The 121,896-nt window shown below is 41.4% G+C and overlaps 6 protein-coding genes across 13 annotated transcripts in view; 3 read left to right on the top strand and 3 right to left on the bottom strand.

Moving 5' to 3' along the window:
- Positions 1-316: 316 nt before the first annotated feature.
- Positions 317-57,484, bottom strand: evlb (Enah/Vasp-like b). 3 transcript variants are annotated; one of them, XM_034150623.1, is made up of 13 exons: positions 57,174-57,484; positions 14,980-15,148; positions 13,835-14,012; positions 8,600-8,666; positions 5,464-5,531; positions 4,806-5,053; positions 4,520-4,674; positions 4,299-4,338; positions 3,979-4,030; positions 2,969-3,026; positions 2,813-2,873; positions 2,616-2,673; positions 317-1,537 (listed from the first exon to the last, which is right to left on the bottom strand). In XM_034150623.1, exons 1-13 carry the CDS (start codon positions 57,176-57,178, stop codon positions 1,500-1,502), a joined length of 1,197 nt encoding a protein of 398 aa, XP_034006514.1. In that variant the 5' UTR covers positions 57,179-57,484; the 3' UTR covers positions 317-1,499. The 3 variants fall into 3 exon arrangements, with proteins under 3 accessions (XP_034006514.1, XP_034006512.1, XP_034006513.1); XM_034150621.1 differs by lacking the exon at positions 57,174-57,484 and adding an exon at positions 35,533-35,920; XM_034150622.1 differs by lacking the exon at positions 57,174-57,484 and adding an exon at positions 35,533-35,920 and having other exon boundaries at positions 4,299-4,335.
- A 2,546-nt stretch (positions 57,485-60,030) lies between these two features.
- Positions 60,031-69,819, bottom strand: LOC117498399 (echinoderm microtubule-associated protein-like 1). Its single transcript, XM_034150468.1, has 7 exons — positions 69,608-69,819; positions 65,270-65,458; positions 64,630-64,759; positions 62,328-62,444; positions 61,880-61,914; positions 61,686-61,712; positions 60,031-61,408 (listed from the first exon to the last, which is right to left on the bottom strand). The coding sequence occupies exons 1-7, from the start codon at positions 69,765-69,767 to the stop codon at positions 61,134-61,136; spliced, it is 933 nt and encodes a 310-aa protein (XP_034006359.1). The 5' UTR covers positions 69,768-69,819; the 3' UTR covers positions 60,031-61,133.
- Positions 69,820-72,846: 3,027 nt separating this feature from the next.
- Positions 72,847-98,358, bottom strand: LOC117498398 (bromo adjacent homology domain-containing 1 protein). Of its 3 annotated transcripts, none has more exons than XM_034150465.1 (7): positions 97,728-98,358; positions 81,371-83,161; positions 80,363-80,721; positions 79,906-80,065; positions 79,702-79,781; positions 78,138-78,229; positions 72,847-77,789 (listed from the first exon to the last, which is right to left on the bottom strand). In XM_034150465.1, exons 2-7 carry the CDS (start codon positions 83,139-83,141, stop codon positions 77,600-77,602), a joined length of 2,652 nt encoding a protein of 883 aa, XP_034006356.1. In that variant the 5' UTR covers positions 83,142-83,161; positions 97,728-98,358; the 3' UTR covers positions 72,847-77,599. The 3 variants fall into 3 exon arrangements, with proteins under 3 accessions (XP_034006356.1, XP_034006357.1, XP_034006358.1); XM_034150466.1 differs by lacking the exon at positions 97,728-98,358 and adding an exon at positions 87,501-87,708 and having other exon boundaries at positions 77,600-77,789; XM_034150467.1 differs by lacking the exon at positions 97,728-98,358 and adding an exon at positions 87,299-87,482 and having other exon boundaries at positions 77,600-77,789.
- On the top strand, positions 97,264-104,120 carry LOC117498617. Its single transcript, XM_034150811.1, has 2 exons — positions 97,264-97,338; positions 103,174-104,120. Exons 1-2 carry the CDS (start codon positions 97,264-97,266, stop codon positions 103,993-103,995), a joined length of 897 nt encoding a protein of 298 aa, XP_034006702.1. The 3' UTR covers positions 103,996-104,120.
- A 2,556-nt stretch (positions 104,121-106,676) lies between these two features.
- magl (MAX dimerization protein MGA-like) lies at positions 106,677-120,755 on the top strand. Of its 4 annotated transcripts, none has more exons than XM_034150481.1 (16): positions 106,677-106,844; positions 109,405-110,972; positions 112,238-112,697; positions 112,888-112,984; positions 113,175-113,288; positions 113,405-113,527; positions 115,059-115,172; positions 115,339-115,702; positions 116,260-116,461; positions 116,551-116,788; positions 117,075-117,253; positions 117,418-117,637; positions 117,847-118,076; positions 119,257-119,484; positions 119,597-119,858; positions 120,596-120,755. In XM_034150481.1, exons 2-16 carry the CDS (start codon positions 109,441-109,443, stop codon positions 120,703-120,705), a joined length of 4,473 nt encoding a protein of 1,490 aa, XP_034006372.1. In that variant the 5' UTR covers positions 106,677-106,844; positions 109,405-109,440; the 3' UTR covers positions 120,706-120,755. The 4 variants fall into 4 exon arrangements, with proteins under 4 accessions (XP_034006372.1, XP_034006369.1, XP_034006370.1 ...); XM_034150478.1 differs by having other exon boundaries at positions 113,405-113,530; XM_034150479.1 differs by lacking the exon at positions 106,677-106,844 and adding an exon at positions 107,077-107,285 and having other exon boundaries at positions 113,405-113,530.
- LOC117498407 overlaps positions 120,708-121,896 on the top strand; it is a 5,705-nt gene continuing 4,516 nt past the window's right edge. Inside the window, exons 1-3 of the mRNA XM_034150482.1 lie at positions 120,708-121,232; positions 121,582-121,682; positions 121,763-121,835. Coding sequence (XP_034006373.1) covers positions 121,113-121,232; positions 121,582-121,682; positions 121,763-121,835 — 294 coding nt within the window. The 5' untranslated portion in view covers positions 120,708-121,112. The remainder of the gene's footprint in view (positions 121,233-121,581; positions 121,683-121,762; positions 121,836-121,896) is intronic.

Here is a 121,896-nt window from a genome sequence, read left to right as displayed (position 1 = left end):
GCTATTTAAAAATAGTTTCAGGAAAGGCATGTATTCATACATGTATTCCTCAACGAGTTGTATCCAGGTTATAAAAGCAATACAGTATAGTCTAGTGCTTAAAGAGTATGCGGTTTTATTTAAATGATATGTTTACACCAACACACTTCACTCCTAAGGTTCAATCTATGAATTGGTCTTATAAATAGTTCAATTTTGTAACAAATAGTTTCATGGATTTATTAGTAAATAGACAAATATCCACATCAATACATAAACATACATGACATTAATTAATTATCTGGGTTTATCCTTTAAAACTATTTATAAAATGCTTTTGCAGGACACTATAACAGTATCCTACTTTATGTATTTATATCCTGCAACACTTGAACAACACAATATGGTTGGACAGTAACACCTCCGATTTTTCACACTGCTCTATTCTGCACCGGCTGTAATTTATGGCACCTTTTCATAAGCACGTTTCTGTGTTGGGGGGAAAAAAAAGTGTGAGACTAAATCACCAGACCGGCACAAAAATAGCACCCAAACAAATTCAAAAGGAAAGAGACGACCTCATTTATCCAAGACATTGTTCACAGTTTTTATTTGAATTCATTTTAAACTTAGTGCGTTTCTTTTTTTTTGCGTTGTCAAACCAGGAAGCACTTTGTCATAAAAAGAGAGAATAAAATGAACAATACTTCACCATATCCTTGCAGCCAATAAACATTTTATTAACAACATGATCACAAATACTCTGGTGTATTATTTCTTAATTTTTTTTTTGTTTATAAGATTGCAATATCCAAAGAAGTTTTTTTCAGCCTCCATTTCAGGTTAAAGCCTGTTTTTTTCTGCCGTGGTTCCACACTTAGCTGTGTTGGTGAAAAGGATAGCAAAACGTTTTAAAATTCCGGGTTAGATGAATATAATTATTTTTAGATGTGGTTTGAACAAAAACAAATAAACAAAATGAAAACAAACAATATAAAATACAAAAGGCTGACATAAAATGATGTGCAATTATAATTATCAACATTATCATTACTATCAAATTCTCATGATCATTTCCTCATTATTACCATTGTACTCACTACTCTACTACTATTCATATTAACATTACATTGACAATCATAAAAATGATAGTAATAATAATGAAAATGATAGTAATAATATATATATTTTAAAGTTTAATACAAACTTGTGAAAAAAAACAAAAAAACTAAATCATATCAATTTGATCAATTTTCTTTCCGGCAGAGGACAGAGGGGGCGAACTGGGATAACAAACAGACAGATGTGAGAAAATCAGAGGAATCAGTGCGCGAGTGTGCCCCATTTCGTCCAAATCAACAAACAAAATGTAACACAAACATGTGTGAGGTGTCGAACAGGATGAGAAGATGTCACAGTTTGGGCCTCCTTCTTCTCCTCCTTCTCAGGGCCACAGCAGCAGCTGCAGGGGCGAGGTTCAAAAAGGGGGTTTCATGTCTGGGGGGGGGGGCTCTGAAAGATTATGTCGTGCTAATTCGACTGAGTTCATTTCTAATGGCTGTAGGAAAAGGAGAGAAAAGATAGGATCGTTAGGTAGATAATGACCCTCTAACAAACCCCATTACACAATCGTGTCTTCATTGTTCTTAATGGGACCTGAAGTGACAAGTTAAAGCGCTCCACCAATTTACATACTGTATAGGCTGTATAGGTTTCAGTTCACTCATCGCGGGCAGTACTACACATCCTCTGAAAACTGTTTTTTGGTTTTTAGTTTTTATTCAAAACAATCTGATGCACAACAGGGCTTTCAGATATTTATAAGTTATAGTATCAGGTGCATACAAAAAGACAGAAATAAACAAATCAAAGTAAATGATTGTCAATCAGATTTTTCTATTACACAGAAAATGTCTTCCTAGTTCCCAAAAACCCTGATATGTCATCGTCATTGTTACTTGAAATCTGGGTTGAGTTTGAAAGGCTTTGAAATATGCTGTCAAATTGCATTATGGTACATGTACTGTAGGATCCAGTTTTTTAAGCTTGATCCACAAAAGAGAGAGAAAAATCGTGATATCTCGACATTGCCAATTATTCCCAGACTCCAACTCATGTTATGGAGTGCTAGTATCGTATGCCTATTCTTTTTAGTAAATGTGTTACTGTCTCTATAGTTTAACATTCAAGGATTCAAAACCAAATTATTAAGTTATTTAGGCCTCCATGAACAAATTCTAAGATACACAATTTACCCGCTCATTTAGCAGTGAATCATATTATATTTGGACCATTAATTTGGTCACAATGTGATTAACATACTTGTGATGTGAGAATCAAGTTATCATACTCTAACTCACTTTGTAATAACCCAATGTACTCACATCTTTCTTATCCGCTTGAGTATATCAATTATCCATTTATCAAAAATATTTTGTAGGCTTTGATCTATGAGGTTTCCATTTGATTTCTGGAACCATAGTGCAACCTAGTGGTCGCAACTCCAAATGACTTCCCATTTCCCATCATCCCACTGGTTAGATTTCCAATTACATATTCATTAACATGACTAAGGAGAGAGACAGTGCTCCTAAATGTTGATTGATAACCCTTCTCCAGGAGAAAATTAAACATACCATCGATGATTTCCTCCTTCACTTTGTGCAATTCACGAAACACGTCATCCAAGATTTCCTAATGAAACACAAACACTTTGATAAATAAACGTTCATAGTCCATGACATCTTTCTTGTAAGTAGACATCATTTTTTATGGACAATGTAGCCGGACTAAGAGTAGGTCTCCAGTTATTAAAGTGTGTTTTACAGTTTACCTGTTTCATTCTATCCATGTCTATCGAGTCTGCGTCGCTGCCACCCCCCCCGGGTCGTACCCTGCATGATCAAATAAAATCATTCTCCATCAGATTAGCTGCTGATGACCCGTTTCACATTCATATTCAATGAGCTGTGCTGCTCCCTGTCCTCACCTGGAAACCATCGACCTGTCTGCAGAGTTAGCTCTGTCCCACGGCTTCTTTGCACCATCTGTAAGACAGGAACAGTGTTAGACAGAAAACCAGCAGGGATTAAGGGACATTTCCACACAATAGATATGATGTTTTATTCTCTAGCCAGTGAGGGAAATTATAATCACCTCATACAGAAGATACAAAATAGAATAGAGACAGAAAATCATCTCTTAATTGTACAGTCATCAGATTTATACCCATTGTAAATATCATACACTCTTGTAATGAAGTTGACTGTGGTTTGTTGATCATATTTGTTGCATTCGGGATAAATAGAACAACCCTTGTAGATAATTTATTTGGCAGAAGTATTATAAAGCCCCGCCCTGAGGAGAGCAAATACAACTCAAACGGTGGAGGGCATGTGGTTTGTCTTTTATAATTGACTGGGATTTCCTGTGTAAAATAGAGGTCATGTCATGGCTTTTGTTGGGCGGCTTACAATATTCCCGGCTGGTTTAACAATCCTGGTTAAGCTTGTATTTATTTACTTTAGTCAAGTACCCATACCAGACAGAGATATTAAAAACAAGGATGCTCTCTATCTCTCACAAACGTCCAGACTGACCCCAAACCGAAAGTAGGTTCAAGCTTTCTTACATTTAAAATAAACATTTTCTGTGACACAAATTCTATGTGTGCTCTCAGATACATGAGTTTTAAGGAACCTTTGATTGTGTAAAAATAAATGATAACGACTTATCTCTAATGACAACCCCCTTAGATCATTCATACGTTCTGTACACAGACATACAGTATGGTGATATATAGATATACATGCAGATCAGTCCAATTGACTGTAAAACACATACAGGCCTCTTTCGTCCTTCATCAATACAGATAAATACAGATCAACTTTTCAATAATAAGTTTATCTGTATCTGCCGTATGATTATTTATCAATATTTTCTCCTGATACTATAAGAGATGTTCAAATCATTACATATGCACACTGTTACTGGGCTCACCTGTGGAGTTCTGTCCACCCCTGGTGTTGGGTGACGAAGAATTTCCGTCATCCTACAGGAAGACACAAGCTAGTTTAATGGACATGGCGACCTCCATCATACTCATCACATACACTGTCATCTATTAATAGCAGTAAATGTTAAGGTTTTCTTTTGTCATATTTTCTTTTTTGCAGTAATCGTATTGACTGTGATTTTATTAGCCTCACTGTTTTCATCAAAAAGCATGTAATGAAAATGTCACATGCTTATCTGATCTATGTTTATCACAACAACCGGCTTTATGAATTGCAAAAAATGACTGTTTTCCATTCACTCACATTTTGGCTGTCCTCGGGCCGCTCGGAGGCCGCTTTCCTTCTGGGGGAAAGAAGAAGCCTCGAGTGAGAACTGGGCATTTCTTCCCATATCTAATGTGAGTGTAATTATAACAATCACTAAAACATCCTGAACCACACAATGATTAAATGATGATGACAAATATCACTATTTTGGCTTCGGGATGTCATGCAAAATGGTTTTCTGAACTCATTGCTCTGACCTTCGCGCCAACAGAGCATTCATCTCCTCCATCAGTCCTCCGCTTCCTCCGCTCCCTCCACTTCCTCCACTTCCTCCGCTTCCTCCGCTTCCTCCGCTTCCTCCGCTTGTTCGGTTGGCATCGTTTTTGCCGGCTGGGGAGCTTTCGTCTTGGGGCTAAGGGGGAGAGGAGTCCAAAAGTTATACTCTCTGATGTGTACAAAACGTTTATGTCAGTCAGGTTTGTTGGAGATAATCTAGTTATATCTGCATGACTGGAAGATAAAGACATCAGAGTGTCGTCTCACTCTTTGAACGCGGCGCAGTTTGGCTCCGGCGATCATAGCTGCGAGACCTGTCTGGGCGGGGGGCTCATCCGCGTCGCTCCCACCGCACATGGGTAGTGGAGGTGGGAGAGGAGGTGCTGGGGCCCCTGCTGAAGGTGGTGGAGGTCCTGGTGGAGGTGGAGGGGGAGGAGGGCCACCCATGTTCATGGGGGGAGGCATTACTGGAGGGGCCACGGCGAGAACAGCAGGGTGGCCTTGGAAAGGAGAACCTGAAGGCAAGATTTAAATGTGAGTATTTGAGTTTAAATGCACTTGATAATGAAAATGTATTTAAAATGATAAAAAGATTTTTACTTCGGTCAACATGTGAAACTTTAAAAAGTACATATTATGCCTATTGTCAACTGCTTAGAGATGTCCCGCCCCTTAGCCTAACACTTACAACGTGTTGGAGCGCTAGCCAATAGAAGCGTGTTACATAGTGATGTCATTATGTTAGGGAAGTAAACAAAGGAATCCTATTGAGGCAGGGAGTGTGTTGGAGAGGAACTCACTCTGTAGGACACTTTGGGATTTTAGCCTTTGGAGAACATTTACATGCAAATAAATCCATATAACACACTACAGGAAAGGGAACACCCCCCAAAAGCACAACAGGGCCCCTTTAATGTGTGAGTACCTGAGTTGGACGTCCTTCGCTCCCGTTCCAAATGTGCCTGCAATTGCTGCTGCTGCTCTATCATCTGCCTAAAGGGACACAAAGGAAACAAGGCCGGTCACACGAATGTCAGGTCTCATCTGTCATTTTGTCATTTTATTATCCTATAAGAACAGTGCAGCCAACCATCTCAAAGCCACAGCTATAGAAAAGTGCTTCTGCCTGGAAGCTGCATGGGTAACCTCAAACCTTGGCAGGTCCAAATAAAAGTGACAAGTGAGTGTCATTACGGCAGGGTATATTGTGCAACAGCTGAAACAAGCCAGCACTAAATATAGTAAAGTTTGACAAATGCCATACAGCTGTTTTCTTCTTTTTACTTTTTACAAATAGAGGAAAAATAACTCCAAACACATAAATCAAACACTTTTATTGCAGTGCACAAAGGCTCTACTTTTACTTTCTCAAACGTATTCTGAGTTGAAATGGCAGCCACATGCATTTACAGTTATGCTTGTCTCATATTCACTGTCCTTTTAGCTTGGTTTCCGACTCCAACCTGAGATAAATATCTGGCTCATTGCTCACCAGCTAGTCGCTAACTTTAGCTGTCTGTTGTTTGCTGCTGGGCAGGTAGCTTACAGTGTTTTTTCAAGAGCTTCTTTGGCTGAACCAGCTGCTGAAAATGAGGTGAATTAAAGTAGAGAGACCAAACTGAAACATTAAAGGTTCAGGTGTTAAACCAAAACAAAGACAGATGTTCAAATGCAGACTGCAGAGTCATGAAATAATTCTCTGTGGGTTTGTCACTACAAGCAAGTCCCTTCACGTAAACCTCTACATTTATTCCATATAAAAATAGTGATGAGTGCAGAATTTAGAATCTTAAAATCAGGCTGCAGGAAACATTGGTTTACCTAGCTTGATTGGGATGCTTTTCTTTCTTCTTCAAATTCCACTGTTAACAAAGTTACATTTAATAACAGATATGGATACTCAACAATGCTTATGACCTCAGCACACAGGAATTATTTGACATGAGAAAAAAAGGGTAATTCTTTGGAACGTCAATATCTTGAAGCTGCTGCATTTTAAGAGCGACTTTTTTTTTTCCATGACTCAACTATTTTGTGAAAATATTCCTCTGAAATGTAGCAGATGGGAGGACTTACACTGTCCTCAAGCTGACAGCAGCTTTGAATTGTGTAGCTTAGACTAAACATGACTTCAAGTCACCCACCTGTCTACACAGTTTAAATAACGTCTTGGCATTGCTGCACATTTTCCACTTCAGCATAAAGTACATTTATCACCCTCTCCTTCATCTCCGTCCATCCCTCCACCTTACAACCCCCCCCTCTAAACACACACCAAACCCTCCCCATCGTTACATTACATGTGTCTCTTTGATGTGAGAAGCATATGTATGTCACTTGTCAGGAGAGAGAGGGAAAAGAGAAAGCTCATGGACAGGAAGTGGAATTTTCCAGCTGTGTGTCGAGAGGAGAAGTGCTGAGCCAGCAACCTCTACAACTTGACAGCAGCGCACGCAGGGCCAGGGGGAGCAGCAGGGCAGCTGAGCTATGCTGCCACTGGAGAGAGCTCAGTCAAATTAATTTACACACACACCCATGCATACGCACAAACCCGAAACCCACACGCACAAGCACACAATCTCCCCACACAATCACAGACGTAATCCTTTGTGCCCAGAGGTTCAGTTTAGCAGACGCGGGATCAGAGAGAGCCGTAACTCCCATCATATTTGTTCTCTTAATCCCCGGCATTTGGCATTTGGATGAACCAATAGGCAGAGTTGAACAGGTTTAAAACAGCAACAAAGACCTAGTTGTGACTGAGTCTGTCTCTGAGGAGAATTGTAGTCACAGTAGAATAAATGCAGACTGCTTAGGAAACCATGGAAATACAACTCATCCATTATCTCTGGACAATTCAATTCACAAAAATAAATTATTTTGATTTAGTCTCTTTTCTTTTTCAAGCGCACTGTCTTTATTGGACTGTTACCCATAGGATTTAGTGATGTGAGCCAGCCGGAGGATAATAGAGAGGGAGGAGAGAGAATATGAATAAAGATCATTAAGAACAGCTGTCTGTGTATCTCTGTTCATAGAGTGTATATGCTCATTCTGTGTGAAAGGTATCAGACACATGGGCTGCACTCACTAACATAATCCTATCCACTGTACTCGAGGTCACCTAAAGTTCATTTCTGTTTTGGGGATAATTCCCCAAAATGCTCTGAACAAGCCATCCTAACTGCAGTGGTTCACAAGAAGACCATCTGGTTAATATTTCAGAAGCAGCGAGTGAATGTCTCATCACTGATGGGAAGCTCTAAATATAGCAAAGAATATTTTATCTTTCTCAAAGATCCAGTCTTTTTGAGTGTCACTGTGATCTTGTGCTCTCATTAGTGTCATATTAAAACACACTTTTCTACCAGTTAGATACTTTTGGGTTATGGGAAATGTTGGTATTTGTGTATTAGTCTGGGTTCTTTCCAATGCTCTGAAATGGGGAAAAAAGGTGGGGTTTTGTAGTTCCGTCCAATCTGAATTGAGTAGAATTTGAAGCAAAAGCGTATTGAATAATCACTACCAACTCCTTCCTGCAAATGTTGACATTGAAGATCATCGTTGCTTATTTAGTTAATATTTAAATACGCTATAATTGTACTTTTACTTTAACGATGTATCCAAAGACTATGTGAATGTCAAAGCCATCGCAAGAAGTCAAATATCCACAAATAAATGTAACCAGGCTGCAGTTCCTGTTAGCTATACGTCTTCGCTTCTTTCAGCATTTGTTTCAGATTTACAGCTTACAACTTTTCAGTTTAGGTCAATCTTACGGGTTTCATACCATCATTTTCATCTAAAATACGGGTTATTCCAGTTCCAGAAAAGCTTATAAAACCCAAGGTACCTTACCTGTCCATCACCAAACAGCGCACCAGTAAAGTTATCAACTAGCTAATTAATATGACAGATATTTCCTTCAGGAGTTGGTGGAAACCAAAACAGAGCTCAAAGGAGAGTGAATATTGGACCTACATTCATCAGGTGAAGCCATTTTCAGGGGCTCTTAATATTGTTGAACAATTTCCCTGTTAGGCTCAGTTAGGAAATGTTACCTTGCTCTCTGAGCTTCCATCTCATCTGAAGTGGGTCCATTCTGGACTTGGCGCTGGACAGCTGGACCTAAAGAGACACATGAAAGCAGGGAGAGAGAAGGACAAAACACACAGATTAAGTGAAATTGACCTTAATAATCCATTACAAGTATTGTTATGCTAATTGGAATTAGGGTCAGTCAAGACAATTAACTACCAAATGACAGGCAATTAAACAGCAGTTAATCATTGTGTCCTTTTTCTTAGGTAATGCTTAATGTGCTGTGAAAAGCAGATTAATCCCTCACTCTAGGTAAATGAACATTAATTATTTCATCCACTTGCATAGTAATATAAAGTATGTGTGCTCATTAGTGAGAGCTGCTCATGTGATTACTCCTGTTACCCACAATGCTCTATTATGGATATTTGACCAACACATAATGGAAACATGATGCTTCCCTTTATTCGTGTGTGTGCACAAACACACGCAAGGAGTTAGCCAGAGACCCATGAATACTATTCTGTGATGAAATGCAACTTTCTGATGGGTTAAGTGTTATGAAAAGTAAAAACAGAGTAAGGTCTGGAGTTTATTTGAGCAGCTTTCTCCAAGCAGGCGGCCCTAAACTGAAAACAGGCGAAATTCTGTCGTCTGCGGTTGCCGAGATATTTCACAACATGCTGCAGCTTCTGAAACATCTGCTTTTGTGGTCAAAGTTCACATACTAGAGGGATCAAATTCAAAACATTTTTCTACCCTTTAGATTTATTTTTATAATACTGTAAAAAGCTCTTTGTGTTACAAGACTTTAAGTCAGTTTACTGATGTAAGGAATGACAATAGAGTTGCAATATCAAAGAATGGTGACTCCCTCTAGTACCCCCCCCCCCCTGCTTATGATCTGATTTGAGCTACAAGGCACTGGGATGTAATCTGTTTAACACCGTAAGTGTGATCTGCAGATGGAGCGCCAGATAGGGAATGTAATTAATTGAAGACATGATAAAATGAGGACAAAAGGACGTCAACTCAGGGATTACAATCACATCAGAGTCATCCGTTTTCAATGAAACTTTTCTCATCGCTGAACTCATCCGGGACAATAATACATCTTTATTGTTCCTCCTGAGAACCACTTCAGAAGAGAGGTTCAGGATTTAAGCTCACATTTTTCTTTTTTAATCTATTGGAACAGAAGAGCAACTTTGCAGTGTAAAGACCTTTTTATTGTTGAATTATGATTCCTTTGCTATAAAACACTAATGGAAACCTGACGTGGCACAAAACAAACACTAGTGTCCTCCATTTAGGTGGCTTCCAAACACCCTGACCTCTTCTCTCTAATGAGTGGTCCTTTTCATGACAGTTTTACAGCTGTACACAGTCAGGCTCTATAAAGTCAATACTAACTGACGACACTCTCTCATCTCTACCGACATTGATCAGGTATCAGAAACCCCAAAATAACACGGATAACAAAAGACCTGACTCACGCCTACTATCAGATACCTCATCACACACACATGCACGCCAAAAAAATACAACTCTCTCAAACACATGTAGGGCTGCAAATATGACTAAATATGATCTGTTCATTCTATAGAATAATTAGTGACTTGTTTTTTTCATATCTAGCATTACATTTCCTGAATGTTAAAAGAGATGTTATCATTTATGGAAGTTCACTTTTTTGTGTGATCTATACACATAGGACAATAGGACAATGATATGTCGTGTTGGGGTATGCTCTGCAGCTAACAGTGACAAGGCAGCATGTCACTGCAATAGACCGCCACATAACTCCAAAATCCACATATTGCATTTTTTTTGCAGTTTGGCTATTTGTGAGGTGCTGTTAGAGCCAGGTTAGCTGCTTCTGGACTTTGTGCTAAGCTAAGCCATGCTAACTGTCTCCTTGCTGCAGCTTCATATTCATGACAGACTTGAGGGTTGTACTAAACTCTTTTATCTGTTGCAATTGAAATGACCGTTATGCTTGACACATCTCTTAAATATTAACTGATTTTCAAAATTCCTGTGTATCAATTAACTGACTTATTGCCTATCAGGACTAATATAAATACAAATAGTACACAGCCAACACAAACTATCAATTCCACACAGGCATTGCTCTAGTCTAATCAACGTTTTTTTACAGGTTAAATGTTGTTGTCACTTAATAGATATCAGAAACTCAAGAGTGACCCAGTGGAAGATGATCATTTAAGAGAGAACTTAATTATGTAGGAACCAGTTTTTTTTATTTTTGAGTAATATCTGAACTCTCAGCCGTTTAAAAGGAAACCATTAGAGAAGTAATGTTCCTTCACTCTGTTCCTTAACTTTAGAAATAAATACAAAAGGTATCCTAAACGTTTTTTAATAAGGTACTGTGACTTTGGCCTTCACTATGAAATTATAATACTGGGCACACAGCTGTAGCAATAGACACCACGACACACACACACAAACTTGAAATGATAATTGCCATGCAGAAGTCCAACACACACAGAGCGTTAGTACCTACATGACATGCTGAAGAAGAGGAAGCGGCTGTAGCAGACACAGAGGCACTGACAGACCCACTCCCCGCTCACCATCGCTCAACTTCAGCTGCCCTTCCTCCCCCTCCATCACCTCCCTCTCTACCTCTCTCTCCTCACCTGCCTGCCTCTCCCCATCTCCTCCCCTCCCCCACCCAGCCTCAGTATCATCTGTCATCTTCTGGTAACCCACACCTCCGGGCGGCAGCAGTGCAGCGAGCATCTCTGGCTAATGTTTCCAAAGGTTGGGTTTGTCTGTAGGCCGCTACAGCCTAATGCCACTCACACAGAAATAATGTCACAGCGAGCTGATCCACATGCATCCCCGCTGAGAGAATGAGCCTCTTACATGTAGATTGTCCAACTAGCTATCCGATTAAAATGTGACACTAAAATAGATTATGAGTTGTACATGATGCGGAGGAGCTACATGGAAATCGTTTTTTTTCACTTAGTCAATGGATCATTTACTCTATCAAGAAATACAAGTATATTCTCATCGAAATGGCTAAAACACATATTTATTTGGCTATTCAACCTCATCAACAGCAAGACATCTCTTAATTGTTAACCCTTGAAGCTGTTACTAACACCTTTGTGTGTATTTACTCGACTGATGACTTAAACAGTCATCAAACTGGATCTTTTTTCCCCTTTATCTCTTGATATTCAAACGTTAATCAAGTCTTTTTTGTCAGCACTGGAGCAGCATTTGTCATGGGTCCCTGATGAATATCAAGTGACAGGAAGTCTCTACTGACCAACCCAGTATGAAAGTTGGTAAGGAAATGATATCAAACAAGGACATTTTGTCTGTTTACCGCAGATTATTTCTGCCACAATCATCCGTGTTTATTCTAGGGGTCAGGTTTTGACCTTTTTACCACTAGAGGGGGCAGACACGCTTCTTAAAATGGAGGGGAAACCAACATTATCCCTAATCTATGCGCTACAAGAGCTCAGTGAAAACGTCTTATGCAATGGAAACAGATCTTCTGCCATGTGTTTTCTGCAGTGTGTGTGTGTGTGATAGTGCTGCTCCGCCTGTACACACAGTATCTATTTATGCAGCTGGAGTCACTGCTGCATAGTAGGGCTATCATTCTCTCTTTCTGTCGAGTGTGTGTATCCTCCTCTCGTGTATTTGTGTACTCGTGTTTGGCCGCCGTCACTCGAGCCTCTTTGTTCCTCGTCCCGTGTTATTAGGCAGATGAAAAGATGTGCTCTCTAGCACGGGACCCAGGGGAGGTCTTCTCAATGACTCATTCTAATTAAGAGGCTGGAGGGGACTGCAGGGGGAGACACACTGCTGCTCACTCCAGTAATGACTGGCATGCTGTGACACTCACTCTGTCTCTCAGTCTCTCATTCTATCATTGCCCATTTTAAATCTGTCTTGCTTTTTCCCTTCAAACACTCTTGCACACACACACAGCTACAAATAATAAAATAGGCTCTATAACATGTGTTTCCACCGCTCTCTTTAAATACACTCCATTTTTGACTTGTAGCAGGAAAAACAGGTGGAATTAATAACATTAACAACCCTCGTTACTGGTGTGTTTCAGGAAGTGATATCAGGGAGCCAGCACAATCACAATGCCATTGATAATCTTATTTTTTCTCTTTTATTTTTTACAATTAGATGTCAAAATGTTTTCTGTGAAATAGGTAGATAGTACAGTAAATACTAGATATAGATGATATTCCTGTATTAACAATTATTTGGTGAGGCTCCTGTGACTTCTTTTAAAAAGTGCCCAGTAGAGGGGACTAGCTCTCACAACGACTACTACTGCCACTACTACTACATTATGGCCACTGCTCTGATGCTAAGTTACTCCTTAGGGCAAATATTTCACAGTCTGAGTCACACAGAAAACATCTATGATTTTTGAGGAAAGGGAAATGTAGTTCACATTTGTAGTTTTTGTTGGATTTTTTTTTAAATGTATTATCCTGCATTAATATTGTTTGGGCATTTTTTATCTTAGCATTGTGTTGTGATATCAGAAAGACAGGTTAACAACAACCTTAGAAAATCAATAGGTAATATTGTCCAAGCTGGGCTAATGTGTGCATTACATAGCCCCTCTAAACATTAGCATGCCACACACACTAACAGTAGTGTATCTGTATTTGATTGATGAAGTAGTACAAGCTTAGTTACTTTATGTTATTACTCTAATATGATTAGAAAAATATACATATTTAGAAATATATTTGGCAACGTGAAAAATGATGCTATGCATGGAAGGGAACTGTTAGCTACAATGTAAAGCAAATTGTATGATAGTAGCAGGAGTCCACCAATGGCTTCCTGCTGCAATTAATAAAAGACAGCATCAACAATATAATTGTATGCCATTATTGGGGGGTTGTCCTTTTAGAGTTGCAATATACAACAAAAAAAAGGTATACTCCAGAGTTAAGTTCACCTGCCTCGAAAATGAACTTCCACGAAATGATGACAAGCTGACTGACATCTGCTGACATAAACTGTTCCACAGCTGTTTTCAGTTCAGTTCGATCTGCTGTTTACATTGGCCATATGTGAGTACTAAAAATACAATCTGATGCTCGAGACGGGAAGCTGAGGGTCATTTGGGTAATAAGTCTGGGAGCTCTTCCTAAAATAATCCATACTAGGCTTCTTGAGCATTATTCCATGTGTGCACACAAGATGTGCTTCACTGAGGGGAGACTCACCTCCATCCTGAGCGCTGAGGACGTTGAGGGCAAAGAGCATGGCGTTGGAGAAGGTGGTGGCCTCCTCCTTGCTGGCGAAGTTGAGGCCATAGACCTGCCGGGCGTCCCGCCACTGGTGGAAGGTGGGGGTGGCCTGGTTGTACTTGAGGCCCTTCACTATGGAGTAGTTTATAACCACCTGTGAGGGAGGAGGAAGAGAAGAGGTTTGAATTTATCTTAAACATGCATCCTTCTTCTTATCTGAGTGGTGATAAACATATACAGATGGCAGGCTGGTGAGATAAAATAAAACACGACACACTACAAACTATTTTTATAACTCGGATGTGTTACTGGCAGAGAGAAACCTTTAAATGGCAGAGAATTGATTTCTCGGTATCTCAAAGGATTAAATGATTTGTGTGTTTTTCCATTGTAAAGACAGAACAAACACATCCAGAACAGCTTGTAATAGTTTTTGGATTTGTAAACTGTCTCACATTTCAGGTGGCTTACATCATAAACTATAGTTCAACCCAGTTGAGAAAAATATGGTGGATTTTTTTTTTTTTGACACAGTTACATCATTTAAAAGGTTGGCATTTATTTCTCATGCATGCTGGTTGTGTGGACACTGTTTTGAAACAAAATATACAATTAACTAAGTATAATATAAGTAAATAAGTATTTATTTTAATATTATTCACTTCAGTTTTATTGAAAAATATTCTCAGTATTTGTCATTTTATAATACTCTGATGAGGAATGGTCTGGTTGTTTTAGTGATATTTTGCAATTCTATCAACATTAAATCCTTCCAACAAATCTTTTTTATTTAAAATATGTATCATATTAAGTGATATTTTGCGTAAATACACTACATGTAAAAATGTTTTACATATAGGGTAGTGACTGGAAATAAATTAAATGGCTTTTGCATAAAAATGCTGACTATGAATAGTATTTAAAAACTGATTCACTAACATAAGGTACTAATAACAGGTAACCTTTTGAGATGGTGCCATTGACATGAGACCATCTTAGCAGTAAGGTATAAGGCTCAGCTTTCATAGACAAACTACTTTTTATGAATCTCCAAAATAGCCCAAAATTGTGTATGTTGCAATCCTCCCACAGCCCGATGAAATCTCTCTCTCTGGCGTTACCTGTTGGTCCTGCAGTTTGACGCCCACCACTCTGAAGGTGTTGTTGGCAGTGTTGTGGTAGATGTTGATGCGGCTGAATCCCTGCTGTCCAGGCTTGATGGGCACCCACTTCTTACTGGTGTCATCATAGACCATGACGGAGGCCCGCGCCTGGCAGATACTCTGCTCACTGCAAAGAAAGATAAGGAGAGAAATTAGGGTGAAAGTTAATTACAAAAATAATTCATCAGTTCAACTGTTAACCAAAGTCCATTAAGCACCTGCGGCTAGTTACTGACTTTTATTTAATTAACCTGCCCCCACAAAAAGTGTGTATTTAGTACCTTTGTATTGTACATGTAGGTGGAGAATGTATCAGTGACATCACTTGTGGCTGTAACACTGTCATTTTAAATCAGTGTTTGGTAAAATGTTCACTCCTTCTAACACATGTATGACGAGGGAGTCCCAAACAAAGATCAAGTGCTGGGGGTTTTAAAGCAAGTGCTGGGGTCACCAATCACAAAGATAGGGAACCACTGCTTCAGACCAAGTCTTTATCAAATGCTGCCTTTTTAGTCCAATTATAGCTATAATCCAGCATGTAGTAACTCCCTAGTTTCTGTTTTGTACATGATGTAAAAAGTACACATGTCAACAAAACAGCCCAAGGAATACTCGAGTGGTTGTTTTTTTTAACAATGTCCTTAGGGTGAAATCAACCATTAACAGTAGTGACTGTCTGCTGTGTATTTGTTGATGAGGATGTAAGTGAGATCATGACAGTGAACAAGGCAACAACTCAGTCTGCTAATCCCGTGTTACACTAATAGTCTAATCCAAATGTAATCAAGTGCTTGCCCAGCATCTGTTGATGTTCTTAATGAGAGGCAATAGAGGTGTGTGTGTGTGTGTGTGTGTGTGTGTGTGTGTGTGTGTGTGTGTGTGTGTGTGTGTGTGTGTGTGTGTGTGTGTGTGTGTGTGTGTGTGTGTGTGTGTGTGTGTGTGTGTGTGTGTGTGCGTGGCCTCGAGTGTTGGGTCTGGTTGCTCTCCATCTGACCGTGTTTATCACAGCCCACTGAGGCTCACACTATCTTCCTCCCTCCACTTCCTTGTAACACACACATGCACACATGAACACGCAAGCACACACTAGTATACTGTAGTAAGGGAGCAGGTTTCATGACCTTCTCCATGTGTTTTTTTACAATGCATGCCAGATAAAAGGCATATGCTGAATGTCTACAGAGTGGAGAGGAAAGGGGAGATCAAGGCAGAAGCATGAGAAGGAGAAACACAGCAGAGGAACAGAGAAAAAAAATCTGACTTGCAAATGAAATTAACAAGAAGAGTCCCATCTGTGTCTTTGCCTCTTTGCCAAGCTAAAATTAGTGGATCAACCCCTGAGGCAGAGTGAAAGAGCTGCGTCAGAGAAGAGGAGAGAACATGGAGAAAGAGGAAAAAGTATTGTAGAGAAGTGTATGAATGCAGCATAAAGTGCAGTGTAAGACAGCTAGTGCATCATACGTGGTTATGAGGATGATGTTTGAAGGTAGAAGGAATACTTTGACATTTGGGGGAAATATGTTCATTTACCTTTTTGCAGACAGATTGATACCCTAATGAATCTACGTTAAGTACAGAACTGGGGTCTGGCCAAAGTTAGCTTAACATAACTACTGCCTCTGTCCTAAGTCAAACAATATGCATTGCATACCAGTAATTATATAATCAAAATATGGTTCCAGCACATAAAACCAAAACAATAGTGCTAATTAGGAAGTGTTAGCATGCTCACACGCTAAATGAAGTTGTTAAACATGATTAACATTCTAACTGTTAAACATCAATATGTTAGCGTTTTCATTTTGAGCATGTTCATTTGCTGATGACACCTTAAACGTCACTTAGCTGCTAGCATAACATGAATATTGTTACATTTTTCTCAGACAGATTAGACAAACATGTACAACATTTTAATTAGTGAGCACTATAGGCAACACTGGGCTGTTATGTACTGACTCCAAGCTAGCTCTTGACCTAGCTTACAATCTATCCGTTGAATACAAATTCTGAAAGCAGAAAAAAAAGCCAGTATAGTTCTGTCGAAACATTAAAAAGGTTTGCCCAAAACTTTGTCCTGGCCAGCCAGAAGCAGGAACTTGCCCAGAATTATACATCAATCAATTATGCAAATCCTGTCTTTCTCTAGCTGATTCAACAGACAAACATTTGAGAGTGGTTCTGCTCTCCTCATCTTAAGCCAATCAGAGTAAGCCAATGTTAAACTATTTTCGTAAGAAGGAGTTAGATTTTTATAATCTGATGTTTTTAATTTGTGTCATCCCAATGTGGAATTAATGACAAAATTATTACTTTAGACTTCCTCGGTAGCATCCCTCAATTAAAGCTTTAGAATAAGTTACGCTCTTTGCAAGCGTTGTGCCTAAATTAACATAGAATCGAATAAAAACACTTTTATCCTTTGTTAAGATATGTATTCATGAAAAGAAAGTACTAGACCAACATTAGGATAAAGAAAATAATACTCGCTGTCCTTCTCTTTCACTTCAAGGCATACTAAAACGATAGCAGTAGAAAGCAGATGAAACGTATAGTAACAGAGTCTATTCAAAACACATAACAAAAGGAGAAAGAGCTCCATAATACCCTGCTTCATGCATTTTAAGATAGAGTTATAAATAACTCTCTACCGGGTTATAGTGCACTTGAAATCCACCCGAGCACAAGCAGGGCAACGATGTGTTTAGTTTATTTTCTTTAACTTGTCATCTCCTTTAATTTTTAAAAAGGAGTTCTTGGCAACTTGCTGAAAAAGGCATCGGAGGCCCAGGAGCATGAATAAATGAGGTTCTTGTGCTAAAAGAGATCTGAGCAGTAAAAATGGAGGAGACACAGAGAAGGAGATGGAGTGGTGAGGAGGGAAGAGAAAAAGACTGAGAGAGAGAGGATGAAGGAGCTGAGGCGACAAGAAAACAAGTCTTTTGACTGACAGTTATGGGACGCATTCACATACACATAGAAACCCACACAGAAACATAGTGTTGATCGCTCCACGTCACAACCGTTGAAAAATTAACAATTGCTGCGCAGGGCATAAATAAATCAGATGGTTCTGAATGTACCTTGACAGCGACACACACACACATCTACGAACACACACAGACACACACTCTAAATGCCACCCTCCATGGCCTGTTCATGTTGGCGCTACAGCAAATTCGAGCTGACAGGGACAGACAGAGAAATCTCAGAGAGCTGCTCAGGAATCGTCTCCAAAAGAAATGGTCAAATCACAGAGCGGGAAGTAAAAATAAAAGGTTCTCGTAGAGTGCTTATAAAAAAATCTATTTTGAATGAAGAAAAATGTCATCTTTTTTCTTTACAAGGAAAGTGTTACAATGAAATACAGCTTCAATATCTAATTTTCTTTCTGAATCACTTCTGAATTAACGTCGCAACATAACCTTGAAAATGCAAACAGAGATGACTGCAACACAAACACTGAGAGAAATGCATGATAAAATGATGGCTGCAGCACATGCATAACGTCCAACCCTTTAAACAAGCATCCCAGAGTTCTCTGAGCACTCTGATTTGTAGCTTGAATTACACTAACACTAAATATTAATATTAAAACATCATGTTATGTTTTGCATTGCCTTCTCAGGATCAAACCCTTTAAGTTAATAGGTCAATGTGTCCGTCTAGGGTCACATTAATGAGGGTCTGTAATGATAAACACATGAATTATGCATTCATACTGCTGCATGTTTGCGGGGTGAAATGAATAATTATGGCTCAAATGCACCCCATTTTTCTTTTTCATCTGCCTCTTTAAAAACATACACACAAACACACACACACAGTAAACACACAGCAGCCCCATTAAGCTGTTCTCCTTTGAGTCTCAGGTCATTGCAGGGTTAATGGGATGCCTGTTTTGCCCAAACTCCCACCATCCACCATCCCTGTTTTTTCACCTTTTTTCCACATCTCCCTAAAGTCTGCGGTACACAGGTCAAATGAAAGCATTTCACAAGTGATTAGCAATTCCTTCATCACTGATGAGGAGTCTGCTCACAGACGCACCTGGAGCTGTCACCGCTTCATAACGTCAAAGCGTTTCGTTCCCCTCTCTATTTCTGGTGCCACACTTCCTGTCTGCCTAAAATAAATGTACTCTGCTACAGCGTCGCTCCTCTGATACAAGATGAACAGCACAACCATGGGCTGTCAGAGGAGAGGGATACGCTTTTGACTCAGAGGAAACACGCTGATCTAGAATTACCGCCTCACAGATGTATGCCCCAAACAAGAGAAGTTGCAGATAACATTCATGTCTGTAGAAAATGTCATCTCTTTTTGTCTGTGTACACTTGTCATAAATAGAATAAGACTTATTGACTTATGGCACTAAAATCCAATTAGCTCATTCTTCAGTCCAATTAGATGTTAGTGGACATTTTTTTTAAAGAAACTTCCTTAAGGCGTCACAAGGAAGTTACCGATGGATTTATCGAAAACGGGAAACAGGCATTATTAAAGCAGATGCTATTTGCACCCAGCTGACTATAGTGAACCATACTATTTGCACCCGGGTTACTATAGTGAACCATGCCATTTGCACTTGTGTTACTATAGTAAACCATGATATTTGAACCCGGGGCAGGGCAAAGGGTTGTGAAATATGGTTGGAAATATACACAAGAAATACCCTCAAGTATGAAACTTAATTAGCACTTTTAAAGTCTCTTCTGCTGATGAATTGCCAAAGAAGTAGGCACAATTTCAAATTGAGTTTCTGGACAGTTTTCATTCACAAATTGAATGAAAACTAGCCAGAGGGCAAGTCAGTTAGCAAGAAACCAAGCTCTGAGTCAGTTCAAAGCCTTTGGTTGTAAAATAATGCAGAAAACTGTATTACTGTCACTCCGTTCTCTTATTTGTGCTACTGTCTGTGTGAACTCCTGTCAGAGTGTGTGTGTAGCTGTGAGTGTTTGCACGCATCATTCCTGTTCTTGTCTGTAACACTAATCTGTGCTGTCAGAGGGCCGCTTGTATGCGACTCTCCGTCCACACAGCAGCTCTTACACCACCCTGCAGACATCACAACATCAAAGCTATTGTGCTGCTCCACTTTCTGGGGCCTCTGCGTTCAAGGCAGCGGTGCGCTAACAACAAAGAAGGATGTGCTGGAAATAGAAGTGCATACACACACGTCGCTGCTTCATGCTAATTTGTGTACACACTCACGGTGCAGATTCATATTGTTCATCTACACTGCAATTTGGAGAAGTGACTGTTGGTAACCAAAGTATAGGAAGTAATGAAAACTCTATAATAGGCTAGAATATTTTGTTTGTAAAAAATTGACCAATGGATGTCAGCGCTATATATTTGGGAACTGATGCATTTGCAGCCTGTTTCTGAATTGTCTTTTCTTGTTTCTTCAAATTTGATTTGTTTCTACAGCATTTAAATTGAGTGCGAAGGTTGTGGTGTCTAAGATTTCAGTTTAACCTTAACCTGAAGAGTTTCTTCCCCTCCGCTACCGGCCTCTTAAACAAGGCCCGATCCCCCCACTGACACAACGTAGACTCTATATGCATTACATTAATGCACACAATGTTCAAATACTGCTTACTGCACATATTCTTATTTCATATTCATATTTTATATTCTATAACTCATTGCATTCTATTTCGCTGTAAATTACTGCTTTATTTTATTGCTATTTAACTATATTTTATTACAGTGTCCTTAAAGATTTTTTGTTTTATATTAGATTTCTTGTTTTATATGGAGATTCTTTGTTTTATATTTTATGTATGCACCATGACATCAAGTTCAATTCCTTGTATGTGTGAACCTACCTGGCATTAAACCCGTTTCTGATTCTGATTCTGATGCATGCAGTCTCAGGGAACACATCATGGCCTCATTATTCATAGCAGCACTGTTTTATGAAGTTAAACAATGATTTAAGGACCAAACATGAAGACATAAGAAGAGAATGAATAATAACCCCCTACGGCGCCCACACATAAACTATAGGATAGAATTCTATTAAACCTATTATGGAAAAATCTCTGTCAGACTGTTCCAAATAGAGAAATATGCAAACAAACTGCATGACAATACTGTCCCCGATTGGAAACCTGCCAGTGGGCCACAGTGGTCGTCATCGGGAGATCAAAATGTCCCAAACTGATTTGATGGATTAGCTCATCCAGTGTTGCTGCTGAAGCCAAAACAAGCAAACCTCCTGATGACGTCGTCAAAGCAACACAGAGCTGTAGCCCACTTGCCATGAAATTACAGGGTATCAAGAAAATAATTACATCTTAATAAAAGCCGGGATGCATTGTAAAATGGCAAATACGTATACTGTGATTGACTCTGCTCAGTCATCAGTAAAAAGGACTGTTAAGTTTAGTTTAATTTAGCAGTTCAAACAGAGAGAGACATCCCTGCCCTTCTTCTGGAATAAAACAGATTTCTGTGAGATCTGTGGTGATAATCCAACGTGTCAGACATGACATTTATAAACAAATATTGCATTGTCCTCTGGGTTTTGTCACTTTTCATATGCAAAACAACCCTAATATAATTATTACACCCTGTAGCAGATACCTCGAGATTAATATTGTAGGATTTAGGTCCAACGTTCCTGGCTAATATCGTCTAGAGTTTGAGTTTAGTTTATTAACATCACTCCAGTTACATTTTGGGAAATGTTCAGTCCCTTCAGGCAAACATCAAGACAGGAATTTAATTCAGAGTGTTATATTTATAAGCCAAATCGTTTAGAAATCTTTATTTCTGTTCATTACTGTTGTGGATTCACTATCTTTTCTCACAGTAAACGTTGAAGATGTAAAGATATTTTGGATTTGCAGTTCAGTAGCAATAAAAGAGGAGGGGAACAGATCATAAAAAGTGTCTTTGTGTGCCGCAGCCAGCTGCAGAGAGAACAGCCAAGTCCCGAGAGTTTGCTGGCAGAACAATCGTCACCACAAATTGTTTTGCTTTTTGTCGAACTCCTAACAAAATGCCCTCTGTTTTCCTAGACAGGAGGAAAATGATGGAAGATCTTCTGCCTGAAAATCTGCCAAAAAGAGTGCACAATGAAACTTCTTGTAGAGGCATACAAGTGTGTGCGTGTGTGTGTATGTGTGAGCCTCATCTGCATGAAACATCAAAGCTGCATAAAGCAGAGAGAAGAACAGCTGACAGCTTAAACATTTATAAGCATGCCAGGGCAAAGCTACATAAGCAATGAGACTGAGCATGAGCTAAACCTCAGCTTTCATAGAAAATGGGATAAATCGTGCTAAACCGACACTGCAATCCACCCACAGGGGCCGGTTGGCATAATGAGGAGCCACTTTGGTTAAATGACATTAATTTTCGCTTTGGGTCTGAGTCTCCCAAACAACACTCATCTGCTGTCACCCGTTAGGTTACTTCAGTGAAGATGCACGAACACTGACAGAAAGAGTTTGTCCCCGTTGCTGCTGCTGTTGCACTTTCTGTGAAACGGGAGCCTGCTGTGTTGGATGTCAGCCATGTTTGCTCTGCAAAAAAATTTCAGGCAGCTTGTTCTCCTGAAACTTTGTGAATTAATCAAAAAGTTTTGATATGCAAATGTATTCTCTGCGCATTCAAAATCTGCAACAAGGACTCTGTAGGGGACTCCACTAAAAGCAAGCAGCAGCACTGAAAGAACCGGTATTAAAGGAATAAAGTTTAAATACAGCAGACAAGCTTTTTCACAAAACATGAATCTATTTTGTATCCACTCGATTAATACATAGATTCAATCTATGTATTAATCTAGTGGATAAACTGTTCTGTTTTAATCCTAACCACAGCTACACATTCACCAAGTTATATGTGTTCACAAAGTAGTTTTTTATAATTTGCTCAAATGTCGCTAACGTTAGCTAATAGGCTAACCAGCTTGCTAGCTCACGGTTAGCTTGAAGCCTTTCCCCCCTTTCTCCTTCTCCACTACTCTAAAACTCTTTATTACATACAAAATAGTGTACAAATACCAAAATAAAGTTAAAATGTGCGTATGTGATACAGAACAAGAAAGTCCACCATTATTAAACAACCCAGTCTCACAGCATTTCGTGTTATAGTCACAACATTTAATCTATTGATTCGTGGTCACCAACACGATTTTCCCCTTTTTTTCGTGTCACACAGAATGATTTTAAAAGCAATGTATTTCTATTTGTAGTGTGTTTCGTGCCTGCACCACGTCTTTTTGTCCGGTCGGGTCTTGGAAGACCGGAAGCTGTGTGGTTCATAAAAACATGTTCTTACTCAATATCAAGCCACGATTATTGTTTTTATTTTAAGTCGTGTAATGTCTGACTTTTTTTGCCGTCCATGAGGAAAATATATGGGGCTCAGAGCCTCAGAATACTAAAATCTGTATTTTTTTAATCTTTTTTCCTTCTAATTTGTTATTCTTTTCTAAATAACACACTTTTATTTACTCAACAATAACAGACAATTATCCTTGTTTTTATTTATTTGTTTAATTCTATAATATCGGGCTTTTTTGCCGTCCGTCAGGAACTGAATTTCAAAATAAAGTCACCGGAAACAGACGTAGGCGATACACACCCACTGAACTGATTACCCAAGATCCTCAGCTATGGTTGAAGCTCGGTGATTGGATGTTTTAGCCGCAATCAGGGCCGGCCCGTAGCACTGGCGTTATAGATGTTCGCCTAGGGCGCCAGATCTGGGGAGGCGCTGCGCTGGCAGCTCTGGGAGGAAAAAAAAAATGTTTGACCGTTGGTGCTCATCTTAATTTTCGGCCTTGATGTAACAACATTCATAATTAAGTAAATGTAACACCCTTTTCACCCCGATTACACTTTTAATTTGCCCTGTACGATGGGCGCTGTAAGTGATGAAAATGGGGGATGTTGGCTTATCAGGCGCCCGCTGCTCACAGCCAAAATGCGAGTGAGCGTGGGAGCGAGCGAGGGAGAGAGAGAGGGCGCACCGGTACCGGCGCTGTTGTTATTAGAATCTGGTGCTAGCTGCTCTAACGGATATAAGAAGAAGATGTTTCTACAATAATGTGGAGGGAGAGTCCTCTCCAGTCAGACTGAGAGGCTGATAACTACAGCTCAGTGAGGTAAAGGACTCTGAGTGTTTAGATAGTTAACTTTAGTCTAAGTTATCTCAGTGGGTCTCAAACGTTTTGATCACAATTTATGTAAACACATATTTCCAAGGCACTCCTTTATAATTATTGGGATAAACAGGTTTGAAATCATTCCAATGTATACTATAGGACAGTAAACCAGACATATCGTTTAAAACTGGAGAGATACAAAAATATGCATAAATAAATAAATGTTAACTAGGTAAAATAAGATATGAATGAACAACAAAAATAAAATAAGTTACATTTATTTGTTTATTGGCTATGGTAGGTTATTGGTTATGTTCACATACTTATTTGATTATTAAAATGTAAACCGATCTTTTTCATATGGGTGTTTTAGAGTTGTACCCCCTAGATCTAGTAGTAATTCTGCTCAAAGTGCACCAGATTGAAGCATTTTACTTTCAAATGTTCAAACATTTCTTCCAGGGGGGGCATACCCCCGGACCCCCCAAGAGGATGTGACGTCCACCCCCCATTCTATTTCGTATTCCTTGGATACTCTATGGATCTTTATCTTTTCTATTGTACGATTCTCTGGCTTGGGGGTGGGGGGCGCCAGCTAAAATCTCGCCTAGGGCAGCAAATTGTCTAGAGCCGGCCCTGGCCGCAATGCACGTTGGGATATGGTGTTAATGCGATATGAAATAACTATCAACAGAATTGCGTTGCCAGGCAACAGCTTGGGGTGAAAACAGTGGGTGTTTCTCAATGTCGAGGAGGCTTGCTTGGTAGCACATGTACCTCCGAGTGAGTTCCTTCAGAAGCGAGGCAAGAATACCTCCTAGCCTCGGAAAACGAAGAATGGAACAGGCTAGCAAGTGTGCAGGTGTGCGTCATATGAGAGGCCCCGCCTTACATTTTCCGCCAAAGATTTGGGAAAATGGTCCGTGCGCAAAGCATTGTGGGGATTTTAAGACCGCGGAGTCTACACATGTGCAGCCTCGAAATTTCCCGCAACGAAGTACGCCGGCCTCAGTAGAATTCCAAGTATGCTGGACATTGGAACAGTCCTTTGGCGGCACTCGATGACGTAGTATCCTTGAAATAGTGGCTCTGGAGCAGCTTTCCTCGACATCGAGAAACACCCAGTATTTCCGGTCTCGAAGTTTGCATAGTAATCTGCAGTACTCATCAACTAAAAACATCAGTTTATCCTTGTTAATTACACAACATTGATTGGTTTAAATTGTGTACAATGCTTTTGTGTTTTCCCCTTTCGATTCGGAGAAACAAATAGTTTTTTCTGAGTTTATGGCCGAAGACAATATACTACCCATAATCCTCAGCTATCGTTTGGGACTACAGTCCCTTTGCTTGACAAACCCTGTGATTAATCTTCAAGCTCTGTGATTGGATGTTGGAGTGGCAGTGTGCCAAGGTTATGCCGAGCGTCAAACAGCTCTATGAAATGGAATGAAACCACGGCAGACTATCCAAAACTGGACTCGAACGGGTTCAGCCGCTTTTAAAATCGTTGACAAAAATCGTGTTGGTGAACACGAATCAATAGATTAAATGTCGTGACTATAACACAAAATGCCGTGAGACTGGGTTGTATTAAAATGATGCTTACATCCTCGGGGGCAACTAAACGTGATTTGTTGTAGGCTAGACTTAACATAGATTTTCTATCATTATGGTTGAGGAAGAGCAGAAAATCAGTTCTTTATAAAAAAACTGAGATGTCTGTAAGAGTATAACGTATTTCTGATTGAAAGGTTGTTTATGTGATGAAATATTAAAACCGTAGCAATACATATTCAGTGTAAAAAAACAAAGAGGCCCTACGCCGTCCAGCCTGCCTACAGTATATTTGATACTTATACATAAAAAGTACAAAAAGAACCCATCTGTTTCCAACTAATTTTTTAAGCAAATTCACATGACTCTTTATATTTACTAAAAAAAATAATTGCATTTTTTCCTGTAGGAGGGAATTAAAGCAATAAGGACAGCGTTACATTTAGTGTGTGTGTGAGCGTGTGTGTGCATGCCTCTGTCCCGTGGTATAAATAAATAACTGAATGTTTATAGGTGGAAGAATGTTTATGCATAAATCTGTGAAAAATGGTCTAGAAGAAAGTAAACTGTCAGGCTGGTTTGCAGGCCGGTTACATAAGCAGCTTGCTTGTTTGCGTATTTGAGGTTTTGGTGGTGGAGGGTGGGAGCTGGAAAAAAGTGAAACAGGGAGAGTAAAAAAAGACAGAAGACTTAGAAGAAAGACACATTTTCCTGAGCTGACAGCAACATTTAAACAGCCTGCCGGCTCTCATACAAACAGTTATAAAACAAAGCAAATTGCTCATGTTGCAAAGTCTAAATATTACTGGCCTTGGCTGAATTATGGGACTACTTTTATAGAAATCATGCTCACTCCCTGTGTGCTTGTGTACATATTATAGTAAAGGTAGACAGACTTGTGTCCTGACTGAGAAGATGGTCATCAGTCTTCCACGGTCGCTATAAAGCAAGGGCTCATGGGAAAACTGCAGTGTGACTCACTAATAACTAATATCATGCAGCACATTAGTATCAAAATAGATCAGTGGTTTTAAGCTCCATCTTTGGAGTTTTGAATCATCTCTTTTTGGCCCAATTTTTGCAGGCTATTGTGAAAGCTTATCTAGCAAGCTGTGCCCAGTTAGCGACCAATGACAGTTAGAGTTACATTTTTTAACATATTATGGCCTCAAAGCAGCTACTATTACATTTCCATCAGCCTCAGTTGTAGTTAGTGTTAGGTTCAAAATGTGTGTGGTTTTAGTCCATGTCAATCCTGTGAAAAATGTTACTTACAGGGACTTGAAACTACAGCGCATTATACCTCCTGACCGGTTTACTTAAACGCCTGACAGTAAAGCTCTGACGCACTTAATGCTGTTTTTTAAAACGTTTTTACAAAATCACTAAACCTGGTGAATTAAGTGCTATTAAACAACTGTTACTGAAATCTCTGAGCATCAAAAAGCTATTTCTGTCCTTGTATAAACCCAAAACAGACTGGGTACCCACTGGGTCTTCTAGACCTAAGACAGACTTCTGTAGTTGCTTTGTACATGATACAGTATTCATTTATCGGTTATTTTTTTATGCTGCACACCACTATGTGATGTACTTGTGTCCTCAGTATTTGAATGCAGAGCCTGGAGACCCTGCAGAGCAGACGCCCAACGCTCACTCACAGGACGCCACGTGCACACGCAGACACACACACACACACACACACACACACACACACACACACACACACACACACACACACACACACACACACACACACACACACACACACACACACACACACACACACACACACACACACACACACGCACACGCACACACACATACACTCACACTCCTGCAGACTGCTGAGACCACGCAAGAGCACGCTAATCTGTTGGCATGACAACTGGAGTGGAATATTCGCTTGGCCTAGAAAATATGGCTGTGAAGAAAAGATGAATGAGCAGTGAGATATGAATAAAAAACAGCAACATGAGCCTTCAGACGGCCTGCTCTTTAATTACAGGGAACACTTCCTTTGCAACAACTCTACACAATGTCCTGTCTAATCCTTTCATCATCAAATATATGTCTTTGCAGCTGTGTATTAGCACAGGTGTATGCATCCATATGAGTGTATGTAATACTATGGAATATTGGATGAGCACCATCACCTCGAAGGCAGACACAACAGACTGCAGACCTAAAGCATATTTATAACTAGTTGCTGTGTCTACTGTACATTTTGCCTCGCTTTGGGGGTTTTGTTGTCCTCTTTTCAAACGGCTAATAAAGTCTTGAAGGGCTCTGAAAGTTCACAGAGGTCAGCTGGGATGGCCAAAAGGAATAAAGTTACGTCCTGGTGCCACGAAACAGGTCTGAATTTATGTTTGAATTCCAGTTGAAAGTTTCGTAGAGAGTGCAAGGACGAGGTTTCTTTTACTGCTGCTCCGCATGATCGCATAAAGCATTTAAGAGTTTCCTCAACCCCGAGCGCTAGTGCAGAAAAAGCTGCACAGCAGGGGGAAATCTTGTTGGGGGAGGGCAACATCGAAATGTTTAATGTGAGGTCAGGTACTTTACACTTTTGAGTTTGACCAATAAACAAGTAATACTGAGTGCGTTGGATAAAATGATCTTGCTTTAAGGTTAGCATTGAGTTAAGTGGTTTATTCGTGGACTGAAGGAGGATGTTTTGATGTCTGACTGTGGCTTTAAAACCACATGTACAAGCTCTAAAACTCATAAAAGGTGTTGTCACATCAGCAAAAAGGCTGGTATAAAATCTCTAATAGAGTTGGCAAGCTCACCTTGGATGGTCTTAACTCTCAACTGTTGCCATCACATTATTTCGTTCCATCCTAACTTATTACTGAGAGACGCAAAATGCCTGCGGCAGAACAACTGAAATTAAAGAAAGAACTGTCTGACCCCACTGGGTTTTAATCAGAGACAGAAGAGAGTGGAAAATAACTGAGAGACGACGGAGGATTTAGACTTTGGATGGTCCTTTATGTCTCTGCAAAGAAGGGCCAAATCCTCTGACATAACAAACGCATCAGCAGAGACAACACATGGTCAATAGATCCCTGATGAGTTGACTGCAGTCCTAAACAAACAGTTTAATCTGCAGCGAAATCTACACACAGCAGGGTTTCACAAGGTGCATGCAATAGACCACCTTAAAGGAATAATTTCACATTTGACTTGTTGTCAAGCCCAGTGGCGTCGCCTGGCCTGGGCATTCGGGGCTTTAGTACATTAACCGAGCTTTACCTGAACCTCATCATGAGAGGACGGCAGAATTGTAATTTCCCGTGTTCAGTGAATGCAACAGAGGCAAGACACCAGACCAACCTGAGAGTTGAATGGAAATAAACATCTGTCTTATTGGCTGACAGGTACCTATCCTGTGAGCTGTGACAATGTTTAAACTGTCAGTCGGCCTCAGAGTTTTTGAAGATGGACATAAGAAAACAATTTCTTAAAAAAGACGACAATTCTCAAGTGGTGGCTCACACAACAACCCCAGAGCCACCACTTGAGCCAGGTAAACAAGGTATTGACAACAAGTCAGTAAACTTCCAAGTTATGTGAACATGTAAGCAAAGCATAAATTACAGCTACGTTGACGTTACGAATCGCGGGGGTAAGCTAAACCGTTAGCAAGTAGCTATAGCTAGCCAGATATATTAAATAAACACAATCTAAATGTAATGTTTTTTAGCATTACCTGGTGATTTCAAAGAAAGCTCTCTGGAAAATGTTGACTTATGTTCGACATGAAGCTAGAAGCTACCTTACAGTAGCCTACACAGCTGATCCTGAGTCCTGTCAGTTAAAGTGTTTCATAGTTAGCTTAGCTAAGCATCAACCTAGCACTGAAATATATGGATGTTATGTGACAGTATTTCTGAGAAAAAGTCAGCTGAAATGGTGGCATAGTTGCCACTGCTTTACGTGTCGACAGCATGTTTGAACGTATTTGCAGCAGTAAATGTGGCTGTTTGGCCACTGACGTTGCCATAACAACACCTGAATTTAAATGTGCAACCTCTTTTTGTGACAGATTTTTGCATGAAATTATAATTCTTCTGAATGATATTCCTATTGACAGCTAGTTTCTATGTGAACATTATGAGATGGACAGCCAGAGAGAATAAATGAAAAAGAGTTATGAAATAACAAAGAAACAAGAATACAGTTGAAAAGGGGAGTGATTTGTAAAATATAAGAAAAATAAAATCTGTTTACAGTTCTGTTTCATATGGATGTTGAGAGTTGTATCGATAGATCTCTTAATTTTGCTCTCAAAGTGCACCAGATTGATGCTTTTAACTTCAATATTTAAAAAAAAATCTTCCCAGGGACCCCCCTAGAGAAGGTGAGGACCCCCCTATAGGAGGTGAAGTCCGCCCCCCACTTATTAAAGATAGCACTTTACCCCTGCTTACACCTATATGCCCTAAGCTGATTATTGAGCCTTCATTGTAAGAGTCGCGGGTGTACTGTGTATGTGCGTGTGGGGAGTGTTGCAGTAGAAAATTCCACTGTAGCGCCGCGGCCGCCGCCACTGGGCTAAGCCCCGAATGTTTCCAGGTCCAGGCGACGCCCCTGGTCAAGCCATTGGATGGTCATACCAATGGTTGGAAACCTCATAGCTATGGTTAAAATGAGCCTGCTAAACCTTTGAATAGGTTTAGACAGATGTTATAATTTACTCAATGATACGGATACAAAAACGGTCCGTGTTTAGATGGCAAACTAAATTCAATCAAACACATAAGAGACCGGTTCTTGTGAAAAAAACATGGTGTTATACTAAATCTAACCAAGTAGTTTTCCCTGCTTAACAAGCATTGGAATGCTAGTGATAACGTGATAATTTCAAAGGGCAGACAATACTAGGGTGGTGGTCAATGGTCAATACTACCACTTGTTGTGTTATAGCCAGAAGTTGTTAGTTTAGCTTAGCACAGAGATTAGGAAGGGGAAAAAACCTAGCCTGGCTCAGTCTAAAGGTAAAACAGATCCCCTACCCGCACCTAAAAAGTTTACAATATTACATGTTAGTTGGGTTAAGGCAGCTAACTGTCTCATGGCGCTAGTTTCATATTTTACAGCAACATTCAGGAGTGGTATCGATCTTGTCGTCTTTATTTTCAAAACGTTTCATTTGTGTTTTATGTGTGGCATTAAGGCTTCAGGTCCAGCAAGGAGCCAGACATTCCTGTGTAGTCTTTTGTTCTTGGGAATCTTGATCTCAGCTTAATGAGCATTTGCAAAAATGTTTAATACAGTCTAGCGCCTCAGGCGTCCTCGTCTACTTCCAGCTGCAGCAATGTGCTACTGTACATACACTAGAGGAACCTTTGTTGACTGAATGTGTGTAGGAAGGTCAATCATTCTCCCACTCAACCCAGGCTTGAGCGGACAAATAAATGGTCGGGCAAAGGCGCTTAGACCCCATGCTGAGAGCGAAAACGAGAAAGAGGAAAAAAACACGGGTTGGAGAGACAAGTTGAAGAGCGAAGAATATGAAGGGAGAAAGACGAATTAAGACAGAGGTGGGAAGATAAGTCGAGGAGGCAGAAATATTCAGAAGATACGGAGCATAGCAGAGAGGAGGGGGTGGCTTTTTAAAAATGCATGCGTCTCCATTTGGCAGAGGGGGAAAAGATCCCAGCAGAGAGAAAGCAGTAGTTGAGAGCATAGCATTAACACTCAAACTGTCTAAAAGAAACACGTTCTTATCCGTGGAAGAAAATACAGATGAAGGTGAGAGTGAAGAGAAGGAGTTGAGATGCCCTGAGGCTTTACTCTCTCTGCCCCATGATGCCATTTAACTGCTGTGACTTACTGTGAAGCCTCACACACAAACACATAAGGATGGCACAAACACATCCTCACAAAGCGCAGGCATGTTTTCATGTATACAATTTTACAGTTGAGCGTTAGCGGAAGGCCATTGGGTTAAGTGCTCTCAATTGCAGACTATACAGTAGGACTTGGTCTGCATACCACACACTCACAGGCAGCTCGTCTTCTTATGAAACACACACAGTGTCATGGCGGACATGTGGTTCCTATTTGTGCCACAAATCATCAGTCAGTGGATTCAGTGACCCACAATATTTCACAAATTTCCAACAGGGCTTTCTTATGTTTGACATGTGCGGTGGACTCCGTCTCTAATCTGCCAGGCAAGAGGAATAATACGCACTGAGGGAATATAATACAGACATTTCGTCTCCTTTGGGAATCCTCAAAAAACAGAAAGCCCTTCATCATCCCAAGACTTAATCCTTTCAACAATAATGTACATTGCAGCAGCTCTTGGATAAAAGTACAAAGGATTTTAAGGTGAAGAAAAGAGAGTGAGCTTTTTAGCTAGTACCGAAAATCCAATTTTACAGGCAGGGTAGAGAGAATTGAAATACATGTTGATTTTAAGAAGACATTAAGCACGGGCCATGTTGATGTAAGTTATCGTAGAGTGACCAGTACAATTATTGCTGTTGTTGGATGCCCTTTGAGAAATCATGCCTCTGGCTGACAGAAGACTTCTAAACTCAAAAACTGTAGGTCGTAATGTGTTATTCATAAATACTTTCCAAAGCCACTATAAATAGCTGTTACACAAATTATTCATCATGATTGTTCTGATATGCAACCGTTATAGTTAGGGTAAAAAGAAAATGAATGGATAAGAAAAAGGGCAACTTGGTCAAGGTCAAGGGAATAGCATAGTTAACTGAGAGCGACTGGCAAGCTATCACGCTACTTCTACCTTTTGCTTCTAGGACATAAACGTCATAATTCACATGGCCACACATAGCCCATGTCAGAAGAGTAAAATGACATGGTTCAGTTTAAATATTTCATCATACGACCAATGCGGTTTTCTGTCTCCTGAGGACAGTGAACAGAAAGAATCTTTGGCTTTTGCCTCCTGGTGTGCTGATAGCTTTTTAATCATGTTTTTGCAGTTAAAAGTATCCAAAATCATGCTAGTTCAATGATGTATTATTATTGTAACTGAAGTTCCACCATGAGAAGGGAATTGTATATAATTGTGTGGTGAATATCATACCTCAATGGAGGAATGGCTAAAGGTAACAGCTAGCTTAAGAGAAGTAGCATTGCTAGCAGCATTTTTTTTTTATCGGCAGGGCTTGAAATAAAAAATAAACATTCGGAGAGGTGCTGCTTTTTTCATTTATTTTGATAGGATAGAACATTTTAACATTTGATCAGTTTTTGTATTTGTCTTCACAAATGAGACATTATGCTAACAGAAAAGATCACTTTGCTCACTGGCAAGTAGCTAACATAAGGGGGTTCCATCAAAACTGAGATTTTGAAATACCCTATTAACCTTTTTAAATACACATCACTGCAAAGGATCTTCAGAATAATTTTAACAAAGATAATAAAACACACCACATGAGCGAGAACCTTACTGTAGGTTTCTGCTTCTGCTTCAATGTTTGAAGAGGCATTGAAGCAGAAGGTCTCCCTATCTGCCTCTCCGCATTTCTGTGCATACATGTAGCATACTTGTCGGTATGCGCCCATGGATTGGCCATCACTGGTTGTCATGGTTATCTTGCTATACTTTGCCTACAACGGTCACCATGGCACCCAGGCTGAAGACATTATCCCAGCATACCTTACAAAGGTTTTTCCAAGGCGTGTGCAACAACAAAACCCCACCAGAAACCATCATCAAATGTTTATTTTTCTCCACACGCTTCCTTTCTCTTTCACCTCCATCCGTCTCACTGTTTCCCTCTCACATTTACAATCCAACCTCTCTTCCTTTTGCTTAGCATTGCTATTCTCACCATCCCCCCTTCTCTCTCCTGGTTTCTCATTTCCCTCTTCTCTCTCTCTCTGTCTCTCTCGATTTCTCATTTTTCTATTTCCAATCTCTCTCCTTCTTCTTCCATTTTACTCAGATCTAATGAGCTCACCTTGGTCATAATATGTAGATGATGTCATGCAGTAGTGTCTATTTACAGTTTACAGTGTGCTGAACACACTCCAACCGCCAGGGAAAATATTACTAGTTATTAATCTGCTCTGAAATAGATACAGCAGTCTGTTTATTTAAATGTATTTCGAGTAATATCTCTCCATGCCTCTCTATGTGCGTATTCATTGCATAAAATCTGATTTGTGAAACATTAATATTGCTTAAGAGATTGGTTTTGTAATAACACATCACACTTTAAACCTCTTTAATCCCTGCAAATGCACACAGGGTGTGTGTGTGTGTGTGTGTGTGTGTGTGTGTGTGTGTGTGTGTGTGTGTGTGTGTGTGTGTGTGTGTGTGTGTGTGTGTGTGTGTGTATGTGTGTGTGTATGTGTATGTGTATGTGTATGTGTATGTGTGTGTGTGTGTGTGTGTGTGTGTGTGTGTGTGTGTGTGTGTGTGTGCCTCCCTTACTCTTACAGTGAAGAAGAAGAGAGGTGTGTGGCACAGCCGGAAATGTGCCAGACTTTCGTTTATTTTTTGAAGATTGCGGTTCACACAGCCACATCAAACACTGATATTTGCTGACATTTCCTGAAGTTTGCTGACGTGGACATTACACAAAAGGTCACTGAAGTGTGATTACAGTAAATGGCACGTGTTAAATAGTTTATTAGGCTATTGAGTAACCCTTCTGGCAAGAAAAATGTAATAACCTGCTAACTCACACCAGGTAAGGTAGCCAAATATAGCCCCAGGATAACTCTAATAAAGCAGTTTAAGACAAAAAAGAAAACCGGATACAGCCCCACTGTCTTTCCCTCTCTTTCTCCCGGTGATGTCACCCAGAAGTTAACGCCCTCAGACTCCTGTGGAGCCACCGGGGAGCATCCAGGCCTCAACACTGACACGCTGGAGCTCTATAAAGCTGCTCCAGCCCGGAGCACCTGCCAAAATAAAAGCTGCTTAGTGGGGCAAAACTCTGGCTGAGTCCCTTAAAGCTGCACTAATCAGAGCTGTTAGGGGAAGCATCGCAACCGTATCGCGCACACCATTACAAGAACATGCCAAACCATGAACACAAGAGATGAATGGATGGACGGTGATGTTTACTAGGACAGATGGCTACAATTAAGCTGAAGCAATTGTGCATGTGTGCTTCATTGGAGTGAATACAAATATTTTCTTATGTGGATGTCACACAGCATCAGGTGGGACTTCTTGCATGCCTGAATGCAACAGCGCCATCCGGCACAATAACATCTGAACAAGACATTGAAGACAAAGAGCCGGGAAGCTGTTGCATGTCTGAGCATGCGTCTTTGAGCGCTCTGACACCATGACGGCAGCGGGGGTCTGTGGATGCAACAAGCCACCCTGAGCACTTTCCGCGCTGATTGGAGAGGAAGAGTAGCAGGAAAAGGAAGAGACAGTGTAAACACGAGGAGAACAAAAGAGCCACAGAGGCAGGCAACAAGAGACTACAGCAACCAAATGGGCCAGGCAAATATAACACTGTCCCCCTGTCCGTCCAAACTTGGCAAGCTCCTCCATAGGCCATCAATGCCCTCTGCATCTCCCAGGAGTCTGCCACTTTTCTGCACAGCTAGCTAACACATTAGCATGCAGCCCCATCCCCCTGCAAGGGCAACCAGCGGCTCACAGCAGCACTCATCGTACACAGAAACGCTTCATATGCTGCAGCAGCTGGGGATCTGTTAGGCAAAGACAGTCATGGTGGTACATTTTGGGTGTATCTGACACATCTGACAAAAGCAAATGGAAACACCAGGTCATTCCATCATTTAGGATAAGTACTATCTACTGATGGGTCCATTGTAAACACCTTTCCCTCCCCTTGGAAACCTACCTGACTTTGAACTCAGTGAGCTGAGGCATCTGAGGCGGCTGAGGCATCTGAGGCGGCTGAGCCCCCGGTTCCACACAGTAGATCTGGGGGAAGTAAAACCGCTGCGACTGAAGGTTGATGTCCATGGTGTCAACACAAAGCAGACACTTAGGTCAGTTGGTCCGCGACAACAAACGTAGGGGAATACACGTCCGTATTTGTTGCTTTTTTCTTTGTTTGTCCTGAATTTCTTCGCTGACACTTTCACTAAAGGTCGGAGTTCAGCCACAGCATCCCCAAAACCCTTCTCCCTGAATGGATCACAGAGCGCTACCTCCAGGAAGGCATCCCTCTCATATTAGTTCCTCCGCGTACAGCACATTCAATCACCTGGCATTAAACAGACACACTAACCTACTACCCACAAGCAGCCACTCAGCAGCTGGGAGCACGAGAACAAAGATGACTTCCAGAAAAGAAAAGATGCTGCCTCATGAAAAGACACCAATAAAAATCCCAGTTTGTGGTCATGAATTCATCCTTTGGCAGGTAGAGAAGCACAATTAGGAAGAAATGAAGGAGACTGTTGATCTGTAGAGGCAAGAGAGGCTTACAAAAATGTGAAAGTAAGCCCTCAGCCACACAGAGAGGAGACTGAATGGGAGATGAGAGTCCTTTGGTTTTTACGCTTCAGAGACAGAGGTAAGGGGGGGGAAAAAGGAGAGATGGAGATAGAGAGAGATTCCCGGTGCTGTGAGGCGTTGCCCTCACACTGCCTCTCCTCTCTGTGTCTCATTGGATTACCTCCTCCCTCTCTAGCCCCCCCCCCTCCTCCTCCTCCTCCTCCCTCCATCCCTCCCCTCCCCTCCCAGCTGTGACAAGAACGATGGGTCGCCAGCCCCGCAGGCTGCTGGTCCTGCCCCTCCCTCTCCCCCTTCTCCTCCAACGACCCCCCTTCCTCTCAGCTCTCCTCTCTCAGCTCTCCTCTCTCAGCTGGCTGATTGGCCGAGGCGAGGATGCGTAAGCCCGCGTGGAGGGGGGTCGGGGGAGAGGAAAAGGAGGAGGAGGAGGAGGAGCAACAGATTTTAATTCATCTGATGGCTCCCGTATTTTCTCGCATATGATTTGAGGCGGCATTCCGGGCTTGGGTGGAGCTCTAGATGCAAACCCACACACACACACACACACACACACACACACACACACACACACACACACACACACACACACACACACACACACACGTGCACACACACACACACACACACACACACACTGGCATACATGCATACACACACACACACACACACACACACACACACACACACACACACACACACACACACACACACACACACACACACACACACACACACACACTGGCATACACACGCTGATCTGACAGCTTTTACTGGATATTCATTAACAGAAGGGGTGACGTGTGTAGAAAAAGCTAGTTCCTTTGTTGGAACTTGTGGGTCAATTGGCTGCATACAATTCATGTAAACTTCACACAATTAGAATAATATAAGGGTCATTAGCAGATACATAAATGGAAACGCAACCAAATGTGAGTGTGCAGTGCCAACATTTCCCCTGTGATACTCCCTTGCTCTGTATATCCAGATGCATTTAGATTATACATTATATAAAGTAAGTGGTGTGTGGCCACAACACTAATCTTTTGGGATAGGGACCACATCACAGCTGCCGACCAATAACCAATACATCCCTCCCATATTTACTGTACTTCCTCCCTGACATCCCAGAAAAATGTCCCACCCGTTGGCTCTTTATAGTGCAGCTCTGCCACATCACCCACATCTGTCCTGCTGTGTTTTGCCAGCAGGCAATTCCATTGATTGGACCGGCTACAGAACTGTTGGATGACATGGTTTGCTCTGTATTCGTTGTGGGAAGCAGTGTCAAACATTGCAATTTGACAGAAATTCAGTGGTCTCTCCTCGCCTACTGAAAATGTTGTTTGGCCACAATTATTTGTGACAATAAAATGTCATCCTTGCCGTTTTTATTTCCGTATGATATTTTATTAGTTCACATTTTTGTGAAACCCTGGAAAAAACACATTTGCTTCTAGCTAAATATGACTTGCAATGAGTTGCATCATGTAGCTACTCACACAGATAAGGCATCATTACAGCTACATAGCAGTTTAAGCACAGATTTAAAGGGGTGGTCCAACAAATTCGAACTGCACTTCCACAAAGTTAAACAACTATCAAGAGACAGTAGGAAGAAAAAGTAGGACGGGCCGCTCTTAAACACTGGATTCTAAATTTCTCATAATTTCCACTTCAATTGCAACTTTTCACCCAAAATGAACCTTATTTCACCAATGCATTCACACCGCAGTACTTTTCCCACAAAGGTTCATCAGAACTTAGTTCATGAGAACTCTTTAGTTCTCATGAACTAAGTACAGATCGCATTCACGCCGGAATAAGTTCCTGGGGAAGGATTAGGCAAATGAAGCCGCTGACGTCACTTCTTCTTCTTCTGCTTTGGGTTTACTGGCAGGCCGCAAACAACTTCACGGCGTATACTGCCACCCGAAGTCCCCGGCCGGAAGTCCCAGCAGCTTCTACTGAAGCCTTCCGAGTAAATCGCCAGAACGCCGACACCTCCTCATCTCCACCGCTCCCATGTTTTCTTTTGTGTTGCCATAAGTTAGTCTCTCTGCGTTTGTGCGCTGGGCTAATGATAATGCTAATAATGCTAATGCGAGGATAATAAAATGGCGGCTTCACAAAACTTTTTGGGAGTTTTACGGGGCGTGGTTTGCATTCCGCCCAGCCAATCAGACATAGGAACCTTTTTCTCCCACGAAAGTACCTGCTCTCTAGCAGGGACAGAATAGGGGGTAAAAAAGGTTCTGATTAACTCATTTTAGTTCCGGCTCTTTTTGGTGTGAACACGACATTTCGGAACTATATCGGAACTAAAGTGGGAAAAGTACTGCGGTGTGAACGCGGCTAATGTGTAATATAGACTTCCTGCGCAAATCAAGCAGAAAACTTAAAGGGGACCTATCATGCAAAATGCACTTTTGTACGTCTTTTATACATGAATATGTGTCCCCGGTGTTCCAGGGATCTCACCAAGTGTCAGAAAACACAACCCTCTCTATTTTCCTCCATACCCAAATCTCTAAAAAAGGGGCTGCAACGGATCTGATACAGACTGATCCAGATTTGAACACTGTCCTGACGTCAGGACAGTGGCGCTACGGCTATTGGGCCAACTCCACCAATCAGGAGGAGACAGCCACGGCCATTGCCGTTCGAAAGCGCTGGAGACGCTGTAGTACATATGCCAGGCCTGTAGGTGGTGCTGTTCTCACAGAATCAGCCCTTGCAAAAACAGGGGTAAAAAAGTGCAAATTGAGCGAAATGAGGCATGGCTAAAATGCATGATCTGTTTGGTATTTTGAAAAAAAAAAAGTATAAATATGCCTTATATAGGTATGGTCCGACACTATATTATTATAACATAGCATGATAGGTCCACTTTAAGTTCTGAAGGATGTAATGCTGCGTTCACACCGGACGCGATGCGACTATTCGCTTCGCTCTAATCGCTCCTATCGCATCGCTCTAAACGCTGGAGGTTCACCGCGGCTGCCAGCTGTGTTTACTCGCATCATTCAAACAAGACGCGGTGGCTCGGGAGCTACAACTACAACAAATGAACATATTTTACCGTGATTAAATTGTAATACACGTTTCTAAATGATGCCGAAGTAACAACATACTGATACCGGTTAGTAACAACCATGAATTAATGCTTTGACAAGTCTGCAGACAAGACGGCAGGCAAAACACCTTTTAAAATGCTTGTTTTCTGAATGAAGATCGGGTCAACCAGGCTAAGCTAACGTTGTATATGCTCATTCCACACTCATAACAACGGCCTACAGACATAAATAAGCAGCGACTGTATTCACCATGACACAGACAGTCTGTGGTTTGTACTTGTTTAACTTTTGTCCAGTTTCTGAACGGATATGAGGAGCTGTGAGCTCTGTGTGCTAACTGCTAACAGCTAACGGCTGATGTTGTGTGGTTGAACGTCAGTGACGGCGGCTGAGATCCTCACCGCTGATTGGCTTCCGCGAGAACGCGTCATGTGAATTTGACGCTCGAGTTGAAAAAATTGAACTCTCGCGTTTAATGCGGCACCGTTCAATCGCCTCAATCGTGTGATTCGCGCCGCGTCCACCGCTTCATGCACGCCGTCGGAGCGAATTCGCGTCTGTCCACGTCTCTGCATTGACTTTACATGTAATCGCGCCGCCCCCAAACGTCGCATCGCGTCCGGTGTGAACACAGCATAAGAGAGTTCCTAGCTAGTTGCCATGTTGCGACTCAAGCCTCAAGTGGTTTTCCGGATGTCAATCTCCATAGACTCCAATATAAAATTGCCCAACTTTACAGCAGAAAGAAACTTTAAATCATGAAACATAGAAATGCTGCATCACTTCACGATCCACCTTACGATGAGTAACTGCTTCCGAGGGCACATTATTGGGCTGTTTTTGTGTAGTCTTACTATAAGCCGTTTGGGCTCGAGCCCTAAAGTTTTACTTTTTAAAACCAGCATAAACAACTGATTTATTTCCTGAAAAGAGTGCATGTAACAGTCATTGCCTGTCTCGTACAGCCTACCAACTACCATTACTGGGATATTTTTAAAGGCCGCTACACACCCACCTGAGACCAAAGAACGCGTACCGAAGGCGTCCCGACTTTTACGTGAGCTACGTCGCCTGCGTCGGCTACGCCGCCCACCTACGCCGCCCGCCTACGCCGCCCGCCTACGAACACACCGCAAATACTTCAGTCGACGAGTGGCAATAACTGTCCTTACCAGCAGGCAGCGGTAGTGTGAACAGCCAATCAGAGTGATTGCTTGGGCCGACTTTCTCTAACCTCCCGCGGGAGGTGTGAAAAGGTGCCGTAAAGAGACGACGGTGCGGGACACACCAACCTGAGTAGCGCGCCGCGAATGCCCGACTGCCTCTGACGGCCTCTGACTCCCAAAATCGGGTTGGTGTGTAGCCAGCTTTAACCAAGACAGATTGCATTGTATTTTAAATATATTTTATTCCACCCAATGGATATGGAGTATATTGTGGAATTTCAGCTTGTTTTATATGCCACAAAAACGTACACATAGAGTGCCGCAGTGACGCGTCCTAAAACCCGGAAGTAAACTTCTTCCGGTTCCTTCGACAAAAATGCAATGCAATTTCTCCATAGGATTTTGGAAAATAGCTTGAAATAAGGTCTGTGGTTGACACACACGGATCACGTTTTGTTCAGCCGGGTAATCTCCACATGTCTACCCTACTTTTATAATTTTCTAATCATAAATCTAATCGATAGATTTATGATCGATAGATTTATGATTCGAAAATTATAAAAGATGATCTCTATTGCCCAGCATTTATCTACAAAGATTGTACAAACAAGAGTTAGATCAATGAATGAAATCATGTACAAATTGAAATGTCATGTGCATCCTGCCCTTATTATCTCTCACTGGCCGATGACGCTGACTTTGAAACACAACCACAAATCATGAATGTCTCTCTATAAATACACAGCAAAAAACTACCACTAGAATACTACTTGGGTCATTCATCCTTCTTTATCTTTTTTCATCGTAGTCCATTTGTCACAATAGGCTAGATCCTTCACCACAGTGTGTTGTGTGAATGTGTGGGTCCTTGGTCTTTATCTGAGCAGTGAAAAAACGGTCACTGTGAGTAGAAAGCACAAGGACAAGTGCAAGACGCCAAAAAAACACTGAACGGTCACAGATGGGGAAGAGAGGAGGGATGATTTAACAACAACGCATGAGGGAGGAGGGTTTTAATATGAAGAAATAGGTGGAGCGGGGAGGGGGGTGGACAGATGGACAGACAGGTAGAGGGAGTCAAATGCCTGGGTGGGATGGAGATACACTGTGTGGAGGGAGAGAGAGAGAGAGAGAGAGAGAGAGAGAGAGAGAGAGAGAGAGGGGGGAGAGAGAGAGAGAGAGAGAGAGAGAGAGTGGGAGGCAAACAAGGGGAGAGCTGATGAGAGAAAATAAGGGAGGCAGAACAGGAAAGGGGGAAGGACGTCCAGCCTTACAGTACACCCATCCCCCATCTCTCTCCCCCCTGTGTGTGTGTGTGTGTGTGTGTGTGTGTGTGTGTGTGTGTGTGTGTGTGTGTGTGTGTGTGTGTGTGTGTGTGTGTGTGTGTGTGCGTGCATGCGTGCGTGCGTGCGTGCGTGCGTGCGTGTCTGTGTGCGTGTGTGTTGACAGAGAGGTTAAAGATAGAGTCCAAGTGCTACTGTAGCATCACGACTATGCTATTAGCATTCAGCAGGAGGGATGGCCTTGCCTCTGTCACACAGCATGATTGTGTGTGTGTGTGTGTGTGTGTGTGTGTGTGTGTGTGTGTGTGTGTGTGTGTGTGTGTGTGGCCTAGTATTACTATACTTATGGGGACCTAAATCTGTTTACACAGTCACGTGTGGGGACTCGCCTCCCTTATGGGGACAAAATGGAGGTCCATGAATCATTAATTTTAGGGTGAAGACTTGGTTAGGTTTAGGTTTAGGGTAAGGGTAAGGTTAAGGCTGCCTTTACACGGGAACGTTTGCGTTTTCAAAAAAGTCTTCCGTTCACATGCATTCGTTTCATTTAACGTGTCTGTTCAAACGAGACCGCTGGAAACGCTGTAGTACATATGCCGGGACTGTAAGTGGCGCTGTACTTCCACACGAGACCGCTCGAAAGTGCTGGACACGCTGTAGTACATATGCCGGGACTGTAAGTGGCGCTGTAACTTCCGCCACAAAATACACCAAAAGCAGCGAAGAAGACCCTGGAGCAGCCCCGGAGCAATGTTACCATGGCTACCCTTCTGTTTATGCCCCGCGGTGGATTTAGCAACATGTAGTAGTTCATGTAATTCTCCATGTCCACTTGTTGCTGATGGTTGTGGTAGAGGAGCTGTAGATTTTGCACTAACATCTGTAGCATGGTCGAGCTGTAGATTTTGTACTAACATCTGTAGCATGGTCAGTAGCAGTAGCACTAGCAGTAGCTACTGACAGTAGCTACTGGCCATGCTACAGCAGTGAGCAGCAGAGGTGGGGAGAGGTGGGGCTATCGTTATTTTTTCAGGAAATATTCGTATAGAGGCGATTACACGGACTCGTTTGACCCCCCAGAGCGTTTTGTTTGCAAATCTATCCACCTTGGGACCCGTTATCGTTTGTGGGGTTCGTTTGTTACGGCCTCGTGTAAATAATAGTGCTATACGCAAGAGAAACTATGCAGATACAAGTCGTTTCATTCTCGTGTAAAGGCAGCCTAAGGGTAAGGGTTACGGAGCGTCCACACAGCAGCGTTAAAAATAATCTTGGAGGTGGGCGTATCTGAAGCTTGGGGATTTTTTGCGATCAACGCGACCAACAACCAATCACATGAATCTCCCGCCCCCGACATACAAAGCAAAAAAGCCCGAAGTAAACTGGATATAAACTCCCCAAACAGGCGAAAACCTACCACTGTCTCTGCCACCTCCCTCCATGCCTGGCTCCTCCGGTTTGTATCCCGGTAGGTAAATAGGGACTGGTCATAAAGCACCGGGTGATTCCCTACCGCTATAATTAATTTCTCCTCCATTTATTGGAATATGAGGAAATGACCTACGGTATGTCTCTCCCAGCATACACGCGGTTTGATTGGCTAGCGCTTGAACTGTCAGATTTGCATAAACAGGATTTGATTGGCTGATGCTTCCACCTCAGCTTCAAAAGTTGAACATTGCTCAACTTTGAATCCTGAAAATCCTGAAAATCTCCGCTCTGCTTCCCACAAGGCGAAAAGTGAGGCAAAGTGACGTCACCCCATTCAAAGTGAATAGGCAGAAGCGTTAGAAGATTATTTTAACGCTGCTGTGTGGACGCTCCGTAAGGGTTAGGCATGTGTTGGTTATGGTTAAGGTTAGGATAAGTCTCCAGGAAATGCATGTAAGTCAATGTAATGTCCCCTGAAGTGATGTATACATGGTGTGTGTGTGTGTGTGTGTGTGTGTGTGTGTGTGTGTGTGTGTGTGTGTGTGTGTGTGTGTGTGTGTGTGTGTGTGTGTGTGTGTGTGTGTGTGTGTGTGTGTGTGGCTACAATCGGACAGATACATTGGTATTTGTTTCAGTTCCCTTTACACCCATTGAATGTGAGCCTGAATTTTCTCTGTCCCATTACTCTTGTATGGTTGACCTTTATCACATTTTTGAGAGAACTCTACTGGACATTTACTTACGTACAAAAAAAGAAAAACTGTAACCTTTATCTTTTAGTCATGAAAGGACTTTTTATCTTTTGGTGCACTATAAACCATATGTATATATGAATAAGCAGTATGATCAGCTAATGTTATGCAGCTTTTTAAAGGCCCCTACACACCAGGCCGATATCGGCCGTCTTGCGTTGTTGGGCGAAAACGGGTTCCTTGTCGCCCAAAGTCAATTTGGTGTGTCCCGAACCCTCGGCCGTGACACGCCTTATTTGGCCTTTCACGATCGACACCCGGCCGATTCAACATGTTGAATCGGCCGGGTGTCGATCACAAGCTATCGGGCCAAGAAACCACTCTGATCAGCTGTTCAGCTAGCAAATGAGAAGCGAAACGGAAGTGAGGGACGTAAACAAACGATTTAAATGTCCTCTCTTACCTCCCACACATAGCAGGGACATCTCTGATATCGGCGGGAGCTGAGAGCTCCGTGATTTGTTTGGTCAAGTCCGGTTTTTCATCTCATCGTAAATTTAGCAAGAAGTGGCCATTATTACATTGCTGACTCAATAAACTACACACCCGCCAGAACACTGCGATCATCAGATGCAGGTCTATTAACTGTGATTTTATAGTATGTCTGCACTTTATGTGCTCATTTCATCATGCATGTATTTTTATATTCTAAAACATGTTTTCGATGGAGGAGAGTGAAAATGGAACGGCACCCGCTATTTGTTTGTATATCAGTCTGTTCTTCTTCTCTGTCTTCCGGTTGTTGCCTATTTTGAATGACGAATACACACTACCGCCGCCTGCTGGTAAGGAGAGTTATTGCCACTCACGCATGCGCAGTTCGTACGTGCTCGGCTGTAGTAAAGCGGTGTATTTCAGTGCGACACACGGCCAATACGCAGGAGAACTCGTCGATGGATCTGTCGGTGTTGGATGTCGGCGAGTTCTCTGGTGACTGCCTGGTGTGTCAGGGCCTTAAGTCATTCTTCAAAGAGGCCCTATTATGCTTTTTGGGGTTTACCTTTCCTGTGTTGTATAGGTTTCTGTGCATGTAAATGGTATACAAAGGCTAAAATCCCTCCAAATCTCATCCTTAAAACATGTGTTGACTACTTCACTGATTGATTTATTCCTTTATTTTACCCTTACAAAGCTGGATATTGAGAGACACACACTAACACTGCCAAATACAAAATAACTCTTGATTTAATTACTAATATTGTTAACTAAATCACAATGAACTGTAACAACCCTGCCCAAGAAACACTCGAGTATCAAATTGTCATCTTGGCTTCCTAAAATTGGGGGATAAAAGGGGCCACAAATCCTTCACACTACACCCAACATACATGTGCACCCCCCTGAGTTAAAGCTGAGTGCAGGCCCTCTGACCTATTTTCTATAGTTTCATTTCAAAACAAAGGAATGTGTCAATGTGCAAATACATGTAATACAGCTACAGTATCCAGTCACGAGCTCTGTATAATCCAATCTGACTCTGCATTCCCTTCATCCCCACAAACACCCACAATCCATCTGTGTGCGGTCACGCTATATGCAAGTGAGGCTGTGAAAGAAAAGGGATTAAATGAGTGTGAGAGGTGTGTGACGAAGAGGAGGTTAAAGATCTCTGACGCTTCCTGCCTCCTCAGTTAACTCACACTTGCTCATCCTCTCAGGCCTCTGGATTGAATTTCAGCTGGAAACAAATACACACACACACACACACACACACAAACTGTCTGCCTCACATGAGCCGATCATTTTAGGCCTACGACACACCGATGGGAGCTGGCAGAGGAGATACAAAGGGGGAGGGAGGGAGACAGAGCGGGGACAGGGGAGGACAGAGTGATTTCCCTCTCATTCACAGAGATTTGATTACCTCTCTGTCTCTTAAACACACACACACACACACACACACACACACACACACACACACACACACACACACACACACACAGACACACACACACACACACACACACACACATCTGCGTAGATAAGCTTCAGCGCTCTGCCTTGTGACGCCTCAGCGTGCATATTTATGAGTCACAAACCACGATGCTGTCACCCAGAATGCACTGTGTTATTATACCGATTCCCAACGGAGACGAGACACGCGACCTCACACCTGACAGTGGATGTATCATAGTGTGCAACATCCTTCTCCATTTTGGGTTGTGTTTGTCTAGCTGCATTATGACAAACGTGTGTGTTATTACTCACAGGTGACGAGGCTGCAGCTGCAAACTGTAAGCTACAACTACAGTTATGTATGAATTATACATTTCCCCCATGCAAGCAGAGAAGCTAAAATACAAGCTGCTGAACTCTCAAGGCGATATCACTGTCACAGATGTGTTTTTGTTTCTGCCCCATCAACAGAAAATGTTTCATAGAAATTGGATTACAAAGCTGGCAGGAGCGGAATGAATGAAAACTCGATGACAGCATTCCCGTTTCTTTGCAACTCTTATTAGAAAGACTCAGCCCATGTGTATTTATTACAAAATTGACACCTAATTTTTCGATACTGTTTTCAGTGTGTCACTTTTTTTCCTGAAGTTTTGCCGATATGCCAATTATGAACGAAGGGCATCACTGGCAAAAACAGTGAAGCCAAAGGGAAAGTGCTTTCAATCTGCTTTCTTTCAAAAGGCTAGCAGATGTGAAGTCTATGAGAAATTGACCCTCCTTCTCACTTGATTTATTACCTAAGTAATAATATTCCTGATGGGTTTATGGCCTCAATTGCTAGTTTGAAGTCTTCATCAATACATCATGATGTTCATTTTGTGAAATATTATTGTTTTTAGCTATCACAGCATTGTTTAGCTTTGGTTGTACTAAAAGACACTATAGAGTGCACTGGTGCAAATATGTTCATATAAAACATTTATTTGCTATGTGCGAAAAAGTAATCTGGGTCACATTAGATGTTTTATTGACATATTGACTGTTATTTGCAAATAATTAGTAAAATGTCTACTTTTTAGGAGATGGAATAGAATAAAACATTGCCATCTGCCATCTTAATGATGCTAACCTTTACTTTTGAATAATTAGTACTTCTCTTCTGGTTCTGTTAACAGATCAAAGTGATGTACCAATTCTATTTTAGCTTGAAGTGTCACATGGGAAAGCTTTTGGAGACAATAATCAATAGTGGTAGTCAATATGTCTCAAAATAGCATGAACTTGTTAATTTACTAGAATGAACTTGTAGATAATGTGAGCCAAGTTTCAAACTGATATGTTGAAATCTTCATCAACAGATTTTTTGGAAACAAGATGTAAACACACCCCTGAATTGTGATGTTATCATAATTCACTGTTCGTTTAGTTTTTTTTATCTTTCCATGAACTCACAAAGGGAACTTTCTGGCTCTTTTACTGCTAAACAAAACAATAACAACAACACAGGTGCTAAAAGGTGATAATTATGTGTGGCCTCGCCATAAATGACCACTTCCACATGGTCATTATTCAATCATTCATGAAAAAAAAACAGATGGTGTTTTACAAGATATGAAACCTTATAACATTGAACCAAATTGTTAGTCCTATGAGTCAGTATTTCCAACATTGTGAAAAAAGTTTAAGAAAAACTAGAAAATGCATTTCCTGCAGAAAATGCGTGCAAATGCTGTAAACTGTGAACATTTGTGGCTGAATTTAGCTGAAAATGCAGAAAAAGCTGAATATTGTATTAGTTGAATGGTAGCTGCTCTTAGCTACAAAAACCAAGTAAGTGTGTTGCTGAACTTAGCGGACAAATGCAGAAAAGTGAAATGATTTGAATCAAAATTGTTACAGCTCATATGCATTGCAATGACTTTGTTGAAAACTTGAAAGTGAAATGTTAAACTGGAAGAGTAGGACAAATAGTGAAGAAGCTTAGAAAAAAGGTTTAAAAAAGGTATAAACAACAGCATGTATAGCCTTGATGTCCTGAAATAGCTGAATAATGTAATAGTTGAATGGTTTCTGCAGCTGAAAATAGGCCGAAGGAGTTACATATCAGATGTAAGTAGTAGTGAATGAATGTGTATTAAGAAGAGAAAAGAAAGTAAAAAGGCTTGGGAAAGCAGCAGAATATTTTGACTGCAAACCTTTCGACTAAAACCATACGTCACCAATAATGTATAAAACATGTGGAACATGTTGAAGTCAGTATGAAGTCTCCATCAGACAGAAAATAATAGGCTGAGACAGTCTGTTAAAGTCCAGTGTGTTTGTCAGTGTTTGTTTCTGTGCTGAGCACCTAATCATAACAAATAATCATAACACCTGTGTGAGCCCAGAGATCAGAGCTTTCAATCTGCCCAGCAACACCATGGTTACCAACTGCAGCACTGAGTGCCATTAAGAATGCATTGAGGATTATATCTGACAATTTTGCCACCTGTTCAAAAACTATGGCTCCTATAAAGAAATGACCAGAAAGAGAGCATCAGGGGGGTTTTGTGTGTAAAATGTGAAGATGGGAGCAGTTTGTCTAAAGTTTACTTCTCTCTGTTCTGAAGAAAGATCCGGACAAATTTAACATGGGAGTCTATTGGGAGCTAGGTGGACTGTTTGTCACTCAGATCACTATTGGGCCAAAACGGTGGGTCCGTTTGATATGATGAAGGCAATTGAGCAGGCCAGACTAATTATGCTCCTGAAATCTTTTGAAATTATTTGAATAGAGTGTATATTTTGGCTCTGAGAGCAGTTATAAAAAAAAAAATCTGAAGATTTTTAAGACCCGCATGCGGCCCCCACCTCCTCTTTTTGCGGCCTTCAGATTAATTTATAAACAACGTAATTAATAAAAAAGAAACTTGTAGTACTGATACCGTCCACTAGACTCCTAGTTACGTCGCGAGCTGCGTACATGATTTCGTTCGGCAGCCAAATACCGCGAAATAATCTGTGACGCGTTTGTGTGTATTGTGTTTGTTTCCCGGAGAAACACTCACAAGAAACACCGGCTGTTGTTATGCCTGCTGTGACGTTAAGTTACCGCTTGTAATTATGCCTTTACAAGCTTCAAAGTTGTATTTATCATCTGAATTTGGCGAAACAAGTTTAATATTCTAAACACCAAGACTTTGTTTATTTGAAATCAGATGAAAACAAACTGTCACAGACCCTGCCGTGTTATCTATGATTACTATATGCTTTTCATTCATAATTTCAGCGGGAGGGAGGGGGAGCGGCGCTGAGGAACAGCAGAGTGCGGGTTGACAGGTGTCTGTGTTGACATTCCCCTTATTGTGCGTCAGCAGAGACAGGCTAAAAGTGTCTTAGCTAGGTTCAAGTTAGACAACTAATGTCTGGGTAGTGTTCATGACTTCATGTTTCTGTCATCTTAATGGTTAATCTTAATGCACACACATTTTCCGTGCTTTCCAATAGTTTAAAATAGTTTTATTCCACTGTTAAAGGTAGGGTAGGTAAGTTTGAGAAACCGGCTCGAGATCGCTAGAATTTGAAAATACACAACCGGAGAAAATCTGCCACTTCCTTATAGAGCCCCTCCTCCCAACACACACGAACGCGCACATGACCAATGAGGGCACGAGATAAATTTGTGCACAGATGGAAGGCTGACAGGCAGGTAGGCCATCCAGTTATTTTAGCCGGGCCGGCTAAAATGATTGGTCGTACTTTTTACAGTATTACGGCTTCCACAGATGACATTTTTTTATGGATTTTTTGTCAAAGCACTTAAGATATTCATTGCTATCGGGATGTTAAGAGCATTCCATGGAATATAACAAAAAGTGTATCTCGAGCCGGTTTCTCAAACTTACCTACCCCACCTTTAAATAACCTGTTCAATACAAACATGCCACTTGTAAAAATTAAATAACATTTCTGTGAAGTGATATTTGTTGAGTGAGCTTATTCGAGGATGTTCCCTGAAAGATTGTAAAATGTCAATGAAGATGTCAGACTTAATTTGTTAATAATTACATACAATACATGGAATTTGTGTGTGTGTGTGTTCCAAGTGAATCTGTGGCCCCCTGGTGGCCAGTACATACATTATGTGGCCCCCAGCACCATCCAAGTTGCCCATCCCTGCTCTAATGGTGCATTTCCACCGCAGGCCTCGCTCGACTTAGTACGGTTTTGTTAGGCCTTGTTAGGCCCAGCTCACTTTAATGCTGCGCTTCCATTACAGTTTAGTAGCTGGGGCAGTAACTATAGTAACGCAGTGTAGGCGGAGCCGTGACGTCATCTTCAATGAGCACCCCAGAAAAACAACATCAGCCGTTAGCACTCAAGCTCACAGCTCCTCATATCTGTTCAGAAACTAGACAAAAGTACAAACCACAGACTGTCTGTGTCATGGCGAGTACAGTCGCTGGTTTATTTATGTCTGTATAGGCCGTTGTTGTGAGTGTGGACGGTCGGAGCATATATTGCATTAGCTTAGCCGATCTCCATTTAGACAACGCGCATTTTAAAACGTTTTTCGCCTGCCGTCTTGTCAGCAGGCTTGTCAAAGCATTAATTCATGGTTTTTACTAACCGGTATCAGTATGTTGTTACTTCGGCATCATTTTGAAACGTGTATTACAATTAAATCACGGTCAAATATGTTCATCTTGTTGTAGTTGTAGCTCCCTTGCCAGCGATTCTCTCTCTAGTTTAGCAAACTCAGCCCGACTCAGCCCTGTTTGTTGGCCCCGATAGAACCACGATTTTGTCGGGCCAGAAAAAGGTGAAAAAGTAGCCCCGGGCCGGAACTAGGCATAGTGGAAACGCAACCAAAAACGGGCCCGGCACGACACGGCACGCTTAAACCGCGCTCCGCACCATGGTGGAAATGCGCCATTAGTGATGATGTCACGCACTCTAGCCCTGAAGAGTCCCTCCCATAGACACCCATTATAAAATCGAAAACGGCCTGAAAATGTTCCAAAACTTAAACGTTGATAAGTCAAAAAGTGTAAAAGATATCAAATATCTGAAGAACAAGTTTTATAGCTGAAGGTCACTTTAAAGTTGGAATGAAGTCTCTAGCTGAAAGTATGTGGAAGGAGTAGCATTTGGCGCAAGGTGTAGGTAAAAGAGGATTTGAAAGTTCCTCCCATTGAGTTCCATGTTAAAAGAGTTTAAAAAGCTGAATATTTCAAAAAGTGTGAAATATTATGAAAAGGTTGAAGGTTTCCCATCATGTGCTGAAAAGGCTGAATAGTTTGATATTTGAATGGTTTCTGTAGCTGAACGTATGCTGAAGTTATTCGACGGTATTGTAAGTATTGGTTGAATTAAGAAGAATAAAGATTTGAAGAACTATAGTGGAATGCTGTAAACAGCATTCGCACTAACTAGGGTCGTAACACCTGTGCGACTTCAAATTACACAGCTGTGCACTGAGAGATAAATGTGACCTTCGCTGCTAGTCACTGGTACAGCAGGTATAAACCAAGACATTTTGATTTGTTTCAGAACAGATGCGCGCAATATTAGTTTACAGTCTAGGTGCATTATAGAAAAGCCTGCGTTACCCCCCTCTTTGAAGCTATTGTTCCTTTCACACTCCTGTGCAACATTCGTCTGCCTTTTGCTTGGAATGAGCCGATTTGGCCCTTGTCCTGCCTTAATCCAGCACACAGTTACCATTAATGTTGGTATTCATATGGGTCACAAGCAAACCACCAACTGCTCCTGTCAATACCAATCAGGCAACCACGATGACGCTGGATCGATAAAAGCCCACTTTTCATTTTCACAGCATAATGAAACACTACAATACACGCAAATGGAGATAACAGTGGTGGTGACGGTGGGATGCCAACACGCGCAGCCCCATCCCCATCATGTGCAAATGTAAAAAGTTGTCATATAGTTTCAAAATTTGCCAGATAACAGGTAAACAACACTTTCTCTTTGTATCTTAGTTGAGGTGGCCCCTCAGAATGGGCTATCTATGTTAATATGCATTGATTATGGATGGTTTCTAAATAGGAATCTCTCTAATATACAATGGGTTCGTATTTGGCCCGTAAACCAAGTGTTGTGAACATTGGGCGAGGATTTTTTTCCATAATCCAGTTGACAATCCAGCCATTCAACATATCCTCCTTGGCAGAAGTAGTTATATTAGTCCAAGCCTTATGTCGAAAACTGAAATATGTCATATTTGTCCTTAAAACAAACATTCAGATATCTCTGTAAATAAACAAATGTTTCATGTTCACTTTTGTCTAATTACAGCACAAAAGTATGAGCAGTGAAGATTTGAAACGCGTCAAAACCCCAAAATCTTACATTTGATACAAAGCTGAGAAAATCAGCTTGATAAATGACTTAAATGATGAAGCAATAAAACAATTCTAAGAGTCTACTTCCAGGATAGTGGCTCCCTGGTGCTGTGCTACTTTACAGCCGTGTTTTGAGCTAAATGCTAGCTGTGTGTTGTTGGTGATGTGTCAGAACAGCAAAGTACTGTTTATTAATCAGTACATGGGAGAGAAGGAGAGATGGTAAAAAGGTACAGTGGACAGATACGAGGAATCAGACATGCCGGCTCCATATACCCCATTCACACCAACGGTGTTTCGGGGCCGGTTCGGTGCTGGTGCTTGAAAAGCACCGGGTTTTCCTGTTCACACCGCAGCGGAGCAGCCTCTAATACCCCATTCACACCAACGGTGTTTCGGGGCCGGTTCGGTGCTGGTGCTTGAAAAGCACCGGGTTTTCCTGTTCACACCGCAGCGGAGCAGCCTCTAAGCTCCGGAATCCGGTTCGTTTCGAGCACCAAAAAGTTGTCCGTCTAGAAGCAAGAACCGCATACGTCACGCTTACGTCGGAGGGGGACGAGATTAACCTGAGCTAACAGTTAAGGCGAGTACGGCAAATAAAAGTTGTAACAAGCAGTAGTGCTGAGCAAAGTGACTAGAACGCAACCACACACTTGTAAAAAAAAAAACACGCTTTATAAAGTCAGGCAACACTAACCAGGCTTCGTGTGATTCTGTTTATTTGTACCTTACTTTGACCATCCGTTCGCTGTTATTGGTCATTGTGGAGAGCAGGCAGACGTTTTGTTTGTTATTATAGCAGCTATCGGATGGAATCAATACATGGGCTGCACAGGTTGTCATGTCCGACTATCACAAGTAGAATCATAATGAAAAATACGTCGGTAAAAAGTGCCTGTAGAAAACGGCTTAGCAAGTAGTCAGTTTAGCTTCGGTTGCTATGCTAACATCACCCATGTTATACCAGAGAAACTTTCATAACAGCGTTGTGATGCCAAACAGCGTCAATTCAGACTGACACCAAACAGCGTCAATTCAGACTGACACACATTCACTTAAGGGGAACTGGGGATATGTATCAGCTGCTTGTGTGACAGTCAGACAGTGAATACTTTAGAGCCGTGTGAGCTAACCCGGAGCTAACGGGAGAATACACTCGTGGAAGAGCAGCCGGCCAGCACTGCAGCGGTCGGTAAATGCCGCTGAAACACATTAATAAACAATGAACCACGGCACTCTGGAAAAAAGTATAAGGTTGGAGAAGTCGTTATTTAATTTAATCTGGCTTCGTATGATTAAAAGCAACGCAGTCCCCGGCCCGTTGTTGTTGTGAGGTGAGCTCCGTTGGGGAGAAAATTAGCGACGTAAACTGTGACGTCATGACGCAGCAGCGGCAGCACCAGCCGGTCTCTGAGCGGTGTGAAAAGAGCCGGAGCTAAACCGAAGTACCGGTTCCGAACCTGAAAAGCTCTAGCACGGAGCTTGAACCGGAGTTGCGTTGGTGTGAAAGGGGTATAAGCTCCGGAATCCGGTTCGTTTCGAGCACCAAAAAGTTGTCCGTCTAGAAGCAAGAACCGCATACGTCACGCTTATGTCGGAGGGGGGCGAGATTAACCTGAGCTAACAGTTAAGGCGAGTACGGCAAATAAAAGTTGTAACAAGCAGTAGTGCTGAGCAAAGTGACTAGAACGCAACCACACACTTGTAAAAAAAAAACACACTTTATAAAGTCAGGCAACACTAACCAGGCTTCGTGTGATTCTGTTTATTTGTACCTTACTTTGACCATCCGTTCGCTGTTATTGATCATTGTGGAGAGCAGGCAGACGTTTTGTTTGTTATTATAGCAGCTATCGGATGGAATCAATACATGGGCTGCACAGGTTGTCATGTCCGACTATCACAAGTAGAATCATAATGAAAAATACGTCGGTAAAAAGTGCCTGGAGAAAACGGCGTAGCAAGTAGTCAGTTTAGCTTCGGTTGCTATGCTAACATCACCCATGTTATACCAGAGAAACTTTCATAACAGCGTTGTGATGCCAAACAGCGTCAATTCAGACTGACACACATTCACTTAAAGGGAACTGGGGATATGTATCAGCTGCTTGTGTGACAGTCAGACAGTGAATACTTTAGAGCCGTGTGAGCTAACCCGGAGCTAACGGGAGAATACACTCGTGGAAGAGCAGCAGCACTGCAGCGGTCGGTAAATGCCGCTGAAACACATTAATAAACAATGAACCACGGCACTCTGGAGAAAAGTATAAGGTTGGAGAAGTCGTTATTTAATTTAATCTGGCTTCGTATGATTAAAAGCAACGCAGTCCCCGGCCCGTTGTTGTTGTGAGGTGAGCTCCGTTGGGGAGAAAATCAGCGACGTAAACTGTGACGTCATGACGCAGCAGCGGCAGCACCAGTCGGGCTCTGAGCGGTGTGAAAAGAGCCGGAGCTAAACCGAAGTACCGGTTCTGAACCTGAAAAGCTCTAGCACGGAGCTTGAACCGGAGTTGCGTTGGTGTGAAAGGGGTAATAGAGACAGGGATCAGTCCTCCAACCCAAATCCCAGACTCCAACGCCAGCTTTACTGTCCCAGGATTTCCCCCCGGAGACCTCCAGCACCTCCAACCCCTGCACAGCTGGAGATCTTTGAAACTAATCTTGACAAATGAGAAACAGATACTGTAGCTTTGTTGGTTTCAAGCGTTTGACTAATTGAAAAAAAGGAAAAGCACACAGCAACAGATTAGAAATCTAGATCTATCACGTATGAACCTTGCAGGATTTAGTGACCAAATTCAATCCTTTATGTATGTGAAATATAGCTATTACTTTTCTGTTTAAAAAAAGACTACTCTGATTTCCTAGAAGATACCCAGAGAGGACTTTATATGATGATAAGATTGATATTATATGGTGATAGCATTTACTTGTGCTGATATTCAATCTAAAACCTGCCGAAGACTTGTGATCCTTATACAGTAAGTATTTCAAACCAACTAATTGTGTGCAGTTCGCCGTGATTCTGCACTATCTCTGACCTTGACTGATGTATGTTTGAACTTCAGCTCACAGCACTAAATCAATGCTCATTGAATCAGAGCACAAAACCACTCTTAGTGCCCTACCATTGTGCATATTATAGTAGGGCATTAAACACACACACACACAACAAGCTAAACGGTTAGCAAACAAACACTGTCATTCTCACAATCAACAGAAACAGTGCTAGCTTGCACAATATAAGTCATACAAATATGTACCCATGAGGAGGAAACAAACCACACACACACTGATGAGGAGAGGCACACATGCGCCCGGACTGTGTGAAGTACTGGCTCGTTGTGGCGAGTCACAGTCTGTGTTGCCACCTACAGAGCACCTCTGTAAATGAATGCCTACATCACAGCTGAGACTTAACAAGAATATGAGCAGACAGCTTGTTAGCATGATTCACATTAAACTCAAGCTCTAATTCTGGAAGCAAATGTGTAAAAATGGTAAGAGTCAGTAGGCTTGATGTTGATGTACTCTGTCCTCCCATATTGCAATGCAAAAATTGAAAAAATAATCAAAGTTGTTAATAGTGGTAAGGAAAGCTGAGAATGCAATTCAACCTGACAAGTCTCAAGAACAATATAGCTGTCTGTTTACTTAGCTCAAATTTGATAGTGATATTTCAAAATAGGAGTTTGATTAAATTCATTCAGCATTTTCTGTTATTTATTTTGCGTCTCAAGTCCCATGTCAAGACTGGCAGTCTTAAATGAAGTCCCAAGTCCTTTGAGTTTTAAATGCCAAGTCATATTGTGCTCCAATTTTGACCTACTAATTTTGCCTACTACAATTTATTTTGCTGACTGCTGAACACATTTTTACAGGAAAAAAAATTGTCTTGGGCATATGTTTTTTTTTTAACATATTGTTGTGGTATTCTCCTTCAACTTGATTAAATGCTGTTGGTCCAAACAAGGTGATCTGTGGAATAATTGTGGACTAAATTGGAAATGAATGGCATTAAAATGGGCTCATACAGAAAATAAAAGGAAATGTAATAACTCTGGTCGACACCTTGGGTTTCTTACTACAAGTTAAATAAAATATGAATGTATTCAGTTGTGGACCTTACATGTCAAATTGTAGAGTATGTTTGGTGCAATCAGTGTAACACAGAGCTGAGATTAAAACAGTAAGAGGTTGAAGGGGAGATTGTTAAAAGAGAAACCAACCTAGGGCAGTCTGCTGAAAAATCCCTCTGACCTTGTTTCACACACTCATTCACAGATGTTAAAGCCAACAGCAATTAGGATGAGCTCAGGGTTCCTCCTGTTCGTGGTGAACCTGTGCCAACTGCTGCTGCCCCGCCCACATCCGGGTAGCAGCAGGTTCGCAGCTGATTGGCTGCCAGGCTAAGTCTCACCAGTAACATTTAACCTGATAGGCTCTTACACTCAGCCAGTGAAACCAGTGCAGCTGTGTGTGGACGCTGTGATGAATACTCTCAACTGATTGGCTCTTAGCTTGGAAGGTGTGTGCGCGCGTGTGCGTTTCATCTGTGGGCGTGCATGTACATAGGTGTGCTTTACAGAGGCATGTGGGTGCCTTATAAATCCTGTCATGAAATATGTGTCGCAATTAATCATTAGGCTTATTATACCAATTCTGCACGTGTAGTCTGGTTTCCATGACAACACCCCCTTTTTTTCTGCAGACAACTTCCACGTGACACATCACACTGCGAGCTGGAGTCAGAGATGTCAGATGTTATCATCAAAGCCCTCTCGCTGTGATTTAAATGTGCTGATCTGAGAGCAGATCTTAAAGGTGCACATTGTGTCGGCCAACAGGTGACCTGCCAGTCAATAAAGAAGCGTGCTCCTGTGATTCACCTGTGTGATGCGGTGACATGCAACATCACAGGCCTCTGAATGAAACTGCGCCAATGAAACGCACAATATGCCGGTTAATAGGCTGTGTATTGTGTCGCTATAGGCTATATCCCATAATAATGCGCAGTGAATCACAGCAGCCTGCGCCTTATCGTGCAGCAAAGAGCAACGCATGCTTACCTCATCCTCCCCTCCTGTCCGCTTCAATGAGATGGATAATGTGTGATCAGTGTCCTTGAGTCGTAGTAAAAAGGGTCCAGCAGCAGCACCTCTGGGTGTTTGGATACAAACAGCGGCGGTGCCGGAGGAGCCTGCAGCTGGCGGGGTGTGCAGATGTTGAGGTCTGGAAAAGGCGACAGGGTGTGGAGAATGCTACACGGATGCCCACAGTTTTTAGGTATGTCTTTTAAAAAACGTCAGTTATAAAAAAATGTTCTCCTGTGTCTCGTTCGTCAGGCGGCTGGTGGTTCGGTGGAGGCCATCTCAGAGGGGAGCACGCCGTCCGCAGGTCGAGAAGCCGGGCGGAGTGGCTGACAGCGGCTTCTGAGGTGCCATCTTTTCCTCCCTGCAACCACTGGGAGGCTGGATGGAGAGAGGAGGGGAGAGGAGAGGAGAGGGGAGGCGAGGGGGGAGGGAGAGGGAGCAGGCTGCTGTAATATTAAGTGGAGATGGTTTTGCTGCACGGTAGCGCCCTCGGTCTGGTCATGCAGCTACTGTGCAGGCAGCATTATATGAAAAACAAACGCACACCGGCTTCTTCAAGAAAATAAAAAATGTAAATAACTTTTTTGTGTCAAAAAAATTAGAATACTCATGCTGTTCTGAAACAATTGTTTTCCTAATGCTAAACCCCATCAATTATTGATATGTTCTATAATGCAAGTTAAAATGACAGTATACATTATTGTGTGTCAACTAAAACTGTTTATGATTCTTTTGCATTAATTAATTAATTTTAATGTATTTTTTCTTTCTTTCTTTATACTGTACAGCTAACAGCAGAATTGTCCAGCATCATTATTATCAACAATGTTGTTTGTAGCATATTACTGCTTTAATAATTAATATTCCATATTTTTATTTTCCATTTTCATTTTATAATTAAATATTTTTGTAGTATACTGTAAATATTTTATTTATATTGTGATTACATTTTTCTTAATTTCTTTATAATTTAACAACTTTATATTATGGGTTTACTGTAACATATCCCAATTTCTCCTAGAGAATCAATAAATGATTTCTTATTTTTTAAAACAATTACCAACTTCACAGGAGCATTTGTGACAGGTTTGGATTTAAAATTCTTTAAGCTTTCAAGACCCGTAACAGTTTTACATTATTGTGTGATATTTCATCACTCCCTGTTCCTGTGTGATATTCCCATTCTAACCCTCTTAGTGATGACTAAGTATATGCTGTAGCTGTACAGAATCATACAGTAATTCAGTCTGTTTAGTAAAAAGCTGACGCAAGATAAAGCATGTGCAAACAGGAGATTTTATATAATAAAATACAATAGAATATTTATTTTTTTCTTTAGTTTTAAATCTTAAATACAGCTGCTATGTATCCCATCGCCCTGTTGTATGACACATATTACAACAATCAAACCTGTGGCAGTTTTCCTTCTTACCAGGAGAGGTCCTCCTAACTTCCATGAACACAAGAACTACCTTTGTGGTTCATACAGTGGTGTGGATCAACTTTTAGGTCATACTGGCCTAACATCAGCTTATTGATCGTGAAAAAGTTCAGCCCGTGTTGTAAAGAAAGTGTTATAAAATCAGGGTCTCCATTTTATTTGTGACACTTTAATACCCACATGATTTTCTATTTCTCTTTTTGGGTCTGTGGCCTTTATCTCCACAGGAGGGTCACACGGATAGATATAACTCTTATTATACTTCCAAACAAGGCTGACACATTTTCTCTACTGTCAGAATTTAAATATCTAATCAGTCCAACTGGAAAATGTGCATTAGACAACCTGATTTCATCACAAAAGAGATGCTGAGAAAACGTAAGATACAAGAGTCATTGTGATGCGTTTTTAAAGGGATGGATAACCCCAAATCAACACACATTTTCTGTTAGTGCTATTTCTGAATTCAAATTGCTTTGGTGTGAGTTGCAGGGTATTTGGAGGTACTGGCCATAGAGATGTCTACCTTCTATTTAATATAATGAAACTTTGACAAAAAAAAATACATTTCCAGAAACCTTGACCTGGCTATATTATTGCAAAGACTACACAGAAAAGAAAGTAGTCTCTACATGAAACTGCTCATAGGAAATTATTGTTGAGCTTTTCGCTGCTTTTAGCACCACAAGCGCCATCTAGTTATATGTTAGAGAGGAGTACACTCAACAACTCACACTTAAACCATCTAGATTCATATGTATTGCCCTACAGATGCAAATAAAAATATGTATCTTTTATTTTTGGATGAATTGTCGCTTTAACATATTCCTGACTCAAGTTTTGTGGTATAGTGAATCCAAAGTCGAATGGAGTTTTTTCACAGTGGTAGTGGACATGTTGCACCAGGCTCTAGCATTTTCCACAAGCCGTCATTTAGCTGTTTATCCAACTGAAATAGGTCATGGCACATGATTTTCAGCCATTTCCTCCCCATCAAATGTTCAGTGGCCATTCATTCCCTGCAGTCACTTGGTCAAAAACCCTTTTCCCGTCATCAGTAAATTCCCCAATACTCGATTAAGGCGACTGCACGTCTTGTTCTCCAAGGCACTGATTAGACTTTGGACAAAGATAGGAACCATTACATGAAAGTGCAGCACATAGTGTATCTCTGCTGGAACATAAAGTACTCAGGTCAATTAGGCACCAGCCACTCACAACACTAACCCTGCCTACACACACACACACACACACACACACACACACACACACACACACACACACACACACACACACACACACACACACACACACACACACACACACACACACACACACACACACACACACACACACACGCTTAGTGGCATAAGAAAAGGAAAAGGCCTCCCATTAGTGATAATTTTTTTAATTGTTTGTCCTGAACTACAATGAGACATTTTGACTGATTCTGGTACACTCTATTTATTGCTTAAAGTGGAACATTGACTACAAAACAACAACAAACATTACAGCACACAGGAATGAGAAAAACTCAGTGACACACACTCATTGACATCAAACACAACGCGCTCAAAGACGACTACAGACACACATCGTCGCAGTAACATTAACAGTACAAGCGTTCGGTAAAACATGCGCAGGTATGTGTGAAAAGGATGAATGACTACTATGGTCTCGGAGGAGGCTAAAAAAAGCACTAGAGCTGTCATGCTTTACTATCTTTGAAATATATAATCCTGCAATCAAACACTGCATTAACAAACGTGTTAGTGGAAATGTTCTGGAAAGCTGTAAGAACTGATGTTGCAGTACGTTAAAGCAGCACAGTCAGATTCACTACAGAGGAAAATCCAGTCAGAAGTGAACTCATTTCAAAATTGTATTTCTTGTTCTTTCAACATTGGAAGAAAGTCTTTATCGCCGTTTATGTTCAAGTGGTTAAATGAGGCTTTTAATAACACCCGTTTCGAACGTTATCAGGCCATTAAATGGTTGTTAGCAGTCGTTTTTACAATCACTAATGCTTCAGAGGGAGCAATGTTATGAAATGGTTATGAAATGAAACTCACAAATTGTGTTAGGTCAATTACGAATGTCACCTCACATTTCTAGCATAGACTAGCCTACGTCTTTTAAAATAACTCATCATGACTTATGGTTTCACAGGGATCACAGACACCGGCCTCATGGGGCAAAAGACCACTCTTAGCACACTTCATCATTCCTTATGTCACCAGACTTCTGCCTTTGCTAGCGGCATAATTATAACGGCCACTAAAGGTCACACATTTCTTGTATTAGCATGGGTTAGCATGTACATAGACATTGTTCTGAACCTACCAGTATGTGTAGCAGGCACCTTCAAACCTAACACTGTTAACAGCCATTTAATGCCCCAATATATTTAGAAACGGGTGTTTAATCATTTGTTTTGGTTCAGTAAACATGAAAGCAGGGATACATTCTGGCAACTCTTTCTCTGCCCTCCCGCCTCAGTAACAAATCTGGAAATACTGGCTGGGCGATTTGACGGGGCTCTTGTAGCTGGAAAAGTCGTGCTGTGCTGTGCTCTGGCTGGTTGTGGTTTTCTGCAGGTTTAAGATGAAGGACGGGCTCGTCTTCTTCGCCACGGGCTTGCCGCCGCCCTTCGCCTGAGGGTTGTTGGGTGCAGCCGAGCCGCAGTTGGCAGGCACCGTGGAGGTAGATTTGGCGAACTCAGAAGATCCAGTCCTTCTTGTTAGGGGGCTCAGATAGATCTGCATAGTCACTAAGTGAAGTGGTGAAATGAGGTGAGGAAGGTGTGAGTGTGAAGACAAGGGGGGAGGTCGGTCAGTGGGGAAGGGTTCAAACAAAGGTCAGAGGTCAGGTAGTGCGGATATTTAAAGAAGAGATAAGGTTAAAACGAAAAAGACAGAAATAAGGGTGCAAGGGGTTAGGGGAAGGCACATAAGTCATGGTGAGATGTGACAAAAAATGAAGAATAAAATAACAGTTCCACTTTTCCAGATAGTGTGAATAAATATATTTTTAGGGGTGAATCATACCTTTGCAGTGTGTCACACGGCTTGTCCCTGCACAGAAACAGCACACACACAGATTCACTTACATGCAGCATTGCCATGTCAGCATTTTGCTTAATCACTTATGTTATCTCCTTTATTTAATAGAGGCTTAGAGAGCAGCGGATTCACTTTCTTGTAATGAGGCTGCCATACAAATAACAACAGTGCTCACTCACCTCCACTCACTGCTGCCGGCTCCTTGGACTTGCTGCTGTAATAATGAGAGAAAGAGGGAAAAGAGTCAAAAATACAGCAACACCTAAAGAGGGTTTGTAAATCTGACAAATGTGAGTGATCAGTGTCAGGATGACTAGCAGTTAAATGTCTTCTCTACTGACTTTGAGAATGTCTGTGGTTTGGGTTGTTTTCACATAATACAGGATGTCATGGGTGTGAATAACCTCAATTTGATTCTGACTTAATCTGTCACAAATAATTAGGTGACCCCAAAATCACTGAAAGTGTAAATAATTCATGCCGTGGTTTGCAAGAGTTGTAGGTGAATTCGTTTCAGTCAGTAACATGGATACATTTACAAAAACATTGTGAAACTGAACTTTTATTTGGCTATATAATCACTTACAAGACAAAAGAAAAGGCTATTGTGAATAACCAATTTCTTACCCTTCCTGAGGCTTCTTACTTGTGGAGGCTGTGGAGGCTGTGGAGGCTGTAGAGGTGGGGCGTTTGGTGGTCTTACCTGGACTGTCCTTCACACTACTCGCTGGGCTCCACACACCACTGGAAGGAAAATAAAAAAAGGAGGCTTTCATTTAAAAATGAGGTTTGAGAGTGCACTGCACTGTTGTGGTTTTTGGTGGCGCTTTTGTGTGCAGTTGCCATTTTTTGCAACAATACTCTTTAAGTACATTATTTCTTCAAACCTCAAAGAGATGGTTAAAGCAAAAACATATTTGACTTCTATAAAGTCACTGGCATTTTTTCATAAAGTTTTAACATTGAAATAAAGTAGTTTTAGTTGCAGGCTTAGAAATCACTTGATAACCCCTTGTGTAAAATGATTATCAAGACTTTAGTAAAGATAGTTTTACACACAGTACATTGTTTTTGTTCACACATTCGAGTGAAACATCACTGTAAAGTCCATTTTATATTTCTACAGGTGCAACATGTCAGATGAAATGACAAAATGTTTCACGCATCAATTCAAAATAAAATATTTCTTAAAACCCTTTATTTGAATTTAAAATAAAATGCTGTGGTTTTGAATAATGCTTAGCTGCAGACATGAGTCAGTGTGTTGCTGGATATATTTGACTTTAAAGAGGAAATATTATGCTACTTTTCAGGTTCATATTTGTATTTAGTCCCTCTATTGTGACATGTGTACATGCTTTAATGTTCAAAAGTACAGCAGTCAAAAATACTCTTTATTTTCTCATACTGCCTGTGCTGCAGCACCTCTTTTCACCCTCTGTCTGAAACCAGAGCCCAGTCTGCTCTGATTGGTTAACTGGCCGGCTCTGTTGAGATTGCACAATCTCTTAGAGATGTCCCACACCTTAGCCTATCACATACAATTTGCTGGAGCGCTAGCCAATAAAGGGGCTGGTGTTACGTAGTGATGTCATCATGTTGCGGAACTAAACAAACAGATTCCAATGGATGTGTTTCTCCATGCATAAAAAGCTATATAACACACCAAAGGAAAGTGAAAAACATAAAAGGGCCCTTCTGCCATACGAAACAAGATTTATAAAGAGAGAAAGAAGCAGCCATCAATATGAGAGAGAGAAATACATCAGAAGGGGAGATGAAATGAACTAGGGGCGAGAAAAGGCAATGATGCTGCATCTCGCTTCATTCTAATACCAAACCTGCAGCCTTAAGTGCATGGAGATGTACTTCTCTCCGTGCACTTATATCAGCACACTCCAGATTTAGCAGCAGCACATTAGGGTTCCACGGAGAGAACCTATCACGCTCTCTGACTAACGCTATCTAATGGCAGTATCATTTGAAAGGTAATAGAGAGGAACAGCAGAGGCCGGTCTGCCGCTTTATCGCCTTGAAATAAAGGTGAGTGTTTGGAATAATTATCGAGCTTCCATGTGCTGCGTTTTCTTGGATAATGGAGGGTGTGCAGATTGCTTTTGAACATTAGATAATGAGGAGTGAAGCTTGAGTTATGAGACGAAAGCTTCATTGTTAGCCGCTTCATTAAAACTGTATTATGTTAATATAATGTGTGTATAGGCCTAGAGTACTCTGTCTCCTGGTGAGTGCTGTCAGTGATGAGAAGATTCTTTACCAGAAAGTCATTCAACAGTTTTACCTTGTTTGTTGTACTGCACAATTGCTGATAAACAGTATGTTTCATTTGATTTATCTCAGGTAATAAATACAATACTGAAATATTAACCTGTTACAGTATATTACATGTGTGAGTGGTGGAATGTATTGGACTTAAGCACAATTCTGAGGTACTTATACTTTAATTAAGTACTTTTTATTCAATGCTACTTAATATGTCTACTCTACTACATGTTGGAAGCTTTTATTGTACTTGTTACTCCACTACATTTATTTGAAAGCTTTAGTTACTTTACAGATAAAGATTATCAGTCAATACAAAGAAAAGAAAAGAAAAGAAACATAAATATCCAGCAGTAACACAGATAAAATGTATTACCTTTACTATCTGTGATATAGACACATTAATGCATCAATAATTACAATCTAAGCATTTAATGACATTATTTTTGAATTGGGAAATGATGCTTAACAAGTACTTTTACTTTTGGCTATTTAGTATATTTTAATGCTAATGTTTTTGTACTCAAGCAAGATTTGAAATGCAAGACTTCTACTTGTAACAGAAAAAAACAAAAGTGTAAAATCTGAGCACATCCTCTGCATGTTCTTGTTGTGGTTGTGTCCTGTCTGCAGACGGAGCAGCCGTTACCTGCGGGGGGGTGTGGGGCTGTAGTTCCTGGCTGTGGAGCTGGAGGGCAGCGTGGTGCTCTTCTTCAGGGAGGCAGTGCTGGAGGGCACCAGAGAGGGCCTGGACGGCAGAGCCAGAGACACTGGCCGGGCTGCACACACACACACACACACACACACACGCACACGCGCACACACACACACACACACACACACGCACGCACGCACACACACACACTTGTAATGTTATCAACAAGCCCGTAGCAGACAAATGCACCTTTCAAGGTTTGTTTTTTTACCAAGATTAGTCTTTTCCATCTTTTCCTACTGGAATTGACTATTATTCACTACAGCACTTAGTTACTGTTGCTATGCCTTCTAAGCCTTGTATTCTTGCAAAACTCAGGTTGTTTGTAATTTTGAAAGATTTGTCAACATGTGCGGTTCTAGAGGGGGGCCAACAGGAGCCAATGCCCCTGTAACGCTGAGTTTTAACACCCCTCTGGCCCCCCTCAGAAAGAAGAATCTATGGTGATACCATTTGTGATTGTGTGGCAGCAAAAACTTTGCTTAATAACACAAAAAAACAACCTTTTTTCAGCATTATAAAAGTATTTTTCTCAATGCAAATGGCTTTAATCCCCACCCAGATCTCGTCTCACCTTTAGCACCTGATGTTCTCCTGCCACCAGCAGCAGCTGCTTGGTGCTCCTCAGAGATGTTGAGCCTCTTGAGAACATCTGCCAGGGCCATCTTCAACAGCTGGATTTCATCTTCCTGCATCTGCATCCTCTGCTCCAGATAGGTGAGCCGATCCACCACATCCAGGCCACTGGCTGAGCTGCGGTCATCTGAAGGATAAATACATAGCCAGGATTATCTTGTTGGTTTGTTATGCTTTTCCACGGCGTTACGTAACTGAGGACATGATTAACATCCATTAAAAAAAACAGCAGAAGAATCCGAAGCATCCATTTAACATTTGCAGCCTCTTAACCATGTCTAGAAATGTTTAAAGGCACATTTTTCATAGAGCAAAGGAAAGAGCAAACCGGCAAAAAAAAAAAAAAAGAAGAAACAGTCAGTGAAACGTTGTCAACTAACACACAGAGAGTTCGATGCCAAGGAAGAAATGAATATGCAATTGATTCATACTGAAACCATGCCACTATTTGGTGACAGAAAATCTTGAGTATGAAAGAAAATAACGTGTATAGTTGCAACAGTCTAATAAGAGAAGGACTGGTAAAGAAAAGTACTTCCCCATTCAAAAACCTTAGCCAAAGCATGACTTATTGATTAAATTCTACTATAAAGGCTTTTTCAAGGATCAACTCCTTTGGCAACAAGATGTAAACATAATCAGAGAAAGGAATAAGCTCTTTAACGTCCCCTGTTCGTGCTTATGTAGCAAAAACCAAGCTAATGAGGTCACAGCACAGCTGGACAGCAGATCATAACACTGTCATCTCACAGCAGCATGTCAACAAAGGTAGCGCACATTTAAAAACACTGTCACCAACACACTATCATTTCCCTTTCAATCAGTTTTGGTATTTATACTTTTACTGTAGTTAATCATCAGTCCAACACAGTAACAATAGATCAGAGGTGAATACCGTGGGAGACACTGGACAGCGATGAGGAGGCAGGGGGCCTCTGGGGGGCAGCTGGGCCCTCTGCCATTACACCGGACGTCTTCCTCCTCTTCCTCTCCTCCCGTGAGCACAATCTCTCGCTCCTCTTTCCTTCTCTGGCTTTAGTCTGATAGCTTGGTTCTCCCTCCATCTGATTCTGATCCACTGGCTGGTGTCCACTAAGATCTCATCTCCTTTGCTCCACTTATGTCACACACACTGTAACACTCACACACACACTGTAGCACAGCAGCCTCCTCTTACAGCATCCAGGCAGTATTACATTGGTGGTCGCTTGATACCCTCTGGGACACACTGATGTGTATGACAGCGCTTTAAAGCCCTTTTGCTCAGGGTGTGTATTTATATAAAAGGTGGGGGTGGGGTTGATAATGCTTAAACTCAGCAGTCGTCCAATTCAACCTAAATTGTCTGTGCAAATGCGTGTGTGTGTGTGTGTGTGTGTGTGTGTGTGTGTGTGTGTGTGTGTGTGTGTGTGTGTGTGTGTGTGTGTGTGTGTGTGTGTGTGTGTGTGTGTGTGTGTGTGTGGGTGTGCAGACTACAATGATAATCCTTCAGACTGAGCCTCTTTGACCCCGCCCCCACAGATAAACCCCATGTCGCTATGAGGGATGGAGACACAGAGAGGAAACAACAGAGATAAACCTGAAATGGGGCCTGGGCTGGCGTTGCGCTTCAGTGAACATTTTCGTTCATCCTCGGAGTTACAGAGGTCACAGGGCAGGTCACTCTGAGTAATAAGGAGGATGAAGAGGAGGCGAAATGTAAAAAACAATGCTTTAGTGTGTTCAAGGATGAACACCAGGGCTCAAAACAAACACAGGAATAAGGATCAGTTACACAATCTGTGGCTATGTGTGTATTTCTTTTAAAAACAAAAATAAACCAATGATTTCCAACCAGTGTAGAAGAGCAGATGCTTCTGCAGTGACACGTACATACAGTACAAATACTGTTGAATATATTTCAGATTTTTATAGAGCAGTGATTATGTTTTGATTAAAAAAGGATACATTGTCAGCATACTGTATAACACCCGAACACCATGTGTTATGAGAATGCTTAAAAACTAGCTGACAAGCAATTCAAACAGTTAGCAACAGTTTGCTACAGTTAGCTACAGTTAGCTACAGTTTGCTACAGTTAGCAAGTTAAAGAACTGTATGTATTATAGAAATAAATGGATACATAGTAGAAGTATAGTTTGCTAAAAGTAACAACTAGAGGGGTAAAATAGTTCATTAAAAGTCATTTACAATTGTTTTGGAACAGATAGCCAAAAGCAGTAGAAAAGGAGTTTCAAAAAGAGTTAGATACCCGAATGGGTAAGGGGAAGAAATTGTTAAGTAATACATCAATGACAGACATAGTTTGCTTAAAATAATAGGTAATTGCTAGAAATACTTGGCTCAATGAACTGGATAAATACCAGGAAAAGTTAGATTTATCTACTCGCTGAGTGGAAGAAATATTTGCAAAAAAATAGCTATAGCTAAAATTAATGGATAATCTAAAATAGCTTTTAGCTATTAGGCAGTAGCCTTATAGTTTGCTAAAAGCAATAGATAATTGGTAAAGAAAATAGAAATGGTTGGATGGCTGATTTTAACATACAGTTTGGTTAAAATAAATATAAGTACAGGGATGTGGAAGTATATCTGATCAAAAAGGTGGATAACCTTTGAAATGTTTTCATGAGAAAGTTTAGTTTAGTGTTGATGAAGCCTCAAAACCTGATGTATAGTTTTTGTAAGATACGAGCATATCATACCATTTTTTTATCTATGTTCTTGGTGAGATAGCCTGCATGAGTTTTCGCTCTTGAAACAGATAATCTGCTGTGGGTGCAGACTTTCATTAACTGTGTATTTATTGGAGCATGAAGCCCGCAGTAATCTGTTTCTCATGCAGCATTGTGACTTTGTGTGTAGGCCTGCACGGTGGTTTCGTGTTTCTCTTCTTCTCCTGGCTGTGATCATATCCTCGTGCCACCTCCACGCACCCCATATGGGATTGGGATTAGAATAGCACATAATCCCAGCGCTGTAAAAGGGAATTAGCAGCCCAAAGCTCAATCTCTGCACCAACTCAGCTATACAAAAAAAGAAACAGAAAGGCTCCCTGAAAGACGCTTTTCATGCAATGTAAACACACAAACAAACAGGAAGTATGTCTCTGTGCCTCTGACTCACTCACACGCACATGCACACACAGCGCTAACAGTTTCAAAATGTACACGCCTATTATGAATCTTAGCAAAATGAAAATACATGAAGGCATAACTCCGGCGTAGTGAAGCAGCAGAGTGTTTTAATCTGAGCTCGCAGATGGTGTTTCTTGAATGAAGAACCAGCATCTGTCTGCTCATATCAGCACCTTGCATGCTGACACATACAGGCCACAAGCAATCCTTCATAATAGTCCACAGACACTAATATCCCTCAGGGGAAGAGGCATTTCCCTATTTGTTTCCATCGCTGTACGCACATTCCAACACCTACAGTCTGACTGTTTGGCATGTGATGCATTGGACAGGTATGCAGGACAAGTGTGTATCTTTACAGTTAACTGAAAATCTATAGTAACAATGTCAAAGAAGATAGATTTTGAGGATCTATACAGAGTATGGAGTCTAATCTATTTTACTGCCCTGATAAAACAAATCTGTACCAATATAAATGATCTTCTACTTCTGCCTTAAAGTGCCTCAAACATGTTTTCTTCTGTCACCGGTTTTTCAGGGTTTTCATACTGCCATATAAAAAAAGAATGTTAGACCTTGCCAGAAGGCAACATGTTGATCATAAAATCTCGAAATATCTTATACAAGATACTATTTTTATTCTGTCAAGGGTTTAAAAGTCCTGCGAAGTTGTATTGTATTGTATTGTGTTTTTCTAGTTTGTCCTGTCAGCCTTTTTAAAGTCATTAATGAGTGTGTGTCAGTCCATGACAAATGCACAATGTCTGCATTCTTTCCAGGAATGTTGTGTTACTTACTTCTCACTTTCATATTACTTCACACATTATTTTCATGTTATCAAGTATCAAATTGGAAAAGCTAATTTATTCAAAGTCAAACATGTATGCATACCCATGTTGTGGTAAACACAGGGAGTGTAAACATGTCTTCTTGTTGATTATATGCATTCATACGTAATATTAAAAAGGTCAATAATGTTTAGTCATTGCTCTTTGTATTATCCATCAGTAAGTTTTGGTTTTATAAGATAAACATCTCTATGAATTGTCCATTTAAAAAAAAAAAATGCAGTTGTTTGACCACCAAAAAGATGCATTTACCTCTATTGCATTGGCGTTTAAACAAGCTCCACTCTGTACCTGTCATGAAGTCGGTGTCCGGTGCCAGCAGGGAGTCGCTGTGGTAGCTCTCCTTCAGCGAGGGTCTCCTCTGCGGGCTGTGGACCGTCTCCTCCATCCCCAGGCCGTGGTCCACCAGCTCCTCCATGTGTGAGTCCCCCTCCTCTACGCCCTCTGCCATGTTGATGAGTGCTCCTGCAGCGCTCCTACTAAAGCCTATACGCTTCACTGACGGGCTAATTCACCTACCCCTAAATCCACCAGTGGCCACAACCTCTTGCTTTCCCTCCCTCCCTCTCCCCCCACTGTCCTGTAAGGAGGGTGTGCAGGGTGATGTCACTCAGAGGACAGATTAGGGACCTGGTAAGCCATCTGAAGCTCTGGGGAGAACAACACTATGAGCCCGGTGAATGTGTGTGTGGTAGAGACGCCTCACTATGGGAAACATCTTCTAAATATAAGTGAAAAGGGTATAAAAAAAAAATTCAGTTCAGTTCAATACAACTTTTTTTTGTGTTACATTTTTCCTGAAATGCTTTTTTTTTTAATATTCAAATGAGTCAATTGCAGGTCTCCCTTGAAAAAGAGATCTATGATCTCAATGGGACCAATCTGGTTAAATAAAGGTTTGAAATGAAAATGAAATTAGTCACATCTTGCTAAATATGATCTAATTTGCATATTTTCTGGAAATCTTAAGGAAAATATATGTATTGTACAATCCCATACACTTTTTGTTTTACAATACAGGTGAATAGGGTGACAAATGTAACTAATGATACCACCATAAAATCCCCAGAAGATTACTAACGTATATTTTTTTGTATAAGATGATTTTTAACATTTGATGTTTACATCATACACTTTTGGTTATTTAGGACAAATCTACAGGAGCAAATTAAAACAAATATATATTACATTTAAGGGATGTTTTCCTTGTTTTCTGAAAGAAGACATGTTTGGGAAAATAAAATTCACCATGAATTAACAATGTTTTGTGTGTCGTGTGTCTCGCCTTAAAGGCCCAAAAATAGCTTCCTGAAAGATAAGCACCATAACTTCTCTCAGCTGACATACTGCTACTGCTTCGAGGAGGAAACAATGTGTAACTATAACTGAACTGTGTGATGAAAATACACATGTAAAAAAAAAGACACAGCAGGGTGAGATCACACAATTTGCTGTTGCATGCAAAGTTGCAGACAAGCACACAACTGCTCTCCCAGAAAGAGCTTACATCAGGCTGCCATCCGGTGTGGCCGGCCCTGGTGCACTGTTAGGATGATGAGATTCTGAGATTAGGGAGCAGAACTTGATTAATTACAGTCATCAAGAGGACAGTAAGCCGGATGTGGTAATTAGACCAACAGAGAAAGACAACAGGAGCAGAAGAAAAGCCCGTTTGACGATTGTCGGGGTTACCCCCGGTGTAAGCTGACATGTTGTCTATTTTGCATTCGCTGGATTCTTTCTCCAGCAGCTGCTTCTCTTTGCTGATGTGTCAAAAGATTCTGGCCACATAGCGGAAGCTTCCATATCCCTGAATAATAAAAAATGCTTTGCTCTACATTTCTCTTTCTGATCACAAGATCCTACATTCTAATGAAAGCATTGTAGAACATTGAGCAAATGGGACTTGCTGTTTGTTATAAAGCAACTCCAGAAACTTCCTTGGTGTTGATTCTGGCGGCCCCTGTGGACAAAACTCATGTTTTCATAGAAGAAAGGCTGCATTTCTCATGAGCGCCACCGCCTATAGTGTCTAGAGATCTTGACACAGTAATGTGTTCATTTGTGTAAAAAGTGAAAGAGGAACACAATTTCTTTTTAAAAGAAATGAATAAACCTTTGACTAAAGAACTAATACATTATTAGTTTTATGTCTCGCAAAGTATTTCATGATTCAAAGAATTTAGTATAGAAAGAAGACGACCAATTCAGGATCTGGTGAATTTTTTGGTTCTTAAGTCAATTTTCTCTCTTTTTAGTCTTGGTTAATCCTGGCCTATATTAATTATAACCACACAATTTAACATCAAAATCAAACATCTCTACGCCGCTGTTGTTTATTTTTTAAGAGAATAACAAACACATGGTGTTTGATCCTACCACAATTGATGATCATCATTTTGCAGTCCAATTCATGAAGAAAACAAGACACAATAATAAACATTGGTTATATAAACAACAAGAGAGAACAATAATAAATTAGGATGTGGCATAACCCACATTTAAAGGATACCGCAATAATTTAAATAAGGTTCAGTGATACAATTCAAACCAGATCTGTGCTTTTTGCTCATTATTGTGATTAATATACTTACATTCATTTGTAATACCTGTACATGCCGGTGTGTCTACATTATATCTAGTTCTCATTCTTATTACTTTGCAATTCAGAATGTAATCCCACCAGCCTTATAAAATGTTTTAACCAGAGGCAAATTGTTTATATTCAAAGAATAGGTCCTAGTTCGAATGAAGATAAAGTTCTTACCTGCATATATTTGTTATACTTACCTTGAGTGAGACTCTATAACAATTTCCCATTAGGATTTAAACAGAACTCTATCATTTATCGAACCAGTCTCCTTTCCTGCTATCTACCCTACTTAATATCCCAATTAAAATTAAAATAAATAAGGAATTGGAAGATGAAAAGATAAGTATGTAGTCTTCATGAAAAAAGGACAATATGGGAAGAAAAACGGACTCACTGACAACACAATACATTTACCGTGCTGCCTCATATACACCACCAAGTGTACAGGCTTTGGAGGTCAAAGTGTGTAGCTGGTTATATTATAATGAGATACAAATCTTCTGCTGTGGCTTCTGTTGAACAGACACTAAGGTGTGTGTGTGTCGTGTGGCCTGAACGGGTTTAAAGGCCAAAGACAGATAATGACTGTGCTGACAGAGGACATTTGGAGAGATGGTAACACAGGAGAGGGACAGGAAGAGGTTGAAACCTGTCTCCTGCTGTATTCAAATTAACAGATGACCATGTTCTGTATGCCATGTGGTGCCTAAATGAAAAGGTCAAAGAGGGTTTGACCCTGAGCCGTGCATGCTGTCTCACTACTGACCTCCTGTGGGGATTACTCAGCATCACAGCTGCTTTTTGGAAGAACTTTACAGACTTCCTATTGATCACATGCAGTCAGAGCAGCTTCCATTTATGACACATAACGAAGAAATACACAAGTCAGTGAGTCATATTGCATTTAAATGTAGTAAATAAAGATCCACACGCAGAATTTTCACAAAGGACTTAAAATTTATAAATATTCTTTCAACATTAAATCAGTAGGGATGTTATATAATTCTTCCAAAAAATCCAAGAGATCTTCAGAGAGCATGACAAAGTGACAATAATCTGATACACACATTGCTTCTCTACTCAAAAAATATCTAGACTTTTTACTGCGTATATCCCCCGTTTCTTCCAAATATATCAAAATATATGTTGACAATAAGCATCAATACAGACCACACAGAAAGCAGAATCTCATCGGTCGGTCGGGTGCTTTTGTTTTTTCGAGTGAACACACTTCCTGTGTGGCATCACTAAAGGTCACTCAGTGTTTGACCCCTGCCACTATGTACACCCTACGTGCACAGAAACCCCTCCCAAGTGCTGGCCCTGCCTTGTTGCCATGGCTGTGTCCATGCAAAGCTGCTAGAAAAGTCACATAAATAATAACATACAATCTAGTCCATGCTTTCTGCAAGGCTGGCCAACACTCGGGAGGATGACTCATGGAGACTTCCTTTTAATGAGCGTTCTTCATCTCCTTTTCTCCTGCATCACTCTTAGTAGCAAAAAGACAAGGATGCATTGACAGAAAACGAGGGAGGAAGCTGCTTTGGGAGGTGGCCATGAGACAGTTCTGCGCACACAGGGTTCCTGCCCTCTAGGGGACAAACACAGTCAATGCACATCTGGGAGAAAGGCAACGGTGGCCAGCTGATTTGGATGCTGGGAGAAGCTGTTCATCAAATCATCAAATTCACCTACTCATTTATTATATTCAGAGTCCTTCACTTCTTGTAAGATCACTGGAAAACCTTGTAGTTGTAATGACTTGAGTAAGGGACTGTGTGAAAATCATAAAGGTGCGGAGGAGAGAACAAACCTGCATGTTATTTTATAAAAAAAGCAACGTCCTCCAAATAAGTATTATTGTATTTTTTACCGCCACTTTAAAAGTGAAAATGTTTAAAGTCACCCATTAGAATCTTACAAATTATACATTTTTTGCAGAGATAAAAACGGGAAAACACAACCAGTCTATTGGTGCTAATACACTTTTTCAATCTAAAGTTACATCAAAAATAGAATTCTTGGGTGAGATCACCATCCCCTGCTCTCCTAACAGATATTGAGTCTTAAGAACTTAAGAACACTTATAAATACATAACGCGGCACAAGTAATTTTCATACAGTCCCTAATTCCCGACACTTCATGAAAACTCTCTACAATATTGTGCTAAATTTAGAGAAGGGAAACTGGTCTAGGTGTCAATCAGCACCCGAGGGATCTTCTACCTGGAGCCCAGAGGACGTACCGTCCTGTCTCAGGTGCACTGGCCCCGTCTCTCCCCTAATAGGACCAATCAATAAAGGCTCAGGTGACCATGTTGCCACGGCATTCTCCCAAACGTCACTTAAGGTCAGTCAGGTTAGGCAGGAGAGCTAGAAGTCGCCTCTTATCCAGAGATATAGGGTCAGATTTGACTTTTTAAGGATGAAAGGGGAATCAAATCTGTGACTCCACTTCAGCCAGGGTGTGCTTTGGTCTGGTCTCCACCCACTGACGACTAAATGACATAAACACAACATTTACATCTCTTTCAACAACCGTCACTCAACCACCTAATTTCTAAACTCATAAGTTACAAATAAACAGAACTAATTTCTATCCTGGAGCGCAAAGAAACAGGATATAGTTAATCAATTAGACACAGTATTTCCAAATAAGTTAAATTGAAATCTTAATATATTGTATTGTTAACTCCATTTAAATATCTCTTACTTTAAATATATTTATTACAGATCTTGCAAAAAAATACTACACTGTGCATTGGCTGTCTGCTCGTTTAAAGAGTGCCCGGTGCTTCCTGGATTCAGATATGTACACTTCATTAGAAATCGCCTGGAAGGGAGTTCCTCACTGCGTTCTATCGACAACCTCGGGTCATGTGACTTCATTCTCCTCTTCCATTTGGTCAAATCTCAATTAACGCTGTGATGACTTCAATTTGAACTGAATCAAAAATAATGCATATTCTTATCTTGTTTTTTTAAGCTCATTTTCTAAAAATAGTACATCTAAAAATATATTGCATATGCCATCTTAGGAAAATCGACATAATAAAATATTTTTAACAAGGAGAAATTGTAAAGTAGGAGAATATATATCACCTTTTTGAAGAATCTGGGCGTTAATAGAAATAAAAAAAGACCCAATCATGGGGATCTTTGTTGGGGTAAGAGGACTCGGTCTACTCGAATAGAGAAAAGATGGCTTTAGAGCGTTAGAAACGTTTTTACGGCTTATCCAATGTTGCAGAGCGGGGTGTAGGCAAGCAATCGGGTACTCTCTATGTCTATAAGGTACACACACTCTGACGCCACTCGCTTTCTGAGTGACAGTAAAACACTTGCAGGTTAAAAGGCAATGAATGAGTGGGGTGTGAAATCCTCCACGACTCAATTAAGTATCGAACACCCTCCCACGCATTCCCACCCCGCTTCAATCCAAATACACGTCTACTGCTGCTACGTTTGTCCACACAACGCGTCAGGCCTCCATCCAGATGCCTTTTTCAAATCTAAACCACATTAACAGTGTGAATACATACATATATATACTCTATATTTATATAAGTATGTCAGAGCTGATTGAAAAATCAAATGGAATGACTCTAGTAATATATATATATATATATATATATACTCATATATATACCGTATATCTTCCATGGGATTCAACAGGTTGTGCAACATGCTGACACGTTGGCCGATTCCTCTACGGGGGAAATTATAGAAATATACAGTTTGCACTGACAAAAAGCAGCCATGACATCTTTACTGTTTCCTTCTCTACCAAACACGCACACACGCACACACACGCACACACGCACACACGCACACATAAATAATACACTGTAGGTCCCCCCGCGGATATATTAGTAGCTGGAACAAAAAAGAAGAAGTTTGTTGTAATTAAGGAATGGATTAGTGCAATATAATAAAGGGAAGTGCTGACGAGAAGCGCGAGGGAGGGAGACGGGGACTCTGGCTTGTGTGACATCCTTTGGTTTATCTTCGGGGGGAGGAGGAAGAAAAATAATTGGTGTGGATGTAGAATTAGAGCATGTAGAAAAGACGTTTCCCAGATGTTTCAGGGCGCAACACGGGCAACCAGCAGAGGCAGGAGAAGTGTTTCTAACCGGTTAAGAGATGCACAAATTAGTCAGTTAATTGTCTAGCCGATTGACTGGAAATTAATCTGCAACTATTCTGATAATGTGAGTCATTTCATAAGCAGAAATGCCAAATATGGCCTGATTCTATTCAGTTCGTTTTTATGTGTTTGAACATCTTTGGGTGTAGAAGTCAACTCTGGCTGTTGGAAATTATTTCCTTTCACTATTTTGAGACATTTAATTGACAAAAGGGTTCATTAATAATAATTAAAAAAAATCATTGGCTGCAGCCCTAAGCCGGTGCATTTTGTCTACTGATCAGTTCATAGCTGTCATTCAGACAATCTTTTTCTTGGAATAGAAGTATATTTGTTCTTCCTTCTGTAGTTGCATGTGGAGACTAGCAGCATAACGCTATATCTGCAAGTCATAAGGCAAGTCACAGAGAAAAGCCAAGATGGAAAAATACAAGAAAAAACGATGAAGACGTCTCTATAAGCCTTTGCAGGACTCAGGAGCGTCCCGGTTCCTCAGTTAAGGTACAGTAACTCTTTCTATTGGGCAGTTAGTAGAACCTCTCTAGAACAAGGCTTCTTTAAAGGAGGACCATGGCTGAGATTCAAACATTTGTTTTAACTAATAAAATCAGTTTAGTGCCGTTTTGGGTGTCCTGACCAAAGCCTTGTTCTAGAGTTGAGTTTAGTAAGGAATAATCTCACAACCCCCTTCAGGTACAGTATTCTAGTTTATGCAGGGCCTCACTGGAGATGAAAATGTATCTGTGGCACACTGAAAGAGAGGGGCAGAGAGAGAGAGAGAGCTCCGCTTCCTCTAAAGCTGCTTGTTTGGTTTGATTGCCTGAAAGCCTCCTAAAAAAAAACATCACACACCCACATTTATCCATTTATCCACACTGACAAACACTCGGTCTCCCACTCTCTCTTTCACACACTAAGAAACACACAACTCAAATCGGGGAGAAATAAGACGACACTCTCCATTAGCTGCTCCTTCACCCCGGCTGGTTGAACACCGTTAACATTGAGCTGACAACGCAGGCTTGTGTTCTCCCGGAAGCACCTTAGCGCCGGACCATTCCTGAGCCGTTGGCTTACAAATGGAACAAACATGATTGTGGTGCTAAGATGCTTTGGGGGGAAACGCGGCGCTGACAGGAGCCCAGTTCAGCCTGGTGTTCTGCATTCCTGGCAGGCGAGGAGAGGGACGCACGCGAGCTTCCGTGTATCCCAGAGTGCTGTGGTAGCTGATGAATGAACATTCCTCGCTCTTTAGAAACCAGGAAGTGACGGTGCTCTGACAGAGACGGATTCTATCGCATTGTAACCCCTCTGTAGTCAACTAAAGGGATCTGTGCTTCATAATGTGTCAAACACGTTTTGCTTCTTCCCTCAAAAAACCCACCCTATCATCGCCCTTCCCTGTGGTCGTGAGCATCCCTAGCAGAAAAGACAGGGGTTTTCAGTCTTTCATCTACTCTTCCCCCCCCCCCCCGACCACTGCCTCTGTGCAGGAGGGGGGAGCTATGCTATGATTAATTGAAGCACCCCGTCTAACCCTCTACTGCAGGTTCTTCAGGATGCGTCCAAATCGGTAGTCGTACACGTGCCGGCAGAGATACACCAGCTCGGGGTCGACGTCTGTGGGCACACAGCGGTGGGAGGGGGGGGCGAAGTCGGCGCGGCAGGGCACCACGCTGGCACTGCCAGGTGGGGCGCCTTCGGCACGCCGCTTCACCAAGGCACAAAATCTGAAAATAAATCACCAAAGGTCATATTAAATCAAACACAAATCAAATGTATCATAGCGCTGCCATAGCTTTATTTAAGAATAACGATTTACTAAACCCAAAACAGATACGGCCTAGTGTTCCCTTCATTTATTAACAGTTGCAGTGTCAACCATGTGTGATAAGAAAAGTCAGAAAACAGGCTTACACATATCAAAGAAGGAGAAGTGTTAATTAAAAGGACCTTTTGAAAAGACTTTCTGCTATCTGCTGGGTTGTTTTCCTTTATGTGTGTGTGTGTGTGTGTGTGTGTGTGTGTGTGTGTGTGTGTGTGTGTGTGTGTGTGTGTGTGTGTGTGTGTACACTTACCTACAGTACTGGGCTAATGGGAGAACGTAGCATCTGTCTTCTATGCAGGCCACACTATTTTCATCCTGATGCCGAGAGGCGAAAATCTCATTCTGAAACCAACAGTGGGTGTACAATGTCACATCAACACAAGTGTCTCCTGTAGCGCAGGCTGAGGGCTGAAGAAATGACAACGCTCTTTAACTGTGAGCACAGAGGAGAGAGTAATTGTTCATGTACGATAAAACCGCTCCTGTGTTTCCACTCTACATGCCACCACCACATGAAAAAACCTGCTGTACTCCACACATGCTGGAGACATCCGTGTTGAATAGAAACACAAGCGGAGTTTCACTTTCTCATGGTGGAATTGCTCTCCTCTCTTTCTCTTTGTTTGTGCAGCACCGAGGTGGCAGAGATATCATCATTTGGCATTGTGGTTACACTGAGGTGCTACCCAACTTTCAACAGTTTCATGGCTGCTGAGGGGGAGATAATAATGTTTCCAGCAGCAGTTGCTCACCTCCTCCCGCACATTTGTTTTGCTAACTTATATTAAACAAACTTATCACAAATCATCTATTATAACGAAACCAATACATATGTTATGCAAGTATTTTCTCCCACAATCACATCATACAAAATGTAAGCCTATGTTGTGAAATGTGAACACAGCTGTTTCACTTTGAATTAATTAAATAATTGAATGTTATTTTTTTTCTAATTAAACAAATTTAGGAATTTTAACTGGTACAACTTTAAAAACTATTTTCACCCTCTGTCTGAAACCAGAGCCCAGTCTGCTCTGATTGGTTAACTAGCTGGCTCTGTAGTGATTTGGCAACAGCTAAGAGATGTCCCGCCCCTTAGCCTATCACGTACAATGTGTTGGAGCGCTAGCCAATAGAAGCGCAAGTGTTACATATTGATGTTATTAGAAGTAAACAGAGGTGTCCAATGGAGGCGTTTCAGGCAGGGGGCGGGAGGGATTTGAGCTTTCTCAGAACAGGGTAAGGGAAGGGAAAACCCCAAAATGCATAATAGGGCCTCTATAAATATTTTCTAAACAAATATATGATCACCAACAGCGTGTAATTATTAACCTGGTGTGTTCAGTATGGTGGGAGTAAATGGATACACTGTACAGCTAATGTCACTATGGTGGCTTTTCTGGAAAAACTATGGTGCTTAAAGTGATTAATAATAAAAACATCAATTTCAAGTATTCAAGAATTTGTGTTAATCTGAAACAATAAAATCAATTCTTACAATACCTTTCTCTCACACTGTCTCGCTCCTTTTTTGACTTGCTTTGTTTATTATTGAACATTCTGGGGCTCTATGATAGGACAGTACCAATTGTAAATAACTGTATGTTGACTAAACTAATGATATTAACATATGTTTTTTTACTTTTAGATTGGTGTGAATGTCAAATACTCATTACCCATTAAGTGGACACATCTTGAAATGTGTTTACCTCAGTTTATCTGTTTTTAAAAAGAGGACAAAGTATTTCCAATGTGCTGTTTCCGTTTTGCAAAACTGTCATTTGCCCGCTGGCCAACATTAAACGAAGCCTCACCTCACAGTGTGTGCTGGGATCTCGGCCTCCCTGTGTGTGCTCAGGTCGGTAGTACCAGAAAAGACTCATCATCAGCTCTCCTGAGGAGGCAAATAGCACACACACACACACACACACACACACGTAAACAAACATGGCCACATGTCCCTTGGTCAGTCCATCCACTATATCTATCTATGATCTCCCCCTCCGCGTCTCCCTTACCTGTTTTGGGGTCCTCCCACAGCGATGATATCTTGGCAACATATGGGAGTGATTTCTTCCTGGGGCCTGATCGTAGCAGCACAGTGTCTCTGACATGTATCACTTCACCGTCCCTCTCCACTCCTTCATAACACTGCCGCAGGGCTATCTCATCCTCTCCCTGAGACAGACACATTCACATGCACGCATACACACCCACAAGGACAGATATCATTCTCATTATAAAGACAAAAAGGAATCTGTCACACGAAGCTGTGTGGTCAAAACACAATTATCTTTACCACCTAGAGCTGATTTTTTTTTTTTGCCAGGCAGCTGCGAGGATGCTTTTCCTAGCAGGGTATTATCAGGAAGTGGAATAGGAGAGAAAAAGTCTCACTAGAGAGACAAACAGAATAACGCTCTCTTATATCTTGCTCATCTTCTCCACTAGAAGACACACTCAAAAATAACGTACCGCTATAAAGACTTCTCTCTCCGTGGGCATTCCCACAGGCCGCCAACCGTTGGTGGCACGTCTTCGGCTGACTCTCTTTTGTTTGGTGCTGCTGAAGCTTGGCAAGGTCGCCGGTTGTTTCTGGGGCAGCCGTGTGAGGCCGATGGACCGGGAGCCGTTGGAGGGCTTGTTGCTCTGTGGGCATTCAGGGGCCAGCTTTAACCTGGCCTGCGGCTTGTCTCGCCCTGACAGGGGGGTCAGCAGGTGGGGTTTGGTCTGAGTGGAAGTGGGCATGCTGGATAGAGGGCAGCTGGAGATGGGCATGGAAGGGGGAACCAGAAGGGAGGGGCTGTGGTCACCCTGAGGGGAGGAGTAACCCTCTGGAAAAGTAAAGAGTGAACGTTACAATTATACAGCAAGAAAGCAAAAGATCACATTTTCACTTAAAGCTAGACCATGTCACATTTACAAGACTAAACTAATCAGTTCAGTTCACTCGGGTGTTTTGTTACATACTTACTCGGTGATTTATCACCAGTATCTTAAATTAGCTAAAGTTAGCAAACTTTAAGTTGCAGTTGCATAAGTGCAAAGCATAATTTAAGTGGCAAATTGCATGGTTCCACCGTGAAACACATGTAAAACAACCTGCTTCCTTTATCTTATTTACAATTGTTACGGAAGGAATTACATATAAGCCAACAGCTCCTTATCAAGGAATATCTAAGTCAGGGCCTCAAGCAAAAGGACACTTTCAAAGCTAATAACAACAACAAAATCAAGAAGGTTCACACTTGTTGGGCCACACAACAAGCCTGAGGCAAGTTTTACAACAAAGGACTCTTTAGTTCTTTAATTTATACCATGATAGCATTGGGATATGGGGAAAGGTGCTTCAGATGTGATTGAAAAATGTAGTTGTTTAGACATTCTCAGTTCTAGTTGTTTAACATGATATTGACAATTTGCTTCATTCATCTGAAAGTGGAATCAGCTCAAATACGTAATCTATCTATTTTTTCCACTCACCTGTTTTGATGCTGTGTGTGCATTCAGTGCATCCTGTACTGAAAGAACATCCCCTGCTGGTGACGGGAGGCATGGCTCTGTAGGTGTAGCCACTGATCCCGCAGGCTTCACCATAGCAGGGCGAAGCCACCGAGTTGCAGTAGGCAGAGTGGGTCAGCCCCGAGCCGTGGGACACCTGCGGACCCAGCAGCTTGGAGCTATTCGTCCGATTAGGGCATAAACTGGAAGGGGGAAAGTTCAGAGGTCGCGGGGCCAGACCTGCTGACGATGTTCCAGTGTGTGTCGGGTGGGCGATGTGAACGTAGTAGCTAGAGAAGCAGTGGTCGGCGGTGCAGAGGCAGGAGTGTGGGCTGAGGGTCAGAGCTGTGTGTGGGTGGGAATGCGTCAGGGACGGTGAGGTTACGAGGCACTCGCGATTCACAGGGGTTATGGCTGAGTTAAGTGGCTGATCGTCTGATTCTCCGTAGGGCTGCTGGCCCAGGAAGAAGGCCAAGCGGTGGCAGTATTCCATTGAGCCCTCTGGCGGACAGCAGTAGTATGGGCTCATTTCGGTCTCCAGAGGCTCTTCCTTCACTTGCTTTAGCGGGTATGCTAGCATGCTGCGTGACTGGTACCCTGGTTTGGTCAGTCGATGGGTGCAGTTGCCGGTATCCCACTCCACTTTGGGCTCAAAGTCCGCCTTATTCTTGCAGGCTGCGCACCCACTGTGCAGGGCAGGGACCTTTTTCCCCTTCTGTTTTTGTGAGCATCCCTTGTGTTTGAGTTTGACCCTTGAGAGCTGTTTTGGGGTTTTGACCAAAGCAGAAGCCTTGCAGTCAGTTGTGATAGTAGCTGTGGGTGCAGCCTTTACTCTCTGTTTACTGGTAGCAGAGGAGCTGGTTAACTTTAGCAGGGCTGCAGCGTTAAGTCCAGCCAATCGTCTGGGGGCGGGGGCATCCAGACTCTCCAGGCTCATCCCCCCGCTCTCTGCTTGGTTGGCTTTGGCCTTCTGGACATGCTTAGAGCTTTGGCACAGTTCAAGTTTGGGCGTCGTTGAGGATTTAGTGATGGTTCCACGCATAGCCTTTATACCTCCAGGGACACCACTCCTGGTTGGATTTGCATCCAAGGCAGACCTTCCCTTTGTGGACTCTTCCTGTCTCCTGGCCAGTTTAGCTGCCACCTGAGCGTCAGTACCTCTTTCAAGCAGTAAACTGTTGACCGCCTCGGCGTTCAGGGAGGCCAGTCTGCGCTTGCGAGGTTCTGGGAAAAGAATCAACTCTCCATGACTAGGGCTTTTTGAATTTGATTTGGTTTTTGGTAATGACGTTGCCTCTTTTCTTTCACTGCTTTTCCCTTTTCTGGGTTTGGGATTGAGAGATGAATGTCGGCGTGAATCCTTTCGCGCGCTTTCTTTACAACTCTCCTGTTTGCGGATGCTTTCCTCCAATCGGGTAAGGAGGACATGACAGCTGAGCCCCTCCCCGTCTGAAGTCTCAGCCCTGCCTCGCAAAGGATACGACTTCCTGTCCCGTTTCTTGTCGCGCCTCCGGTCAAGTTTTCTGTTCTGATCAGATTTTTCTTTCTTCCCTGCCTTGTCATTCACACTCTTGACCTTAACTTTCTTCTGTTTGATGATCTCGCTTATCTTCTTTGTCCTCCCGAATCTAAGTGAGCGCTCAGTCCAGGTGTCGCCCATAGTGCCAACATGTGGCAAAGGAGGGCTGTTATCCCACCGCTCAGCACTACAGTCGCTCTGCCTGAGGGAACCCTTCTGCCTTGCGTGAGTCATCACATGCTTCTCCACGGGGCCTAGAGATAAAGAGACCGACAAGTGGTCAAAAATGTGTTTGTCCTAGTTTCACCGTGTGCTTACAACGTTTAAAATCAACCGAGCAAAAACCAGTGATCTATACAGTGGTTCAAGTTACTTAGAAACAAAGCTTTAATTAGATCCAGAGAGCTGGTTCAGCCCTTCACTTGTAGAACTTGTATAGCTTTTGTTTCTTCAAAATCACAGACAGTTAAGATCAGCAGGCAGCATTTTTCTGGCAGAGCAGGATTAATGGCCAGGGCAGACACTTAGGGAGTGGTAACAGGAAGGTATTATGGACCAAGAAGGGACCATTAATACAACTTCAAACCTTTTTTATTGTCTTGACTCGAAACGAGACAAAGCTTGATGGGACTGAAGTACAAAGAAAATGATAAAAGGCATGAAAACGAGCAGAACAAAGATATCGACTATTTGGCACAAGCACTCAGTTTGGATATAAACACCACAACATCCGATGCGATAATAAAAGTTTAACAATGAGACCAATGGTTTTGTGATCAGGCTGAATTGATTTGATCATATGGTGAGCTCTCAGCTTCTGAATGCCCGATTGTGATCCTCAAATTATAACGGGGTTTGTTTGTTTCATGTAGCAAAGAAGAAACTGATGCACTCTGTCATTCATTCACTGCTCTTGTTGCCTTATCACCTAGTGTGCACACAGAATACAAATAACAGCTTCTTGCAGCCAATTGTTTAGTCTGAAATGTTAAGAGTGATAGGAAAATGTCAAAAGGGCAAAACTACAATATGATGTTCAAATAGGAAAATAAGACAAAGCAAGCTAAGTCTACATTTGAACCAGGCAAAATTACAGTAGAAAATGTGTGTCTCAATGCATATATATTCATAGTTCGTATACATGATGAGAAAGGTAATATCATGCATACATCTCTGACACAACGTACTGTGAATACTCCCTGAGCACATTGTAAAATCCTTTAGCAATTAAACTCCATTAGCAACAAACAATAAGCTTGGGAGTATTCATGAAAAAAGACTCCCTGAGCTTGTTGTGAAATTGCAACAATAAACAACCGATGAATGACTCATGTATATGTTTAGGCAGGTGTTCCTTAGATAATGCACATATACAGACCATGACTTTACTTCGGTGCTCAGGGAAATGTTAATGCAGTGTATTTTTATACTGGAGCTCGAGTCATAAAGATGTATTGTCTGGTTAATAAGATGGGTAAACTTGAAAATATTTGCATTTGATAACAGTACACATGGTAGAATCTCCACCACAAATCTCCCTATAGAGAATACAATTAAGAATGTTCTGCCATCCAAGTTTCTGAACTGAATGGAGATTTTTTTCTAACTTAAAAGAGATTGTTTTTCGTACCCAATCCAATTATATAGTTACAACTGATCAATTAGGGTTGGGGTTATTTGATGTCAGGTGATATTTTCAAGAGATGTTTGCGGTTTTTTAGCTTAAAACTAGCTTGTATGCGTCTGCTGGTATGCGTTTGGAGGTTTGGTTCGGCCGAATTCTTCATAGTTATGATAAAAAACTCTGAGGTCTCCCTCCGAATAAACAATTTATCATTTTAATGGCAGTTTATCACCTGGAAAAGCAGTCATCCCAGGCCAGGGCTTCTGTTCGGACTAGCATGGCTGTGTGAGGCTCTGATGCTTGATGCAGATTCCTCTGTAATGTGAACTCATTCAGGACTTTGGCCAAACTGTTGGAGCCGACAAGATTTCTCAAACATGTTTGATTTCGTCTGACTGTGCTTGCGCAGTCTGCAGGAGGTTCAACATTTAAATGTCAGAAAGATCCAAGCCAATAGCCAATAAGAGTAACGCTCCAGGGTTAATGGACTACAACTCCCAAATCAGCATTTCCAAAAGGTATTTAAAACAAATTATTGCATTATATTCATCACTCCACAACTGAGAAAACACAAAAAGTTGTAATACCTTGAAACACATTATTTGGGTTTATGTTTATGAATGATAACATCAGTTAGTATGTGATCCGTCATCTCAGTGCATGTCTTTGCGTCTTTTTCCTATCACAGGAAGGCTAGTTTTGGGCTTTGCTTCTCTGAGAAGATGTAATCCGTTTTGCAGTGTGACCTTGCCTGCTGAGACTGAAATTGAATACCAGAATGACATACACATCCAACCTTAACTTCAGAAGTTCTCCATACTTATTCCAGAAAACCAATCCAGAATCTGACAAATGAAGGATTTAATTTACCTAAATAACAAAGTGTGTTTAAAGCAACTCTCCTTTCTGAACAACAACCTTGATAATTAGCTTTTATCAACATTTTTTAAACCCACAAAGATTATTTTCCAGCGGCAGTTGCGGGTCACTGCTGAGAAGTGTATGGGGGAACACTGGCGGGGATAACCTGTGAGATATTATCTCATGTGGCAGCGTTCTGGCTGAACAGCAATTTGGCTCTTTAAACAGTTAGGCCTGGTGATCCTCAGGAAGTAATCTCACAGTTACTGGAAGATCAATGACCCTGCGCTCTGTCTCTAATTGGTAAGAACATAGATCATCAGTTCCTTTCAGAGCATCAAACACCGGGCACACCAGGATACTTTTTTATGATAAGACCAGAATTCAGAAGAAAATGTGTGTAAAACAGCAACCCAGGGTAAGATCTATAGACTCCATTCATATTTTTGTACACTGAGAAACTCAAGGTACAAAGCAACCATCAAAACAAACTTCAAATATTTCAGTCCAACACAAGTTTCCTGCACTAGCTTCTAGATTCAACTATAAACATGCTTTAAATATTACAATATTTCCTTGAAAATAAATACAATCCAACACAGTAGACAGAGCACTATAATGTGAAAAATCTCACATTAAGGCCACCACTGAGGACCGAAATGTGTCCTAAATGTACAACAATACAGATGTGATAATGAGATCAAACTGCCATGCAATATAAAGCAATCTCTTCAAACACTAAACAGAATACCAAACACTCATTGAGTCAAATGGGAAATATTACATGGAAATAATAATTCCATGTTTAGGATCAATAAAGTACATCAAGATAAAAACATTAAGCAAAGTGGACCTGAAACTATATATTTTTGTGGTAAATATTAACAAACCGATTTCAGATTGACATTTTTTTTTTAATTAATGACTATTATAGGGTGTTGTATTCTCTCTATGTTATGGTGTGTCATAGCACAGCTACTCAAATGTAAAGCAGGTTAAAAACTATTTATAAATGTATACAAAATTAATAAATACATGTTCATTTGTGATTATTTACCCCAACCTCCCCTTTTTCTGCCCCCCAAGCCCAGTTTTTTTTTTTTACAACCCTTAAATTGTAGATTGCTCTTGTACTACACTTGTATAACATTTCTCAAATCAGGGATATGTGACTTCGTGGAAAAATTGAAAACTCAAGTTCGATTTATTTCTATACGTTATGTTAAGATGCCAAAAAATAAAAGCTATGGCTTCATTGTAAGGTGTCCACTACATTATTCAACCATTAAGCCACATGCATTACACCATGCATAAACAACTCCAACTGCTCTCTGAACAGAAACGACTACTGTCTGTACATGCTGCGATCTTTACCAACTCACCATCAGCCAATATTACACCTGCAATTAACACCCCAACTTTGAAGACCGAGCCAGAACACACATCACAGATAAATAACCAGCCATTGGGGAACGGATTGAGAAAGCTCTTATTGTATATGTCCCATGTCCCCAACAGCTAGCAGCTACGAGGTTCTGGCATGTTGAATTTATCAAGAAGAGACAAGAATTTCAAACATTAGGTCACTGTCTGGTGTTTTCCAAAAGACTTGCATCGCAGCCTTGGGCTTGATCCATGCATCGGCTGAGATGTCGAGGGAGATTTCAAACATACATACCTGCATACATTTAACATGCGTAAACATATACATACAGACACCGTGGAATACAGTAGGATGATACAGTACAGCTTGACGTAGCTTGCCCATCTGAAGTAGCCAGCCAGGCTCTAAATATGGGCTGGAGAGGGGAGGAGGGGGGGGCTACCCGAATACACACACATACACACACCAAGCAAAAATAAAGGGCACTCTTGATCACATTTTTCTAACCGGATTCCTCATTACCGACACCGTGGCTATTCTGGTCCCGGTCCTGGTGGAGACCTGGGGAGGATATGGCACGTAGCAACAGCCCCGTGTATCGCTTCTGGTGCACGAAGCGAAAAATGGGTTCTGCGCTCCTTCTCTGGACGGCTGGGCAGTCGGAACAACTTCAAACATTCAGGGCGAAATAGCAACATCAAAAATAACCGAGCTGCTAACTTACGGCTCGCCGACACGCTTCCTCCTGGCAGCCGGGAAACCGTCGAACAAATCTGCGGGTACCGAGGAGGGGGAGGAAGCCGCCGGACTGGTGCGATGGCAGAGCTCCGTAACTGGGAGAGCTGGGGAGGAGTGGAGAGAGGACGGTCGGTGGCGCTGCCTGCGAGATGTGTGTGTGTGTGTGTTGTGTGTCGTGTGTGTGTGTGTGTGTGTGTGTGTGTGTGTGTGTGTGTGTGTGTGTGTGTGTGTGTGTGTGTGTGTATGTATGTGTGTGTGTGTGTGTGTGCTCGTGTGTGTGTGTGCTCGTGTGTGTGTGTGTGTGTGCTCTTCCTGGTTGGGCTTCCACCGATTTGCACAGAAAAACTTCCTCTGAACCAATTGCCGGCCTGGTTTGACACCCCCGTCCTCCAATGACGGACACACAGCTGTTTATTGGACAAACTACACCTTTAATGTCCGACGGAACTTGTCTTCCACTACGTTAAAAACGCGGCGCGGTCTCATAACGGCCGATGGATGTTACTGCCCCCCCACCACGACGACACACAGCCTCACCCTGTCATTTGTCGTGACCAGACCACACCACGACCAGTGAACCACCAGACTGTTTAAACACGTCTGGAGAAATGCATATGAAGCAGGAAGGCATTTCACATGACATCCACAGTGTCCCATGTGGTGCGTGGGAAATATGGTTTTTAAACGCTTCCCATTTAACAAAGTTCTGATGAGTTATGGGATGTAAAGGCGCTTTAAATCAGCTCTGTACTGGTATCTTTACTGTATTCATGTTAACTTTGAGACATCAATCATTAAATACAGGTTGTATTCAACTCTCCATTACTAGCTGGGATTGTAACCAAGATGAACCAACTCATCAAATCAGGGGCGGACTGGGACTAAAAATTAGCCCGGGAAACTCGACCGGCCGACCGGCCCAACTCGGTACCGCTAATCAATTGTCAACGGGGGGGGGGTGGGTGCTAGTGACTTGTCCGACCGGCCCACTTCGGTACCGGCCCACTTCGGTACCGGCCCACCGGGAAAGCTCCCGGTATTCCCAATGGCCAGTCCGCCCCTGCATCAAATCCAAGCACCAACATGTCCAATTGGTGGCAAGTAGCATATGTCACTTCAAAATGGCCTAGTCCCACAAAACCCAATCAACTCCATTGTGTATTGTTATCCCACTAAATTCCGGTAAATAAAGCATTAAGACTCTTAAAAGTTGAATACCGACCACACTATAAAAAAATACAAACTTCTTGCATTCATTTTTTAGGACGTAAATTGTCAGCAAAAAAAAAGAATTCATGACGCATTTCATTTAGCAGCAGTTCAGAGTTGTAGTGGGTTGAAATACATAGTTTAAGCTAAATAAACAAATGTTATAAATTCTAATAAAACTATTTGGAAGTATTTGGAAATACAGAGAGCATGTGCCCCCCCAATCTCTATCACCAGCGTTAAAGATGTTAAATGTACTTTTCTTTCCTAATTGTAAAGTTAAAAATGTTTCAAAGCCAATCAGGATCAATAGATTGATTCTGTGAGCAATGATCAATATCATTGAAGAAATTGGAAACATTCATACATTAAAAATACACCTTTAATTTCTATTTTTTTATGTCACTAAAATGTATTTGCTCTTAAATATTTAAATATGGCCCTTTATTGTGAATAACAGGTGTGTGTCTATCTCACAGAAAAGGCGGTGGCAGTGTAGTTGTTCAGATTTCCGGCACCTTGCTAATAGGTGTGTCTCATAGGGTGGACAGGTTCTGGGTGTTGCTTGTGACTAGCCGTTGCCATATTTCCATAATGTCTCCACACTGCCACCGCCTCCTCTCTGTCAAAGACATGCTTCATGTGGCCACATTAGTTGCTGCGACTTATTTAAAAGATTAAAGTAGGACTGTGTGCTTTAAACTTCCCTTCAGATCCTGCATGTGGACACAGTTAATAATTGAAAAATGTGTGAATTCAAAGAAATAAATGACCTGGTACCAACATTTGAAACCAAGCAGTTACCCCTTTTATTTATCTTGTCTGTCATTACAGCTAAACACAAATGGCCCCACATAAATGGCATCTGGAAATAGCAGGGTGTAGTTTACCAAGCCTTAACATTTGCTTCTCACCACCACTTGTAAATGTTTTAGTTGCCACAAAATATTAGGTTTAACGCTTTTAATTGAATCTGAGATGTAAGGAGCATTTTCTCTCTTTCCAGAAACCTTTAAAAAAAGATTTTTTTGTCGTTTTGTTGTAATCACAACCTGCCATCAATGAAAGCGGCCACTTTCCTACCTACAGTAGGGCCTACTCAAAACCCTTAATGGGAAGAAATGGTGATGAAAGTCAGAGAGGCACAAAGGGCTGAATTATGCGGTTGAGTACACTGTTATTACATCAATTCAATCTCGTCAAAAAAGGTGCCCGTTTCAGGCTGAGCCTTTTAGTGCCGTGTGAAAGAATATCAACTGATTATCACATTGTGTAATGAAAAAAGAAAATGTACTCTTTTTAACAGAAGCTGATACAACCAGTTTGATTGCTAGGAACCTATCACTTGTTGTTTGTTTTATAAAATGAATTACTCTTTTTAACTTCCACCTGTGGAGTTGATGTAGATTTGATATGAAATCAGCGATCAGATTGTAACCACCCAAGTCTGAAGAGCTGATTAGGTTTGGGATTCTGACACCGAAGCAGTGGTGGAAGAAATACTCAGATATTTGACTTAAGTAAAAGTAACAATACGCCAATGTAGAAATACTCTCTTACAAGTGAAAGTCTGGCATTCATCATTTTACTCAAGTAAAAGTACAAAAGTATTAGCATCAAAATATAGTACCAAAATTAAAAGTACTCATTACGATGAATGTCCATTTTCAGGGTGATATATCGCTGGATTCTAATTGTTGACCCAATATTGTGTAAATAATTTTAATTTTGCAGCTGGTAATAACTGTTAATTACGTTTTATACTGCCAGGTATCTTAATCCATAATGGTACGTCATAATTCATTAGTGGATTTAATTTATGAATTAACAATATTAACGTGCAAAGTAACTAAGGTGTCAAAAAATGTAGTGTGTAAATAGTACAATATTTCGTATAAAGTTGCATGAACTGGAAATACACAAGTAAAGTAAAAGTACCTAAAATATGTAATTGAGTACAGTACTTGGGTACATTTACTAAGTTATTTTCCACAACTGCACCAGAGACATCTTCGACATGGTAAAACTAGTGTCAAACTGCGGCGAAATGGCCATAAAGACTCCAATGCTGGGGTAGTTAAGAGAATAATCGATTAATTAATTTACATAAATGGCTGTTAGTTCCTTTGGTGAAAGATAGTGACCTAACACAATGCGGACTGATGGAAGTCCTTGTATTCTGAGTATTATATACTATATATTATAATAAATCAAAAATGTTGAAGAATTGTCAGCAAAATGTAAAGAAATAGCTCATTATGCATTTTTCTGAGCAGCAGTGGACATCAACAATCATATTTTAAGAGGATTTAAGAAATACACAAATGATGCGTCCCCATATGGTCCCCATACAATTGTGGACATGAATGGATTTGTCTTATCTAGTTTATTGTTCATTATATTAATAGTAAAGTCTAAATGATGCCAATCAGGATCAATGTAAATTCACTGATCATCAATCAATATCATCGATGCAAATGTCATCGATACATTTAGCTGTCTTGAAGATATACCTTTATTTGGAAATGTCCATGTCACGTCTGTGTCACCCTTACTGTTCAGGCGCTGCTCAACTACTGTTCAAAGTCAGAGTTTGCTCATTCAATGATTCACTTTGACATATTTCTTAACAGTCAGAGACACGAACAGAGAAAGACTCAGCTTCATACCTGCAGCTGTTACAACTCAGCATCACTTTCCTTCAAGCAGACAAATACTTGTATTGACAAAAGCATTTATCCACATTGGTATGTTATGTTTACAGCCTATGGGCGAACACATGTTACTGTGATGCAAGGTCCGTCATGATAAGGAAAATTAATCATGGTTAAGAGTCAAAAACACAAGATTACTAGCCTTCACACATTATAGTGGCACTGATTATTATTTCCTCATCAACTCATATTGATGGATGCATAAACATCCTAACACTGAGAATAAACAGTGAGGAGGGTGTTTTTCTAGTTTCTGTCACAGAAAAGCAGACATGGACCACTGAATGTCACACACAGAAGCGATCCACCCCCTGTCCATCTGAGTGCTGTCTGCCCCAAAGGACCACACACACACACACACACACACACACACACACACACACACACACACCACACACACACACACACACACACACCACACACACACACACACACACACACACACACACACACACACACACACACACACACACACACACACACACACACACACACATCACACACACACACACACACACACACACACACACACCACACACACACACACACACACACACACATCACACACACACACACACACACACACACACACACAACACACACACACACACACACACACACACACACACACACACACACACACACACCACACACACACACACACACACACACACACACACACACACACACACACACACACACACACACACACACACACACACACACACACTTCAGTAACTAACGACATTCATTCAGTTGTTCTACATTTCATCGCCTGAGAGCAGACATGAAAGTGTCACAGCACTGGACAAGGAGCATGGCAGGCCAAATTAATTGAATAATCAAGGCAGAGCTTCTACACCTGAAGGGCCACCGTGGGTTAATTATGAATGTATCATATATAACCATGAAAGGACAGTGCCATGCATGTTAAAATGTATTCACAAGGTCAGATGTGGCTAGATTTTCCTATAGTAATGTGATGAGGTAGAAAACAGTCCAGCAGATGTGATTAATTTCAAATAACTGACTGGAAACCTGGTGTGTAGGTACCAGGTTTCTTCAGGACAATGACAGTGAATAAACATAAACAAGCCTCGTCCGATGAAACCAAGCAACCGTGACGCTAATCCTGCTTCTCTTCGGGAGCTACTCAAACCGCAGCAGATGTATGTACACATGGATGCCCATTATATTTGATTAAGTGTGACAGTTAAATTAAATGTAAATGTACAGTCAGTTAAACAGATCATAAGACTTTAAATGGAGTTGTGGATGACATTACCCTCCAAAATAAGCTAGAGTAGAACTATTAGAAGCATGAAATAGAAGTATAGTACAAGTACCGTAGAATTGTACATATGTGGAGTACTTGAGGAATTAGTTAATGTCTCCAACTGCCTTACAGCGACTGAGAGGACTTGGGTAAGATTTGTGGAGCTTGTAGAAATTCTAGTGTGGTATTTATGTTGCAGGAATTAAGGCCAATGTATTGTAAATGAATGGCACAAAAGGTTGATGTGGAATATCCAGGATATGCCACATATCCAAAAACCCTTTCAATGGACCGTGTTTCATTGATGATTTCAGTATTTGATTTGTATATTGGCAGAGCTCATTCTCAGTGGATAGCCTTTACAGTTATGGCTTGGTTATTATACCTGCATGGCTATTTAATGATGGGTCTAGGTGTGAGTCATTTAAACGCTTCTATATTAAAGTTTTATGACATTTACGATGGCTTAGTGAGGTTGGAGCGGTGAGAGGTGCTGTGTGTAGTGAAGTCTGCTGAAGAAACTCCAAAAGATTGATGTTCAACTACAATAAACTAGTGTGTCAGAGAGTGGCATGGCAGATCTGTTTCTTTGTTTTCTTCTCATTTACACTGCCAGTCTCATGGCATTTAAGAAGGTGTGAACAGAGAGAGTATTACTAAATGTGACGGTTGTTAAAAGTGATTCTTTCAACTCTGATTTTAATAAAACATTGAAAGACCAAGGCCTATAAGAGTAATAGACATCTCACTAAGGAGCAAATATCTTCCTATTAGATTGACAATTGATTACCTACGCCAAGGAGGTCATGATTTTTGTTCAGTTTGTTCGTCAGCAGGATTACGGAAAAAACGAATGGGCTGACTTCAATTTAACTTGAGGCAAGGATATGGGACATGGATTACATTTTGGAGCGGATCCGAATCACAGGGCAAACTCGCATTATTTTTCACTCTCATTAACATTGCGAGGTAGGCCATGGTGTTGGTGGAGGTCAGCCCCTATGAGTGCCCTTTAAGTTTAGTCTTGAAGCATCACTAAGTATGTTAACTAAAATAATGTTATTCAGTACAGTTTTGAGGTACTTAATTTCAAATTGTATGTTCCCCTTCCTGCCTTAAAATGTGACTTGACTGAATACGCTGAAACTAAAGTGAGTTTGATTAATAAATTCAAAGTTGTCTCATACGTTTTGAAAGTGATTTAAGTTCGCTGAACATCAGAAAACAAGTTTAATAAGAAGTTGATTCAGCAATGTTTCACGGAAAGATTAATATCTAAAGTGTTTCTGATTTTGCTTTCCTCAGTCATCTCAAGATCCCTCAGACTATATTGGGGAGGAGGCCTGACTGTCAGAATGGTAACAACTACTATCCCTAATTATATATGTGAAATAGTAAAGCACTGCATTATACAGTCAGTATAACAGTATATTAGTTTACTAATCACTCACATTGTCCATTTTCTCCAGATATAGATGTTTTGATTAATTTCCTTATTTGTGTGTGTCCAAGCCTCATGGGTTTACAAGCAGCAAACATTTTCTATCACTTGATCTTAAATATTCTGCTCCTAAGTTTGGAGGAAAAAAGGTTACCTGCCTTAAGGCCCGGACACACCAAGCTGACACCAAAGAACTGACACAGACGGACCCCCTACTGTTGTGTCGCCTCGTGTCTCTGCGTCTTGGCCATGTGTCGCACTGGAACACACCACAAAGACTTCAGCCGACGGCCAAGAAGCACGTACGAACTGCGCATGTGTAAGTGGCAATAACTCTCCTTACCAGCAGGCGGCGGTAGTGTGTATTCGTCATTCAAAAGAGGCAACAACCGGAAGACAGACTGCGTGATAACCGAGAGAAGAAGAACAGACTGTGTGATATAAACAAACAACAAATAGCGTGTGCGTTCCATTTTCACTCTACAGCGAGAAGCTCATGGGGCTTTCCCGAACCTGTGTCGAGAGCTGGAGTTAAATAAATCTCAGATTTGCCTTCTTAATAGTTTGTTTGGGTCCCTCACTTCCGTTTCGCTTCTCATGCACTGATTCGCTAGCTGAACAGCCAATCAGAGTGATTTATTTTGCTGACAGCCTTTGGCCGACTTTTCGGCCGAAAAGGTGTCGACACGGCTGAAAAGACACGACGGTGCGGGACACACCACTCTGAGTAGGGCGTGTCAACGCTCATCGTTGGCCTGACGCCCATCGACGGCCAAAATCGGCTTGGTGTGTCCGGGCCTTTAAAGGTCCCATGTCATGCTTTTCCGGTTATTACCCGTCCCCTTGTGTGTTATGTAGGTTTTTCTGCATGTAAACGGTCTGCAAAGTCACAAGCCCTCAAAGTACACCCTGTAGCGAGTAAAACTCTAACACAGAAAATACCTGTCTATGCTGCCCCAGAACGCCTCGTTGGAGATTTCTCTTTTTCTTCCTGGGCACAGTGACGTGACCATACCCAAATGGACCCGTTGGTCCAAATGGACCAATCCGTGGAGCTCCTCACACACACACACTCTCAGCAGCGAAACTGTGACGCACTGGGGGGGGGGGCGCGCTTACACTGTAGGTGCGCTGCGTTTGGGGGTGCTGGGAGGGGGGGGGGGTGCGGGTGCTAGTGGAGCCTCGCAGATGGGGGTGCTGCAGCCTCCTCAGCACCCCCCCCCCTTCCCTCTTCCATTCGCGATGTCTCGTTGTCTTGCAGACCCCACGCAGCAAGCAGGAAATGAACCCAGCTCACACTGTCCGCTCCTCGCAGCAGCGAGCCGCGCAACGTCCCGCCAACACGGCACCCAGACCCCACGCAGCATTCTCATCTGTTTGTCATTACTGGTCTCATTTTCTGGTTGCTAACGCCATTGTAACACATAATCACTGATGTTCCGCTGTTACGGTGGTGGACTCATCAGAACAGAGTGGGCGAGCTGACCAATCAGAGCACAGTGGGCTCATAGGGAGGGGGGGGCAGGAGCTCCAACAAGCCGTTTAGGACAGAGAGTGAATACACATACTATACAGAGATGCTGTTTGAGAAACCAATGTGAGTTTGGAAAATTGCACAGTATAAATCTATTCTAGTAGACCTCAACAATGGAATTATGATCAGTAGAAATGGCCATGACATGGGACCTTTAAGGACAACAAACTTTTATCAGTCATCAAGCCCTAAGAAATCAACATAACTGGAGGTAATTTTACAAAAAGTACATCCCTTTGTCCTAGATAGGACAAAGGGATGTACTTTTTGTCTCATTTTCACTGAGCTCACACTGTCCTTATCTAGAAGCTGCAGCTCACCTGAGCTGATGTTTCGTGTCATTAAGAGTAACTTTGCACATCAAGATCTGTCTTTTATTCAAGACTGCACATCAAGTTTTACACTATAGTTATTATTTATGAGACAATAAGTCTCTCACTGTTGTTTACACCATATATCAACCGACAAAGAAATATATTGCTCCCAATGTCCTAAATATATCAAAGTACTGTAACATGCTCTGCAAAGGAAAAGCTGAGCGTTCAAATAGAATAAGTGTTCGCCCAGGGATCACCACGCAAAATGTACAAATTAAACATATTATAACATTATTACTGAGTCTCTGATCAGACATCCTCACAAGTCTATCCCAAGTAAAAGCATGTGACATGCATGTCTGATGTTTTAGAGTTCCCATCCCATATCTCCACTTAGAGCCATAACTGAAGTACATTTATTGACTCAGTAAAATGTAATAGCTGAAGGAATATATTCACTATTGATACTTTCAGTAAATGTTGCTTCCAATGCTTACGTTGACTTCAATAGTTGGATTGCAGGACTTTTACTTTGCATAGTTGTATTCCAACTTTTACTTAACTTACAGATCGCAATACCAGTCTACCAGTACTGATCAAATATTTAAATATGGTTGATTCACTATCTCAATATTAAAAGTGCATGATTTGCAAGTATTAACATGCGATGCATAGCTATTATATAACCAACAAAGCGAGTACAAATGAAGGGTAACATTCAAAGCGTAGGATAGGGAATTAAAAAATCATGAGGTTAACAGATTCCAGTTAAAATTTGCACAAAAAAGTAAAATGACACCACACAGAAACTCCAGTATATCCTGATTGGATGTCTAATCTAGTGGAACATGATACAAATATTTACACAAAACTGATCATATAAGTACAGACCATGTACAATTGCAATATTCTCCAGGAACAACTTCACTCAAGGAAGCCCTTCCTTATCCACTTTCCCTTCACACACATCTGTCAACAGTGCATGTCCTGAAGATCATCCACTGTTAACCCACGCCTCGGGGGGTTTATCCATGATGTCATAACAGCATCATCCGTTGTGAGCTCATTGCCTTTATGACCTAATTGGCAAACGGTGATGTGGGGTAATTGCTTTGGCATTTGGCTTTGCCTCCTCATTTACCTGAGCAGAGCGGTACAACACTGACTGTTAACCCTCAGTTCGAAGTGGCATATTTGTTTACTCCCACTAAAGTAGCCGGTTTAAGGCCCAATATGAGTGAAATACAACCCCCAAGAAATGCCTCATGGGATCATGTGCCATAAAGTTTGTAACCCCTCGCGCGCACACCAACACAGGGGGGTGGACGTCCAGGTGAGCATTAATCCAACCAATTATAATATTAGTGAGCTCGTGTGCTACTGTGTCCCTATAATTGACCTTGTTCCCGTCCAGTGAGCACACAAAGCACTATTATCGCTTTGACATTACACTTTGGTTGCTGCTGCTGGTGGTGTTGTTGGATGTGACTGGGGGAGGGAGGGGATATGATAACACACATTGAACGGCCAGTCCGACTGAGAGTACCACTCCCTGGGAATCTCCTTCATCACCATGGCCATTATCTGCCTCTGCAATGTCCTCCAGACATGACTTTAAAAACATACACAAAAGGAGGAAAGCTGGCCATGCGACCCCTGCTCTGCCTGAATCCAAAAAAGAGAATTAACGAGGAAAGATAACGTAGAGCAGCCGCTACTTACCGTAACGTAGCTCTGCGTGGCGGGCACTATCTCGTCTAATTTTCCAATGGTGCGAGGAGCCAGTCAGGGCACCTTGTTTTCCGAATGGTTGGGTAAGGCAAGTCCGCCTCGTCCGACTGGTTCACCGATGCAGCTCAACTAGAGGAAATACACCCGCCACGAATGTTCGCCACTTCAAAAATATCGACGAGAGGAGAGAAGAGACGGAGCCAACAACTCTGTTCTCGTAAGAAGAGGTAACACTCCTTTCCGAGGCGAGCGGGGTCTGCTCAGGATGTTTGTTTTCATATATCCCATCCACTCCAACTGCCAATACGGCTGCGGAAGCTTGAGTGTTGCTGCTGGAGATAGTAGAGAGTCCGTCTCGCGCACACACGTCGCTTATATCCCGTCAGTTGGCATTACCAGTGCACGCAGCGCTCAGTTTGTACACCAGTCTGTGTATGTTGCTACTGAACAACAACTAGCAGCACAACATGACTGACTGCAGCGCTGACACGCGGTGTGGGCTGGGCCCCCTCCTGCCATACAAAGTATAGCAAAAATCACCAAAAGTCCAGTCCAGTCCCGTATATGACTACAAGAAACAAATGTGTTTTATATAACAACAACAAGAACATCCTCATCCTACTTCTGTGCTGAAGCATGTGATGGCAACATGGTGAGTCTTTTAAAGGGGTATCCACGCGTATCTGCCTCTCTTGGTCCCACCCGTGGTAACTTTCTTGGAGGGATGTTGCTGTGGTATTAACAGGACAGGGGGATGACTGTCAGACAGCCTGGAAACACCTGTTAACAAACCAGTGTATCCCAAAGTGGGATTCAGGCCAGGAAAACCTCAGCTGTGGCACTTGCAAGGGCTCCATGCCAAAAGTTGCAAATATGGGTCAAATTCTAATTATATTCCCAATAAAACTGTGCCCAATTGAGTATTTCTTCATATCATTTCCATGACACTCAAACCATAAACCAGAGATGTATTCAGACTAACTTCAGAGCCCCAAAACCCCCAGGTTTACTATGTCAATTGGTTGTGTGTAGGTGATATGACTTTTAAGAATATGCATTATAAAATGTTATTTAAAAAAAATAGATTGACAAAATGATGGTCCTGCATTATTTAATATTATCCGCCTGGCTTTTACAGAAGCTCTGTAATAAAGATACTTCGGTTGAATTCCCAAGTTACATTGAATTATAGAGGAAACCTTTGTTTTCTCAGGCATGAGGAGGATGAATCCAAAAACAAAGTAAAGGCTTGATGGATTTAAGTGAATTGGGGCTGCGTCTGACTAAAGCAAAACATCTGTTAAAAAACTGTCACACCAGTTGTGCAATATAATAGTTTTATTTATCATATGCTCACTACTTCTCAAACACATGAATTTGACTAAAACGTTACTTTTATAAAACGCTTAGTCCAGATTTGTAGAGGTCTGAAACCTAAAAAAAGGAAGCTTTCCCTCTACACTCCTACTTGAATGTCTGAAACCAACCATGCATTTAGTTAAAGTATTTTATAAACTCTATTTAACACCTTCGCACTTAATTAATCCCACGGACAAGTGATTGTTCAACAGCTAACAGTTCAGCGCAAGTGTCAAACACATTTTAATTTGGTGAACTGTTAATTAAATGTAATTCTTTCACCAAGCGATATAACTCAGCAGCTTAAAACAGTGATTGGCAAATGATTCATTTTGATTGCCGCAGCATATTAACATTTAGATGAAAATGTATGCTGGCGACGTGCCATGGCTCAAGTCCAAGTTTAGTAGTCCCAGTTTCTCAGGTTTGATTTCAAATCATGAAGATCATGTGCAATGTATGTTTTGAGTCCCTAAAGGCCAAGTCCATGTTAGCACTTTGAATCATTAAAACAAGAAGTTGATAAGTCGATTTCTTGCATAGAAGCCTCTTTAACAGGCATTTTAACTTGTCTTAGTAAAACAAAAAAACATTGAGTAGATGGCTATGTTCTATTTCAGATGCAACAGTAAACAGATAATTGTCTAATTTAAGTCAAAATGTCTTCACTTAGAATATTTAACAACATGTGTGTCTTGGTAGCAAGAAGTCAAACACACGCTTTTTACAGCGCTACGGCTTCCACAGATGAATTTTTTTAATGTATTTATTGTCAAAGCATTTAATATATTCATTGCTATCGGGATGTTAAGAGCATTCCATGGAATATAACAAAAAGTGTTTCTGAAATAAATTACATACCCCACCTTTAAGATCATAAACTTAAAAGAAAAATCAAGGGTTCAAGGTTCAAGGTTCTTTATTGTCAATCTGACATAGCTACAGAGTAATTATGCAGTTGAAAATCTTATGTCACAGGCTTCTCCAACAATGCAACATAATAACATAACATAATAACAATAAGAGCAAGAGCAATACAAAAATAATAATAGTTATAAAAATGAAATAAAGTTATGATGTGGAATAGTGCAGTATGAGTCTATATACAAGTTATTGGAATGATATATATATATTAGGTATTAGATACATACTACTGAGTAGCAGTTGAATGTTTGAAGTTGTTTCAACAGTTCAATTTTTTAACAGTCTCACTGCCCGCGGGAAGAAACTGTCTCTGAATCTTCTTGTCCTTGCCCGGATGCTGCGGTAACGTCTGCCAGACGGCAACAGAAAGAACAGTTTGTGGCTGGGGTGATGGGGGTCTTTGATAATCCGTAGTGATTTCTTCCTGAGCCGCTGGGAGTAAAGGTCCTCCATGGATGGCAGCTCCGTCCTGGTGATGTGCTGTGCAGTTTTCACCACCCTCTGTAAAGCCTTACGATCGAGGTCGGTGCAGCTGCCGTACCAGGCCGTCATGCTGCCAGTGAGGATACTCTCTATCGTGCACCTGTAGAAGTTGCAGAGTATCCTGGAATCCATTTTGAACCTCCTCAGCCTGCGGAGGAAGAAGAGCCGCTGTCGAGCTTTCTTGGTGATGGTGGTGGTGTGAAGAGACCATGTCAGGTCCTCAGTGATGTGGACCCCAAGGAACCTGAAGCTTTTGACTCTCTCCACCGTAGTCCCATTGATGGCGATGGGGGCGTGTCCCTCTCCCTGCTGCTTCCTGTAGTCCACAATCAGCTCCTTTGTTTTGCTGATGTTGAGATGGAGGTTGTTATCCTGGCACCAAGATGTCAGGTTTTCGACCTCCTCTCTGTATGCCGTCTCGTCATCGTCTGTGATCTGGCCGATGACGGTCGTGTCATCAGCAAACTTCACGATGGTGTTGGAGCTGTGTGTGGCCACGCAGTCGTGGGTGAACAGGGAGTAGAGGAGAGGGCTGAGCACGCAGCCTTGAGGGGCACCGGTGTTAAGAATCAGGGTGGAGGATGTGATGTTTCCCACCCGCACTGCCTGGGGTCTGTCAAGTGAGAAATAGGGTAATTTTCTCATAGACTTCTTTAAAACTTGACATTTTGTGTGCGCCCCCAGCTGGCCTTTCAAAAGTGTGCAGGAACTTCAGCATTGGCTACACTTCTCAGACCTACAGGTGGCCACTTGGCTAAACATTAGCATGTTACCAGCAAGTTAGCATGCTGGTTAGCATTTGGCTCGAAACACTGCTGTGGCTATGAGTCAAGTGTTAAGTGGGGCTATCAACTTGTTTTTGTGCTAACCACTAAATAAATGTTTTGTGGTAACCTCCCAAAGCAAAACTCTATGTTATTTCCTTCTAACACGAGTGTATTATGTTTGGGATTTTGTGTGTACAAAATAAGAAAGACAAAAAATATGATTATTGGAAAAACCCAAATTCAACATCACTAACAACAGTGATTTGTGCATTAAGTTGGAGTTATAGTAAAATAAAGAGAAGAAACAAAAAGAAAAAAAGTGCTTTAAAGCAATCAATTAACTTTGTTTCACCTTAATAGAATGAAACAATTTAACCACTAGTAAATCACATTTGATCAGGTCTCTGATTGAAAATTATTGAATGGTGAAAACTAATCTGTTCAGGCTCATTACATCACACTTAGTTTCCCCATTTACTGCCAATGTAGGGCTTATCTTTAATTACACACACACACACACACACACACACACACACACACACACACACACACACACACACACACACACACACACACACACACACACACACACACACACACCACACACACACACACACACACACACACACACACACACACACACACACACACACACACACACACACACACACACACACACAGGGATCCACAATTAAGCTGAATCAGGATGCAGGGCTTGATTGAAGAGAGCGTCTGCTAACTAGACAGCGCAGTAAACGAGGAAAAGAAACAAGCTGGAACATGAACTGATCCTGTGTGAACAACAGGAGCCAAAAGCCTTCGTCCTATTATGCCTTTCACTCTGTTTGCCCACCACACAATCACGTGAACGGACGGATATTTCAATTGTTTACAGCAGAAGTCCTATACCCTAATTAAGTGATAGAGATATTCCTCCAAAATGTACTATATTGGTTTTCCAAAGACAACATATTTGCAAGCATGTCAGTTTTCAGTCCTGAACAGTTCTTCTCTCGTACTCTTTTGTAATGAATCAACAGGAAATTCCCAAAAATACTTTGTATTTAGACACACAACTGACACATTGTACGACCTAAATGTTCTGTCTATTACCTCTCTAAATAATAAAATAAATCCTAAATTGCACACACACAGCCACCCACACACGACTCCTGAGTTTCTAATGATCAAACCATAATTCACTGATCTTTGTCCAATCAGCCAATTGTTTTTCTATCTCAATAGATATATATTTTGATATCCTGAAGAGGTCTTTGACTTTGACCCCCTCATTCTTTTCTCACACCTCTAATAATGAATAGATAAAACGTACTCAAGTTAACTGCCTAATTGGTAATATTGGACATGTTAAGCAAGATGTCATCAAGAAGATTTTTGTAGTATGTCACAGTAGTGTGCTGTCAGATAAAATATAGCATGCTAATTAAATCACGAAATGACAAAAACAAGTGTCGGTGGATGTAAATGAGCTCTTGCAGGAATTGAGGGTGATGTCAGCCAGTGGAAAAACCTGTCACTGCTTTAAATCAGACAATGTGCTGGTCTCAAGATGAAGCTTTGAAATGCTCTGAGGTAAAGCTATAATGACTCCCAGCATTCAATGTTTCCAGGGTCCTCCTTTCTCTATAATGAGCGCAGCCAATCACCAATCTAGGTTCTTGTCACCTTTGAGAACTTGATAACAAGGGTTACATGCTACACATTTGCTTTAAAACTCCCACCTCTGCTTGCTTCTCGGGAAAGAACAACTAGTGAAAGATTTTTGAAAGATTTAGCTTCTTTCAACAATGATTTATTTCTCTGTCAACCTCCTGGGTTTAAGAGTGTTCATTTCTTGCATAGGACTTGTGGGTAATGTATTTCTCATCCTTGCCATCATTCAGACTAAGCTTGCCCGGGTCAAATCCTTCGAGTTCTTCCTCTTGGGACTGTCCGCTGCCAACTTGGAGGAAATTGTCACCATGAACATCTACGATATTATCATCCTCAAGACCTCCACCATCGACAATTGGTTGTGCGACATGCTCCAGTTCCTGAAAATGTTCGGAGAAATCACCAGCATCTTCTTCACCGTCCTCATCTGCATCTTTCGTGGACAGAAGCTGAGAGACGTCGACAAGAGGGTCAACCCGATCTACCTGGACAACGCCAGGTCGGCCTGGATGGTGAGCGGGCTTTTTGTGATGCTCGCCACGCTGCTTTGTCTCCCAGTTTTTGCAATCAAGCCTCAAGGCCTTCAGGGAAACACAACAAGGAATAGCAGCAGCTGCCCTTCCAACTTCTTTCAGTGTAGTGGAAACGATTGCCCCATACTCAACCGTGTTTACAAGTACACGTTCATCGTGGTGTGCTACCTGCTGCCTCTGATCATCATCACAGTCACCAGCTACCTCATCATTGCGGTGCTGCTGAGCCAGAGGAAGACGGTCACACCTGGGGCGAGCGAGACTGGGTCGAGCCAGTTCAGTACGAAGAACAAGGACCAGAAGCTCAAGAGGAGCACCATAGCTGTGCTGGCAGCGATGGGGTTGTTCCAGGTAGACTGGAGTCTCTACCTGATCTTCCAGCTGACCGTCAGCCACTCTGACTATGCGTTTTGGGCTGAGACTGAGTTCTTTCTCACAACTTCCTACACATCTATCAGTCCCTATGTGTACGGGATCGGGAATAACCTGTTTTTATGCAAGAACTTTATGAAGAAGTAACTTGAAGATTTTCTTCTGTATTTAAAATTGGGACACACATCTTTTGACATTTTTAGAAACCTCACCTTGCTCAGACCTTTTTCTGTAACTTTCATTGGTAAACGGATTAAAGCATTGTGTTCCAATTAAATATATTTGTTTAGATCTTGACATTTTTTATTAGATGTTATGCAACTTATCTTTTTGCATTGTTTTGCTATTAAAAGGGTTTTAATCAGCAAAACCTTTAATTGTTGGCAAAAGCATTAAAGGATTGCCATTTTCTAAGCTGAAAAATAAAATGTTTTTTGTTCCTAAAGAAGCTCTCTTTCTGCCTGGCAGTTGGAGGAGGGCAAGCACATCTTATGTGATGCAGTGTAACCCAAAATAAATACTAAAGACATTGCAAGTTCCTGTTTCGCTATGATACCTGCAGACTCACTCTTTATTTTCACTGCAATTCTTCACATAACAGTTGTATATAAACTCTATATAAATAAACACAGAGTTGACTTGTGTTCATAGTAAAATAATATTTTGTCAAGCTTTTCTCTTTTGCAGAAGAGTGAAGTCAAGTGCAGGATAAATCTTGAGTTTAAGCTTTGTAACATCATTGAAGAGATGCACTGGCTCTGTTGAAATTGATTATTTATGGGTCACATATAAGTGAGTCTTATTGTGACCAATTTAGACAGATTTTGTTGGATTAAGGTGATGTAGGTTTATGCCAAATGTCTGCTTAAATAGTGTCTATTATTTATAAAAACGTGTGGGTGTGTAAAATGATTTAGCCTTAATCATCACAATCTAAACATTAACTCGTAAAATACTTTAGTGTCAATAACATGAGATATGAGTGCCTTTAATTCACAAAGCTAAGCCTGACTGCTTTTGGAAAAGTTTCTCATTATTTCTTACCTTCTGCCATGACATCTACATCTGTTCTTTAAATGTAATCCCTTCACATAAAAAAAAAATATATATGCATTATGTCTACACTCTTAACTCAAAATCCCGTATTTACACGGTGATGATACAATAAATATTGTGCCTGTTCACGGTAATTTTAAATTAGGTTTGACAGTTGCGACAGAGGCTCACAAAGGCTATACAAAGTCTGTGCACTTTCCTTTGTCTGTGCTGCCACTGCTGATTTTACCTTAGTGACATCACAATCTGGTAGCTGTCACTCCACACTGTATTGTTGTTAAGGAAGTAAAATGAAAAACACACCCTTATTAAGGTGTTCTTACAGTGGCTTCTTTTTATTTTCTGCAGATATTTAAAAAAGTCTCACTATGTATGCAGTGTTACATGATGTGAGCAATAACCTTGTGTCATCATTAAACAGTAATGATATTACTGTTGTATTATTATAAATTATCTGATCCAATATACAATTGTACAGTGAATACATAACATAAAATAAGTGGTCTGTTGTGTGAAAAAACATTTCAACTTCCTGTAGCTTAACTGGATGTATTATGAATATTATTTTAATAGTTTTATGGGAGATTTTGCCCTGAGGAAAATCATTTTGTATTGTCTTAATATGAAACTTGGGGGTGTATTTAAAAGGGCTTTTTGGGAGTACAACTCTCAGTACCAAAGATAAGCTTTAAATGTTTTGCAATAATGGATCGGGATAATATAGGATAAAGGTCTACAGCAGGAACATGGCTGCAGCATATCGCCACGAGATCCCCACGTGGAATACAGGAGAGACGGGTAGGTTCATGTTGGCTTCGCTCCGACTTCCTAGTCCTGCTTAGACCCCGCCCTGCTCGCCCGATACCACATTACTCTTGATGTTGTCATAATTCTCTCTTCATACATGATAAACTTACATTGGAACCTTTGACGGGAAGTCCTTTATTATGTAGGGAAACACAAACGACTCAGATGATTTTACACTTAATTTGGCGTTAACTCATGTCTACACTCATGCACGTGACAGCTGTGATGCATGCTTGCTTGCCATTTTTCCCCTGGTTTATTTATTGAATTGGCTCTCGCCCACCCTTCTCTGGACACCAATTGAGAAGCGAGCCATTCGTTCTATCCGCTGCGTTTGTGCTTTCAAATGAATACAAATGACAATAATGTATTTCTCAGTCATTTGAAGACACTAATGCATTTCAGCCGACTTTAGTGAGCTGCAGTGCTGACTTGTTTTGTTTAGCAATTGTGTCGTCAGCAGGTTTGGTGGCTCAGTAAAATAACTCACGTTAGGACATTATTTTCTGTGGATTATTTTGGGAAATAAATGATCGGCCTATTTTAAAACCTCGTAACCTTCTTATCAGGGTACTTTAGTCTAGTTGTTCTTCATAAATACCACAATAATAAATTAGAGGCTAAAGGACTTTTTTATTGGTTAATCATTTATGGGGAAAGCATTCAGTTAAATGGATTTTTCGGAACCTAACAGACGCCATCTTTTTGGAGAACAAGCCAGTTGACGTTGTTTTGCGGTCTGGTTTCAGCAGTTTAAAAAAAGTAAACCATGAGTAATTTAAGTCTGTGTAGGTCAATGTTGATACTTTGCTGCAGGGGCGTGTTGACAAGGAACCTGCACTGTTTGTCACCTGCTCTAAAATAACTTTTCTCAAAGGGGGTTTGTTAAACTGAAATTCAGGCATGAAAGAAGTGTCCGATAAAGTCCTGCGGAGGGAGCCTGCGCAGTGGCTATTGAATCTACACCGCCATGGTGAACGTGTTACGTCACAGCACGAGAGCACGGATGTGTGTGTGTGTGTATGTGTGAGCGAGAGGGGCAGAGGAGAGTGTGTGTGTGCTCTTCAGACAGGGTGAGAATGGAAATGTGATCGAAAAGGTAGAAGAAGTGAAGGAAATACAAAGGAATGAAGGTAAAGTCTCGGGTCTTTGCTCTCAGCTTGGGAATCACACGCACGAAACATTCTCGCGCAAACTTGCTGAGAGTTGTCCTTACCGGCGCGCGGACTGAGCTCGAGGTGGGAACAAGCGAGGAAAAAAAATCTCCGGGATGGTGGACTCCCGCTTCCCTCGCGGCCCGGGAATCACGCGCCATTGAAGGGGGGGTGATATCGTGCATGCGCTTTGGCTCCTCTGCGTGCACGCTCGGGTCGGTCGATGCGAGCACAGTGGCGTGGCTTTCGGCCTCCATTTGTGTTTATGTTCGAGGGACACACCGAGGCCCTTTCGACAGGCGACGTCGAGGTGCAACAGTTGAAGTTTTACCGGGAACGTTATCGTTATGTTGCCTCGGTAAACATTTAGGCGTCGTTCAAAGGTGAGGCGTCAGAGAAACCTGCAACTTTTCCAACTTGGTGAGTGCTGGAGCAGGCGGCCTTCCTCTCTGTTGTGTGTGAGGAAGACATGGCTGTTGCTAAACAACTTAAATTCTCCATGTGACTAATAATTTTAAGAGGAAAAGTTTATACAGGGAGAAGGATTCGGAGTTCGTGTGGTAAACATGCCGGTAAAAACGCATTTTGCGCACTCGTTTGGTCGGTTAACACCTTTACACTACAGCATCTGTGTTGTTGGTGTGAGTAATACATTGACCTAGAGAGAGAGGGCAAGGCAGAAATGAAGCAAACATTGATAGCGTGTCCTCTGTCGTCGACGTTGTGAATTTTATTACGGTTGCTCCCGAATAAATACTTAAAGAAACGTTAGTTTGTTTGTGTTTTGGATACTTAAAACGAGGCCTATCCGAGCCCTTCAGCCATGTCCTCCGCTGTGTGATACCAGGCTCGCAGGCTATTGGTCAGTCACACCGAGGTGGTCTCGCAGCACACTTGAGGAAATACAAAGTCCAAATTTTCAGACTGTCAATAAATTATATATTAAACTTAAAAAAAAATACTGACACATTTCTACCTTCGTGCCATTTGATTAAGTTAATATAATAAGTCACATGTTTGTTATTTTTTAACGATTGCAGGTCAAATATATGGGGCGTATTTTTGTTTTGGTGTTTTAATGCTGTGTTTACCAAATTCCTACTGCTTTTATTACCTGGTGTCTCAGTTTTGGGGTTTTGACCTCTCTGAAGTTCATTTCATTTATGAATGTTATTCTGTTGCCTGATGTTGCAAGACAGGGTCTGAAACATCATCACAACAAATCATGCTTTCATAATGTGTAGCCACACATGCATAAACATATTGACAAAGCAGGCTTTTTTTGAAAGCCTCGCATGTAAGATAAGGTTTATAAATATGTCCTTACACAGTAGAACAACTCATCACTAGCTCATAGAAGGATATGGCCAATGGTTGTAAATAAATTATATTTTCTCCATTAGTAGCTAATTTATTTTTCAGGAGCATACGACATATCCTAAAATTGCTCTGGTTGGATTCTATTGGGATACAATGTGCTGTTGTATGAATCTTACAAACCATGGACATCTTGATATTAGGTTGGGTGTTTTATGCATTACTGAATATGAATATTCACACCTTATACAAAAAAATATTAATAATAATTACGTGTCATATGAAACCAATACTTTGATGTAGCCTGCAGTCATTTAATTTCGTGATTTTAAAGTAAATGTTTATGCACTATAAATTAAAGGTGGGGTAGGTAATTTTGGAGAAACCAGCTCAAGTGCGCTAGAATTTGAAAATACACAGCCGGAGCAAATCTGCCCCTCCTCCAACACACACGAACGCGCACATGACCAATGAGGGCACGAGATAAGTTTGTGCACAGATGGAAAGCTGACAGGCAAGTAGGCCATCCAGTTATTTTAGCTGGGCCGGCTAAAATGATTGGTCGTGCTTTTTACAGTATTACGGCTTCCACAGATGACATTTTTTTATGGATTTTTTGTCAAAGCACTTAAGATATTCATTGCTATCGGGATGTTAAGAGCATTCCATGGAATATAACAAAAAGTGTATCTCGAGCCGGTTTCTCAAACTTACCTACCCCACCTTTAAGACATGTTTATGAGCAGCCAAAATATCCCACATATTTCCACAACTGTCATTTCTACAGCTAGCACACTGTTGTAACACCACTAATGCTACAACTAGCTTGAAACATGTCAGCACTCAATAGCTCTCTGAAGTGTTTTTGCAATCTGAAAAGGGTTGGAGATATAGTTAAAGGATGTTGTAATGTGAGTTTGTTGCTTATTTTTTCAATTTGATAATAGTAGATCTATCAACACACTTTTAGGTGTATTGAATGCGAACATTGTTATTTCTTGCTTTTACATTTACCACTTTTGGTTATTTTCTGTCAGTGTTTGCTCTACTTGGATGACCAGTAAAATGTTTTTTAAATGTGGTTTTTATTTAGTTGTCACATTTATCTTCTCTCTTTTTTTATTATGTTTTGTGTGATTTTAGCAATTATGTTTAATAAGGTAGGAAATGTAAATCACCATGCTATACATATAACTGTTATTATTTTGTCATTTTCTGTTAGGTATCAAATGAATTGTGACCGCCACATGCATTGGTGATGCCTGCCACAGACTCTGAACTCGCATCAATGGAGGACCCCCACCCTATGGAGCATGAGGAGGGGAGCTCCAGTGACATTCCCTCCTCAGTTCTTCCTCCTCCTGTTGTCCCTTCTTCAACTCCTCTTGATCCAACCACTATGAGAGCTAACGTACCTAGTGAGACAACGATTGAGGAAAAAGCTGTCTCCATGGCAAGTAATGATTTTAGCTCTGCTCTCTCTTCGCCTGCTGAAGCCAGCCCAGCAAAGCCTGCTGCAACATCACCCACTACCTTTGAAGGAACTGTTAAAACAAGCCCAGCTACTTCACATATTGCATCAGCATCAGACTCCCTGACATGCACAGAAACAAGCCATGTCCCCACATCACAATCCCCAACACTACCATTTTCTGTGTTGTCATCTAACACATTTGGCAGTACGGACCCTGAACAGGTCTTTCCTACTTTGCTCACCTTCAAAGGCGTCAGCGTCACTCTGGAGAATAACAGCGTGTGGAAGCAGTTCAACAGCTGCGGAACTGAGATGATTCTCACTAAACAGGGCCGCCGCATGTTCCCGTACTGCCGGTATCGCCTGTCTGGCCTGGATCCTGATCAGCGATATAGTCTGGTCCTTTCCATAGCTCCATCGGACCAGTACAGGTACCGCTGGAACTCGTTTAAATGGGAGGCCTCTGGACCAGCAGAGCACCAGTCCCAGACGATGATCCGGGCATTTGCCCACCATTACTCACCCAGTCTAGGCTCAGAGTGGATGGGTAGCTTGGTGTCTTTCTACAAACTCAAGCTGACCAATTGTTCCCATGACCAGGAAGGCCATATAATCCTACACTCCATGCATCGCTACATTCCGAGGCTCCACGTCATACCGTTACCAGATGGGAACGCACCCTCACCCGACCAGCCTGTGGTTATGGGACCAGAGAGCATGACCTTTACGTTTCCACAAACCGAATTCATGGCTGTCACGACCTATCAGAACTTCCGGATCACCCAGCTGAAAATCAATCACAATCCGTTTGCAAAAGGCTTTAGGGAAGAAGGAAACAACCCCCGCCTCAACCGGATTACTACAGATGCTCAACATGTAATAAAGATGAACACTCACCTGGTAAACACAGAGGCTCAACCCGTGGAAAAGAAGGACACTCACCTGCTAAACACAGAGGCTCAACCCGTGGAAAAGAAGGACACTCACCTGGTAAACACAGAGACTCAACCCGTGGAAAAGACGGACAGTCATCTGGTAAACGCAGAGACTCAACCCGTGGAAAAGAAGGACACTCACCTGGTAAACACAGAGGCTCAACCCGTGGAAAAGACGGACACTCACCTGGTAAACACAGAGGCTCAACCCGTGGAAAAGATGGACACTCCTCTGCTTTCTACTGTCGCTCAACCTTTAGAGAATATGGACACTCACCTGGTTACTACAGAGGCTTCACCTGTGGTTAAGATGGAGCCTCAGCCGATTCTAACACCTGCTGCTGGACTTAACGAGAACAAGGAGGAGGTCGTCAATCTGAGGTAAGATTTTTAAAGTTATTACATTTTTGTTCGGTATGAAACATACACACACTTATTGGCAGTTTTCTTATGTGCAACTGTACAATCTAAGCCAATTCTTTACCATTTATTTTAAGATTATAATGGCCAGGTTTGTTTTATCTCGTCAAGGAGGTATTCAGTTAATTATATGTTTATTATCGGGGTTGTAATTTTCAGCTTGTTTCCAATTCATTTAATTATGTTTTCAAATAATATAAGACAAGTTAACAACAAATAGCACATACCTTTTGATTGTAGACTGTGTTTTTTAGACACAGATTCTTGCCAGTCTTCAAATATAGGTGTTTTTTCTCTGTTTTGCACACAGTAAAGGTCAAGATGGGACAGAGTTGCTGTACTGGATTGCATTGTGGCTAGGGGATGTATCTACATATGGCATTAGAACTTTTTGAAAAGCTCTTTGTCATTTACAACATTATCATATATAAATAAATGCGTTGGTTGTATTTCATATGTGAATAATGTAATGGTTTGTGTGTTCATTCATTCACATCCTTCCACTGCTGTGTCCAGCTCGTCAAAGGAACCTCAATTCAATCATTCATCTAAAATGTCTTTAAGATAAATTAATTCTGGCATGCCATTTTAAGGAATGGCCATATTTACGGTTGATAGATAGAATAATAGGATCATCTTAGATTCAACATAAGATGAACAGGGATCGCAGAAAAACTTTGTAACCAAATTGAAGAGAGGAAACTGAAACGGGACATTTGCTTAACAACACACAAAAGAACCCATTCATTTGAATTGACACCCATTTTACGTTTTCAACCACAATTAAGGATTATATAGACTTAATACTAGCGATTCATTTATAAATCATTGTTTATTGCTGAGTCTTTGGATAGCAATCCACTGTTTTCTTTTTGGTGTCTTCGTCTCACACTTTCTATTTTGGAGGTTTTGCTGCAAACAGGAGTCTTTCTATCTGCCCTTGTTATCCATGACTGCATCATCAGGTGTAGGAGATTTTTATTGTCACACTGGTTATAATAGTCAAATTTAGTGAAACACCTTTGCTGGTATTAAAGAAAAATAGTATAAAATCATTGTGTTTCTGGTTGTGGAGGTGGTCTTTCATCATCATCTTAAACTGCTGGAATTACCCAATGTAACACCATTGCCACATGCTGTGCCATCACAATAGGTTTATAAATATCATTTTGTATTTCTTAGTTGTTTAGTGTCTTTAAACAGTGCTTCTTTTTACTTTCTTGCAGCTCAAAGGATCCCAGCATCCCTGCTACTGTCTCAAATGAGCATATGTTCACCAGGCTGGTCCTGAAGCCCATAATGTCCTACCCTTCCAAGAAGGATTTGGCATATGTCCCCTGTATAAGAGGCAAACATGCCCTCGGTGAGCTTGTGCTTTTTCAACAACGACGACTTGTGAAACCCAAGGAAGAAACCCTCGCTGTCGATATATCACCCAAGCTGCATCAACTAAAGCCTAGACCAATGGCGATGACACCCACTTCCTTAACACCTAGCCCGAGTTCTTCCACCGGGGACCGCAAGAGGAAGAAAAGGATGAACAAACGTTGGGCAAATTCGCGGGGAAGAGAATGGAAAGCTGTGGCTGCACCCCCCACGGTATTGCTCAGCCCATCATTGACTGTCGCTATGCAACCAGAGCTGGATGATGTGGAGGGCCTGCTGTTTGTGTCATTTACCTCAAAGGTAAAACACTAGAAATGACTGCAAAGAACGCTCTGTACTTATCTCCATGTCTCCTAAGGATTTATTTTTGATTGAGTGTGTAGTCTCTGCAATCATAAGAGGGGGTTTGTTGTTGAAAGAGTGATTTTTGGTGCACATTTGTAAAAGTTCTGCAAAGTATATAAGCTTTAACTTTTGGTCTGTGCGACAGGAAGCTCTTGACGTTCACATCAGGGACATGCCGGGCAATAGCACACCATCAGCATCTCCAGTTTCCCCAACGACACCAATGCAGTGGGAGGAAAAAGGTAAGCATTTCAAAGATTTCTTTCATTTGGCTGACGTCTGTAACAAATGCTTTTATGCACTTCTGCTGTACTGTAAATGTTATACCTATATTGATTGTTATGAAAATTCTGCATTCACCTCTTGTCACTACTTTCTATTTATTCAAATGTAATGTGCACAATCTTTGACTACATTTCTGTGTTGTTTCAGTCGAGGTGATTCTAGAGACAGATGAGGAGCAGATATCCCGCTCGGAGGCCATCCTGCTGCGGGACCTCGTGATCCTCAAACACAGACAGGTCATCCATCCGGTTCTGCAGGAGGGTGAGTTCATACACATCGGGATAAACATCCTAGTGTTTGAGTAGGTCATAGAAAGTAAGGAAGTGTAGATATTTTTCTGTTGTTTAATTACTTTTTTTTTTTAAATCTGTTTTTAGTGGGTATGAAATTGAGCTCCCTAGACACAATGAGGTCCATCGACCTGCAGTATCTGGGGGTTCGTCTGCCGCTACCTCCCCCAAATCTGAAAGATCAAGGCAACGCCACGGCTCTGTCTCAAGGTGGTGAGTTGGATTCATCTTTGAAAGTTTGTGCAGGTTCTTTGAAGAAAATGCTTTGTCCGGGGGCATTTAATTAGCTCTGTTTGGACAGTTTGTCTCCGGACTATATGATTACTTTATTATATTTGTAACAGTCTTAACGTATCTTTTGTTGGCAGTGACCTTTAATGCAGGAATAATTTGTCAATGGTTTAGATGTGTGTTTCGACCAAGGTCATGTTCAATCAGGAATACGTTTTATAATTGAACATAATGATGAATGAAATAGCACTGAACTACTGCTTTTGAAATGAAACTGTTAATTGTTTTACTCAATGCAAGGATAATGACTCAGTTTATACCCAGTATTAGGGCATTGAAGATTTAAGGTCAAGAATGATTAAATACATTTATATTACAAAGTTTTAAGCGCTTTTTTTTTACGGTACAATTATCTATCTCTCTTTCTGCTTCTCTCTAAATTTAGACGGCACATTCATAACATAGCCTAATGTATTTAGTAGGATACATTACGATAGTCTGAGTGATAATTACCTCTTCCTGCATCAGCTGTAGTTTGTCAGTCAGGTCAGATTAAAGCCTTAAAGGATCTTTGATGCAGGAAATTATATAAGTTTATTTCAGAACATGGCCTGGTAAAGCTTCCAAAAGTTGTCTGTTTGTGTTTCCATGTATTGCCAGACATCAACATAAAACAGGAAAACAGGGGTCTGGCAATATGCAGTTTCTAGAACACCTACTTTTGAAAAAACAAGCCTGTGAATATTCTTCTCAGAGAGGTGTTTAAACTAAGGGCTTTGCTTCCCACTAATAAAAACTGGCGTAGTAATCAACAGCGAACCGCTTCAACGCGTGTATTTCGGTTTATTCACGGCATTCATTTTGCTATTCTACAGTATTGTTGTTTTATAGTTATTTGTTAATGTATATAACCCAATTTGTGTTCTTTGAAATTGAAAAGGATTGTTACTTTCGTTGCAGTTGTATATGTGTAATTTGGCTTGGCTTCCTATTTTGTATGGTCATGCTTTTATTTTGAAGGAGAGTTAGCGCTGTTGACAGGAAGTTGTTGTTGCTATGGAAACAACGTGACGGAGATTAACGGAGAAAAAGTAATATCTACATTATGAAGACGGAGAAAGTAAACGATAACGTTTATGGTTAAGTGTTAGCACCCCCCGAAGAAGCACAAGCTCTTACGTTGATATTGGAGTTTTCAATCAATTCAATTTGAAAACGGAAAAAAACAAATATCCGAATAACGAAATTGAAACCCGAATAGTACTCCAACGAACGAATATTCGGATACAGCCCTAGATTGAACCCAGGGAGTCACAGTTTACTGTGAACAGGAAGTGCTTTACTACATTGATATATATTGTTGGCCAGCTGATTTTCTATCAATGAACATACTGTTTACTTAAATAAATGTAGTTCTCTATTCCACTGTAGCACTTAAACATTGTGAAACATCCCATATTAACACACTGTGTCTTTAATGGAAGTGTAACGCATTATGTTTCCTTCACAGATGAGGGATTATCCTTCATCTCACGGACAGGAAAGACAAGCGACGTGACAAAAATAAAGGGATGGAGAAACAAGTTCATAAGAAGCAAAGACACGTCTCCTCCTAAATGTGAAGGTAAGGTTCTCTCGTTTTATTATAGTTCCCTTTTGTCATGCAACGGGATTAATAGTAGTCAACCAAGTGATAAACTGCACTATAACCAGCCGCATGTAAGGATCTGATTTAACAACCCTCCTTGATAGTATATGACATAATTGTCTCCATTCCTTCTCTCCTGAAGGACCAAAGAAGAACCTGTCTGCGTTCTGCAGCAACATGTTGGATGAGTACTTGGAAAGCGAGGCGCATTATATCAGCGAACGCTCTGCGGCCTTCACCACAAACTCAGACTTGGTGGCCTATCAGCTGCCCGTCAAAAGCTCCAGCTATGTGAAGACCCTGGACAGCGTACTCAAGCATCAACGACATGCTTCCAAGCTTCCCGTAGGGGCCAACAGACCCTGCCCTCTTTCCCGCAAACCCCTTCTCTACTCCGCCCTGGCAGCACCGCCTCCTCCTCTGGGCAAACCGGCCAGCCCCGTTCCATCAGTATCCCCGTCCATACAGCCCTCCGCTTCTTCACCCACACCACCTGCAGGCCCAAGGTGAGCATTTGTTTACTTTGTTTGGGTTGTAATTGGTCTATTTTATTTGGTGTAGAACAATTCAGTCCATCTGTGTTCTGAGAAGACATTTTCAAGCCTAAGGCTACATTTCACATCTTGTAAAATGATCGGTCCAAATACAAAGAATTTCTGTTTTCATTGAATCCCTCGGGTCCTTTAAAAAGTCATTTCTTAAATGAATCAGCTACTGTTGTTAAAATATTACAGTTCCTTAACCGATGACATCCAAAAGCTAGGGATCCCTACAAAATGTGTGTTCTACAATAAGTCTGAATTTGTTCTTTTGCTCTCGTTATTCATAAACGAGATCATTACCATTTTACAGCTCTTACTAGCAATGTTTATTTATAAAAATGCAGGTTAATTTCTTTTAATCCTAGAAACGTGGTTACTCTTGAGTTAATGTCTTACTTTATTTTATGTGGACTTTATATCCTGATTGGAGGAAAATGTGAACACGTATAGTCATAACATATTTTCATTTGTGTAAAAAACATAGTACATTGTAATCGGCTCATTTCATCCCGTCTCTTCAGGTTCCCTACACATCAGACAGGGGTCAGCCAGAAAGCAGCAGTGAGCTTCCTGCAGAGTCACATGATGCACAAACCCATCTTTACCAAGTTCCAGCTCAAACTGTGGCACATGGAGCTCAATGCGCAGAACCAGGGTTTGAGCAGAACCCAGCTGACTCCAGACAGGCTGTCAGTGGCTCTGTCTGTCATCCTGTCTAAACAGGTATGCAACACACTTTCTATTGTTCTTTTACAGTGTCATTTTTGTCATATTTAAAATTGTTTTGATGAGTTTTGTTTACTTTGAATCAGATGCAGTCCAAGCAGGTGGTGAAAGTGCTCCATTGTCCAAATGTCCAAAGTGTCGGAGCCGAATGTGGTAAGGAGTTCTGCACTCTGGGTTGCGTGTGCTCCAGCCTGGAGCGCCTCAACAGAGGACCCTTCCACTGCCGGAGGACTGACTGCATGTTGGGCTGCACATGCTTCAAACGCAAGATCACCAAGCACCTGGCAGAGGGGGAGCGCGAAGAACTCATCCAACCGGTTTACTGTAAGATCGCGTTGCTTTGATATCATTTCTCGATGTTGTTCTTTGTTCTATGTCTTTAAAATGTTTGTTTTAAAATCGATTGGATCTTTAACTATTTTTTATATCATTTTAAGCAATTAGATCACTGCATCGTTTCATTCACAACATAATTTAAAAGGAATGCAACGGTTTTACCTTTTTATTACAGAACTATAGAACGCAAACTTTTTTAGCCTTTCTAAGTTTGGTCACAACCTTCAATATCTCCAAAGTTGTAATGATATGGTTTTGTCCCCCCTTTCCCCAGCTGTGACTAATATTGAACATGTGGTCCAGCCTCGCCCGGGCTCGCACTCTAAGAAACTGTGGAACTACAACATTCACAGTGAGGATCCAGATCCAATCTTCACCCCCAAGTGTGCTCCACCGTGGTCTTCCCCTGGGAAGTTCCTAAAACGTGGCATTGTATCTCGGAATAACCAACCGGTAAAACTACATTTCTCTCTTATTAGGTTTAATACATGCTTTTACCAAAACATTTCAGCTTATTGTAGTGAAATAGCTGTTATTTTCTAAGTGTAAGAATCTTAAGCTTAAGCTTTTATCCCTTTTTTTGTCATTTAAAATTGAAATATAAATCATGATTGCAGATACGAGAAGAGGATAAGGATCCAGTGTATAAATACTTGGAGAGCATGATGACATGCGCACGTGTAAGAGCGTTCAACTCCAAGCCTCCCCCTGTACTCTCCCTCGAGCCCATGCTCATTGATACTTCTACAGCAAACACTGCAGCTAAACCCCAGGAGAACACCACTGATGACCAGCCGACTAACTGCCTCAAAAATCTACCGAGTGTTGAGAAAGAAGGTGAGGAAGCAAAGAAAATATATAATACATCATTTGATGTAAACAATTAACCATTAACTGAAATCCTCAAATCATTTACTCCCAAGTATTCTTTTGCACTTGTTTTGCTTTCCTTCTATGGCCTGGATGGCATATCTGACAGGCCTGACTGTGTGATATTGAAGATACTCTGCTATTTGTTGCTTAACACAACCATAATTTTTCCCCAGTGGAAAAGGCTTCTCAGAAGATTGAATCCAATGAAAGCGAGGCAAAAAAGCAAATCGAGGTCTCCTCGGCGTGTAAATGGACCAAGGACCGTAAAATGGTCCTGAAAGCTTTATTTCGGCGCATGAATCAGAATAGGCTCTCCCAGCACTTCTGGGTAGGACCTTACCACATCCGCCCCATCGCCAAGATCTTCATACGGAAGCCCAGCGGCTCCATCTTCACTTATAGGGTAGGTATATGACGAGTGATGCATCTGTGGGCAGTAACAAGTGTTTCAAGTCCAGGATCTATTTAATAAATACTAGGGCTGTCAGTCGATTAAAATATTTAATCGCACATTTTTTATCTGTTCTAAATGTACCTTAGAGGGATATTTTCAAGTTTTTAATACTCTTATCAACATATGAGTGGACAAATATGCTTTATATGTTTGTTTATTATCATTTGAACAATGACAAATATTCTCATGAATATTAAACACAACAACCTCTGAACATTACAAATATTCGCCTCAATTCAACCTAGAACCTCTCTCATACTGTGTGTGTGTGTGTGTGTGTGTGTGTGTGTGTGTGTGTGTGTGTGTGTGTGTGTGTGTGTGTGTGTGTGTGTGTGTGTGTGTGTGTGTGTGGTGTGTGTGTGTGTGTGTGTGTGTGTGTGTGTGTGTGTGTGTGTGTGTGTGTGTGTGTGTGTGTGTGTGTGTGTGTGTGTGTGTGTGTGTGTGTGTGTGTGTGTGTGTGTGTGTGTGTGTGTGTGTGTGTGTGTGTGTGTGTGTGTGTGTGTGTGTGTGTGTGTGTGTGTGTGTGTGTGTGTGTGTGTGTGTGTGTGTGTGTGTGTGTGTGTGTGTGTGTGTGTGTGTGTGTGTGTGTGTGTGTGTTCGAACGGGAGCTGCCTGGATGCTGCAATCATGTTGCGCGCACTGAGTGTGCTGACTTTTCGTACAATGTCCCACTGTCTGGCTACCTGCATAAAGTCAAGTGCTCGGCGCAGTTGTCGGTGAAATGTCATTGAAGCGGGCGGCAGGAGCGGGGCTGTCAGCATCAGCTTGTAGATGGTATTTTAAACTCGATGCGCTCTGAAACTACGGGGCGGCCGAGGACAAAAAATACACATGCGTTAAAATAATTAGTGGCGTTAATTTTTTTTTGCGTTATTAGAATCCAGAGAAATAACTATTTTGTCAGTATTGTCTTTATCTCCTAAATAGATCTTTTGTTTACAACATCTTAATGTCTTATTGCTTTTGCCTTGACTGAAGATATATTTAAATGATTATGAAAAACAGCTGATCCAAAACCAGACTGAATATTATTTAGTTTTTAGTTCAAATATGGCGTTAGGCCTCGTTGCACAATTTGACATTTATCTCATTTGATTTAAATCTCTCCTTCTGCTCCACCTTTTCCCAGGTACACATTAGTAAACCATCAAAAGTCAGTGATGTTGAGGAAGACGAACATGCGGGCAGCGAGGAGGATGAGCACGAGGGGAGCATTGATGAAGAGGAAAACGATGGGCAAAATGAAGAGTCGGAAATGCAGTATGGAGTCACACCCTTTTTGACCGGAGTGTTACCTGCGGGCAGACTGAGAGCCAAGACCAAAGCTGTTGGCTGCCAAGCATCTGGACTTATACAGGTCAGAGAAAAAATGCCTATTATACATAACATTTATTGGGTGGAACCACATTTGGTAATACATGAACAAAGTGTATAGTGAGTCATATCTGAAGTTTTTCTTCCTTTTACAGGTAAATGGAAAATCCTACAACCAGGCCAGACTGTTGCTGGGGAACATGGGATCTCTGCATCCAGCCAACCGCCTTGCAGCATTTGTCACAGGCCGACTGCATCCTCCCGGCGGCACTTCTCTTAAAAACTCCCAGAAGTCCAACCCTACAAACAAAACCAACACTCCTGGAGCTCTGCACATAAAGGCTGCAGGCACAGTAGTCCCTCCAATTATCACTGCAAGGAAAACCACTGATCTGAAGACAGCAGCACAACCCCCAGGTACAAATCTCCTCTCTGTTCCAGCACAAGCACTACGTTTTCCACTGATTGCTTCACAATAGGGCCAAAGACATCGAGTTATGAAACCAGTACATTCACATTTGGGAAGATTCCTCATAAGTGCAAGGAGGAAATGCATGTATACACTCAAGCTGCTGTCTATGTGTTAAACATTGCTATTAGACTTGTACATATTTTTGAAGGCTGACATGGAAGTTAGCATCAGATGGCACCCATGAGAAAACGCAACAGGATCTCAGAATATTGCAGAAAGTAAAATCTGTGGGAAAACACATGTTTTATGATATTTATGTTTGTTCTGCAGGATAATCTCATTACATTGCATTTAGCTGACGCTTTTATCCAAAGCGACTTACAATAAGTGCATTCGACCAGGAAGATACAAACTTGAAGATCTGTATAACATCTGTATAACATCTCCACATATTAACACCACTTAAGTGATTTTTGAAGAATAAAGTCAATCACCAGAAGTAAAAAGCTAAAGTTAGGCTATTAACAAACTACATCACAGTCGAATGACTACCCTTCAACACCACTAAGCTAAAAATGGTCTTGGTCTCATTCCTGCATCGCTCTAAAGCCCTAAGGGTTACCCAGGGTTTAGCTTTATAGATTAAATTATTTAACGGTCTAGAGATATAAGAATGGTATGTTAGAATTGGATAACTGTTTCTTTGTCTCACCATTCTGCCCTCTATTGTTTGTTTATTCAGCTCAGCAATTCCCTCCATGCTTTTGGAAAAAGGGATTGTCAACATGCCGCAGTATGCACACAGCATCCCCTTTACCACCCCTTTCATCGCTGGAGCACGCGGCTCTGTAAAACCCTTCAAGAACACCTCCTCATCTTCCCCTGTATCTCTCACCGTCTCACCATCACTGAAAACCCCCAGCTTCTTAGGAGAGAGCGGGACCTATTCATTCAGGATCTGCCCTCCAGATAACCAGAGCACCTCAGGCCCCAACCTGCCAGGAGTCGAGCTGCCCGGGGGCTTCACCCTCATTCAGCTCCCAAAGCCTGCAGTGGGTGGAGCTGCATCAGAATCTGAGAACACCACAAACAGTGGAGTGAATAAAGCCCTTTCGCAAAAAGAGATTTTGTTAAATTTGATCAAAGGTCGGGGTTCACATGCACCTTTGTCTTGTTTGGACGCCGTTACTGGATCTAGGGATCTATTAAGGAGCAAATTAGTGGAGCCTGAACCCCCATATGAGGTTCATGCTCCACTAATGGTGGAGAAAGATTGTGCTGAGAAGATTCCAAAAGAGGAGAGAGAGGAAATCAGTCAGGTGGATAATGCTTCGGATGACTCGGACAGCTCCGACACCTCAGACTACTGTGGGGAGGATGTAAGTGTGAGGAATACCAAATGTCTTCATATTCAGGCAAACATTTGTTTCTCCAATTGAAATATTGTTTTAGATTAGGGCTGCACTATTTGGAAAAAAATGACTAATGATTATTAAGATAGATATAGATATTAAGATCATCTGTAACAAACAAAGACATTTTACTAAGCCCTAAAATAATTGTTGTAGGCGGGGATAATGATGCAGCACCACAACAGTTTGATAGAGATCAAATGTGAATAACAATGAATTTATATACAAAAAATCTGCAAATAAATTCCTGTGATTGTTTTACTTTTAGTTATTGTTATATCTCTTAAAACTGCATGCTCAATGTTGTTTTCTTCAGGACGCGGAAGTGGACATTGAGACGGTAGAAGAAGCAGGACAGGGAAAGGCCATCGCTGAAATGAAAAAAGCTGTCCGCAAAGCACTTGCGAAGGAATCAGGGTGATTATATGAATAAAAGGCAATGTGATATGTGGACCTGTGCATATGTCCTGCTTATGTTTGAATGTTGGCTCTCAAAGTGGTTTTAATTTCTTCTCTACCTTCAGAGATTCCATGATTCATTTTGGACTAACGGAGAAATCCCCTGCTCAGGTACGGCTTGTTTATTATCCAGCAGCAATACAGGTTTATGGACCGATGTTAGTATTCAGAA

This window comes from Trematomus bernacchii, unplaced genomic scaffold (genome assembly GCF_902827165.1).
Source record: "Trematomus bernacchii unplaced genomic scaffold, fTreBer1.1, whole genome shotgun sequence".
NCBI lineage: Eukaryota > Metazoa > Chordata > Actinopteri > Perciformes > Nototheniidae > Trematomus > Trematomus bernacchii.
Note: the sequence above shows the minus strand (reverse complement) of the source record. Positions and strands in the feature narration are given on the sequence as shown.

What these genes read in the sequence shown, in the direction of transcription:
- evlb (XM_034150621.1), bottom strand. Translation starts at nt 35,657, where the DNA reads ATGGACATCAACCTTCAGTCGCAGCGGTTTTACTTCCCCCAGATCTAC. An exon ending in CTCACTGAGTTCAAAGTCAG is followed by an intron (nt 15,149 to 35,532) that starts GTAGGTTTCCAA and finishes CTTTCTTTGCAG; the next exon opens with TGAGCAGAGTATCTGCCAGG. An exon ending in GACAGGTCGATGGTTTCCAG is followed by an intron (nt 2,874 to 2,968) that starts GTGAGGACAGGG and finishes TTGATCATGCAG; the next exon opens with GGTACGACCCGGGGGGGGTG.
- LOC117498398 (XM_034150465.1), bottom strand. Translation starts at nt 83,141, where the DNA reads ATGACTCACGCAAGGCAGAAGGGTTCCCTCAGGCAGAGCGACTGTAGT. An exon ending in CACACACAGCATCAAAACAG is followed by an intron (nt 80,722 to 81,370) that starts GTGAGTGGAAAA and finishes TTACTTTTCCAG; the next exon opens with AGGGTTACTCCTCCCCTCAG. An exon ending in AGAGAGAAGTCTTTATAGCG is followed by an intron (nt 80,066 to 80,362) that starts GTACGTTATTTT and finishes TGTCTGTCTCAG; the next exon opens with GGAGAGGATGAGATAGCCCT.
- LOC117498399 (XM_034150468.1), bottom strand. Translation starts at nt 69,767, where the DNA reads ATGGCAGAGGGCGTAGAGGAGGGGGACTCACACATGGAGGAGCTGGTG. An exon ending in AGCCCCACACCCCCCCGCAG is followed by an intron (nt 62,445 to 64,629) that starts GTAACGGCTGCT and finishes TTTTCCTTCCAG; the next exon opens with TGGTGTGTGGAGCCCAGCGA. An exon ending in AGTAAGAAGCCTCAGGAAGG is followed by an intron (nt 61,915 to 62,327) that starts GTAAGAAATTGG and finishes TCATTATTACAG; the next exon opens with CAGCAAGTCCAAGGAGCCGG.
- LOC117498617 (XM_034150811.1), top strand. Translation starts at nt 97,264, where the DNA reads ATGCCTCATGGGATCATGTGCCATAAAGTTTGTAACCCCTCGCGCGCA. An exon ending in ACAGGGGGGTGGACGTCCAG is followed by an intron (nt 97,339 to 103,173) that starts GTGAGCATTAAT and finishes GCCATCATTCAG; the next exon opens with ACTAAGCTTGCCCGGGTCAA.
- magl (XM_034150478.1), top strand. Translation starts at nt 109,441, where the DNA reads ATGCCTGCCACAGACTCTGAACTCGCATCAATGGAGGACCCCCACCCT. An exon ending in GAGGAGGTCGTCAATCTGAG is followed by an intron (nt 110,973 to 112,237) that starts GTAAGATTTTTA and finishes ACTTTCTTGCAG; the next exon opens with CTCAAAGGATCCCAGCATCC. An exon ending in ACCGAGTGTTGAGAAAGAAG is followed by an intron (nt 117,638 to 117,846) that starts GTGAGGAAGCAA and finishes ATTTTTCCCCAG; the next exon opens with TGGAAAAGGCTTCTCAGAAG.